The sequence below is a fragment of the Neoarius graeffei genome, chromosome 13, assembly GCF_027579695.1.
Source record: "Neoarius graeffei isolate fNeoGra1 chromosome 13, fNeoGra1.pri, whole genome shotgun sequence".
Lineage (NCBI taxonomy): Eukaryota > Metazoa > Chordata > Actinopteri > Siluriformes > Ariidae > Neoarius > Neoarius graeffei.
This window is the reverse complement of record NC_083581.1, coordinates 56,049,101-56,169,422: the sequence shown is the minus strand read 5'-3', so window position 1 is coordinate 56,169,422 and position 120,322 is coordinate 56,049,101. Positions and strand designations below refer to the sequence as shown.

Genomic DNA, 120,322 nt, shown 5'->3' with positions numbered 1-120,322 from the left:
ACCTACTAGATCCTTATAGTAAACTTGCGCTAAACTTTTTTTCATCTGCTTTCCAGTGACGAAGCTAGTAGTTTGATGATGAAGAACAACAACTTTTATTCATCACGCTTGTGAAATTCCTCTCTGCATTTAACCCATCTGAAGCAGTGAACACACACACCCAGAGCAGTGGTTGACACCAGGTAATTCACAATGTCTTTGTAATTCACACTCGGCCACATCCGTACATCGTCTTCATACTCTGCAACATTGCTGTACGGATCCATCCCTGTATCTGACTTTGTCACTATTACTCAATTCGTGATACGTTTGCGAAAAATTACAGTTCGCCAATGTACTCTTCTTGGTCGCCATGGATGCTCTACCACAAAGACGACGGACACAACAAAATCGGACAGCATCATGGGCGATTCATGATGTAAGTGCAAACGGTCTTCTTCTTTTGGCTGCTCCCGATTAGGGGTCACCACAGCGGATCTTTCGTCTCCATTGCTCCCTGTCTTCCGCATCCTTCTCTACCACACCTGCCACTTTCATGTCCTCTCTCACCACATCCATGTATCTCCTCTTTGGCCTTCCTCGTTTTCGTGTGCCTGGCAGCTCCATCCTCAACATTCTCCTTCCAACATGCTCTGTATCTCTTCTCAGGATGTGCCCATACCATCTCAGTCTCATCTCTCTTAGCTTAATTCCCAAGCTCTCCACATGTGCTGTCCCTCTGATGTGCTCGTTCCTTATCCTGTCCAACCTTGTCACTCCCATCGCAAACCTTAACATCCTCAACTCCGCCACCTCCAACTTTGCCTCCTGTCTCTTCGTTAAGGGTACGTTCTCCAATCCGTACATCACAGCTGGTCTCACTACTGTCTTATACACTTTTGCTGGGACTTTCCTATCACAAATGACTCCCGAAATCCTTCTCCAACTGCTCCACCCTGCCTGCACTCTCTTTCTCACCTCACTATCGCAGCCCCCATTTTCCTGCACAGTTGACCCCGGGTACTTGAATTCACCAACTTTCTTTACATCTACTCCTTGCATCTTCACTACACTCTCATCCCCATTCTCATTGATGCACATGTATTCTGTTTTGCTCCTGCTCACCTTCATTCCTCTTCGTTCCAATGCATACCTCCATCTCTCCAAACCCAACTCTTTTCTACTTTCACCACATATCAGAACATCATCCGCAAACATCGTGTTCCATGGTGACTCTTGCCTCACTTCGTCCGTAAAGCTATCCATCACTATGGCAAACAAACTGCAAACGGTCTACAATAGTGAATTAACCGGTTAACTACACTCTAAAAAATAATGGGGCCAGTACCGGTTCTTCAGGTCGATGCCATAGAAGAACCTTTATCAGGGCTTCAAAGAACCGTTCATGCAACAGTTCTTTAAAGAACCATTTAAACCATTTGTTTGAGCAGTGAAGACAGATTTGTGTAAACATAGCCTATGTGCATTGACCAGCAAATGGTAAGAGAATGCCAGGCTCTGAAGAACCATTTCCAATGTGAAGAACCTGTCGCATAATGTAATGGTTCATCACAGAGTTTTGACTCTCCATGGAACCATCCAGAGATTTGAAGAACCACTGAAGCACCTTTATTTTTTAGAGTGTAATGTAGAACAAAAACATGGTAAATGCACAGAAAGTTAAAATAGAGTACGTCTCCTTTAAATGACTTTGTACAGGGGTGAACTGGTGTTCTTATTATGAATTACATGAGCCAGTGTGTAACTAAGGGATACCACTTCTTTTAAGAATGTCAGTCTGTTTGTCTGTCTTGCGTTACTTTACAGATAATGTTAACGGGTTTGTATGATTTTTTTTTTAAATTAAAACGTTTTGGAAGGCTTATATTTCGATTGACTTTTAGGATTTGGGGAGTTTATTCACGCAGACCTGGCAACCCCATTTTCAGCCATTAACTCACCTTGTGAAAAATGACAGGCCATAGCTCTCGACCCAGAATAATCACATTTCTGAAAATGATGGCGTTAAGTCTGTTATTTATGCTGCTTGTTTTGTTTCTCGTGGCTACAACAAGGACTTTTACGTTAGAGATAAATGCAGGACTTCGGCTTGCACGGTGGGGAAAAACAGCACACATATCTGCTGATCTAAGCACCGAGCAGAGGGAAACCCTGCTCACACACTTCAAAGGTAACCAAGTTGAAGTTCTACTGAGTTTAGGGTTGTTTTACAATCAGGGTCCGCAAGCTAAAAATCACATTTAACACTTATTATCTTCAATATCAAAAGGCTTGACTAAATAAACTTGGTTGTTTATTGTAGCCCTGTGATAGCTCTATTTACCATGCAAAAACAAATTGGTGATAACGTTATTTTTGGTGAATGTATGGCAATATACAGTGGTGCTTGAAAGTTTGTGAACCCTTTAGAATTTTCTATATTTCTGCATAAATATGACCTAAAACATCATCAGATTTTCACACAAGTCCTAAAAGTAGATAAAGACAACCCAGTTAAACAAATGAGACAAAAATATTATACTTGGTCATTTATTTATTGAGGAAAATGATCCAATATTACATATCTGTGAGTGGCAAAAGTATGTGAACCTCTAGGATTAGCAGTTAATTTGAAGGTGAAATTAGAGTCAGGTGTTTTCAATCAATGGGATGACAATCAGGTGTGAGCGGGCACCCTGTTTTATTTAAAGAACAGGGATCTATCAAAGTCTGATCTTCACAACACGTTTGTGGAAATGTATCATGGCACGAACAAAGGAGATTTCTGAGGACTTCAGAAAAAGCGTTGTTGATGCTCATCAGGCTGGAAAAGGTTACAAAACCATCTCTAAAGAGTTTGGACTCCACCAATCCACAGTCAGACAGATTGTGTACAAATGGAGGAAATTCAAGACTATTGTTACCCTCCCCAGGAGTGGTCGACCAACAAAGATCACTTCAAGAGCAAGGTGTGTAATAGTCGGCGAGGTCACAAAGGACCCCAGGGTAACTTCTAAGCAACTGAAGGCCTCTCTCACATTGGCTAATGTTAATTTTCATGAGTCCACCATCAGGAGAACACTGAACAACAATGGTGTGTATGGCAGGGTTGCAAGGAGAAAGCCACTGCTCTCCAAAAAGAACATTGCTGTTCGTCTGCAGTTTACTAAAGATCACGTGGACAAGCCAGAAGGCTATTGGAAAAATGTTGTGTGGATGGATGAGACCAAAATAGAACTTTTTGGTTTAAATGGTGAGCGTTATGTTTGGAGAAAGGAAAACACTGCATTCCAGCATAAGAACCTTATCCCATCTGTGAAACATGTTGGTGGTTGTATCATGGTTTGGGCCTGTTTTGCTGCATCTGGGCCAGGACGGCTTGCCATCATTGATGGAACAATGAATTCTGAATTATACCAGCGAATTCTAAAAGAAAATGTCAGGACATCTGTCCATGAACTGAATCTCAAGAGAAGGTGGGTCATGCAGCAAGACAACGACCCTAAGCACACAAGTCGTTCTACCAAAGAATGGTTAAAGAAGAATAAAGTTAATGTTTTGGAATGGCCAAGTCAAAGTCCTGACCTTAATCCAATCGAAATGTTGTGGAAGGACCTGAAGCGAGCAGTTCATGTGAGGAAACCCACCAATATCCCAGAGTTGAAGCTGTTCTGTACGGCGGAATGGGCTAAAATTCCTCCAACCTGGTGTGCAGGACTGATCAACAGTTACCGGAAACGTTTAGTTGCAGTTATTGCTGCACAAGGGGGTCACACCAGATACTGAAAGCAAAGGTTCACATACTTTTGCCACTCACAGATATGTAATATTGGATTATTTTCCTCAATAAATAAATGACCAAGTATAATATTTTTGTCTCATTTGTTTAACTGGGTTCTCTTTATCTACTTTTAGGACTTGTGTGAAAATCTGATCACGTTTTAGGTCATATTTATGCAGAAATATAGAAAATTCTAAAGGGTTCACAAACTTTCAAGTATGTCATATTTAGCAAAATTACTTGTGTCATTTAGAAAAAGTGCTTTTTTGACCACCGGTAGCTCCAAAAGGGATGCACTTAAATCATTCTTTATACCATAAAACAAATATTTGGTTCCATATCATTGGAAACATAGTTAAGTTTTAATGTTGAATGCCAGTAAGTTTTCAGACTATTTTGATCAAATTAGTATGTAATTGTGTAAAAAAAAATGTCCTCTCCGAGACAGCTAATTTTTCAATATAAAATAACATATCTAAAATGATTATTTTCATCCTAAAATGTGGTCAAGATATTGGGACATAAATATTAGAGACAACTAACACAAAGCTTACAGCCTTATATTTAAAAGCACTATGGAAGTAGTGGATTCTGAATTGTCAAAAAAAAAGTTCTCTCCGAGAATCACTTCATTTGTTTCTCCCAGCCCTGCTTAAAGCTACACTTAATCTTCTTTATCTTATAGCAGATTACACAAAACTACCATACACGTATGTCAAAAAATTACCTGAAATCTGTTCTTTAACTTGTCCTTCACTTAAAAACTGGTACAAGAACCAGTTTGAATCAATTTGAATTTTGGACCCCTGTGACACAAACTTTGTACCCTGATTGTAAAACAACCCTTTAGTCAAGTGGTAGGGACTGACCGAGTGTGATTGTTAATCTTTTCTCATTTCAACAATGAGCAATGCTGGGTGTTAGTATACTGGTGGTACACTAAAAACCAGTAAACAACTAACCAGAACAGGAATTATGTATAAACTCTCAGTAACATCTTTTTAAGACATCAAGTAGCTCTATTGTTCTAGAGCACAAAACTTTTACAGATTTTTGCAGGTAGATTTGAGATTTGTGGTCAAAATTATTAGCCCCCTTTGTGAAATCAGACATAACCCTTTGTTTATCCATGAAAATGACAATTTCCAAAAATGTGTATAGTTTATATGATTCTAAAAGAGAAAAGACAGAATGGCCACTAAGTTTGATGATATTCATGCTCTGACTTGTAAAATGACATGGTCAAAATTATTAGCCCCCTGACAATAGTGCACCCTTTCTAAGAAGAAACCTTTATTTTGTCACATGCACACTTCAAGCACAGTGAAATTCATCCACCCATCTGAAGCAGTGAACACACACACACACACCCAGAGCAGTGGGCAGCCACATTACAGCGCCCGGGGAGCAGTCAGGGGTTAGGTACTTTGCTCTTTTGCAAAGCTGCTTTGTGACAATGTCGATTGTTAAAAGTTCTATACAAATAAAATTGACTTGACATCAAAATAAGCAACACACCAGAAAAACAGCAAAGACCTCCCTGCTGAGGATCTGTTAGAAGTTTACAGGAGAAAGAAAGGACATGGCTTAGCTACAGAACTGTCAAGAGCTTCAGGTCCATGTTGCAAAGTAGGTGTATGTTCATGAGGCTCAGTTTCCATGTACAAAAGTGTCAATCGTCAACCATTCCCTTTTATTTATTAAGTTTTTTAAGAAACCTTTGCCACATGCACACTTCAAGCACAGTGAGATTCATCCTCAGCATTTAACCCACCTGAAGCAGTGAACACACACACACACACGCACGCCTACCCAGAGAAGTGGGCAGCCACACTACAGCACCCAGGGGTTAAGTACCTTGCTCAAGGACACTTCAGCCCAAGGCCGCTCCACGTTAACCTAACTGCATGTCTTTGGACTGTGGGGGAAACCCACGCAGACCCGGGGAGAACATGCAAACTCCACACACAAAGGCCCTCGCCAGCCGCTGGGTTCGAACCCGGAACCTTCTTGCTGTGAGGCGACTGTGCTAACCACTACACCACCGTGCTGCCCACCTGTGCCACAACTGACATCAACCTCTTTGGATAGTCCTTTACAAGGTTGGCACATGCCTCTGTAGGTATTTTGGCCCATTCCTCCTTGGCAAAGAGCTCCAGCTGGTCCAAATTGCATGGTTTTCGGGCATGGACTTTTTTGTTTTGAGCATGCGCCATAGATTCTCAATGGGATTGAGATCTGGGCTCTGTGCAAGCCCCTCCAGGACCTTGATTTTGGTGTCCTTTAGGAAGTTTTGGACCACTTTCGTTGTGTGCTTTGGGTCATTATCATGCTGAAAGACCCAGCAGCGACCTAAGCCTAGACTAAGAGCAGATGTCTTGATGTTATCCCTCAAAATGTCAACATAATCTTCCTTTTTCATGATCCCATGCACCCGAACAAGGCTCCCTGTGCCTGAGGCAGCAAAACAGCCCCATAACATGATGCTCCCACCACCATGTTTCACTGTGGGAACTGTATTTTTGGGGTTGTAGGCCTCGCCCTTCTTTCGCCAAACAAAGGCAACATCCATGTGCCCAAACAGCTCCAGTTTAGTCTCATCAGACCAAAGGACAGATTTCCAAAACTCATCTTTACCTTTCAAATGTGCATGGGCAAAGTTCTGTCTGGCTTTGAGATGCCGCTTTTGGAGTAATGGGGTTTTTCTTGGGCAATGACCTCGGAGCCCTCCACGATGAAGAGCCCTCGCTACTGTCTTCCTCGAGACCTCAACCCCAGAAGAGGCAAGGTCAGCAACAAGCATTTTGGTGGATGTGCGGGGATTCTTGCCAACATCCCTGATGATTTTTCTGTCTTGGGATTGAGACAATTTGCATTTTCGTCCACGCCCAGGTTTGTTACGGACAAAATGGAACTCCTTGTACTTTGCAATGATGCATTGCACAGCTGTTCTAGAGACTGTGAAGCGTCTAGAAATGAGAGTATAGCTTTCCCCCTTGGTATGGGCCTCAACTATTTTCTTTCTGAGGTCCAGAGTGATTTCTTTTGTCTTCGGCCTGGTTTTAAACGCAGACCCCTCTCAGAAATGTGTTCAACTGCCTCTCGGCCTGTTCCTTCGAGTCCCTTAGGTAACAGTCAATGCTGATTGGATGTTCAGGTGTTGTTTGGGAGCTAATTGATTGCACAGGTGTGGCTTGAAAGCAGACAGGCTGGTCGCGTGTGTTTTAAAAGCAAGAAAATTGCATGGGGGCTAATAATTTTGACCACCCCATTTTTCACTATTGAGAAACTATGAGATTAAGGATACTTAAATATTAACCTTACATCCCAAAATGCACCAGATACTATGGAATAACACTTGTGAATGGTTGATATTTTAAAATTCCATCAGTGTTACAAATTTTGGGGAGAATTTTATAGTAATGTTCCAAAATTTCATGGGGGCTAATAATTTTGACCTTAACTGTACACCAGGAAGGATTACACACAGGGACTACATATGAACACATGTATCCCGCCCATGGTAGACTTGTGATTGTTGTAGTAGTGGGCGGGGAAACAAATGTTACCCCGCCCCATAACGCCTTATGACCCAAGAATAAGTGATTATGGATTCAACATGTTTATTTTATGCTAACCACAGGGACATTTCTAGCTGTTGAAAAGACCAAGGGCTAAGCAAAGTTTTCCTGGGACTGTTTTTTATTTTTTTATTTTTTAAAAAGGGAGTTTGGCATAGATAGGTTGGGGAAGTTCTATCTAACTTAATATTTCATGTAATCACCCACACACATTCAAATGTTATGACATGTTTATTACTGATTTTTGCACTGCTCTTTTTAAATTGATGATGTTCGCTTCAGTTTCTGTCTCATTATCATCATCAACACCCATAATGTCTCAGGAAACTGAATCATGTGTCAATTGACTATTTAATATCACTAGTAAAATTTATCATGTTTAATAAAAATATCATTTCTCACTCACATATTTCTCCTTTAGGACCACAAAGCCACAAATTCTAAGCTACATTATTATATTACAACATTCAAAATCCCAGATGACATGCCATCTCATAAGACTATGATTATATTTATGTATTCCAAGTTTTTCTCCTCTTACACACACACACACACACACACACACACACACCATTTTCTCCAATGCATCCAGGCTCAGTTGACCGCAGCAGCTCATTTTATGACCAGGCTCAGTTTATGTTGACATTAATATTGCATGGCAAAAAAAAAAACCCAACCTCTTTTATCCCTATATGTGACTAATATGATGTAGGCTGGCTGGTTCTGTGTAGGCTGCATGTGACATTAAAACATATGAATAAATTATGAGGTGGCACGGTGGTGTAGTGGTTAGCGCTGTCGCCTCACAGCGAGAAGGTCTGGGTTCAAGCCCCGTGGCTGGCGAGGGCCTTTCTGTGTGGAGTTTGTATGTTCTCCCCTTGTCTGCGTGGGTTTCCTCCGGGTGCTCCGGTTTCCCCCACAGTTCAAAGACATGCAGTTAGGTTAACTGGTGACTCTAAATTGACCGTAGGTGTGAATGTGAGTGTGAATGGTTGTCTGTGTTTGTGTCAGCCCTGCGATGACCTGGTAACTTGTCCAGGGTGTACCCCGCCTTTCGCCCGTAGTCAGCTGGGATAGGCTCCAGCTTGCCTGCGACCCTGTAGAACAGGATAAAGCGGCTAGAGATAATGGATGGATGGATTAAATTATGTCAGGGCAACTATTGGTGTCTACATGAGCATAAATTGTTGTTGACCTGTTAAACTTAGTCGGGGCAAACAGAGCACTATTGTAGATATTCATTAAATCCCTCAAACATTTGAGCTCGCCTGGCTCATTAATCATACAGACCCTATGCTGTAAATTCAACATAACCAGGCTACACGGAGCGGTTTTTGTGCATCAACATAATTCAATAGGTTACATTGTTGATACATGCTATATATACACCCACGGTCAATGACTTACCATCTGATTTCATATTGAAAAATCTAACAGTAGTGGTTTGTGGGTTTTTTCCTTTTTTTTTTTTTTTTGAAGTCGTCTTCCAACCAGTTCTGAATGTTCTTCTGTTGGCGGTTTCCAAAATTTTGAATGTGCACTGTGGAGTGTTCAATTATGTCCCTCCCCCTTTTCTCGGACGCTGCAAGTCAAGTTCCGATCTATTTCATTCAGTTGTTTTCTATTAATCGTACTTTTTTTGAGGGCGAAAATACCCAAGGCTATAGCCCTGAGTGGTATGGGCTTAAGAACACCACTGGCTAACCATATACTAGAATACTTCTAAAAGACTTAGGTCCAACATCCTCTCATATCTAAAGACAATGTGTCATTTGTCACATTTGTTTTTAGTCACAGACTATCATTTTGCAAAGACAAGGGAGCTTTGCAAGACTGCAACTAGATTCTTTTTGAGAGATGTTCCTGTACCCACGTTGCTGCTTCCTGTTTGGTGCTGGAGAAAGCTCACCTATAGAGATCTTGCAGTCACGTGACCGGAAAGTACACAACCGCCATCTTGTCGGTCAAAAACACCGCTGAATACTGCTGCACTCGTGCACAGAATAGATCAATTTCAACCGACGGACTACACGGCTCATTTTTCTAATGAACAGATAACTAGTATGTCTAAAATAAACGATCTACAGATTTGTGACCCTTATGGCTTACCGGATGGAGTTTTCACGACCAGATTTTGAACTGCCAGCGGAATACCCGGACGTGTATCATTACCTCATTAACTTTCCCTCGCTGTTCAGTGGTGAAGCACTGCGTGCTTATAAATCTCTGGACAGTTATCTCTACAGAAATTCAGGATTTGTCAGCGACTCAGATGTGGCATCTTGTAAACAAGAATACTCATTGGATGGGTAAGTCACTTAAGTATTGAGTATAGCACTGACCAGCCGATTATAGAATAGAATAAGGTAATTCCAAATCGTCCGTCTTGTTTACATGGATCTGGCGTTGGAGAGGTAGAGGCTTGGTAGTGGAGATTTGAGTGGCTGTTTTCTGAGCTTAGTCAACAGGCCAGCTCTGCCTGTAGCCTCGCTTTTGCTTCGGCTCCCGGCACCGCCTCCTTCGCTTTGCTTCCGATAACAATCCACGGAGACCCCGCTGGTCTCGCTATCTCGTCCGGAATGTTTTTTTTTTTTTTTCTCGTCCGGAATGTTGTGCATGCAATGGAAATCGCTACAAACCGTCATTTTCTGCTGGAAACCAATGTCCAGTAAGTCCATACGGTTGTAGTGGATATTGAAGTCCGGTACAGACAAACAACACGCAAAATTACACACAAAAAACATAAACGTGCACAGGTAGGGAGAGCTTGTAGCCGCAGCCGTTGTAGTAGAATTGTATATAGTAGGGTTTTCCAGAAGAAAAGGTAGAAGTAAAAGCAGAAGTAGACCCAGAAGTAGAAGTAGAAGGCAGAATATGGCGTTTGACCGACACGATGGCGTCTGTCACAATCTGGATCGGCTGTGACGTCACATGCAAGTGCTCCATTGGTTGTTGACAATTGCTCATGCAATATCACCTGAGCCAAGGCATGAGCCAAGCCTAAAAACTTGATGGTAATATTAAACACAGTTAAACACCAAACGACTTTTCAAGCACTTTCACTGTCACAGGCAAATGTCCAACATTGGGATAAAATCGTGAGAGTTTTGCCTTGATCATTTGGTGTAATGCAGTATAACGAGCTAGCTTAATTTAGTGATAAATTTACAAATCCATGTTTAAAATTTAAATCTGGAATTTATATATTTCTGTAAAGCTGCTTTGTGACAATGTCGATTGTTAAAAGTTCTATACAAATAAAATTGACTTGACATCAAAATAAGCAACACACCAAAAAAACAGCAAAGACCTCCTTGCTGAGGATCTGTTAGAAGTTTACAGGAGAAAGAAAGGACATGGCTTAGCTACAGAGCTGTCAAGAGCTTCAGGTCCATGTTGGAAAGTAGGTGTATGTTCATGAGGCTCAGTTTCCATGTACAAAAGTGTCAATCATCAACCATTCCCTTTTATTTATTAAGTTTTTTAAGAAACCTTTGCCACATGCACACTTCAAGCACAGTGAGATTCATCCTCTGCATTTAACCCACCTGAAGCAGTGAACACACACCTACCCAGAGAAGTGGGCAGCCACACTACAGCACCCAGGGGTTAAGTACCTTGCTCAAGGGCACTTCAGCCCAAGGCCGCTCCACGTTAACCTAACTGCATGTCTTTGAACTGTGGGGGAAACCCGGAGCACCCGGAAGGGGAACCCCACACTGACACGAGGAGAACATGCAAACTCTGCACAGAAAGGTCCCCGCCGGCTGCTGGGCTTGAACCCAGAACCTTCTTGCTGTGAGGCAACCGTGCTAACCACTACACCACCGTGCTGCCCAACTTTTATAAAATGAGTTAAATTTTATAAAATGCATTTATCACAAGGAAATTATTTGCTTCAATGGAACTTGTAAAAATGACAGATACTATTCCTGAAAATAATTTGTGGAACAGTAACCAGTCACTGACATGAGAATTTGCACTGCCGCCTGCCACTAGAGGGCGTTAGAAACATTGGCTTCACGTTTGAATCTCTGTTAGGACATCCATCCAAGGTACATAAAAACAAATAATATAAATAAAATAACTTTTTTTCTTTGAGTTTATACAATGCTCATGTCTGTGTATGCAGGTGTTTTTATAATGCCCAGTAGAACTCAAGTGCATTTTAGCTGTTTATTTAAAATGAAGCACATTTCAAACCTGGAAAATAGAGCAAGAAGAATATCAGAACTACATGGTCAGGGAGTTGATGAGAAATTATACAGGAGGCATTTATTAGCTCATTACCATGAGTGCATTATATCTAATGATGATGACAAAAAAGGAAGGGTAGCTTAGAAGTATATCATAGCTGTCCTGTCACATCAGGCACAATGTGGCAGAAAGAAATGTTGGAAAGTGTTGATTTACTTTGCAAGTCACGATAAGAAATGAATCTTCTTTATGAAGAACTGACACAGCAGGCATAACATTAATGCTGGGATGTTTACTGTATGCACATTTGTAGTGCTGTACTTATGTCATAATTATTTAAAGGTGCTGACAGCAAAGTCATCTGAAATTTTTTTTTTTTAATCGTGCATGGCATTTTCCTATGTCCCACAAGAACAATATCACATGGATGAGATGTGATCATTTTGATGTGCTGAGGGTCGCTTTCCTCTGTTTTGGGACTGAATATCCTACCTCTTGAGGTAAACAGTATGGCCCTATGGAAATAGCTGAACGCGAGGAGCTTTAGCTAATTAGCATAACTATGGAACTGTGTCACACTAAGGCCCTGTCCACACGGCAACGGATTCAGGTGAATCTGATAAAATTGTTTATCGTTTCGGCCTGGCGTCCACATGGCACCGGCGTTTTGGGTGCCTCAAAACGAAATCTTTTGAGAACGGGTTCCAGAGTGGAAAAATCTGGCAACGGCCCCATTGTGAAATCGTCTGGATGAGTAAAACGGATTTGTTTACGATGACGTCACAACCACATGACTGTCAGTGCTTCACGCCGGGTAGAAGTGTAACGAACTCAATGCGAGTTGTCAACAAATCCTATAATTTGGTTCATGAAACGCGCTTACAAAATATTTTCACTGTGAATATTTATTGTGTAATGGTGCAAAGTGAGAGACAGAGAGAGAGAGAGAGAGTGAGAGAATAGCCCTTAGGGCAGAGTCTTTAGTCCAAACACTGCGGAAGCAGTACCAAACCGCGCACCTCCCGTGCACTTTCCAAAAACAAAAACAATCCGGCCAGCAAAAATAGGAAAAAAAAAAGGAGCGATCTCACCTCTTCAGATGTTGGTTTAAGTCTGACAATACATTCCTCAAAAAGGGCGTAGAAGAACAAAGTAATCCATCAACGTGTAGCATTCAATTTATTCCGGACCATTAAAGAATTCTGGAGGATATCAGAATGTTGGCGTACCGGCTTCCATCTACCCCCATTCATTCCTCTTTCCGTGTCATTCATTTTACGCTACTGATTAATAATCAAAACTTTATGTGGCTGATGCTACAGAAGAAGGAGTTTATGCACATGCGTCTACTACTTCTATTGTTCTGGTGTCTCCGATGGGACCGTCTTACAGTGCACGTAGAGGTGTGGCATGTGTATTGCATCATTTTCAGCAAGCGTTGCGTTGCCATATGTACCTGATATTTTACTGATCCGTTGCCCATGTGGACGCGATATTTAAAAAAAAAATCTCGTTGCCGTTGTCGTGTGGATGTAGCCTAAGATGGTGACACGCGGAAAACATCGTGACTCTGCATCGACTTCGGAGAGTTTTGAGTCACAGGGATGTAATTTGTGGTTGACATTCGCGAATAGATCCATGAAACAAAAGACGAATATATCTTTTCTCTGTTACTGCTTTTGTGTTATTGTTTTTTTCTCTGTAAGATCAAAACATTAGGTGTATAACTCCGTACTCAGACTCACCAATCCAAGACAAGTGCTGCAAATTTCTTTGTCAGATTTTGCGCCTGTTTCATCCTTCAGTCGATTCCAGTGGTTGTTCTTTCCCTTCAAGAAAACTCTTGCGGACAACCTTTTGGCTTCCATTGCTTTTCTGGCGCACTTTCTAGTTGATTCGTTTTCATATTTTCCTTTTCTTTCCCACTGGCTTTTAGCTGGCGGGAGAGCAGAGTCCGCCATGTTTGCCCACGCCGACTTGTTTTGGTTAAAAGTAGGTCAAACACGCCCCTCGGTGGTCGCATGATATTGTTGCTAACTTGCTTCAGCAATCTCCGGGATTGTAAAATGTGGGCCGCGTTTTATCTCAGCAAAACTTTTACATATAGGATACACGGTGTGTATAGCAGCATAACTCCTCAACATCTCAAAGCTCCAACAGAAATGGAACATTTTTGCCCAGAATTCAACTTTGCAGTCAGAACCTTTAAACAGATTGTAAAAAATGCAAAGCAATGATATTTTATTCATTAGAGTGTAGAGTAAAATTTTGTGGAACAGCTTGAGCCATGGTTAGGCAGAGAAAAATAATCCCTGGTTAAAGTGCATGTAATGCTTTAAAATGAAATATACATACATATACTGTACATACACTACCGTTCAAAAGTTTGGGGTCACCCAGACAATTTTGTTTTCCATGAAAAGTCACACTTTTATTTACCACCATAAGTTGTAAAATGAATAGAAAATATAGTCAAGACATTTTTCTGGCCATTTTGAGCATTTAATCGACCCCACAAATGTGATGCTCCAGAAACTCAATCTGCTCAAAGGAAGGCCAGTTTTATAGCTTCTCTAAAGAGCTCAACTGTTTTCAGCTGTGCTAACATGATTGTACAAGGGTTTTCTAATCATCCATTAGCCTTCTGAGGCAATGAGCAAACACATTGTACCATTAGAACACTGGAGTGAGAGTTGCTGGAAATGGGCCTCTATACACCTATGGAGATATTGCACCAAAAACCAGACATTTGCAGCTAGAATAGTCATTTACCACATTAGCAATGTATAGAGTGCATTTCTGATTAGTTTAAAGTGATCTTCATTGAAAAGAACAGTGCTTTTCTTTCAAAAATAAGGACATTTCAAAGTGACCCCAAACTTTTGAATGTGTGTGTGTGTGTGTGTGTGTGTGTGTGTGTGTGTATATATATATATATATATATATATATATATATATAATATTAGTAATGACCAAAATGAATTAATAAAGGAGGGGGGGAATAATATTAATTGTTTATTTTATGGTCAAGCGCAAAACTATTGATAAATCGCAGCTTCCGGATCTCAGAAAAAGGCAGCCTTGCCCCAGGGCTAATCTCGCATGACATGACACGTGGAACCCTGGTTATTTGGGTCATTTCGGTTCATCTGACTCCGTGCTTGTTTACTCGCTGAAATTGAATATTGTTGTTGGGAGCTTACAAAAATAACGACGGGAAAGCCCTGATTTGTGTTTGGATGTTCAAGTCCATATACAACAGGACATTCAGTTCATGAATTTCTGAGAAATGACACTAATCTAAAGCGACAGTGGGTGAGGTTTGTGCAAACGAAGCGGGCAGATTTCTTGTCACCTGCTAATAATAAATCTGATTCATCAAGTGTTCATCACCACCAGAACGACCACATAGGAATTATTGGAGCAAAAAAGAAACCCATGTATTTAATAAATGACATTTGATCTGACATTTGGACAGATCATCGATTTCCCCTATTATCGCCCACTTCATATTTTCTTTCAGTAATTACACTGAATAAGTGTATGTTTTAAAGATTATATTTCTGCATTTATTGAGGTACATGTAAATATTTTCCCTATATTTTGCAGTGGCCAGCTTATAATAAAAATCCACAAACCAATCTGTGTTTCCAATTCTCTCTGGCTGGTGGTGTGCTATCGGCGGTGAGTGGGACTGTCGTGAACTGAGTGAACTGGCATCTGTTTCTTGTCTTGGGGGCTCGAAAAGATAACCATTTACTCCGGAATATCCTTGATAATCATCTGCCCCTTCATCTGACATATAAGAATCCCAATCACTATCAGAATTCTCTCCAAAACCTGATTCCATATCAAGACTGCTCTAACCACTGCTGCGCACAAGAACAAAATTGATACATGGATTGTTATACGTGTGACGTGACGCACCCCTTCAGGATCTTCCGGATGAGTTTCGGCAGATTCCGTGAAAATCGGCTGATCTTATTGGTTTTCCATTCATTTATGGCCTTTTGGATCAGCTAAGTTTGAAAACACATGGTCAATCAACATAATGATTGTTGCTTTGTAGAAGGAAAAAAAGTGGGGTTTAGGGAGATTACATTCACTTTAAGGTTTTCTAAACTTGGTGCACTGAGAGAAAGAAACGGCAGTGAACCCATTTAGAGCTGAACGTGTTGGCTTGTTTGGTGAACTGAACAACCTGATTCACTGAAGAGATGGAATTCCCATCACTAATCTCAGGATTATAGGCTGCATGTTAAACAGGAAGATTATACAGATTAAATACAGAAGCTTAAACAGGAAGTGCATTAATGCTCATTGAAAAGCATTTCAGTTGAATTGTCACATACTTTTGCTCTGTCTTCAATTCATTGTTTTCCTGTGTTTTGTGCTAATTGTGCCAATAAACAACTTCTTATCTTAACAGCTAGACACGGTTCCATATGGTACATTCACAAATAAAATGATACAATCACATGAATATTCAGCAAAAATGATGCGATTAATTGGTGTCCCATTCAGGGTGTCTTCCTCACGTCCAGTGTTCCCAGGATAGTAGGCTCCAGAATAAAGCAGCTACTGAAGATGAATGAAAGATGCCTGACGTCTCTGTGAAATCATGGCTTTAAATGAAAGTTGGTTTTAAAGAGATAGGAGGCAAGTGGAAAAATACTTCTGTTTTTTTTCTGTTCCTTTTACTAGAGGCCATTCGTATCCCCACTGTGTCATTCTCAGAGACTCACCAGAACACAAGTGCTCTGCAAGAGTTTGACCATCTTATAAAAAGAGGTTAGACATTCTTATGGCCTGGACACAGAGCCAGGCCAAATGTAATTAATCACTAGAAGTTAACAACCATTTGACATTTTTTTTCTTGTTACTTGAGATCTCTCTGCAACTATAAGTTGACTTTTAACTACTTGTCTATTTCAGTCTTCCCAACAATCTTCTCATCCAATCTGGTTAAGCATGAAGTGGTGGGGAACTACAGCCACCTGTTCACCGTGTCAGGCACCGATCCTGAGCTGGTGCCTTACATGCTGCTGGCACATATTGATGTGGTGCCAGCCAATGAGAGTGATGGGTGGGAGGTGCCGCCCTTCTCAGCCAAAGAGCTGAATGGGTTCATTTACGGACGAGGGACCATCGACAATAAACAGTCTGTGATGGTATGGTGGGCCGAGTGGAAAGCAATTTCTTTTTGTTGGTTAAAACAATATTACATTTGTCTGTACAAACTGCTCCTGAATATGATTACATCTGCCTGTGAAGGGGATCCTTCAGGCTCTGGAGTACTTGTTGGAGCGAGGATATGTTCCACGGCGAGGGTTCTATATTGGCCTGGGTCACGATGAGGAGGTGAGACACTCCCATACATTAACAGTCATGTTCCAGTCCCTCCTTAGCAATGAATGTCCCTTTGACCCACATCATCTCTTTTGATTTCACAGCACTATATTTGTAAAATCTATTACGAAGACCCCAGTATAGTACATATTATTAATGAATGAGTCTTATGGAAGTAGACACACAAAATCTGTTCACGTGACTGGAGAGCTTGCTGAGAGCAAGTCTGAGTGCAAAAATGAAGTTATATGAAAGGGCCGGAAATTGTTTGTTGAAAATGTGCATAGAACAGTTTGTTAATGTCAAATAATATGCATTTTACTTTTACATTTCTGTTTTACATTTTAGTCATCAAGCACACCAATAACCGATATTTGGGGCCAGTATTCATTTATCATATATTTGATGCTTGTACTTTGAAAATTTACAAGAATACTCACAAGTACTCAGAAATGACGTTAAATGGACATAATGTTTAATATTAGGACATTGTAAAAAAAAAAAAAAGTACTTTGAACAAAAAACTGTCCGAAAAAGTATACTGATGACACTCGTCATCTGGTGTATGCGCAAGATTTACTTGACGCATGGTCCACATTTCTACCAATCCAGTAGTGTTGTGGACAGGACACTGGGCAAGACTACAGAAGTGTTTTTTTATTTTTATTTTTTATTTTTTAAATTGTGGTTGCATCAGATATGCACATACATGACAAAAAATGCTTTTGTTGGCAAGAAAACAAGTTCAAGTGCCAGTTCCGATAATCAGAAAAATGCTGAATATCGGCTCTGATTATTGGTCAGGCTGATAATTGATTGACCCCTAATTGTTACAATTAAAATAATTGAAATGTGGCATTTATGGTGAATAAAATAAAATGTTTAAGCATGTACTTCAGTGACCATGACTACATTGCACACATTCCTCACACATTTTTTGTGTCTTAAAGGTAGACTGCCTTCCAGGTTTTTCAAGTTTAGGTCATAAAAAGAATTTTCCCTGACACCCAGTAATTTTTGTTTAGTGGACCGAAAGCTACTGAATTCGAATCACAGACTTCCAATTTTATTAGTTTTTTTAAAAATAGAACAATTAATTAATTTAGGGCCATGTGACCCTAAATTCTGCGCTATTTTTTACTGCTTCACCTTGACCCAATTCACGGTACTACATCATGCATCACATGGTGGGCTTTCCCCGTTCGTGCAAGGCATTGTGGGATACAAATTTGAAACAGGAGAGAAAAATGGAGGACGTGAGTGTGCGAATGAAACTGGAAAGACTGAATACAGTAACGGAAAGCGAAAAGAAAAGACATTATGTTGCAAAGGAAAGGAAACGCAGGACCAAACTAATAAATATCGGCGGTCGGTGTATAAATAAATATCGGCACCTCGGTGTGATCAGCTGTTCGTTTAGCGACAGAATGATGTAACTGTCAGTGCACGGTCAAGGTAAACCTGTAGATGGCAGTAATGCAACACTGTGGATGCCAGCTGCTATAAAACCCAAAAGAAGAAGAAAAAGAACCTGCGCATGCTCGCACGGACTTCCTCTGTCTGCTTGACTGCGCAAAGTGAGCGATTTCATGCACGTTATTTGCTAGGGAATCCCCTCAAATTAAGTAACTTCCCAGGCACAGAATGGCCTGTTTTTTTGTGAGATATTACAGAAATAAACATCTATCACAAAGACCAAATTTCAGAGGGAACTAAATTTCACCGAGTTTATGAAATCGAAAGGCCGTCTAGCTTTAAGCAAAAACAAAATGATTGCAATTTTGACCTGATGACTGGTTTTTTGTTTTTTTTTGTCTGGACAGGTCAATGGCTATGCTGGAGCACTAAACATAGTCAAAGTTCTACAGAGTCGTGGGGTGAAGCTACAGTTTCTTGTAGATGAAGGCTTTGGAGTACTGGATGGAATTATAAACGGTCTGAATGGACCAGCTGCACTGTGAGCTTTTTTTGTTTAATGAGCCATTTCACTTCATGATCTCACATACACTAAGCCTTAGAATTACTGGCACCCTCAGGGCTCAACATTAACTTTTTAATCCAGTCAGACAAGCAGCAAGATTTTTCACTTGTCCTGACCATAACCTTTTTATTACTATGTATTTACGAATTCAGTGAAAGGAAAGTGGTTAACAAAGTTTATCGAAAAGCAGGTATAGTCATGATAATCATTTTGCTTTAATGATTTATAATTTTTCAATAAAACTCAAACTTTAACTGTAACAATAAGCAAAACTATCCAGTGCCCTGTTATAGTGCATGTGTTGTTATAACCCGTTACCTGATATGCAGTTTTAAAGGGGAACTGAAGGCAATTTTTTTTATCAAAATTCTATTTATCTCATTTTATTAAATATAGGAATGCATTTTTGATAACCGTTTTGTCACTGCTATAGCAAGTTGAGTGTTTGAAATATGCTATTCAGTCCATATGTCAAAGCAATGACCGTAAACGAGATTCGTTGAGACCTGTGCGAGACATCGTAGGATGGAAGTAAAACATACGGCAGAAATCATAGTGACTAACATCTGCCAACGTTGTCAAAAGACGCGCACGCCCACTTTCGAATGCTGATGTAATCAAGCTGGAAGTTTTTTGTGTTTTTTTTTTTTTATAGCAATCAGGAAAGTTTGAAAAAGTAGGCAGTAATCGTCATTTAAACTCGCTTTTGTGCAATATTTTATTTGGAAAACAGTTCATTTGGTGGAATAAATGTGACACAAGATGTTGAGTGCGTGTTTTGCACCTACCGGTAGTTGTGGTCTGGCTGACACTTCACGTTTTGAAGTCTCGCACAAGTCTTGTGAAGATTGTGCGTATAAGCGATGCCTACTGTGGACCAAACGAACTAAGTTCAACATGGCTAAAAACCGAATAGGCCGATAAGTATAATATTTAATTGCAATTAGTTGCCAATGCAAATCGCGATATAAGGTTACTAAAACCGAAAACATAATTGAATAACATGTTAATTAAGAAATAAAGCAAGTTTAAAATTACTTCAGTTCTCCTTTTAAGAGCTATATTCACCCAAATTCAAAGCTTCTGGAGGAGATAAAGTTAAATCTTGATTAATCCAGTAAAATTTGAAGTATAAATTAATTTAAAGACAGATTAGTAAACCTTGTGGTCACCAGGCGAAAGGAGACTCCTTTTTTTGAGCCACTTTGGAAGGAACTTGCATTTCCTTTTCTTTTCATATGTCTGTTTGGTTTCTGGTTGTCCTTTTATCTTTTTGGGGTTGTCGCCATTTTCACTTTCTTTCGACGAAATGACAATCATGTTGTGAATGAAAACAAACCGTAAGTGAGTTCAGCCCTGTCGTCAAATTCCCATGAAATATTTTATGACATTTGTGATGGTTAATGTGAACCATATAAAAGAAAAATACAGTGGATGTCAGGATGAAATGAAGATTCACTACAGATATTTATTTTATTGGGGTATTTGATCGCCATTTCTCCGATTTCAATGAATCCAAAGTCTAATAATTTATAATTAGATATTACGACGTGGTTATTTTTACACACGCACCTGCTGTATTCGGCTTCCCCAGAATTTTGTAAAACAATAACATGGCCGGATCACTGAGGGGATTGAACTAGTTTTGTTGTAACCTTATTGATGTAACTCTTGAATAATTACTATAAAAACGGTGATTTTCAACAAATGTCCAACTTGTCCTGTCAGACACGCAGATGCGGATTTGACTTGTCCGGACCAAACATTTGGTTGTCCCGGACAGTCGGACTACCATTAATATTGAACCCTGACCCTGGGTAAAGGTAAAAAAGGTTATGAAAAAATGTATTTGAGATTAATTACCTTAACCCCCCACGAAAAACATAAACGAAATATAACCATTAATTTAAGTAAATGTATTTTAAAAATAAAAACACAATTACCTGTGTCAAAAGTATTGGCTCCTGCACTATATAATAGTACTTTGTAGACCCTCTGTTCGCTAACATAACAGTACTGAATCTTCTGCTGTAATGCTTGAGGAGCTTTGAGAATACAGAATAAAGAATTTGAGAGCACTCCACAGTACAGAATCTATCAAGATCCATCAGGATCTTCCCACATGTTTTCAATGAGGTTTAAGTCAGGGGAATGGGATGGCCACATCAGAAGCTTGATTCTGTGATAATTTTTGTATTTGGGTCACGGGCGATTGCTCTAAGACAACGAAGGAGGCTCAGCCTCCTCTAAAAATGACGAACATCGTGTAGGATGAATTGCGCTAGGCTTATGTTATAGCCGACCTTATAACATTGCTATTTCAGATCCAGAATCATAGAAATATATGTGCTCAAACCAACTACAGTGCGAAATCATTCCGTTATAACTTTCCCCAGTTCGCCTAATGTGCGCGTGAGTTTTTCCCCCTCGTGACAGCGCGATGCAGCCCAGCCTCAGTGGACTTCAATGGCATTTGGGAGCTATGCGCTTTCAATATCAAAATGCAAGACGGTTATTGGACAAATACTGCGAAAACGCCTGCCCACCGGACTCCCAGCCTCACAGTGGGAGGGACATGGCAGTTTCTGCGAGGAGACTGGTGATTGGTGAAAGCGGCCGGATATTTTTTTTGATTGACAGCTTGTTTCAAATATAGACAGGCAGCGGTGAACCTCAGTTCAGTCCCATGCAGATTCGCAAGTGCTGTGGTGTATTGTAAAAGATCAGCTTACATTTCGATTTCATTCATTACATACGGTTTCTACCAGCTTTTTTAGTTTGTATATATTTTCATTGTATATAAAGTGTAAATATAGTGTTGTCAAGTTTGCTATCTTAGTTCCAGAAATTTTGGTTATTTGAGTGACTGAACTTGAGGGGGCTAGTCAGCTAGCAAGAAAGCTGCGCACGGATGCCAAGCATTGCTGATTTAATTTTGGCGAAGCCATTTGCCAGTCTTCCTTTTGAGGAAAAAAATTAAAATTAAAGAGCAGGGTAGACCAACGCCTCAAATTGACTTGGTGAAAAAAGTAGGGAATAATACTCGTTCCTTTCAGCTCTCCTGGTACGAGAAAGTGAATTGGCTAACAGCAAGTGACCCACATCAACAACAGTAAATAGGCTACTTTAGTAATATGTCATGGATGGACCAAAAATATAGAATCTATTTAAAATGTTTATGCTGAGTATATTATATTGGAATATATATTTTTTCTGGATATGAATTAAACACAGCTACAATTTGGAAAACATTTTTAAACAAAAACACAGCCGAGAACATTTCACACTACAGACCTGGATTAAAAGTGAAGCGTTATCAAAATTGTCAATAAAACATTTCTCAGTCAAAATAAGTAAAATATAGGGAAAGTGTCATTGAATGAAATGTGTGGCACCCAGCTCTATGTTTGGCTCCCCAAGATCAGTGCTTGTGCCTATTCCAGAACACTCTGCTGTTACTGCTGAGGTTCCTGACAAAGAGCTGCTTTCAATAATGATCAATTTTTAAACATGCCACAATTTTCTCATTCTCATCTCATTATCTCAAGCCGCTTTATCCTTCTACAGGGTCGCAGGCAAGCTGGAGCCTATCCCAGCTGACTACGGGCGAAAGGCGGGGTACACCCTGGACAAGTCGCCAGGTCATCACAGGGCTGACACATAGACACAGACAACCATTCACACTCACATTCACACCTACGGTCACCAGTTAACCTAACCTGCATGTCTTTGGACTGTGGGGGAAACCGGAGCACCCGGAGGAAACCCACGCGGACACGGGGAGAACATGCAAACTCCGCACAGAAAGGCCCTCGCCGGCCCCGGGGCTCGAACCCAGGACCTTCTTGCTGTGAGGCGACAGCGCTAACCACTACACCACCGTGCCGCCCGCCACAATTTTAAAATATAAAATATTAAAATATACCCCCCCCCAACACCACCATCATGTATATTGGACAGTAGGCTAATGGGCCAAAAGAACCTGTTATTTCACAGTTTGTGGCCCTGCCAACAATCAGCCAGATCAGAGGCAAGAGTATGGGCAAAATTGATGTGTTTTTTCTTTTAAAATCTGGAAATATCGTAACCGACCAGCCTCCCCTGTTTGAAAGACTACCAGCCGCCACTGTTTTGGATGTATATTTTGGATAATTTTACTGCTGGAAAATCCAACTATAAACCAGGCATAGTTTCTTGTGCTTGGCAGCCAGATATTAATTTCAAATTTTGGTTCTTCATGGGGTCCATAATGGCACATACCCTAAGAAGATGCACGAGGCCTTTGGAGGAAAAACAGCTCCACAGCATCACAGATCCTCCACCATATCCAGCAATGGGGATTAGCTTATTTTCTATCCTTCTATTTATGCCAAACCAGCACTGAGTGTTTGTTGCCAAAAAGCATCATTTCTCTCATATTTTTGGGGTGAGATTAAGCCAGTCAAACATAGACATTTCCCTAGGCTTTTGAAACCCATCTTTACCATGGGTGCCAATAGTTCTTGAGCTGTATCATATGAAATTATCCTCTTTGTTCTTTTCAGACTTGTTTGTCCAGGTGTTTTTCTCATTTCAATATGTATGTTGCAGGATTGGTATCAGTGAGAAAGGGCATGCCACGGTAAAGCTCAGTGTCACTACCGAGCCAGGTCATTCCTCCATGCCTCCAAAGCAGAGCAGCATTGGCATCCTAGCTGCTGCAGTCACAAGGTGAACTCAAACCACACAATCTGGTAGTATCATACTGTGCTGCCTGAAAGTTTGTGAACCCTTTCGAGTTTTTTACATTTCTGTCTAAATATGACCTAAAACATCATCAGATTTTCATACAAGTCCTAAAAGTAGATAAAGAGAACTTGATGAAACAAATGAGACAAAAATATTACAATCGGTGATTTATTTATTGAAGAAAATGATCCACAGTGGTTCCCAAACTTTTTTTCAGGGGGCCCCCTTTTTGACCTATGACTATTTTTGCGACTCCCCCCAAACCACCACCACAGCTTGGGTATTAATGTTGCTGTGTATAGTAATAAACTTCAAAGACATTATTATTATTATTATTATTATTATTATTATTATTATTGTAATAATAATATCAATCTTCACAGACATGTAAATGTAGCCTTGTGGCTGAAGTTTTATTTTTTGATAAATTCAAACAAACATTGCAGAGAGTATGCAAGGCTACAAGCCTTGTGGCTGAAGTTTTTTCGTTTGATAAATTCAAAAACATTGCAGAGTAAACAGTACTGCATATCCCAAAAGCAGAACATCAAACATTCAACTTGTAAGAATACTAAAATTCCCCACCCCAAAAAACGTTTTTCAGTGACTTGGGTGTGCTTGCTTTTCAGCACAGAGTTTTTCAAATCTTGGTGACAACTGTGAGATTGCCACCCTCAGTTCGCTTTCAATGTCCAACCTTGCCCTGTATTTGTTCTTGATGGAGGCCACTGCAGAAAAGCCCGCCTCACAAAGGTAAGAAGTGGCAAAAGGGAGGAGTATGGACACTGCCTTTCCACCCAGCAGTGGGTAGTCTTTCTCCACCCCAATCCAAAAGGCAGGCAGTGACTTGGCCCTAAACTGCTGTTTTAATCCTATGTCTGAGGTCACATCAATGAACTGCTCCTGCTCAGCGACACTGAGGTGAGCAGGTGTCCTTCCACTGAAGGGGTCTGTGAGCCATTCATAGTGTGCCACCGCATCTGTCGCTGGAAAGTACTTATGAAAATGTTGTTGGAGGGCAGAAATGTGCGATTGAATGCATGGCAAGATTGTGTTCTGACAGCCGGTATTTTCGAGAAAGGAATGCAAGTTCTGAAATGAATCTGTGTGTCCCTCCTCAATTCTCTGCCCCCACAGTTCCAATTTCTTTGTGAATGACTGCATTTTCGCTGCAAGTTGAGGGAGGTGGGTGCTGCGTCCTTGCATTTGCAGATTTAGCTCGTTCAATTTCTGGAAAATGTCACTGAGGTACGCAAGCGCCAACAGAAACTGCTCATCGTTGTAGCGGAGTGCAAGGGCATGGCCCTCCTCCTCGAGAAAAATCCGTATCTCCTCTCGCAGCTCAAAAACTCTGCTTAGCACCTTCCCACGTGACAGCCATCGCGCATCGCTGTGAAACAGTACTGCCGTGTGCTTGGATCCCATTTCCTCACACAGCACGGAGAAAAGCCTGGCTTTAACAGGGCGCGTTTTGATGTAATTGACAGTTGCAATTAGGTCTGTCATCACCCCATTTAGTTCGGGACTCAACTGTTTTGATGCTAGCACTTCGCGGTGAATCATACAGTGAGTACACTGTACATTGGGGGACACACGCTTTATCAGCGCTTGCAGTCCACTTCGCTTCCCAGCCATAGCCTGAGCCCCATCTGTGCACACTCCAACACAGCACTCCCGTTTCAAATTTGCCTCTCTTAAGTAAGCGTCAATCACTCTGAAAAGCTCATCAGCTGTGCCTCGCGTTTTCAGTTGTTTGCAGAATAGAAGATCCTCTCTCATGTCATTGTCCTCTGCATCAATGAAACGGATGTATGTGATTAATAAACAGTCCCGGTTGCTGTCAGTAGCTTCATCGACCTGCAGAGCAAACCGTGTGCTTGCACGTACTCGGTCAGTTAGCTGTTCCTCAATGTCATCTGCCATATCATGTATGCGTCTTCCAACAGTGTTATTGGAGAGGGGAATTGTCTTTAATTTGTTTACGATTGCCTCATCGCCCATGGCCCTTACCATTTCTATGGCACCGGGCAGGATCACCTCCTCAGCATCTGTGTGTGGCTTCTTGGTCTGTGCAAGGAGGTAGCTAATTTTATATGAGGCGAGCTGAGCATTGGCAGTGACAGAAGCAAATTTTGTGAAGGTAGTGCGTTGTGCACGAAATTTTAAAAGCTTTTGTCGAAAGAATTCAACTGGCTTATCCTTACAATCGGGGTGTGTTGTGTCCAAGTGACGTTTAAGCTTGTTTGGCTTTAAACTTTCTGCCGCTAGCACCTTCATACAGAGAACACACTGCGGTCTTTCCTCACCACCCACCAGTGTGCTTGTGAAGCCCATTCCGATGTATGCATCATCATACTTCCTTGTTTTTGCTACTTTAGGAACAGAAGTGCAGGGTAACTCGCCCTGTTCAGCAGCCCTGCGTTTTGGACCGACGTGTAAAAACTTGTCCATCATCAAATCATCGTCGGCATATCCATGCTATGCTAGCCAGGGCCGTCGCAGGGGGGGGTGCGAGGCCCTGTGCGAACTTGAAATGCGAGGCCCTAATCTTTGACATGGATGCGTAATTGCGCATGAATAACAGTCGCACGGATGCAACTATTCTAGTTCTATTGCACGCATAATCTGGCTGCAATACGTTTTATCAAGTAGAATAATACAGCATAATCATGCACATAGTCTCAGCTATGACTTTTTGCTATTTATTTCAAAGGAAAAAAAATCAACTGTGCAACGAGTGGCTACAGTACATCAAGTCAGTTCAGTCACTTTATTTTTGGCATCTTGACATTTTAAACAAGCAGATTAGGACACTTTTCATTCATTATATACATTTATTAATCACAACTATACACAACTCATTTTACTTATTATTTAACTTATTTACAACACTAACCAGAACAGATGAGATGGACTCACCATGCGTAAACTGCGCAGAAACTAATCACTTCAGAGTCACTTTCCTTGCCTTCTTGGCCGCAAACTCGGCTCTGCCACAGCGTCGGTGTGCGTGATGGAGATGCTAGTTGCTGCCACAGCATCACTGGCAGTACTGATAAATTTATCCAGCGATCCCCGCAGTAACTTGTGAAATTCCTCCTTCTTTTTAAATTTTTTCCTCTTCTCAGCACCCGATTCGTGCTTGCGAAATCGGTCGCGTTCTCTTGCCGTCGACATGTTTACTTTCCCCCGCTTTAACTTTCCTCCTCTCCCGTCTTCAGTGAGGACGCATTACGTAATGACAATGAAAAACTCGCTTTGTTTGGATTTGTTTTTTATTTGTTTGTTTGTTTTTATGTGACATCTCATTGATACAAAATCATACATAACTAATGTATTTATTTAAAAAAATAATAATAATTAAAAAAAAAAAACACAGCAAGATTTAAGGCACGAGGCCCCCTAGTGGCGCGAGGCCCTGTGCAGTTGCACAGTTCGCACAGCCTATGGGACGGCTCTGATGCTAGCACGCTTCATTTTCACAGTATTCAAGGGCGGGGCGATTATGAGATTGAGATTTGAGGGCGGGACAAATATGGAGTGAAAGGGGGTGATGGGGTTCTATTCACAGGCTGAGTGCTCTCTGCAAACTAAGTGGTTATGGTGCAGTATAAACATTCCGACGGCTGTATTTTTTTGGCAGTTTTATGCAAACAGTCCCGTCTCTCCGCACCCCCCCTGCAGTTCCTCCGCGCCCCCCCTGGGGGTCGCGACCCCCAGTTTGGGAACCGCGGCAGTATTACATATCAGTGGGTGGCAAAAGTATGTGAACCTTTGCTTTCAATATCTGGTGTGACCTCCTTAGGATTCAATAGGATGAATTATACTGGTTTAGTTGTTAGTCTATAAATATATCTGACTAAGGAAATGCATGAAATGCTTTCTACAAAGTTTCATTCATTCATTCATTCATTCTTCTTCAGTAACTGTGTTATCCTGGTCAGAGTTGCAGAACATACCAGGGATGGTGTATTACCCATCACAGACCACCCCATACATATTCACACATTCTTGCTCACATGGAAGCCATTTAGCATAACCACTCCACCTACCAGCATATTTTTGGGAGGAATGCTACCATGCTTCCCTACAGAGAGAGATGTTTTATTTTGCTTTTTGCAATAACATTTATTGACACACAAACTTGCAACCCAAATTCCAAAAAAGTTGGGACACTGTGTAAAACATAAGTAAAAACAGAATGTAATGATTTGTAAATCATGGAAACCCTGTATTTCATTGAAAATGGTACAAAGACAACATATCAAATGTTGAAACTGAGAAATTTTATTGTTTTCTGAAAAATATATGCTCATTTTGAATTTGATGTCAGCAACACGTTTCCGAAAAGTTTGGACTGGACAACAAATGACTGAAAAAGTTGTGTAATGCTAAAAAAATTATAATAAAATAAAATAAAAAATTGGTTAATTGGCAACAGATCAGTAACATGATTAAGTATAAAAAGAGCATCCCAGAGAGGTGGAGTCTCTTAGAAGTAAAGATGGGGAGGGGTTCACCGCTCTGTGAAAGACTGCATGGGCAAACAGTGCAACGATTTAAGAATAACATTCCTTAATGTCAAATTGCAAAGAATTTGGGGATCAGATCATCTGTGGTACATAATATCATTAAAAGATTCAGAGAATCTGGAGAAACCTCTGTATGCAAGAGACAAGGCTGAAAACTGACATTGGATGCCTGTGACCTTCAGGGCCTCAGGCAACACTGCATTAAAAGCAGACACGTATCTGTAGTGGAAAACACTGTATGGGCTCAGGAACACTTCAGAAAACCATCGTCTGTGAAAACAGTTCGTTACTGCATTCACAAATGCAAGATAAAACCAGATATAAACAATATCCAGAAACACCGCCACCTTTTCTGGGCCCGAGCTCTTTTATGATGGACTGTCCCAAGGTCTGACGAATCAAAAGTAGAAATTCTTTTTATAAATCATGGACGCCATGTCCTCCAGGCTAAAGAGGAGAGGGAGCATCCGGCTTGTTATCAGTGCACAGTTCAAAAGCCAGCATCTGTGATGGTATGAGGGTGCATTAGTGCACATGACATGGGTAGCTTGTACATCTGGGAAGGCATCATTAATGCTGAATGATATATATGGAGGTTTTGGAACAACGTCCAGATAAAATCTTCTTCAGGGAAGGCCTTCCTTCTTTCACCAAGACAATGCCAAACCGCTTTCTGCACATATTAAAACTGCATGGCTTCGTAGTAGGAGTCCGGGTACTAAACTGGCTTGCCTGGAGTCCAGACCTGTCTCCCATTTAAAACATTTGGTGCATTATGAAGCACAAAATACAACAATGGAGACCCCGAACTGTTGAGCAACTGAAATTGTGTATCAGGCAAAAATGGGACATTTCTCTTTCAAAACTGCAGCAATTGGTCTCCTCAGTTCCCAAACGTTTACAGAGTGTTGTTAAAAGTATAGATGACGCAACACAGTGGTAAACATGCCCCGTCCTGACTTTTTTGAAACATTTTGCTGACATCAAATTCAAAATGAGCATGTATTTTTCAAAGAACAATAAAATTTCTCAGTCTCAACATTTGATATTTTGTCTTTGTACTATTTTTTAATGAAATCTAGGGTTTCCAGGGTGGCACGGTGATGTAGTGGTTAGCGCTGTTGCCTCACAGCAAGAAGGTCCGGGTTCGAGCCCCGTGGCCGGCGAAGGCCTTTCTGTGCGGAGTTTGCATGTTCTCCCCATGTCCGCGTGGGTTTCCTCCGGGTGCTCCGGTTTCCCCCACAGTCCAAAGACATGCAGGTTAGGTTAACTGGTGACTCTAAATTGACCGTAGGTGTGAATGTGAGTGTGAATGGTTGTCTGTGTCTGTCACTGGACAAGTCGCCAGGTCGTACCCTGCCTTTCGCCCGTAGTCAGCTGGGATAGGCTCCAGCTTGCCTTCGACCCTGTAGAACAGGATAAAGCGGCTAGAGATAATGAGATGAGGGTTTCCATGATTTGTAAATTATCGCCTTCTGTCTTTATTTACAGTTTACACAGCGTCCCAACTTTTTTGGAATTGGGGTAGTAGATTCCCATGGTAATTGAGTTTTCAGTTCATTTTGGTCTTTGGAAATATGTGTCTAAATTCTTGCAAATAATAGTTTGTAAAATAGAGATTTGTTTCAGATAAAAAGTTAGCTAATTTTGTTTTCAGGAAAATATAGCATACAGTATTTTGCAGTGTTCTATCTGCAGGCTGGAGGAATACCCAATGCCTAGAATGTTTGGCTCCGGCCCTGAGCGAAGCACTTTTGAACACCTTGCACATAAGGTAAATCTAAAAAAGGGAAAATCACACTGAGATGTTGTAAAACAATGAGGCGATATAAATGTATTTGATTAATCCTCTGTTATTTTTGTTGCAGTTTGGCCTGCCTCTAAGATTCATCACATCCAATTTGTGGCTTTTCAGTCCTTTGATGAGCAGGTCATTGATATGTTGTACATTATGACTGCATAGAGAAAATGGTGTTAACTATTCCATAATCTCCTCAAGATTAACTCCTAACAACACTGCATTTATGCACCTGATTTAAACAGATGTGTATTTGTAGGGTAATGGAGAGGAAGCCTGATCTGAATGCTTTTGTGCGGACAACCACAGCAGTCACCATGTTCAACTCTGGTGTGAAGGTAGAATACGATTATTTCTTTTATAATACAAACACTTGTTAATCACGTGAATGGACGCACCTCATTCCCTGTCTGTTAACAGGTCAATGTCCTCCCGTCACATGCAGAGGCTGTTGTGAACCTGCGCATCCACTCTGCCCAAACACTGCAAGAGGTCAGAGATCATCCAGTTGCAGTGGAGATATTGACTTTGCGCAGTCTAGTTTGAAAGATTTACTTGTTGTACAGGTCCTTTATTATGTTATAGGTTGTTCATTTCATGAGGCAGTGTTGCCTGTTAAAATCTGCTTTTTAACAAGTCAGGGGGATAATTCTCCTAAAATCTCTTTTCAGCTATTTCAGGGATAGTTATCATGGTATAGGTTGTTGGGAATGAATGTAAGACATGCAAAGTGGACATTATATTACAGTGTGAAAATGTAAAATTGCCTGCTTCTTCCCATCTTGTATCTCTTTACGTCCTCTTCACCGGCTCTTTGTAGGTATTGGGGTTGATTGAATCCACTATATCAGATGATCGTGTAAAGATAAAGCTGATAAATGGCTTTGACCCCTTGCCCATCAGTTCCTATGATGAGCAGTCGTTTGGGTTTCAGATTATTACGAAGACAGTGTTGGACATGTTTCCTGAGGTCACTGTTGCTCCAGGTGAATTTATTTATTTATTTACTTTCATTCAATTGGTGACACTTAAGCTGCTGAAATCTACTTCATTTCCACATCCTGAACACATCCTGTTTACTACATAGAAAAGACTATTCCATATTCTCTAGCTATAGAATTGTATAGTTGATTTAAATATATGCAATAATAGTATATTCTCATTTCAATTATTAGCAGTAAAAACGATATTTCAAGAAAGTCACATAAAGCCCCATGACTGGACTGTTCTGTTGCTAGGCAGATGTGAGTACAAATCAGTGGTGGCTGGTGTTTTTTACAATAGAGGCTTTGCACCATCACGTGACGCCATAGCAACGGTAATTACGCCGCCATGACGGGGGGCATGCTTGTAGTGCTTCATTCAGCCGAGTTAGTTGTTATTGATCAGTATGGGGGGAAGGTTTTGCTGTGTTTTTGGACATGCAAATAATTTTGAATGAAACAAAGACATCAGATTTTTTTAATTTACCAAAAGTAATTCATCATTGGGGAAAAACTTAGATATATTTCTAAATGTAGAAGGGGAAATGGGGGAAGAAAATATTTGGCAGGACTCGGTGTCGAACGGAGAGATAAAAAACCCTAGGGTATATTCACTTTAGTTCCACGAAGGTAACAATTCAAAATAATAATAATAATAATTTCACAACTACAGCAAGGTGCTCATTCTTATCCAGTGACGTGAACATGAACAACAACACAGCAGCTTGGCAGATACTGTAGTCTTTGGGAAGTATTATCATCATCACTGTCACGTTTATTTCTAGCCATGTTTATGACTCTGCTTTCACTTTCGCTTGTGTTTTGTTTTTGTAAATATCACGCCTGCTAATAAACACTCTTCCTGCCCGTAGACCCATCTACCGTCGCATACCTAACAGAATACTTGCAAAGACTGTGAAAACAGAGTGTTGATTGTGCTCAAATCAGCATCAGCTGTTTCCCATAATGACTGGGTCCCAAGCGCACGCACACCGTGCTCCAAAGGATCCCCAAATGCAAATGCACCTCGGTGAAAGTGGCTCTACTGAGACGCTGTGTTGTTGCTCATGTTCACTTCACTGGATAAGAATAAGCACCTTGCTGCAGTTGTGAAATTATTATTATTTTGAATTCTTACTTTTGTGAAAATGAAGTCAGTATACCATAGGGTTTTTGATCTCTCTGTTGAACACCAAGACCCACTGAATGTTTTTTTTCCCATTTTCCCTTCTACATTTAGAAATTTCTCTAGTTTTTCCCTTGATGATGAATTGCTTTTGGTAAATTAAAAAAATCTGATGTTTTTGTTTCGTTCAAAATGATTTGCACGTCCAAAAACGCAGCAATACCTTCCCATACTGATCAATAACAACTAACTCAGCTGAATGAAGCACTACAAGCATGCCCCGTCATGGTGCCGTAGTTGCTGTTGCTATGGGGTCACATGACGGTGTAAAGCCTCTATAAGAGATGCACAAGTGTCTATTATTAAAGTATAGAGTATATCCGTGTGTGTTCTGTTTCATCTGTTGATCTGATCTGCTGATCAATTTTAGTGTCTAGTTATATGTAAGACCATCAAAAGACATTTTCAAAATTGGGTTGACAACATTAATCATGTCTGTTACGTTGCACTAAACAGCAGCTAAGCTGCTAACTAGCTGGCTAAAGTTCACTGAAGACAGTAGTGACAGCTATTGTAGACCTGTAAATGAACAAAAATTCAAACAAACATAATTTTACACCTTACAGTATTTACCAATTTTTACAGTTTCAAAAATAACATGCTATGCTACCCTCTAATCTATGGCCAAATGTTTGTGGACCTCTGGCCATCATACCCATATGTGCTTTATTAATGCCCCATTCTAGATTTAGTCCCACCCTTTTGTGTTATACTAACCTCCACTCTTCTGGGAAGGCTTTCTACAAGATTTTAGAGCATGTCTGTGGGGATTTGCCCATTCAGCCACAAGAGCATTAGTGAGGTCAGGCACTGATGTCAGGTGAGGAGGCCTGGGGTGCAGTCGGTTTTCCAATTTATCCCAAAGATGTTCACTGGGGTTGAGGTCGGGGCTCTGTACAGGCCTCTCAAGTTCTTCCACATCAAACTTGGCAAACCATGCATTCATGAATCTCGCATTTGCACAATGGCATTGTCATGCTAGAACTGGTTTGGGCCTCTTAGTTACAGCGAAGAGAACTTGTAATGCTACATCATACAAAAACATCCTATTCATTTGTGTGCTTTCAACTTTGTGGCAAAACCACATATAGTACCATTCAAAAGTTTGGACACACCTACTCATTCATACATTTTTCCGTATTTTGATTATTTCCTCCATTGTAGAACAATAATGAAGATATAAAAACTATGAAATAACATGTATGGAATTATGTGGGAAACAAAAAGTGTTAAAAACCTAAGTATGTTTCCTATTTTAGAGTCTTCAGAGTAGCCACTGTTTACCTTGATGACGCTTTGCACACTATTGGAATTATCTTAACCAGCTTCATGAGGTAGTCACCTGGAATGCTTTTCAATTAACAGCTGTGCCTCGTCAAAAGTTAATTAGTGCAATGTCTTGCCTTCTTAGTGCATTTGAGATCAAATAGTAAATAATAAAAAAAATACAGTAAATAGCCCTGTTCCACAACTGTAGTAATCCATATTACATCAAGAACTGCTCAACTAAGGAAAGAGAAATGAAATCCTTTATTACTTTAAGACATGAAGAGTATTTTAATTAATAAAAATAAAGAAAAAACATTGAATTAGAAGGTGTGTCCAAATTTTTGACTGGTCCTGTATAGGTGTGGTGGTCAGGTGGCGTCATACTTTTGACTGTATTTGTGTAAAACTATTGTTGAGTAAATTGACCACTACTAAAGCTACTGGCTGAACACAAAGCTTCGTTTTGTAAAAATAAATAGATATTTAGTCTTATCACAGTTTTTGAGAAATTTCAGCAGGTGTCATTTTAAGCAAAACAGGTTTAATCTTTGCTTTTCCCCTGCTGCTGTGCTATGACTTTGCAGGTGTCTGTGTTGGCAACACTGATAGCCGTCACTATACCCCACTGACCAAGAACATTTATCGCTTCGGCCCAACCTGGTTCAAACCGGGTGACCCTCAAAGGTGAGTTTACATATATAAAGGTTAAAGGCAGGATTTAGTAATGTTAATGGTGGTCCTTTAGGGTAGTCCAGCTTAATTAAAATAATATAGTTGTCTTACTCATCACTCTCACTTTAAGGTATAGTACTTCAAAGTAACCCAGACACTGCCAGCCTCTGTCCCCTAAAGCCTGCTCTGACATACCCTGAGCACTAAGTACATGCATCTGCACTTTGTATAAACCAGTAAAAATGGAGGAAAGATGTCACTACCTACTATATGTTTCAAGAAACGAAAAAGCAAGGAAGTATATAACTGTAGTTAAACATAAATCATGACATAATTGATAAACATATTATCTCACTATCTCAAAATAATTTATTTATTAGCGCACTTACAAAAAAAAATTGTACAATTACAGAGGATTTCTACAGAAAAGGAGCATAAGCCACTTGGAAGTAGTTGAGACCAATGAAGCCAAGAGGCTTAGGCCTAGCAATAATAGTTATAAATTGCAAATTGTAGGTGAAATCTGCATATAATAAAGAATACTGACTGATACTGTACAGGTGCTGGTCATATAATTAGAATATCATGAAAAAGTTGATTTATTTCAGTAATTCCGTTCAAAAAGTGAAACTTGTATATTATATTCATTCATTACACACAGACTGATATATTTCAAGTGTTTATTTCTTTTAATTTTGATGATTATAACTGACAACTAATGAAAACCCCAAATTCAGTATCTCAGAAAATTAGAATATTGTGAAAAGGTTCAATATTGAAGACACCTGGTGCCACACTCTAATCAGCTAATTAACTCAAAACACCTGCAAAGGCCTTTAAATGGTCTCTCAGTCTAGTTCTATAGGCTCCACAATCATGGGGAAGACTGCTGACTTGACAGTTGTCCAAAAGACGACCACTGACACCTTGCACAAGGAGGGCAAGACACAAAAGGTCATTGCTAAAGAGGCTGGCTGTTCACAGAGCTCTGTGTCCAAGCACATTAATAGAGAGGCGAAGGGAAGGAAAAGATGTGGTAGAAAAAAAGTGTACAAGCAATAGGGATAACCGCACCCTGGAGAGGATTGTGAAGCAAAACCCATTCAAAAATGTGGGGGAGATTCACAAAGAGTGGACTGAAGCTGGAGTCAGTGCTTCAAGAACCACCACGCACAGACGTCTGCAAGACATGGGTTTCAGCTGTCGCATTCCTTGTGTCAAGCCACTCTTGAACAAGAGACAGCGTCAGAAGCGTCTCGCCTGGGCTAAAGACAAAAAGGACTGGACTGCTACTGAGTGGTCCAAAGTTATGTTCTCTGATGAAAGTAAATTTTGCATTTCCTTTGGAAATCAAGGTCCCAGAGTCTGGAGGAAGAGGGGAGAGGCACAGAATCCACGTTGCTTGAGGTCCAGTGTAAAGTTTCCACAGTCAGTGATGGTTTGGGGTGCCATACCATCTGCTGGTGTTGGTCCACTGTGTTTTGAGGTCCAAGGTCAACGCAGCCGTCTACCAGGAAGTTTTAGAGCACTTCATGCTTCCTGCTGCTGACCAACTTTATGGAGATGCAGATTTCATTTTCCAACAGGACTTGGCACCTGCACACAGTGCCAAAGCTACCAGTACCTGGTTTAAGGACCATGGTATCCCTGTTCTTAATTGGCCAGCAAACTCTCCTGACCTTAACCCCATAGAAAATCTCTGGGGTATTGTGAAGAGGAAGATGCGATACGCCAGACCCAACAATGCAGAAGAGCTGAAGGCCACTATCAGAGCAACCTGGGCTCTCATAACACCTGAGCAGTGCCACAGATTGATCGACTCCATGCCACGCCGCATTGCTGCAGTAATTCAGGCAAAAGGAGCCCCAACTAAGTATTGAGTACTGTACATGCTCATACTTTTCATGTTCATACTTTTCAGTTGGCCAACATTTCTAAAAATCCTTTTTTTGTATTGGTTTTACGTAATATTCTAATTTTCTGAGATACTGAATTTGGGATTTTCATTAGTTGTCAGTTATAATCATCAAAATTAAAAGAAATAAACATTTGAAATATATCAGCCTGTGTGTAATGAATGAATATAATATACAAGTTTCACTTTTTGAATGGCATTACTGAAATAAATCAACTTTTTCATGATATTCTAATTATATAACCAGCACCTGTATAGTATGTGGCCACACTGTCAGAAATAGGGGTACAATAGGAGTCCATTTCTGTCCCCCAAGGTCAGTCTACACTAATGTACCCCCTAGGGCTCATTATTGGACCTCAAGGTAACTATGTGTGCCTTTTTAGAACCAAAAAGGTACATATGTTCCCAAGCAGTATATAAATGGTACAAATAAGTACTTTAGAGCAGGGTTTCTCAACCTTTTCTACTTTAAGGCCTACCTATTCATACTTGTAATGAGTCAAGGCCCATTAAAGATCCCCAATTATTTTGGCTCATCTATTCTCTATCAGAAACTAATAATCTATTGTAAAGTGTATTAATAGAATGCAACACCACTCCGTTACAGATGGAAGCCCAGGAATTAAATAAATGCAATAAAAACATTTTTTTAAATGTAGGTATTTTAAAACTGTATGGATGTGCCAGAACCCAAACCATGCATGCAAGGCATTCTCAGTCAAAAGGGATTAAAGATTTAAATTTTTTTAAAAGATTGTATTTAGATTGATAGTTTTAGTCTTTTGTATTTGTAATTATTTGTATCTGTACATGCACAACCCCACCAGCTCTGCTGATCAGCTTATCATGTTTAAATAAAGTCATTCATTCATTCATTATGAGTTGAAAACTTATCCATCTGTTGAGTTCCCCGACATCTTAAACTACCTGGTGCTGTAGACATCGTTCTACATGGACAAACGGATGAAAACCTGGAAGAGCATGGAGGCATACAACTTTTTATATGTGGCTGGGTGATCTGGGGATCAGGACACTACAAGATAAATCTTGTATTGTTTTTACCTGGGTAAGGAGGCATTTCTGGGCTTTTTGTACGCGTCTTTGAGATGGTTGCTAGGCTGCTACAAGTCTTAGTATCAGGTGTAAACAAACTACAGCTGTTTGATTCTCAATCCTCCCTGCTCTTCTCTTCCAGCAGGCATCATGCAGGCATCACAGATCCATATAATTTACCCACAAATGTATTTATTTATTCTGCATGCATGCTCTCTGTCTCCGTGTGTGCGCTCTCTCTCTGTCTCTGTGTACGTGTGCGTGCACGTGCGGGTTAAATGCAGAGGAGGAATGTGTCAAAAATAAAGGCTTATTCTTCTTAATTTACCTACAAATGTATTTATTCCACTTGAAAAGTGTTCAGCAACGCAGCTACCGGATTTGGGACACTACCACATCCAAACTATTTAGTATTTGGCTTCAAACTTGAAAAAAAATTGCGCCCCACTAGATGGCACTTCGGGCCGTGGCCCAGTGGTTGAGAAACACTGCTTTAGATGGTACTGCCCCAGTGACAAGCCATTGTATCCCTGAAAGTACACTGATGTACTTTGTTTTCTGAGAGTGCATGTATGTACATGGGCAGGTTTTATTCAGGATAGATAACAAATTATGTTTACTACTTCAGCTGTTTCTACTAGCAGGACTGGACCAGCAATATTAGCATAGAGGACAAACAATCCACCCATCCATTATCCATAACCGCTTATCCTGTGCAGGGTTGCGGGCAAGCTGGAGCCTATCCCAGCTAACTATGGGTGAGAGGCAGGGTACACCCTGGACAAGTCACCAGGTCATCGCAGAGCTGACACATAGAGACAAACAACCATTCACACTCACATTCACACCTATATGGTCAATTTAGAGCCACCAATTAACCTAACCTGCATGTCTTTGGACTGTGGGGGAAACCGGAGCACCCGGAGGAAACCTACGCGGACACGGGGAGAACATGCAAACTCCACACAGAAAGGCCCCCATCAGCCACTGGGCTTGAACCCAGAACCTTCTTGCTTTGAGGTGACAGTGCGAAGCACTACACCTCCGTGCTACAGGACAAACAATATGAAATAGAAATGAAAGAGTTGGAGTTCAGAAGAGACAGACAACAGTAGATGACAGTTATTGGTGTGCGCACACTTCAGTGAACTATTACTTTCACTTATTGGATCTGTTATTGAGTGAGTCAGTATGTGCATTTTTTCTGATACTGAATGACATAATTCAGCAGTGTACACAAACACTGTCTAAATGTAACATTTTTTGTGAAGTAAACATGGTTGTAGAATATGTAGAGTTCCATGAAGCTGTCATTTGACCCATTGCACAAGGTCCAAAGATTAGTGCTGTGTGGCATTGACCAAGGATTCAGTAGCCTATTTGCTTAAAGGCATGTCTTGGTTTAATATTTTACACAAGTAGGTGAGCTCACCATATATAGTGGCACTTTTTTTTTTACTTTAAAGAGATACAGTGTAGTTTTTTTTTAAATCAACAAACAATGTCAAAGTTGTCTGTTATGGCAGCACAAGGAGGAGCTACGCAATATTTGGCAGGTGATTTTAAGGTTATGGCTGAGACAAACTACTTGTAAAAGTGCCAAAAAAAACTGTTTTGCTCTACTTCTTGCAATATTATCTTTACTTCCATGTTGGTGATGTTCTTCTTAGACCTTTGGCATGTTCCATGTGGTCTGAAACAAGCATCACCGTGAGCAGGTTGCAGTGCTTTTTAAAGGGAAGTTGTTTACAAAATATGGCTATTTGGGGTGGTTCTTTATGCAAATGAGCATGTTGATGCACAAGCACATCGGTTTTGAATGAATGTGAAGGATTTATCAATGGCCATTGCTTACAGCTGCGCGTATACATGTGTGATCTCATCTCATCTCATTATCTCTAGCCGCTTTATCCTGTTCTACAGGGTCGCAGGCAAGCTGGAGCCTCTCCCAGCTGACTATGTGCGAAAGGCAGGGTACACCCTGGACAAGTCACCAGGTCATCACAGGGCTCGCATGTGTGATAAATACCGATTTTCTTGTGTGAATGGGCGGCTCTTACACACAAGTTTAGTATTTGTTCTAGACACGTTGATAAATGACACCCCTAATGTCTAATGAGAGCTGTGTGTAATGAGAGACAGACAGCAATAACAATACAACAGGAGAAAAGGCTTGAGATTGCCTTGTGTGAGAGAAACACTTAAGACTACAAGTAAATAAAGAGTACTTATGTTTGGTTTTGTTGGAAGTGAAGTGCAAAATGAAATGAAGACAGGAGCGTAATATGAGAGGTGGAAAGAGAGAAAACAGACAAGTGGTATCTTATGAGTTACTAAGTTGAACTAAGCTGGAATGTGCCCTTCTGGCCCGTCCAGGCCAGAAAATGTCGTGCAGTGAGGTGCTGTAAGTAAGCAGCTGCTTTGTGTTGAGCAGTTAGCATGCTATACATCAACACTTCAAAATCTGTCCAGGCAACTGTAACCCTTATGTCTTCAGATCCAAGCAACATGGCAGTTTAAAGTTCAGGAAGGAATGCTAGCCATCATAAGAGATCATCTCTTTCTCTGTTTTACACCCATGTTTTAGATTCCATGGCATTAATGAAAGGATCTCCTCCAAAAACTACGAGGAGCTTGTGCTTTTCTACTTTCGACTCATCCAGAACTGTGACATCAAAGCTCTACCACCATCGCGCACCAGCCAAAATGATCTTTGATCTATTCTGATAAAGTGTATTTCAGACCCCTTTAATGGAGTCATTAACAATTTAATATTTTAATCTAAACATCCAGATATATTGATGGACAAAGTAATCATCACTCAGCAATCAGTCCTCAGTTTTATTTCAGTTTATCTGGCTTTCTGTAGGAGGAAATTTGACTTTGGCTGCCCCGGATTAAAGTGCAATTATCTCATGGATAATTTTAAATGCGATGCAGTGTATGTGTAACTGTAGTGTATGTAGTAACTGTAGTGGGGACTGAATTGTATGATATGATCAGTGCTGTGTATTTGCTGATGGGCTGGGTTACTGAAAATACGACTAATATAGACGATGACTACTTCTTCTTTTGGCTGCTCCCAATTAGGGGTCGCCACAGCAGATCTTTCGTCTCCATTGCTCCCTGTCTTCCGCATCCTTCTCTACCACACCTGCCACTTTCATGTCCTCTCTCACCACATCCATGTATCTCCTCTTTGGCCTTCGTCGTTTTCGTGTGCCTGGCAGCTCCATCCTCAACATGCTCTGCATCTCTTCTCAGGATGTGACCATATCATCTCAGCCTCATCTCTCTTAGCTTAATTCCCAAGCTCTCCACATGTGCTGTCCCTCTGATGTGCTCGTTCCTTATCCTGTCAAACCTTGTCACTCCCATCGCAAACCTTAACGTCCTCAACTCTGCCACCTCCAACTTTGCCTCCTGTCTCTTCGTTAAGGGTACGGTCTCCAATCCATACATCACAGCTGGTCTCACTACTGTCTTATACATCTTACCTTTCGCTTTTGCTGGGACTTTCTGATCACAAATGACTCCCGAAATCCTTCTCCAACTGCTCCACCCTGCCTGCACTCTCTTTCTCACCTCACTATCGCAGCCCCCATTTTCCTGCACAGTTGACCCCAGGTACTTGAATTCACCAACTTTCTTTACGGCTACTCCTTGCATCTTCACTACACTCTCATCCCCATTCTCATTGATGCACATGTATTCTGTCTTGCTACTGCTCACCTTCATTCCTCTTCGTTCCAATGCATATCTCCATCTCTCCAAACCCAACTCAACCTCCTTTCTACTTTCACCACATATCACGATATCATCCGCAAACATCATGTTCCATGGTGACTCTTGCCTTACTTCGTCCGTCAAGCTATCCATCACTATGGCAAACAAAAAAGGACTCAAAGCAGATCCTTGATGGAGTCCCACCTTCACCTTGAACCATTCAGTTGTTCCAACTGCACACCTCACTGCTGTTTCACTGTTCTCATACATGTCTTGCACCACTCTAATATACTTCTCATTCACTCCACTCTTTCTCATACAATACCATAACTCATCTCTCGGCACTCTATCGTATGCCTTCTCCAGGTCTACAAACACACAATGTAGCTTTCTCTGGCCTTCTCTGTACTTTAGACTGTTGTTTAAAAAAAAACCCACAAGCTTACACTGTGCGGCCAAAGGTTTATGGACACCTGTTCATCACACCCCTACATAAACATCACATTCTAAATGTAGTCCTCATTTGTTTTTATGTCCACTCTTTTGGGAAGGCTTTCCACTAGATTTTGGGATCTGACTGTCTGGCTGGCATTCATGAGGTCAGGCGCTGATGTCTGGTGTGGAAGCCTGAGTCACAGTCAGTGTTTTAGTTCATCTCAAATATATTCACTGGGTTGAGGTCAGGGCTCTGACCAGGCCACTTGAGTTCTTCCACACTACCTTGACAAACCATGTCTTCATGGACCTTGCTTTGTGCACAGGGGCATTGAGCTGCATGTTTGAGCCCCTTAGTTCCAGAGAATTGAAATTATACTGATAGCATACAAATCTATTCTATGAAATTGTGTGCTTTCAACTTTGTGGAAACAATTTTGGTCAGGCCTTCATGTACTTTTGTCTAATTTTGCCTGATTCCCAGCACCTCCATTGTGTGCCTGTGTGCTTTTAAACATACTGTGCAATGACCCTAACCCATAACTATGTCATCGCTTGTTTACCACAGTGCATTATGGGCAATACCCGGGGTCAGCTCTGCCATATTGTTTACGTTCGCCTTTGTTAAACCCCACATTGTTCTGTCTAACCACTTTTAACCATGCCTAAAGTGAATTTCTGTGTGCCTTACTGCGTCTCCACAACAAAGAGAACACCTAATTTGAGCTTTTATCAGCTGCCAGACGAGAACAAAGAAATGGATAAGTTTAATCCGCAACAAAAACCTTTGAACTGAATCAAAAGGGACAAGTGTTTGTACCTTACATTTCTCTGTTGGGGAAAAAGACATATTTAAACTGTGACCCAGCAATATTTCCATAGTCTGCAGAATGGCCTTCAGTTATAGAAGATTATAACAATCGACGCTAGAGGTGCAACGGTTTACCGCAGTGCATCGAGAACCGATTCCACCACCTTCGGTTCGATATTCAATGTCAAATCACCTTGTTTCGGTTTGGTACTCCATACTGAGTACTCCAACATTACTGCTCGGCTCAGGCAATTACTAAAATCCGGGACAGAACGGAACGTCACTGGTTTTAGCAACAACCGCAGGGAGGTCACTGCCTGAGCGATAGGTCATGTCCCGTTCCATCCCGGGTTTTACCAACAACCCTCAGCTCACACTCCGGGAGAACTGGTGCAACTGAACTTACTTTCCTTTTTAAAAAAATTAAAAATAAAAACTTTTCTTGTAGTTTTATTTAATTGTTGGTACTGCACCCTCTTTCAATACGGGCTGGTGTTTTTGTGGCAAAAGTGGAACCTGCTAAGAGCCTGTTTGACCAAGTTAAATCTGAAATTCAGAATTACAAAGGAGAAGAGCTTCTTAAATCAGATTCAGACCCCCTTGCTTGGTGGAGAGCTATGTCTGTGCAGGGGAAATGCCCAATCCTCTCGCAATTTGCAAAGAAAACCTTAGGTGTACCAGCAACCAGTGTTGCCAGTGAAAGTGTTCTCCACAGCTGGAGACATTGTAACTGCACAGAGAGCTTGTCTGTCAAGTGAGAATGTTGAAATGCTTGTGTTCTTAGCAAAAAACATCAAAATACCTGATGACCTGATGTAGTCTGTGTATGGCAACATTTCTGCATTTCTTTTGGCCACCCCTGCACTGTAATGTGGCATCTGTACTGTTCTAAAATCTAGACCAAAGCAAGGGAGACTTCTCATGATGCATTAACGTTGTTACCACTATTGACTTTTGTGTAGTCTTGTAAATGTCTTATTTGACATATTATGTTATGTGATGTATTTGTTTGTGATCTCATCTCATTATCTCTAGCCGCTTTATCCTTCTACAGGGTCACAGGCAAGCTGGAGCCTATCCCAGCTGACTACGGGCGAAAGGCGGGGTACACCCTGGACAAGTCGCCAGGTCATCACAGGGCTGACACATAGACACAGACAACCATTCACACTCACATTCACACCTACGGTCAATTTAGAGTCACCAGTTAACCTAACCTGCATGTCTTTGGACTGTGGGGGAAACCGGAGCACCCGGAGGAAACCCACGCGGACACGGGGAGAACATGCAAACTCCACACAGAAAGGCCCTCGCCGGCCCCGGGGCTCGAACCCAGGACCTTCTTGCTGTGAGGCGACAGCGCTAACCACTACACGACCGTGCCACCTGTTTGTGATGAATTTAATTAATTATTATTAATTTTTTGTTTGTTATGAATAAAAAACGTGAAAACCAGATCTGCTTGTATCGTATCGAAATTAATCGAACCGAGGTGTCAGTATCGTGACACGTATTGAACCGAAGTTTGAGTGTACTGTTGCAGCCCTAATCGACACTGTTCATTGTCTGAAACTAACGATATTCCAAAGCCTGGAAAACAAAGGAGCATTATTTGGCCTTTGCCTCTCAACGTGCCGAAGCACTCGGCAGCCGAATGAGCCTGTCGGACCGATAAAACTTCCAAATCACGAAGGGTTCTCTTTCTGGTATGTATAATGTTCAGTGTACCTCACTAGCAGCATTTATTAATGCATCACCATCTGGGTCACATACATATTGACTTTATCCACTGTTTATTAAGTCCTTCACCCTGTAAAACACACCAAAAATTAAGTTCAATCCATGTTCAACAAATAAATCCAGCTTAGACTTACAAAATAGTTTATTTCTTAAGATTTGACTAGATGTAGCAAAAATGTTTCAAAATTAGGAATACAATTATTTAGCATACAAATTATTTATGTTGTTCCCAGATTTTCATTGATTAGGTCTATAGAGTTTTGCTATACCTGGTCGCAGGACCTGGCAGTAGGCCTAACATGAATGTAACTTCGCCATGAACACTATGGACATTACAGTCAATTTCAGAGAGGCTACATACCTAACATTCAGATAGATTTGTTTTCTTGATAAAGTTTAGCTGGTGCAATATACGTCCTCAGAAATAAGACATTCTGAGATCTGATGATGTTGTTGTACAGTGGTGGTAGACTCGGTCTAGACTCTTACCTTCTCACCAAGCTTGATTTGGATTCCGATTTTCTTGGTGTAAACCCTCAACATGTTATCCACCTCTTTAAATCACCAATTTCATTGTCTTCCACGACAGAGCACAGCAAAATCATGTAAAATTAATCTGACATCCGTCACATTGCTCAACGACCGACCCTGGCTGTCCCCCACAATGCATTGCGGTAAACAAGTGATGACGTAGTTATGCCTGGGGGCTATTGTTCCACCACTATGGTTTCATTCTTAAGGAAGGAGACCAGGAAACATTTCAGTGTTTCAGACTGCAACACTATATAGAGAATATTTGCCATGTTGTTGATGTGCCTTTTTGTGATGTGTTGAATTTGTTAATTTGTGTGTTGATCAATATGTTGATTTCTTTTTAGTAAACACCCTCATTGTAGAGTTTTATATACATTATCAAAGTAAATGTTAGTACACTGGAGTTTTGAAGTGTCAAAACTGCTGAGTAAAATGAATAAAGAGCTTTTGCCTTGCATTGCTGTGCACCAGGGAAACTAGCAACTCCTTAATGCACTTATACATTGCACTGATTTGGCTTCAAATTCAGTAGTATGTGATCCTTCTACAAATTAAATTACTGTGTGCTGTAACTGCTAGAGTAATTCTACAAATTAAATTACTGTGTGCTGTATAACTGTTATTGCCAGTGTTTTGATATTGCTTGCATCATTACATAATGTTTTTGAAGTATGTTTTTTTTTTTTTTTTTAATTTGATGGTGCATGAACATTCAAACTGAAGCATTGAAGCTCCTAGGTTTGATCAGATGAATAATATTGTAATTTATTTTAGTTACTGCCTTTAGCAATGCATATTACAAATTCTGGAATAAAACAGTTGACAACAAAGAGCATCATAATGTGTGTGAATGTTTCTCTAACATTTTTGAAGCACATACTATAAAAACATAGAAAATACTAGTTGGAATTAAATCCTATTAGAAAAGATTGATGATTTAAAAATGAAAATCTATGGAATTTTTTTTTACAGATAGAGAAATAAAATGCTTGCACAAGTATCAAACCAGGTGCCATTTTGTTAATCTGTTACAAAGTGTATTTTAAATCATTTCTACATCACGTGTTTATTAACTACCTGTGGCAGATTTATGACCAGTTGCAGCAGTGGCAGCTCTCATTGTAGACGGTGCCAGCAGGACAGGCTTGTACAAAATTTCTCCCAGCAGCACACAGGATGAAAGATTTATTATCAAAAGGATTTGGGTAGAGACCATCTTTCTTGACTGCACAATACTGATGTGGAATTGCAAGAGGAGAAGGACCTTCAGTAGGAACAGCAGGAGGACCTTCAGCAGGAGGAGCAGATATGTAATTAAACTCAGGAGAATTAATATCAGTATTACTGATGATGGCACATTTATAATTTATTTAATTACCATTGGTTAAGAGTTTTCTGAGCTCACTGATGAGAGGATATTTTCCCAGTCCACAGAACTGTCCAGTAAAATCATCCAAATCAAGAGCCCACACAAAGGCCCCTCCAAACTTATTATCTTTGAGGTATGCCACCTAAAACAGAAGGAACTGGTAAGGACTCGCTATGATCTGTATAGAAATTAGGTACAGTACTAGACAAAAGTTTAGACACACTTTAAAATTCAATGGATTTTCTTTATTTTTATGAATTAAAAGATACTTCACGCCTTAAAGTAATGGTCATTTTTCTTAGTTGAGCGGTTCTTGATGTAATATGAATTACTACAGTTGAGGAATAGGGCTGTTTACTGTATTTTTATTTACTGTTTGATAAACACATTAAGAAGTCAAGAAATTGCACGAATTAACTTTTGACGAGGCACAGCTGTTAATTGAAAAGCATTCCAGGTGACTACCTCATGAAGCTGGTTAAGATAATGCCAATAGTGTGCAAAGCATCATCAAGGTAAACGATGGCTACTTTGAAGAATCTAAAACAGGAAACGTATTTTAACACCATTTTGATCACCACATAATTTTATATATGTTCCATCTGTTATTTCATAGTTTTGATGTCTTCAGTATTGTTTTACAATGTAGAAAATGTTTAAAATACAGAAAAACCTGTGAATGATTAGGTGTGTCCAAACATTTGATACTGTAGCTGCTGTTGGTCCATTAAATGCTCCCATTTAAATCCCACTTTGGCATTAAGTTTTTTTCCCCTGATGTTCTTCAGTTTCTGAATAAGATCAATGCTGTATCACACTTTTGAACATTTTATATGGAATGCACTCACACTACAAAGTCTTGGTGGAATCGCGCAGTGTAAATTGATGTATACATGATACAAATACAAACTAGAATGTCAGGGACCAGACAGAAGAGGAGATCAAATGCACTCAAACCACAGTTTATTAATAACAGGGGAAAAGGAAGTTGGGAGAATGTGTGTGAAGTTCAGTGGCAAGAGGACTGAGAGGCAGGGAGGGCTGGTGGGAGCGTGGTGGTGATGTCTGAGGTCTCCCATCCAAGTACTGACCAGACCTGACCCTGCTTAGCAGCTGAGATCAGGTGTTGTCAGAGAAGTGTGGCTGTAGGCTGACAGCACTTGGGTTTCAGGCAGTCTCTCAGCAGGCTGGAGTTAGGGAGCAGGCTGGAACACAGAGTCACAGATCAGATAGCAAGATAGGGGACAGAAATGCAGGGTCAGGTTACCGGGGCTGGAGAGTAGGCTCCAGGCAGGGCTGCTCACACTGGGCTGATGGAGAGGCAGGCGAGCAGCAGGGCTGGGCAGGCTGGAGATCAGGCGAAGGTACAGGAGAGGCAGGCAAGAGGCAGAGTTGACAGGACAGAAGGCAGATCAGGTTACCGGGGCTGGAGAGCAGACAGAGTCAGATGGAACAGAATATCGTCAGGAGTCAGAGTAGTAGGAACACAGAGCAGGTTATCACGCTGGAAGTTGCAGACGATCTGACACAGAAGCTTGGGAGGACTGCAGCTTAAATACACACGGGGGAAGCAGGTGATCGGCAACAGCCAATGACAGCCACTGGAAGTTAATAAGAGGAAGTGAGTGCGGGCGTGGCCGGTAATGCTGAGTGGAGATGTTACCTGAAGAGAGAAGCCCACAGGTAGGACCATGACAGAAACCCCCCCCCCTCAAGGGACGGCTCCAGAAGTCCCTAGCCACAGATCCACCAAGACGGGCGGGAGGAGGGGGAATACCGGTGGAGGGTCAGAATTCCTCTGACCGGTCCGTGTCCAAGGCCTCAGGATCTGGTTCAGAATCAGACTCAGGGACAGTAGCAGTTGGCGCATCGTCATTCCGACCAAGGCCCTTTGGTCGACCCCTCCGGTTGGCCGGCTGGTCCGGATGCAGGCGATGAAAGGTGCTGATGAGGGTACGGTCTAAGATTCTCCCAGCAGGAACCCACATCCTCTCCTCAGGACCATAGCCCTCCCAATCCACCAGGTATTGGAGGCCCCTGCCCCTGCGCCGTGACTTCAGCAGTCACCGGATGGAGTAGACCGGGCCACCATCGAGGAGGAGGAGGAGGAGGAGAAGGTGCAACTGGGACCAGCGGGCTCTCGTGCACTAGCTTAATCTTTGAGACGTGGAAGGTGGGGTGCACTCTCATAGACTTGGGCAGTCGGAGCCGGACAGCAGACTGGCTGATTATCCTCTGGATCGGGAATGGTCCGATGAACCGAGGTGCCAGCTTACGAGACTCCACCTGGAGGGGCAGGTCCTTGGCTGACAACCACGCCTTCTGGCCCACCCGGTAGGTGGGCGCAGGCATCCTCTGCCGGTTGGCTCCAATGGAGTAGCTGGTGACTGACTTGAGGAGTGCAGCGCGGGCTTGAGACCAGGTGCGGCGGCATCAGTGTGCATAGGTGAGGGCAGACGGGCAGGTGACCTCTCCCTCCTGGCTGGGGAACAGGGGTGGTTGGTAGCCATACACGCAGTGGAATGGGGACAGTCCAGTGGCTGAGCTGGTGAGGGAGTTGTGGGAGTATTCCACCCACAGTAGGTGCTCACACCAGGCCCTAGGGTTGCGTGACGCCATGCACCGAAGTGCCTTCTCCAACTCCTGGTTAGTCCACTCTGACTGGCCGTTGGACTGGGGTCGGAATCTGGAGGTGAGGCTGGCGGTGGCCCCAAGTAGGTGACAGAATTCCTTCCAGAACGAGGAGGTGAATTGCGGCCCCCGGTCCGAAACGATGTCCCTGGGCAGCCCATGGATGCGGAAGACCTGCTGCAGGACGATCTGGGCGGTCTCTTTGGCCGACGGTAGTTTAGGGAGGGGAACAAAGTGTGCTATCTTACTAAAGCGGTCCACGATGGTGAGTATGACAGTCATCCCGTTAGAAGGGGGCAGACCTGTAATAAAATCCAGGGAAATGTGGGATCAGGGTCGCATTGGCACGGGCAGAGGCTGGAGCAAACCGGCAGGAGGCCGGCTGGAGGACTTATTCTGATTACAGGTAAGGCAGGCTCGGATGAAGTCTCGCACATCCCTGCTCATAGAAGACCACCAGAACCGTTGGGCGAGCAGGTGGTAGGTGCGAGTGGAACCAGGGTGGCAGGCTAGACGGGAGTCGTGTCCCCATTGTATAACCTGGGATCGCAGGTCTTCAGGAACAAAGAGGTGACTTGCAGGGCATGCACTGGGGCTGGGTTGGTCACGGAGGGCTTCCCGCACTCGTTCTTCGATGTCCCAGGTCAGAGCAGCAACGATACAGGGGTCAGGTAGGATGGGAGCCGGATCCTTGGAGGGGGCATCATCCTTCTGGAACTGATGGGAGAGTGCGTCAGGCTTCGTGTTGCAAGATCCGGGCCGGTATGAAAGGGTGAAATTGAATCTGGTGAAAAAGAGAGCCCAGCGGGCCTGTCTGGGGTTGAGTTGTTTGGCGGTGCGGATGTATTCCAGATTCTTATGGTCTGTCCAGACCAGGAATGGGACTACGCACCCCTCCAGCCAGTGATGCCATTCCTCCAGGGCGAGCTTGACCGCCAGCAGTTCCCGGTTGCCTATGTCGTAATTGCGTTCGGCCGGCGATAGCCGGTGGGAGAAGAACGCACAGGGGTGGAGTTTGTTGTCATCCGCTGACCTCTGTGAGAGCACTGCCCCAACTCCCACATCCGAGGCGTCCACCTCAACGATGAATTGCCGCTCCGCATCTGGCATCTGGAGGACGGGAGCAGTGGTGAACCGAGCCTTGAGGGTGGCAAAGGCTTCGTTGGCAGCCGGAGTCCAGGTGAAGGGCTGTTTGGTGCTGGTCAAGGCGGTGAGGGGTGATGCAACGGTGCTGTAATTACGAATGAATTTCCTGTAGAAATTTGCGAAGCCCAGGAACTGCTGAAGCTTCTTCCTGCTCTCTGGTACTGGCCATGAAGTCACTGCTGAGACTTTGGCAGGGTCCATCTGGATGCTCCCCTCTGCCACGATGTACCCCATGGACCCCACAGACTTGGCGTGAAACACACTTCTCTGCCTTGATGAAGAGGGAGTTTTCAAGGAGACGACGGAGCACTTGCTGGACATGCTGGGTGTGTTCGGACAGGGTCTTTGAGAAGATCAGGATGTCATCGAGGAAAACGAACACGAACTTGTTCAACATATCTCACAGGACATCATTCACCAGAGCCTGGAATACCGTTGGCGCGTTGGTAAGGCCAAACGGCATCACCCGGTATTCATAGTGACCGGTGGGGGTGTTGAACGCGGTCTTCCACTCGTCTCCCTCCCTTATCCGAACCAGGTGGTAGGCATTCCGGAGATCTAGTTTGGTGAAGACCTTGGCTCCCTGGAGCAGCTCGAAGGCGGAGGTAAGCAGTGGGAGAGGGTATCGGTTCTTGACGGTGATGTCGTTGAGACCCCTGTAATCGATGCAGGGGTGCAGGGATCCATCCTTCTTTCCCATGAAGAAGAACCCAGCGCCGGCGGGAGAAGAGGATGGACGGATGAGGCCGGCAGCCAGAGAGTCACTGATGTAGGCCTCCATTGCCTTCCTTTCCGGGGCGGACAGAGAGTAGATACGGCCCTTGGGTGGTGCAGTGCCTGGGAGGAGATCAATGGCGCAGTCGTAGGGCCGGTGAGGGGGCAAGGAAGTGGCCTTGGCTTTGCTGAATACCTCCCGAAGGCTGTGATAACACACTGGGACATTAGTGAGGTCGGGGGCAGAGCTGGCAGGTGAAGTACGAGAGGTTAGAGTGGCGGCTCGTAAGCAGGTCCAGTGGCAGTCCTTGCCCCATTCTCTTATTGCTCCAGTGGCCCAGTCGAGGTGAGGACTGTGCTGGCGGAGCCATGGATAGCCCAGGATGAGAGGTTGGCCGGGGGAACGGAGCAGGTGAAACTGGATGGTTTCGTGGTGGTTACCAGACAGAGTCATCGGGACAGGGGCAGTGAGGCGGGTGACGGTGCCAAGGAAATGGCCATCCAGCACCCTGGCTGGAACGGGAGAGGATAAATGATGGCTTTGCAGACCCAACTGGCACGCAAGCTTGGTGTCCATGATGTTAGCCTCGGCGCCAGAGTCAACCAGGGCGGCCAGGGTGTGGGTGGAATCCCACAGACGAAGGCAAACTTGGAGCATAGGTTTCTGGCTGGTGGAGGATTGGAGGATCATAGAACCCAGCCGGGCCCCTCCTATGTCCGGCGAGCTCGGGCTTCTCCATGCGCTGATGACTGACTGAGTCTGGCGGGCCCTCTCTCGTCGACGGGTCTGGACCCGGCAGTCAATGTGGACAGCCAGGGTGATGGCCTCATCGAGTGTCGATGGTTGTTCGTACGAGACCAATTCGTCCTTCATGTAGTCGGCCAGGCTGTGCAGAAAGGTGTCCACCAGCACCTGCATGTTCCACTTGCTGCGCTGGGCCAAGGTCTGGAAATTGATCGAGTAGTCAGCCACTGTACGTCTGCCTTGGCGAATACTCATCAGTCCTCCGGATGCCTCTACTGATGACGAGCCCAGGTCGAAGAGCTTAATCATCTCCGCTGCAAACAGGGAGAAGGAGGTGCACGCCGGAGTCCGGCGTTCATACTCAGCAGTCCCCCACAGGCGGGCGCGGCCAGTCAGATGAGTGATGATGAAGGCCACCTTCGCTGCCTCCGAGGCGAAGGTTCTGGGCTGCAGGTCGAACAGCAACTGGCAGCTGGTCAGGAAAGCACGGACTTGGGAGGGGTCACTGTCAAAATGCTCCAGACTGCCGACCTTGGGTTCCGGGGCATCGAGTGCAGCAGGAGCACCTCCCGGAGCTGGCAAGTCAGCGGCAGATGCAACGAGGGGCGGCGGTGGTGGTGGACTCGGAGGCGCAGGGGGTGCTAGGGCAGCGAGCAGCTGGAGTGCTCGTTGTTGCTGTTGACCAAGCTGGATCAGGGCTGCAATGTCGGCAGACATCCGACTGATATCTCCTTCGGTGCGCTGCAGCTGGTCTAGGGTAGAGGGTTCAGGCGCTGACTCCATGTCTTGGTCAGATCATTCTGTCAGGGACCAGACAGGAGAGGAGATCAAATGCACTCAAACCACAGTTTATTAATAACAGGGGAAAAGGGAGTTGGGAGAATGTGTGTGAAGTTCAGTGGCAAGAGGACTGAGAGGCAGGGATGGCTGGTGGGAGCATGGTGGTGACATCTGAGGTCTCCCATCCAAGTATTGACCAGACCCAACCCTGCTTAGCAGCTGAGATCAGACAGGATCAGGCGTTGTCAGAGAGGTGTGGCTGTAGGCTGACAGCACTTGGGTTTCAGGCAGTCTCCCAGCAGTAGTCCCTCAGCAGGCTGGAGTTAGGGAGCAGGCTGGAACACAGAGTCACAGATCAGATAGCAAGATAGGGGACAGAAATGCAGGGTCAGGTTACCGGGGCTGGAGAGTAGGCTCCAGGCAGGGCTGCTCACACCGGGCTGATGGAGAGGCAGGCGAGCAGCAGGGCTGGGCAGGCTGGAGATCAGGCGAAGGTACAGGAGAGGCAGGCAAGAGGCAGAGTCGACAGGACAGAAGGCAGATCAGGTTACCGGGGCTGGAGAGCAGACAGAGTCAGACGGAACAGAATATCGTCAGGAGTCAGAGTAGTAGGAACACAGAGCAGGTTATCACACTGGAAGTTGCAGACGATCTGACACAGAAGCTTGGGAGGACTGCAGCTTAAATACACACTGGGGGGAAGCAGGTGATTGGCAACAGCCAATGACAGCCACTGGAAGTTAATAAGAGGAAGTGAGTGCGGGCATGGCCGGTAATGCTGAGTGGAGATGTTACCTGAAGAGAGAAGCCCACAGGTAGGACCATGACATAGAAGGGCACACGGTAGAGTGCATACCTCCACCAAGCCACATACAGTGTCTTGCAAAAGTATTCATCCCTCTTGGTGTTTGTCCTGTTTTGTCGCATTACAAGCTGGAATTAAAATGGATTTTGGGGGGTTAGCACCATTTTATTTACACAACATGCTTCCCACTTTAAAGGTGCAAATTATTGTTTTATTGTGACACAAACAATAATTAAGATGAAAAAACAGAAATCTGGAGTGTGCATAGGTATTCACCCCTTTTCGTTTGAAACCCCTAAATAAGAGCTGGTCCAACCAATTCACTTCATAAGTTACATAATTAGTTGATTAAGATCCACCTGTGTGCAATCAAAGTGTCACATGATCTGTCACATGATGTCTGTATAAAATCAACCTGTTCTGGAAGAACCCTGACTCTGCAACACTACTAAGCAAGCAACATGAAAACCAAGGAGCACTCCAAACAGGCCAGAGACAAAGTTGCAGAGAAGTATGGATCAGGGTTGGGTTATAAAACATATCCCAAACTTTGCATATCCCACAGAACACCATTAAATCCATTATAGCAAAACGGAAAGAATATGGCACCACTACACACCTGATGAGAATGCCGCCCACCAAAACTCACAGACCGGGCAAGGAGGGCATTAATCAGAGATGCAACAAAAACACCAAAGATAAAACTGAAGGCGCTGCAAAGATCCACAGCGGAGATGGGAGTAACTGTCTGTTGGACCACTTTAAGCTGTACAGTCCACAGAGTGGGGCTTTGTGGAAGAGTGGCCAGAAAAAAAAAAGTCATTGCTTAAGGAAACACGTTTGGAGTTAGCCCAACAGCGTGTGGCAGACTCCCCAAACACATGGAAGAAGCTTCTCTGGTCAAATGAAACTAAAATTTATCTTTCTGGCCATCATGGGAAATGCCATGTGTGGCGCAAACCCAACACCCTGAGAACACCATTCCTACAGTAAAGCACGGTGGTGGCAGCATCGTGCTGTGGGAATAGATTTCATCTGCAGGGATAGGAAAGCTGGTCAGGACTGACGTAAAGATGGATGGCACTAAATACAGGGCAATTCTGGAGGAAAACTTGAGTCAGCCAGAGGTTTGAGACTGGGATGAAGGTTCACATTCCAGCAGGACAATGACCCAAAACATACTGCCAAATCTACACTGGAGTGGTTTAAAGAGGAACATTTAAATATCTTGGAATGGTCTAATCAAAGCCCAGACCTCAATCCAATTGAGAATCTGTGGCATAACTTGAAGATTGCTGTTCATCAACACAACCCATCTAACTTTACAGAGTTGGAGCAGTTTTGCTTTGAGGAATAGGCAAAAATCCCAGTGGCTAGATGTGCTTGCTAAGCTAATGGAGACATACCCCAAGAGACTTGCAGCTGTAATTGCAGCAAAAGGTGGCTCAACAAGATATTGACTTTTTTTTGGGGGGGGGGGGAGATACCTATGCACACTCCAGATTTCTGTTTTTTCATGTTAATTATTGTTTGTATCACAATAAAACAACAATTTTCACCTTTAAAGTGGTAGGCATGTTGTGTAAATCAAATGGTCCTAACCCCCCAAAATCCATTTTAATTACAGCTCGTAATGTGGCAAAATCAGGACAAACACCAAGGGGGATGAATACATTTGCAAGACACTGTATTATTATCAACATCAAAATCAAATAACTTGAACCTAGGATAATATTAAATCTGTACACTGAATTTCATCAAAATCCATTCACTACTTTGAGTTAGGTTGGGAACAGGCAAACAAACAAAACAGGCAAAAACAAAACCTTCTCCAACAAAGTTGACAGACGTAAAAATGTGAATTTTTCACCAAACTGAATTTGACCTTCATCTCATCTCATCTCATTATCTCTAGCCGCTTTATCCTTCTACAGGGTCGCAGGCAAGCTGGAGCCTATCCCAGCTGACTACGGGCGAAATGAATTTGACCTTACTCTTGAAATTCTTTCCTCATTCTTGATTTGATACCTTTATGTCAAAGCTCTCCTTGGTGTCAAAGCCAGCCCACTGACCCGCCTTTGTGGCATAAGGTACTTTTTGATCCTGAATCCACTGTATGCTGGTTCCTTGAAGGAAGCTGCAGATCTGATGGGAAATAACCATTCACTTCATCAGGTCTCATATAGAACAACACAGTGAAGTTTGTGTGGCTCGCATATAGTAAGCTGTGTACAAACCTCATAATAAGACCAGACACCTGCCTCTCTGGTGTAATTGCCAGCAGAAGCAGGGCCACTTGATGGAGCTCCCAGGCCACTTGCTGTAGACGACAGTTGGAATGTTCTGCCATATGTAGCAAAACCCATCCTCAGCTTCTCCACTGGAGCACCCTGATCCTTCCAGTATGTCATTGAATAGTTCTGCAAAATCAGAAACAAAATGCTGTACTACATCTCTAACTGCCAAGCTCAGGTATGAGAGAACTCAGAGTATTAGACAGATTACAGTATTAGTTACAGATAGTTTGTCTTTACAGTATTATGATAGATTTGCTCTCCTGTTTCCTGAGACCATTGATACAGAGGACTGTTGTGACCAGTGAAATGCTCCCAAGACCCATGAAAGTCATAAGTCATCACACTAATGAAGTCCAGGTACCTGTATAGTTAATTAAATAGTAAAGTACTCTGTTCAGTGGCATTCTAATCTTATGTCAATTAAAAAAACATCCTTTTTCATAATACAGATATAAATACTGCCTAAAACAATTCTGGCATTCCAAAAGTATAAAACGAAATATTTTTATATCTTAATTTTTAAAATATTTATCAAATATATCTCATTATGAAATTATAAAATAAATTAAAGTTTATTTTACTAATTTCAAGCTTAAAATTCCAAGCTGTTCTATAGGCAAGTAATTTTGTTGATTTAATGGATTTATTTCTAGACATATTTCTATCCTGATTTCATACTGAGTTTGATGCAACTTGATTTCTTCGAGCTTATCTAGAATAGCCTACTTGGCAATCTCAGCAATTTCATATCCAGCATCTATAGCTGATTTCCCAGCAGGTACTGCAGCTGTGACCATAAGTCGGGGACGTCCTGTAGCACTGCTTTCATTCTCATAGGCCTGTCGAAGCTCCTACAAGCAAAAACACACATTTATCAAAACTCCATCACAGCATTTCACATTTTGTAGAAAATTATGTGTAAAAAAGACCAGGTAAGTAATATAGACAATTGTATACAAATATCATATGACCATCTATTAGGCAAGCACCGTACCCATGCTTAGGTTAAGTTAATAAAAGTAAGAGAAAAAAAATAATTAAGTTAATTATAGAAACAAATTAGTTATGATTATATTCAGCTCTTTACATGAAGACATACAGTGGCATGCAAAATTTTGGGCACCCTTACTGAAAATGTCTGTTACTGTGAATAGTTAAGTGAGCAGAAGATGAACTGATCACCAAAAGGCATAAGGGTAAAGATGACATTTCTTTTCAGTGTTTTCTGCAAGATTTATGTATTACCATGCGAAACACCATGTGAAAGTTTGGGCACCCCAATACATTGGAGTTCTCAGGTAACTTTTACCAAGGTTCCAGACCTTAATTAGCTTATTGAGCTGTGGCTTGTTCAAATTATTTGTTTGGAAAGGTCAGATGATGCAGATTTCAAAGCTGTATAAATTCTCTGACTCCTCAAACTTGTCCTTAAAATCAACAGCCATGGGCTCCTCTAAGCAACTCCCTCGCATTCTGAATAATAAAATAATTGATGCTCACAAAGCAGGAGAAGGCTACAAGAACATAGCAAAGTGTTTTCAGGTAGCTGTTTCCTCAGATTGTAATGTTATTAAGAAATGGCAGTTAACAGAAACAGTGCAGATCAAGGTGAGGTCTGGAAGATGAAGAAAACTTTCTGAAAGAACTGTTCATTGGATTGCTAGAAAGGGAAAAATTGAAACCCCTGTTTGACTGCACAAGACCGTCAGAAAGATTTAGCAGACCCTGGAGTGGTGGTGGTGCACTGTTCTACTATGCAGTGACACCTGAACAAATACTACCTTCATGGGAGAGTCATCAGAAGAAAACCTTTCCTGCATCCTAGCCACAAAATTCAGCATCTGAAGTTTGCAAATGAGCATCTAAATAAGCCTGATGCATTTTGGAAACAAGTCCTGTGGACTGATGAAATCAAAATAGAACTTTTTGGCCACAATGTGCAAAGGTATGTTTGGAGAAAAAAGGGTGCCAAATTCCAGGAAAAGAACACCTCTCTAACTCTGAAGCATGGGTGTGGATCGATCATGCTTTGGGGTTGTGTTGCAGCCAGTGGCACAGGGCACATTTCATTGGTCGAGGGAAGCATGGATTCAAATAAATACCAGCAAATTCTGGAAGCAAACATCACACCATCTGTAAAAAAGTTGAAGTTATAAAGAGGGGATGGGTCCTACAATAAGATGATCCAAAACACACCTCAAAATCTGCAATGGAATACCTCAAGAGGCACAAGCTGAAGGTTTTGCCCTGGCCCTCACAGTCCCCTGACCTAAACATAATTGAAAATCTGTGGATAGATCTCAAAAGAGCAGTGCATGCAAGACAGCCCAAGAAACTTGTAGAACTGGAAGCCTTTTGCAAGGACGAATGTGTGAAAATCCCCCGGGTAAGAACTGAAAGATTATTAGCTGGCTACAAAAAGTGTTTACAAGCTGTGATACTTGCCAAAGGGGGTGTTACTAGGTACTACCCATGCAGGGTGCCCAAACTTTTGCTTTGGGCCCTTTTCCTTTTTTTGTCATTTAGAAAATGTAAAAGATGAAAATAAAATATTGTTTTTGCTTAAAATATAAAGGGAATGAGTCATCTTTAACTTTATGCCTTTTGGAGATCATTTCATCTTCAACTTGCTTAACTGTTCACAGTAACAGCAATTTTGACCAGGGGTGCCCAAACCTTTGCATACCACTTTAGGTGAGTCAATATAAGAAGGCTTAATTCATTTACATCAGTTGATGTTCATCCTTCGGGGTCGAAAATGACCATAACTTAAATTTGGTTGGTGGCAGTTGTGGGTTTGGAGGTGACTGATGAGGCCAATCTGGGCTTCGAAGTTATGCCCACATTTTGGGCCCGTATGGGTAGGTGCTATAGTGGGAATGGTGATAGTTTGAGCCTTCCGCGCAGCTCATTTCTTCCAGGCCTGGCAATGTGTTTCATCTCTGCTCCATACACACCACTGGTGAGCTTTTCTCGCCATGTTGGACGATCCTGAGCAAACAACTCCCAGGAGTTGAGATCGATTTCTAGGGTTTTGAGGGACACTTTGAGATTGTCCTTGAAGCGTTTCTTCTGCCCCCCAGATGAGCACTTGCCTTGGCACAGCTCTCCATACAACAACTGTTTGGGCCATTGACTATCTGGCATCCTGACAACATGGCCAGTCCATCTGGCTTGGGCTTTCTGCAGAAGAGTGTTAATGCTGGGAAGTCCAGCCCATTTTAGGACCTCCGTGCCCGGGATTTTGTCTGGCCACTTAATATGAAAGAGTTTGTGGAGGCAGATCAAGTGGAAGTGATTGAGCTGCTTAGCATGCCTGCTGTAGACAGTCCAGTTCTTACAGGCATAAAGTAGGGTGGTAAGTATCACAGCACAGTAGACCTTCAGCTTGGTGGTAAGGCTGAGCCCTCTCTGTTCCCAGACATTCTCACAAAGTCTCCTGAAAGCAGCGCTGGCCTTTGCAATCCTGTTGTTCACCTCGACATCCATGTTCACTGCTTGGGAAAGGGTGCTACCCAGGTAAATGAATTTGTCAACTGCCTTAATGTTCTGCCCATTCACTATAATATGTGGTTCTTGGTAGGGTCTTCCAGGCACAGGCTGGTACACTACCTCAGTCTTTTCAGTGCTGATGGTGAGACCGAAGTTGTTGCAGGCTTGTGAAAAACAGTCCATTTCATGTTGCAGCTTCTGCTCTGTACAAGCGTTGAGGGAGCAGTCATCAGCAAACAAAGTCTTGGATGACAGTCTCCTTCACCTTGGTGATGGCCTACAGGCACCTGAGGTTGAACAGACCGCCGTCAGTCCTAAAACTGAGGTGTATCCCATCCTGGCGATCTTGGAAGGCATCTGTCAGCATGGCAGAGAAGACAAAAAAAGTGTAAAAAAAAAGTGTAAAAAGTGTAGGGGCAAGAACACAGCACTGCTTCACACTGTTTGTTACTGGGATTGCCTCCAACTCATCATCATCCAGTACTTTGACCATCATGCCATCGTGGAACTACCGCACTATCGTGATGAACTTGCTGGGACAGTCAAACTTCTCCATTATCTTCCATAGGTCTTCTCTACTGACCGTATCGAAGGCCTTTGCCAGGTCAATAAAGGTCATGAATAGGTCACTGTGTTGCTCTTGGCACTTTTCCTGGAACTGGCATGCAATGAATATCATGTCCGCTGTTACCCGTTCAGCACAAAAGCTGGACCGGCTTTCAGGGAGGAGGCCCTGCTTGAGGTGTTGGAGAAAGCGATTAAGACATGAGCTAGGATCTCTCTTGCTATGGACAAGAGGGAGATGCCATGGTGGTGATTGCACGACTGGCGGTCTCCTTTCCTCTTGTAGGTATGGACTATATTAGCGTCCTTAAGCTGTTGTGGGACCTGTCCTGCATTGTTAATTTCAGTTTCTGCATCATAGCTGGGCCTCCTGCTTTGTAAACTTCAGCAGGGATAGCATTTGATCCTGGCGCTTTGCCACAGGAGAGCTGCTTGATGGCCTTTCTGACTTCACCTTCTGTAGGGAGGTTATTGAAGTTTGTGTTGATTTCCACCAGTGGTAGGCGTGCAATGGCCTCATTGTTGATTTCAGCAGGATGGTTGAGGACGTGGTTCAGCCCACCGCTTCAAGATCTGCTTCTTCTCTGTCAGTAGCTGGGCCCCACCTGCACTGAGGAGGAGAGAAGATCCAGATGGCTGGGAGCCATAGATAGCCTTCAGGACATCTTAGAATCGCTTGCTGTCATGGCTATCTGCATTGCCCTGGATTTCATCAGCCTTCATGCTGAGCCAGGTATCCTGCATCTCACAGAGCTTCTTCTGTACTTTTTGCCTTATGCTGGCAAAGGCATCTTTCTTTTCTTGTGAAGAGGGATCATTCTGGTGAACTCTGAACAGTTGATGTTTTTCTGACAGTAAGGTCTGTATCTTATTGTTGTTTTCATCAAACCAATCTTGATTTTTGCAGGTAGCTGGTCCGAGGTGTTCAAGGGTGGAAGAATAGACTGCATCTCTAAAGGTCACCTACTGCTCTTCACTGTTGTCCTGATCTAAAGATATATCAGGCAACCTGATATTCAGGTCACTGGCAAATTCCTCTGCAATTTTGCTGTTCTTCAGCCTAAAGACATTGATTCACTTTGCAGTCTTCTGGCCTTAGGGTCTTCAAGCGGGAAGTTTGCACTTGGATATAATGAGAATGATCAGTCCAGCAGTTGACGCCACATATGAATTGTGTCACTCTCATGTCCTGCCTGTCCCTCTTCCTGGTGATAATATAATCAATCAGATACCAATATCTGGAATGAGGGTGCATCCAAGAAGTCTTGTTACGGGTAGGGAGTCGAAATAGAGTGTTGGTAATGATAAGACCATGAGCAGCACATGCTCTGAGGAGCAGTAAACCATTGCTGTTACACTTGTCAATGCCGTGTCTTCCTATGATCCCTTTCCAGATCTGGTGATCGGACCCCTCTCTGGTACTGAAGTCTCTGAGAAAAAAAGAGCTTCTCTGACTGTGGGATTGCTGCAATGATGTCAAGTTCTTTGTAGAATTTATCCTTGATGTCCTCGGAGTTAGTAACTGCAGGAGCATAAGCACTAATCATCGTTGCATTCTTCTTGCCTCCAAGGTGTCAGTAAACCCGCTGAGGAAAAGACAAATATAGATACCCTGAACTACAAGTCCCAAGACACACAGTGCCCTCTGTCTCCGGCATACTGAATCTCAGCTGTTTTCCATTTCCTCAGTTACCAGTCCCTCTATTTAAACTCCCCAAACACACACATCTTTGCGAAGTATTGTCCTGTTAGCTCAGTTCGTACCAAGCCTTGTATCTTTTCTGACTGCTTCTCATGTTTCTGACCTTTTGCTACCTTTTCCTAGTTTTCGCTCTTTGTCGTTCTTTCACTAAAGTTGTTTGCCGATCGCCCAACCCTCTCTAGTTTTCCGACTCTGATTTCTGTCTATCGTTTTGGCTTTGTTGACAGTCTGTGCTTCGCTCTCCTCCATGCATACATCTGTAAGTGCCTGCATTCTAACACCAAGTGGGAGCTGAAGTGTCATCAGGCAATTGTCGATGCCCTCTGGGAGTTTGGTAAGTTTCCAGGCAAGGTGAGACTTTACAGCAAATCCAACACATGCCTCTCACTGTTCAGTGCTACTACGACTACTCCAGAAAAAGGTATAACCACCACTACATTCCATGAGCTGGCCCTTGTCCATTAGACGTGTTTTGTTAAGGGCAGCTATGTCGACGTTGTAGCGAGCTAGTTCCCTGGTGACTATTGCAGTTCTTCTCTCCGGCCTGTCTGCTTTGATGTTATCCAGTAGAGTGTACACATTCCACATGCCAAGGTTAAGTACCTTCACTATCTTATTTATTTTGTTATTTGTTGTATTTTGACTGCTGAGTGGGATCCCCACCAGCTGTGGTGTGCTGGCCAGGGTGAGATGAAGCAGGCTATGTTTGGGGCACCTTATCTCGCTCCTTCCTCCATCGAGGTGAGCAGAGCAAATCCTAAACATGGCTGCTCAGACACCCAGGGGGCTGCTGAACTCCACTGCTGCTTCGTTCCAGCAGAGAGTGACCCTATGCCCTGGGCTGCCTGTGTACAGGTTCATGACTACAGCTTCCAGTGTTTCCACACCTGCTGCTTCGGCACTTGCCCATCGCCACAGGACTTAAATTTGAAGTCATGGCTTGCATGTGACTTGGATTAGAGTGAGGGAGAGTTGTGCAGCTGTCAGCCTCACTCTCTCGTCTTGACCTAACTAGGTCCAGGGGCAAGACAAAATTAAGACGGCTGGAGCTAGGTCGGGATGCAGTGGATGGCCAACAGTATTTTACGTGTTGCAATTTGCCCTGATGTGTTCATCAGTTAGGGAACCCCTCAGTTAGGGTACTCCATACACCCAAACTGGTGCAAGTTCATGCATTTTTTGTTAATAGGATTTTTATAAAATATGATCAAAGATAATCCATTTGTGAATGTGTCTGTCTTCCTTGTTTCAATTTAGAGAAATGGATAGATGTCCTAACCTTCTGTTTTTTGTTTTTCTTTGACCAATTTTTCCTGAAACACAATGTGCCACCACACCATTCTGAATACCCTGAAACTTTTAGCCATCTGCATTATACTGTAGTGTACAACCCCGATTCCAAAAAAGTTGGGACAAAGTACAAATTGTAAATAAAAATGGAATGCAATGATGTGGAAGTTTCAAAATTCCATATTTTATTCAGAATAGAACATAGATGACATATCAAATGTTTAAACTGAGAAAATGTATCATTTAAAGAGAAAAATTAGGTGATTTTAAATTTCATGACAACAACACATCTCAAAAAAGTTGGGAGAAGGCCATGTTTACCACTGTGAGACATCCCCTTTTCTCTTTACAACAGTCTGTAAACGTCTGGGGACTGAGGAGACAAGTTGCTCAAGTTTAGGGATAGGAATGTTAACCCATTCTTATCTAATGTAGGATTCTAGTTGCTCAACTGTCTTAGGTCTTTTTTGTCGTATCTTCCGTTTTATGATGCGCCAAATGTTTTCTATGGGTGAAAGATCTGGACTGCAGGCTGGCCAGTTCAGTACCCGGACCCTTCTTCTACGCAGCCATGATGCTGTAATTGATGCAGTATGTGGTTTGGCATTGTCATGTTGGAAAATGCAAGGTTTTTCCTGAAAGAGACATCGTCTGGATGGGAGCATATGTTGCTCTAGAACCTGGATATACCTTTCAGCATTGATGGTGTCTTTCCAGATGTGTAAGCTGCCCATGCTACACGCACTAATGCAACCCCATACCATCAGAGATGCAGGCTTCTGAACTGAGCGCTGATAACAACTTGGGTCATCCTTCTCCTCTTTAGTCCGAATGACACAGCGTTCCTGATTTCCATAAAGAACTTCAAATTTTGATTCGTCTGACCACAGAACAGTTTTCCACTTTGCCACAGTCCATTTTAAATGAGCCTTGGCCCAGAGAAGACATCTGCGCTTCTGGATCATGTTTAGATACGGCTTCTTCTTTGAACTATAGAGTCTTAGCTGACAATGGCGGATGGCACGGTGAATTGTGTTCACAAATAATGATCTCTGGAAATATTCCTGAGCCCATTTTTTGATTTCCAATACAGAAGCATGCCTGTATGTGATGCAGTGCTGTCTAAGGGCCCAAAGATCACGGGCACCCAGTATGGTTTTCCGGCCTTGACCCTTACGCACAGAGATTCTTCCAGATTCTCTGAATCTTTTGATGATATTATGCACTGCAGATGATGATATGTTCAAACTCTTTGCAATTTTTACACTGTCGAACTCCTTTCTGATATTGCTCCACTATTTGTCGGCACAGAATTAGGGGGATTGGTGATCCTCTTCCCATCTTTACTTCCAAGAGCCGCTGCCACTCCAAGATGCTCTTTTTATACCCAGTCATGTTAATTACCTATTGCCAATTGACCTAATGAGTTGCAATTTGGTCCTCCAGCTGTTCCTTTTTTGTACCTTTTAACTTTTCCAGCCTCTTATTGCCCCTGTCCCAACTTTTTTGAGATGTGTTGCTGTCATGAAATTTCAAATGAGCCAATATTTGGCATGAAATTTCAAAATGTCTCACTTTTGACATTTGATATGTTGTCTATGTTCTATTGTGAATACAATATCAGTTTTTGAGATTTGTAAATTATTGCATTCTGTTTTTATTTACAATTTGTACTTTGTCCCAACTTTTTTGGAATCAGGGTTGTATAATAATACCCAGAATAAGCATGCGATGAACTGACCTGACAGAGCAAAGTGAATCTTTGCTTATCTTCTGGAGGACTGCCGCGGGCTCCAGGGTACTCCCAGTCTAAATCCAAGCCATCAAATCCATATGTTCTCAGAAATCTGATGGAAGACTGGATGAATGTACTTCTGTTTGCTTGTGTGGACACCATGGTAGAGAATCTGGAGACAGAGAATGCAGTTTTGTCTCTGGCTTTCACGTTTACATTTTGCAGAGATTCAACAAAATATTTCACAGCAGAACGGTAAAAACAAACAAAAAACACTTACTGAGTTGAACCAAAATTCCATCCTCCAACAGACAAAAGTGTCTTCAAGCTTGGATTTCTGTTAAATGAAATAGTATCTTGGATTAGCAAATCAGTTTGAAATCAGACTATATCACCACCTATAGTTGAGGTGAGGAGTTTACATACACTCAATATGGATATGAATTACATGGCAATATTTGGCTTTCAATGATTTCTTTGAACTGTTTTTTGTGTGTGGCAGAATAATTGGAGAACATGCATTTTTAATCGAGGAAAAAAAACCCACAAGAATTTGGTGCATAAGTGCAGTGGTGCTTGAAAGTTTGTGAACCCTTTAGAATTTTCTATATTTCTGCATGGGGCAGCACGGTGGTGTAGTGGTTAGCGCTGTCGCCTCACAGCAAGAAGGTCCTGGGTTCGAGCCCCGGGGCCGGCGAGGGCCTTTCTGTGTGGAGTTTGCATGTTCTCCCCGTGTCCGCGTGGGTTTCCTCCGGGTGCTCCGGTTTCCCCCACAGTCCAAAGACATGCAGGTTAGGTTAACTGGTGACTCTAAATTGACCGTAGGTGTGAATGTGAGTGTGAATGGTTGTCTGTGTCTATGTGTCAGCCCTGTGATGACCTGGCGACTTGTCCAGGGTGTACCCCGCCTTTCGCCTGTAGTCAGCTGGGATAGGCTCCAGCTTGCCTGCGACCCTGTAGAAGGATAAAGCGGCTAGAGATAATGAGATGAGATGAGATATTTCTGCATAAATATGACCTAAAACATCATCAGATTTTCACACAAGTCCTAAAAGTAGATAAATAGAGCCCAGTTAAACAAATGAGACAAAAATATTATACTTGGTCATTTATTTATTGAGGAAAATGATCCAATATTACATATCTGTGAGTGGCAAAAGTATGTGAACCTTTGCTTTCAGTATCTGGTGTGACCCCCTTGTGCAGCAATAACTGCAACTAAACATTTCTGGTAACTGTTGATCAGTCCTGCACACCAACTTGGAGGAATTTTAGCCCATTCCTCCATACAGAACAGCTTCAACTCTGGGATGTTTTTGGATTTCCTCACATGAACTGCTCGCTTCAGGTCCTTCCACAACATTTCGATTGGATTAAGGTCAGGACTTTGACTTGACCATTCCAAAACATTAACTTTATTCTTCTTTAACCATTCCTTGGTAGAACGACTTGTGTGCTTAGGGTCGTTGTCTTGCTGCATGACCCACCTTCTCTTGAGATTCAGTTCATGGACAGATGTCCTGACATTTTGCTTTAGAATTCGCTGGTATAGGTTCCGGTGATGTCATCACAGCAAATGGCTGCTTGAGATAACAGCTCCTCCAAGAATTTAGCTATTTTGCCCCAAAAAGTAGTCAAATACCATTGACTTTTTATAATACACGATCAAAATGTCAGGAGCGAGACAAAAAAAAAGGGAACAGCTTGGGAAAAAAGGTACTGGACAGACTAGTGCAGTTGGTGGAGATAATGCTAGTTCACCTCGTGACGATGCTAGCTTAAACCAAGTCACAGCAGCTAGCCTGACAAAAGTACTAGAGGAGATTCGGGAATTTCGCAAAGATATGAAGGAACAACTTAATGACATCAAAGTTGAACTCACTAAAGTGGACCAAAAAGTCGAGGAGGTGGAAAATTGAATTGGTGTAGAAGAAGACCGCACTCAGAATGTGGAGCAAGTGTTAGGAAAACTGATAAAAGAAGTGACCCGACTCGAAAATAAAATACTCGACCAAGAAGGTAGGTCCAGACGAAAGAATATACGAATATACAATGTCCCAGAAGACACAGAGGGATCATCAATGATAGACTTTGTGGAAAAGCTGTTGCATGATAAACTGGAAATACCTGAAACAACGAATATCGACATTGAGAGAGCACACGGAGCACTTGTGCCTAAACCTACTGGAGATAAGGAAGACAAGCCACAGTCAATAGTGATCAGATTTCTCTGATACAAAACTAAAGAAGAAATCCTACGCAAAGCGTGGGGGAAGAAAAAAAGTGTTCTTAGATGATGAGACAAATATTTTTTGACAACGACTATCCCCCAGTTGTTCTACAGAAGCGAAAGGAATATGCCGAAGCAAAACGAGTCTTGAAACAGAACGGTATTCGTTTCCAAACTCCTTTTCCAGCCAAACTGCGAGTGTACTACGAGAATGGGACACGGCTCTACCAATCAGCAGAGGAAGCAATGACAGATATGAAGAACAGAGGACTCCCCATCAACACGATTAGGGTTCCACCAAAGGAGGATCTAATCGCGCAGCTGTCACGCACTGCATGGGAGAGAGTAGAGTCCCGTGGATGGAGAGGGGAGGATGCAGAGCAAGAATGAGTTCTGCGAATTAACAGGGACATTCCCCCCCACCACGGGCGGCACGGTGGTGTAGTGGTTAGCGCTGTCGCCTCACAGCAAGAAGGTCCGGGTTCGAGCCCCGTGGCCAGCGAGGGCCTTTCTGTGTGGAGTTTGCATGTTCTCCCCGTGTCCGCGTGGGTTTCCTCCGGGTGCTCCGGTTTCCCCCACAGTCCAAAGACATGCAGGTTAGGTTAACTGGTGACTCTAAATTGACCGTAGGTGTGAATGGGTGTCTGTCTATGTGTCAGCCCTGTGATGACCTGGCGACTTGTCCAGGGTGTACCCCGCCTTTCACCTGTAGTCAGCTGGGATAGGCTCCAGCTTGCCTGCGACCCTGTAGAAGGATAAAGCGGCTAGAGATAATGAGATGAGATTTCCCCCCCACCATCCCCGCTACGGGTAGGCTACCTATATGGTTAAAAAATGTTTGTGAAAATATTTTACATCCCAAATCTTTTTTTTTTAATTTATGTTTGAGACAATTTTCTTCCCTGACAAATACAAATTAACCTAGGCTACAATGGAGGAGTTAGTCCTTAAGTTAGCCTTAGCACTTGGATGGACAGAGACTTTTTTCTTTACTCTTTGGGAAATCCTAGTGGAGGCCCTCAACCTATTGAGAGGAGAGGCTTTCCTCCGGAGCTAGATGTTCCTTTCTAGCTTAATTAAAGGTCATTTAAGGACCTCAGCCTTGGAATCACTGTTAGTTTGTTTCTTGTTTTATTGTGTGAAAATGTTATCGACTGTTCTCTCAGGGAGTATATTACTTAAATTTTGTTTCAACATAAGGATGCATATACATGACCTATGGCCAGTGACAAAGTTAAAATAATTTCTTATAATGTTAATGGGCTGTTAAACCCAATTAAGTGCTCCAAAATTCTTTCTAAAATGAAAAGGGAAAGGGCACATATGGTATACTTACAGGAAACCCACCTAAATGATAAAGAACATGGAAAACTAAAAAGAATGGGCTTTTAACAACATTTTTTTCATCATACAAACCAGGACATAGAAGAGGAGTGGCGATTCTTATTTCTAAGCAGGTCAATTTTGAAAAGATGTCTGAAATAAAAGATAAGGATGGCAGGTATGTCTTAGTTAAGGGAAATGTAGATGGAAATATAATAACTTTACTAAATATATATGCACCTCCAGGAAGTGATATTTCTTTCTTTCAAAAGATAACTAATATTATGATAACAGAAACAGAAGGCCTGCTGATATGTGGGGGGGATCTTAATATTCATTTACAACCAAAACTTGATTCTTCAAGTGGAAAAACAAATGAAACAAAGTCCCTATATAGAAAAGTCAACACACTTTTCAAAGATGTGGGACTAATTGACATCTGGAGAGAACTGTTCCCGCAAAGAAGAGATTATACCCATTATTCTGCCCCTCATTCCTTATACACAAGAATAGATTATTTTATAACATTTGGAAAAGATAAAGATAAAATCTATTCCTGCGAAATTGGGACAATCGATCTGAGTGACCATGCGCCCATATACCTAACAGTTGACCTAGACCAGCAACCCAGAAATACTATATGGAAGTTAAACTCTGGCCTACTGAATGATCCTAATTTTAAACAGGACATTAGAAAAGAAATAAATACTTTTCTAGAATTCAATGATAACAAGGTGGTCACATCCCCCATACTATTGGATACAATGAAAGCTGTTTTACAAGGGAAAATTATAGCAATAGCTTCCTGCAATAAAAAAAAGAAAGAAGGAAAGCATTAGAAGGACTACAGCAAAAATTGAAGAATTTAGAATTAAAACACAAGATGGATTCAGATAAAAATACATTTCAGGAAATTGAAAAAGAAATTAAATCAGAAATATAACCACACAAGATATTAAAAGAAACCTTATGTATCTAAAACAGAGACACTATGAAAGTGGCTCAAAATCAATGAAAATACTTGCATGGAAGTTGAAGAAAAAATAGCAGAAAATACAGTTCATAGAATACAAGATCCAAGAACAAAGGAGATTAAAAACAGACTAAATGAGATTCATGAAGCATTTGAGACATTTTACAAAGGCTTATACCGTATACAAGAGTCCCAGGAGGAAGTGTGGCTCAGACTGACACCTTCCTGAACTCTTTGCAATTACCCACTCTAACAGAAGATCAGAACCAAAAGTTGATGGCTGAAATAACAGAGAGCGAACTGCAAGCAGCAATTAGTAGGCTCAAAGTAGGCAAATCTCCAGGTTCGGATGGCTATAAAGCAGAGTGGTACAAGGAGTTTAAAAATGAGTTAGTGCCGGTCATATTCCCTGCACTAAACTGGACCTTGAAAAAAAAGCACAAATACCTCCTAGCTGGAATGAGGCAATTATTTCAGCCATTCCAAAAGAGGGCAAGGATAGAACAGAATGCACATCATATAGACCGATATCTGTATTAAATATAGACTATAAGATGTTCACTTCCATTATGGCCAGACGTTTTGAAAAACTTATGACCATACTGGTCCACAGTGATCAGACAGGTTTTATACATCAATGTCAAACGCAAGATAATATACGACGAACTTTACAAATCAAATTCAGAAAACCAAAATGGAGGCACTAGTAGTTAGTGTAGATGCTGAGAAAGCGTTTGACTCAGTCAATTCAGCTTTTCTCTATAGAGTCCTACATAGATTTGGTTTCCATGACAGGATTATTAAAACTATACAAGCACTATACAATGACCCTACAGCAAGGGTCAAGGTTAATGGTTATTTATCAAATAGGTTTACCCTGGAAAAGGGATCAAGACAAGGCTGTGCTTGGTCACCACTATTATTCGCACTTTTCCTAGAACCACTTGCCCAATACATAAGGCAAAGTAAAGAAATCAAGGGAATCCACCTTGCAGAAAGAGAGCATAAGCTGGCATGTTATGCAGATGATGTGCTTGTTTATCTCAGTCAGCCAACATATTCTCTGCCCCAGTTGATGCTGGCACTTAAGAAATATGGGAAATTATCAGGATATAAGGTTAAAGTGGGTAAAACCCAAGTGTTAACCTATAATTATGTCCCACCATTGGAAGTAGAGAGCAAATACCAGTGGTCATGGCAAACGAAATCCTTAAAATACCTGGGCATTACTATTCCAAAGGATCTCTCAAAATTATCTGAATACAATTACCTACCTATATGTAAAAAGATTAAAGAAGATATTACAAGATGGAACCTCATTTCTTTCCTTGGTTTCAGCTCCAGAGTACAATCTATTAAAATGAACATATTACCAAGGTTGCTATATTTATTTCAGACCCTACCAGTAGAAGTTTCCCAAGGTCAGTTTAATGAACAGAATAAGCTGCTGTCTAGATACATATGACAAGGCAAGAGACCAAGGGTCCGTCTCAAAACATTGCAGCTTGCGAAGGAGAAGGGAGGATGGGGCTTACCATCCCTCAAAGAATACTACCTTGCCGCTCAGACAAGACCTATACTATGTTGGTGTAATCCATCTTACAATGCACAGTGGAAAGATATTGAAGAAAGATCATTTCCGATTCCTATACAAGCAATTGTAGCTGACTCAAAATTATAACACTACATAACCAGTACAGATAATCCATGGGTCAAACTCACCCTAAAAGTGTGGAAAAATATTGTGAAAGAATATAAATTGGAAGGAGATCTGCTTCCTCTTAAATGGTGTGCATATGACTCAGACTTTGCACCAAATAAAATGGATACTAGATTCAAAAAATGGAGAACTAATGGAATAACAGCTTTAAGTAATATTATGAAGGGAAATATACTCTGTAGTTTTGAAATGCTTCAGGAAAAATCACCTATTGGAGAAGCAGGATTTCTTTAGGTATCTGCAGTTGCGACACTATGTCAACATAAAGATTAAAAATGTAACAGAGGCAAACTCCAGCCTCTTAGAATTGTTTAGAAGAGCAAATAGATCAGATCTTAGTAGGGATAACATCAGCCACATACTGTATAAGCACCTATTAGATCTTAAAACTCATTCTACAGCATATGTTAAAACAAAATGGGAAAGGGAATCTGGGATGGATATATCTGAGGAGGAATGGACAATAATATGGCGATACCAATGGAAATGTACTAGCTCAATGACCTGGCGAGAGTTTAACTGGAAAAACTTCATAAGATACTTTATAACACCATCTCAGACATCTCATTATAGTGATAATATCCCTGTTTGCTGGAGAAAATGTGGTCAACAATGTGCAAACCATTATCACATTTTTTGGGACTGCCCCAACATTAAAGACTTTTGGAAGGAGATACATAATGCTATACAAGACATTTTTCGAGAAGACATTCCTTTGGACTTTAAGACTCTATATCTTGGATGCATACCCCAAAGCTGGCTAAAAGGGGACAAATATCTAATGAATATAATGTTGGTGGCCAGTAAAAAGACCATTACCAAGATGTGGTTACTACCAGAATGCTCTACGATCAGTGTATGAAGAGACATTCTAATAGAAATCTATAGAATGGAACAAATTACAGCTCCTGTCAATCAAAGAATGGAAACTTTTCTGAAATACTGGTCAAAATGGTATAATTATGTCACAGCCAAATGGCCTGAATGTATTTCTTTACTTTATTGAATATATAGTACATGTATGTGAATGATTACTCCCTGTTTTGTATATAGTTTTGTTATTGTGTTGTATTTTTCTTCCTTCTCTTTCTGTTTTTCTTTATCTCAGTTATTTTTCTGTTTTTCATACTGGAATAACAGGAAATTATGTATATCAATCATCATATACAGAAAACACCAATAAAATATAAATTATATATTTAAAAAAAAAGAATTCGCTGGTATAATTCAGAATTCATTGTTCCATCAATGATGGCAAGCCATCCTGGCCCAGATGCAGCAACACAGGCCCAAACCATGATACTACCACCACCATGTTTCACAGATGGGATAAGGTTCTTATGCTGGAATGCAGTGTTTTCCTTTCTCCAAACATAACGCTTCTTATTTAAACCAAAAAGTTCTATTTTGGTCTTATCCGTCCACAAAACATTTTTCCAATAGCCTTCTGACTTGTCCACGTGATCTTTAGCAAACTGCAGACGAGCAGCAATGTTCTTTTTGGAGAGCAGTGGCTTTCTCCTTGCAACCCTGCCATGCACACCATTTGTTGTTCAGTGTTCTCCTGATGGTGGACTCATGAACATTAACATTAACCAATGTGAGAGAGGCCTTCAGTTGCTTAGAAGTTACCCTGGGTTCCTTTGTGACCTCGCTAAATATTACACGCCTTGCTCTTGGAGTGATCCTTGTTGGTCAACCACTCCTGGGGAGGGTAACAATAGTCTTGAATTTCCTCCATTTGTACACAATCTGTCTGACTGTGGATTGATGGAGTCCAAACTCTTTAGAGATGGTTTTGTAACCTTTTCCAGCCTGATGAGCATCAACAACGCTTTTTCTGAGGTCCTCAGAAATCTCCTTTGTTTGAGCCATGATACACTTCCACAAACATGTGTTGTGAAGATCAGACTTTGATAGATCCCTGTTCTTTAAATAAAACAGGGTGCCCACTCACAGCTGACTAATTTCACCTTCAAATTAACTGCTAATCCTAGAGGTTCACATACTTTTGCCACTCACATATGTAATATTGGATCATTTTCCTCAGTAAATAAATGACCAAGTATAATATTCCACAGAAAAAGAACAGTTCAAAGAAATTACTGAAAGCCCAATATTGCCATGACATTCATGCCCATGATAAGTGTATGTAAATTTCTGACCTCAACTGTATCTAACAGAAGAAAGCCTCACCTTTGCTTCAGACTATTGAATTGTTGGTAGAGAGTCTCATCATTCCACTGGGAGGTGGCCAGCTGATTCGCAGAGTCAATGATAGCAAATGCGTAGCTAAGATGTGTACACAAGAAGGGATCAATGTTGGTAGGCACATACTTCACTGGATCAGGTCTGTACTGGGCACAATTGCTGAAGTAGCATATAAGCTGATAGGCTGAACCTAAATTTTAAACGAAATGCCTCAGTATGTTGACTTAATAATTAAAAACAAGGAAATGATTTTTGAAATAGTGGATGGAGAAAACTCACCAAACTGAATAAATAACAGGCAAAAGCCTAATAAGAAAAACAAATATAAAGCGCAGTGTTCAAATACACAGCATAAACATGTCAGATAACATTTCAACAGCCAAATGTTAATGAATGAATAGCAAGATCAATACCTGTGAGCAGAATAAATCCTGTCATTATGGCTGCAGTTGTACACTGGCTTCCTTTTTAGTGGAAGCAAAAGCAGAACTAAGATGGTTTATATTGTAACACTGGGCCTGACCACGTGAGCAATAACCAGTCAGCAGTGTCCTATATTGCATAATCCGTTTGCATAATGTGAATTGGTAAGATTAACTGGCATGATTTGATGGTGTTGTGGCCATTTTTTTATACCAAACATTTTCTTGGCCACGCGAGGCAGAGTGTGGGGTTGTTTAGACGCGCATTCCAAAGTGAGCACACACGGAGAGTGAAGTAAAACGAGATGTTCCATTTATTTTCCACAGTCCGGTTGACTTTCAATGAATCCAACAAACAAGGTAAAAAAAGGTATAAACTAAGAGGGTACGCTATGCGGTGAAAAACTGTGTCCTACTCACACTCTGTCTGCGAGGCACCTGTGAGTGTACCAATTAAATCTGTGATTTGTGCCACCAATGCGCGTCGGAGGGAGGGGTTTCACAGTACCACCCACATCACAGGTGCATTGGGCCAGACAGAGGGTGTTTAGGTCCAGGTAAGTATACATAACATAAGAGGTAAGTATATAAACAAAGAAGTAGGCATATAAACATAACAGGTAAGTATTTATAATAACTAACTAAAATATTTTTCTTTTACAGGTTGCCAGGAACTCAAAGCAAATTTCTATCAATCTCAAATATGGCTCCAACACACTGGCCCCTAATTGTCATGGCTACTGCAGAAAAATTACTAACATTATTTACCAAAAGGAGCCATACGACACTAAATAGATGCCATGCAAGACACCTTCTAATGTTCCATAACCATAATACATCAGTCCATATATACAAAGGAAGCCATAAGCACTAAATGAAATGCAATAGAACTTCTGATGTTCTTACATCACTATACATCAGGTAATACCAAATATCAATCACAACAATGTTTACATTTGTTTGTTTTTTTTACATTTTGTTCTTTTTTTTGTGTGCCAGTAATGTCCTTCAGGTGAAAAAGGTCAAAAAGGTTCAAAAAAGTTGAAAAAAGTTGAAGTCCAATGTAAATGTAGTGCAATATGGCAAAGTCCATGTATGTGCAAACAATGAATGTAAATGTGGTGCAGAATTGTGAAGTCCATTAATGCAAGTGTATGGGCTGGTGTGTGAGCACGCACAGGAATGTTTGGGTTTGTCAGTAATGAGAGCGTGCAATGGGAACTTTAGAGCCAAATTAGGGTGACTCTTCGCCTTCAAGAAGCAAGCAGAGCTTGCTGATGGGTCTTTGCAGCACATTGGTTTTGGTTTGCACCAACACGCTTCGCACAAGACCTTTGGGCCCGGGCAGGGTCTTGACCACCCTACCAAGGGGCCAAGAATTCCTAGGTGCTGCCGGGTCTACCAGCACCACAATGTCATTAACTCTGAAGTTCCTCTTAGCGTGGGTCCACTTCTGTCATTGCTGCATTAGTGGTAGGTATTCCATGGTCCACCTTCGCCAGAACAGATCTGTCAGATATTGGACTTGTCTCCACCGTTTCCTGCTGTACACATCCTTTTTGTTGAAGAGACCAGGAGGTGACAGCGGTTCACCTTTCAACTGCAGCAGGTGATTAGGCATCAAGGGTGTCAGATCATTTGGGTCACTGGATGCGGTGGTGAGGGGTCGGTCATTGAGAATGCATTCAACCTCACACAAGGCTGTCTGTAGCATTTCGTCATCCAGTGTTTGTTGCCGTATGATTGAGAGGAGTATCTTCTTAACCAGGCGGATAAGTCTTTCACATACTCCTCCAAAGTGCTCTGCAGATGGTGGGTTGAATAGCCACTTGACATGGTTGGCTAGCAGAGAATCTTGGATCTTTTCATTATCTAACTGATTCAACGCAGTTTCCAGTTCCTTCTGTGTGCATGTGAAGTTGGTGCCACAGTCTGTTCTTATGGTAAGTACTTGTCCTCTCCTACACAGGAACTGCCGGATGGCATTGATGCAGGAGTCGGTGTCCAGACTCCAGGCTACTTCAAGATGGATGGCTCGGCATACCAGGCAGGTGAAGACCACTCCCCAACGTTTCACATGTGAGCGGCCTCTCCTGACCTCCATAGGTACAAAGAAGTCGATGCCCACATGTGAAAATGGTGGCAAGCTGGGAGTGACCCGATCCTGTGGTAGCTCCGCCATCTTCTGGGTTCCAGGTCTGGCCTGCATCCGTGGATATTGGTGCTTTACCTATCCGTCCTCCAACCTTCATGATGCCATCTTTGATGATTGGATCCAGTCTGAATACAGAGCTATCAGGTTTCACTGGTTTGTCCATTCTTAAGAGTCTCAATTCTGAATCAAAGTGTCGTAGCTGTTCATAACGAATGATTGATTTCTCTGCTTCGTCCAGGTCCTCCACTGTTAAGCCTTTTGGCTCATCCTGTTTGCTGGTAAGTATTTTCCCTTTGTGATTTTGTAGCAGACATCTCTTAAGCTTGATTAGCCATGTCACAGCTCTTACTAATTTCTTCCATGAAGAGTAATACTCAATCAGAGTGGTGGTGGCCGCAGCATTGTTGAGGTTGATGATGTTCACAGTGACATCAGGCTTTACCTCTGGGTCACCAGGAGGGATATGGCTGAGTTCCTGTGGCATGCCAGGCCATTCACTTTCATCCTGTGACAGGAAGAGGGGGCCGTTGAGCCACCTGGCGGAATTCAAGAGTGAAGTTATACGCAAGCCACGTGATGCATCATCTGCTGGATTTTGTTCAGAGCGTACATACCTCCATTGATATTTGTTGGAGAGGTTGTGGATTACTGCAACTCTGTTTGCCACGCAAATATGAAATCGTTTTGTTGTATTGTGAATGTACTTCAGTACTGTTGTACTGTCTGTCCAGAAGGTGGAAGTACACAGTTCCCTGTGGAGTTCTTGTTGTAACATCCTGTCAACCTTCACAGCCAGTGTTGCAGCTGCAAGCTCCAGTCTTGGGATTGTTAGCTGTTTCACTGTATTCCCAATGCCCTTTCCAGTGGTAGTTTATCTAAATCCAAGTCAAGATGTTTCACAATTGCAGCTCTGTGGCTTTCAGGGATGGTTTCCAGAACTTTGTAGCTGTTGCTCACCCATTTGTTTAAAGTGAAGCCACCTTGGGCTTCACATGCCTTTCTCAAGTCACTGGTGAGCTGGATTGCTTCTTGTACAGTGGGCACACTCTTCAAGCAGTCATCCACATAAAAGCTGTGTTTGATTGTGTCCTGCACTTCAATGCTGAATTGATGCAAATTGTCCACTGCTGTCTGTTTCAAAGCAAAGTTCGCAATGCTTGGTGACGACACTGCGCCAAAAAGGTGAACAGTCATCCGATAGACTGCTATTGGTTGGCTGGTGTCTCCTTGTGGCCACCAAAGGAATCTCAGGAAGTCACGCTGATGTTCATGGACTTTCACCTGATAATACATTGCTTCAATGTCTGCCATTAATGCGATTCTCTCATGTCTGAATCTCAGCAGGATGCCCAGGAGTAGATTGGCAAGATCAGGACCTTGAAGGAGCATGGTGTTGAGTGATTTGCCTTTGTATGATGATGAGCAATCAAAGACTACATGAAGCTTTCCCTTTTGTTTGTGATACACACCATGGTGTGGTATATACCATACACGGCCATCACACTTTTGCAATTGGCTTTGTGGCACCTTTTCTGCATAGCCCTTCTCCAGGACGCCTTCCATGAAAGTCTTGTATTCAGAGGCATAGGCAGAATCCTTCTTCAATCTCTTAGCCAGGCCCCATGCATGCTGTGCTGCCATGTCATAGTTGTCAGGCAAAGTTGGATCCTTGTCACAAAAAGGTAAAAGTAAGTAGTAGTGTCCATCTTTACGAATGAGAGAATTGGATGCCATGTCCATGAACATTTGATTCTCAACAGACATCTCTCACTTCTCTTCATACTCCTTTTCAGGGAAGTCATGATTGTACTGAGATATCAGTAGTTGTTTGATATTTCCCAGAGAGATACGGTTTGTTGTCACCATTCTTGTTCCATCCTCTTCCGTAGCAGTGTTGCTGATTGGGCCATTGACCACCCATCCAAAGAGTGTTTTAACTGCATACAGTCCATTGCCTTGGCTGTGTATGATTTGCCAAGGTTCCATAGCCTTTGGAACGTTAATCCCAATCAGTAGCTCAATTTCAGCATCAATGTTGTGAAGTGTGACTTCACTCAGGTATGGCCATTGACTCAGGTCTTGTTGAGTTAACAGGTCCCCTTTTGAGACTGGGATGTGTTTTTGTGTGTACACTTTTGGCAGGTCAATATACACACTACTGTCTATGCTACCAACCTCCAATCCTGTGAGCTCATAGCATTTCACAGGTCTTTCTTGGCCCATGGTCTTCAGGATAATTTGAGTACTGCACCCTCTGGTGTTCAGCTTTTCCATCAGGTGTTCAGTGCAGAATGAGGCCATGCTGCCCAGATCAAGGAAAGCGTAGGTTTGGATGGTCTTACTTCCATTTGCCGCTTTGATCTGAACTAGTACAATGGCCATAGCACAGTTGTTACTGGCCCCTGTTGCTGCATGATTCACTGACACCTGAGTGCTTTCCACGGGGGTGTTTGAGTTGGTGGGCTTTGCTGAAGGCTGCTGCTGCTTGTGGTTGGCATGGTCAATGTGCAGCAGTGTGGGGTGTCTTCCTTTACATGTTTGGCATTCTAGTCTTTTCTGACAGGTTGTGCTCATGTGACCCCTTCTAAGACAGCCAAAGCAGTGACTGTTGTTTTTCAGAAGTTCTACTTTTGCAACATGAGGCTCCAATGCAAACTTGGTGCAGTAAATGACTGAATGGGCATCATCACAGAAACTGCATGTTGGCAAGGTAGGTAGCTGTCTATGTTTTTGGCCCACAGTTGATGCCATAGTGGTTGCAAAGCTCTTCTTGGGAGTCTTTGAACTGGTCAGTCTTGATTTTGATATTACACTTTTGACTGGGACAGGATCTTTGATATCCCCAAATATGGGATGCAGCAAGATGTTGGCCTGGGTCTCCAGAAATTCCACGAGTTGTCTGAATTTAATGCGAGTCCTTTTCTGTTCAGATTCATACACTATAGTGCGCCATCTTTCACACAGTTTGTATGGAACTTTTGACAACAGCAATTTCAAGTTGGATGCAACATTTAATTCATCCATGTGCTCCAGGTTGTTCATGGCGTTAAGGCATTCTCTCAGGTATAGAACATATGACTGTAATGATTTTCCGTCATCAGGCTTAATGGGTGTCCAATTCAAGGCCTTTTCAATGTAGGCATTAGCTATTTTCATTTCATTGCCAAAGTGTTGTTCGAGCAGCTGTTTGGCCTCAGTGTAGCCTTGGCGAGGGTTCATGTGCATGCAGATACGCACTAGATCTTTGGCCTGCCCTGATGTAAACTGCTCTAAAAAATAAAGCCGATCCTGGCAATTGCTTCTTTTGTCTTCAATGAGATACTTGAATGCGTGTACAAATGACTGATAAGACAGTGGATCTCCATTAAACACTGGCACTTCTCTTTGTGGCAATAATGAGAGATTTTGCTGCTGTAACATTAATTCCGTGAGCTCCTTTTGTGTTTGTAACATTATAGCACTGAGATCTGTAACATTGTTACAACTAGAGTTACCATGGGGGCTAGATGAAGTAGTTGGTAATTGCTCACCTTTGCTGATGTGTTTCACCGCCTTTTGCAATGGCCTCCTGGGCACTGTGGTAACGGGAGCGTATTCAATGGCAGATGCATCAGTGAGAGTGTGTTCATTCGTGTGGGGCACGTTCTGATCGTAATATTCATTCATTACGTTTCCCTGGTGTTCAGAATCCTCACACAACACTTTTAACTTGGCGTCAGCAACATCCAGCTTTGTCTTAAGCTCTAATTGTTCCATTTTTTATTTTAAAGCAGTTTCTTCCATCTTCAGCGCATGCAATGCAGGCAGAGCTTTGGCGCGCGCCTCCAGCGCAGCCTTCTCAGCCGCAGAGACTTTAACAGAAGAGGAGGAGGAGGAAGACGATTTAGTCGAGACCCGGGAAACAATGGAAACACTGTCTTTGTGGTCAACGAGCTCTTGCAGCTTGCGCTGTTGTGTTTTCCAAGTGTCCACATCCTTCATAAAATATTCAGAGTTCATTATTCGGGGCTCGTACCACTCCATGTAATCAGGCTCCCTTTCATCTTCGCCTAGAAGATCCTGCACCTTTCCATGTACATCTTTAAAGTCATTTAAGTATGCTACAAAGTCTTTCATAAGCAGCTCTACCTTTTCCACATCTCCATTTTCGATAAGCAGGGCTTTAATTTCGTTGCTTTTCCTTGTACATGTTCCTAATTTTCTTCTTTGCGTTGCACAGAGTGATTTTAAAAGTTCCTCCGCTTCCACGGCACTCTGGGCTTCCGTGTCAGTCATTTTGACTTAAACAATTAACTGTCCGTTTTTAACAAATGATAGAGGATCAAAGAATAAAGTTCTGCTGCTTTTGTGTCCGTCAGAGTAATTTCCAAAAGTTCATTCATTAATTGCTCACAATGCCAGGTGAAGTCTCTTCATTGCGCTGTGTCCTTAAACGTCGGCTCACGCAGCAAACTTTCTCCTGTCCTTGCTTCCGTATAATCCACAACGGTATCTTCCAGGTTTGTAATCCTTTGTTCCTGCGTCAATCTTTGGAGTAGTTTTCGACTAATGTTGTGGCCATTTTTTATACCAAACATTTCCTTGGCCACGCGAGGCAGAGTGTGGGGTTGTTTAGACGCGCATTCCAAAGTAAGCACACACGGAGAGTGAAATAAAACGAGATGTTGTTCCATTTATTTTCCACAGTCCGGTTGACTTTCAATAAATACAACAAACAAGGTAAAAAAGGTATAAACTAAGAAGGTACTAGCCTAGTAAACTAGACCCACCCGCCTAGCGGCCAAAAATATTTTTGCCTACGAGTGGGTTTAGCGGGCGGCACGGTGGTGTAGTGGTTAGCGCTGTCGCCTCACAGCAAGAAGGTCCTGGGTTCGAGCCCCGGGCACGGGCGCAGAGAGGGGATTCGTCCCACCCGGATTTAAATTCACCTCGTTCAGTCCCCCCCACTTATAGGGAGGAAAAAATGTCTATACTGTCTTTCTTTTCATAAGGCAAACCTCAGGGAAAAATCAAAAGAGCAAGTTTAAGTTTATTGAGGTGCACAGCAGCAGTACAGACATAGTTGCAACTGCGCAGACTGCACAGGTTGCGAGCTCGAGCTTGGTTGCTATGGTTACCCACAAGTTTGACAGGCATATCGGGGACAGCTCCTCCTAGTTCAGGACCCCAACACGGCATGATGAAGGGTGCCAAAAGGCAGAAAACGATTGCATCGTTTTTTAAAAAAAAAAAACCAAAAACGACTGTAAGTAAACTGTGCCTTACTTTATCATATCACCTTGCAATGTTTTGATAGTCTGTTCAAAGTAATGTCGTAGTGAAAGTAAAATCATACGGAGTAGAGAAGCCTTTCTGGTAGCCTCCTTCTTTCGGTGGTAGCCTGTAGATACAGTGCTCAGAAGGCAGTTTTAATGTTTAATCTGGCGTTCCCTGCCATAATTTCAGCGAGCATATTGTTTCATAAGGAAACTTTGCGAAGAGTTGTTGACTGACTGCCGCTCACGCAACACACAGGCAGAGTTAGAAAGTCAGGATGCACTGGTTTACACTTTACACACACACACACACACACACGTAGCCCAGCCTCTCGCTATGGTTAACAGTTGGAACTTAGCGGTTTTAAAACTAGTTTTGCAATTTCTGTGCGTGATGATAATGTGTAAACTTTGGATTTCCATAGGCTATGTTAAAATGTTATCATTGTCCTGGCCTGCAGGTAGTTCCTGGTGATGGCAGTGAGGGAGGTGAAATAACATGTATACACACTACCGTTCAAAAGTTTGGGGTCACCCAGACAATTTTGTGCTTTCCATGAAAAGTCACACTTTTATTTACCACCATAAGTTGTAAAATGAATAGAAAATATAGTCAAGACATTTTTCTGGCCATTTTGAGCATTTAATCGACCCCACAAATGTGATGCTCCAGAAACTCAATCTGCTCAAAGGAAGGTCAGTTTTATAGCTTCTCTAAAGAGCTCAACTGTTTTCAGCTGTGCTAACATGATTGTACAAGGGTTTTCTAATCATCCATTAGCCTTCTGAGGCAATGAGCAAACACATTGTACCATTAGAACACTGGAGTGAGAGTTGCTGGAAATGGGCCTCTATACATCTATGGAGATATTGCACCAAAAACCAGACATTTGCAGCTAGAATAGTCATTTACCACATTAGCAATGTATAGAGTGGATTTCTGATTAGTTTAAAGTGATCTTCATTGAAAAGAACAGTGCTTTTCTTTCAAAAATAAGGACATTTCAAAGTGACCCCAAACTTTTGAACGGTAGTATATATATATACACACATATACACACACGCACACATACATGCATACACAAAATGGAATCATTTGCTGACAGCTCAGTCCCCCCCAGTTCAAAAATCCTATCTGCGCCCCTGGCCCCGGGGCCGGTGAGGGCCTTTCTGTGTGGAGTTTGCATGTTCTCCCCGTGTCCGCGTGGGTTTCCTCCGGGTGCTCCGGTTTCCCCCACAGTCCAAAGACATGCAGGTTAGGTTAACTGGTGACTCTAAATTGACCGTAGGTGTGAATGTGAGTGTGAATGGTTGTCTGTGTCTATGTGTCAGCCCTGTGATGACCTGGCGACTTGTCCAGGGTGTACCCCGCCTTTCGCCCGTAGTCAGCTGGGATAGGCTCCAGCTTGCCTGCGACCCTGTAGAAGGATAAAGCGGCTAGAGATAATGAGATGAGATGAGATGAGATGAGTGGGTCTAGCCTCGGACCATATCAACAACATACCCCGGGCATCAAATCGTGCCCGCCAATCACAATGCAAGGTTTTTGTTTGGATTCTTTGGGCGGGCTTTTGCAGGAGTGACGACAAGGCTGCGCGACGCTGGAGAAAGCACAACAGGAAAGATCGCTACGGCTATTGAACAGCGCTTGTTTGACTCCACTTTGGAATCAGTTTTAGAAGAATTAGACTTGGAGTTTTCATTGAAACATGAGCAGGAAGAGGCTCTCCGCTCCTTCTTTTTCAAGAAGGACATTTTCACTGTTTTGCCGACCGGCTATGGCAAAAGTCTGATCTACCAGCTGGCTCCGCTGGTAGCCAAAAGGATGGGGCTAAGTGAAAACCCTTGTGGTGCTTTCTGTCACTCTGACTACATCACAGTCACTGTTGCGCTGATTGGTCAGAGCGTTGGCCTATACGCACAGAGACAGTTTGAAAGACAACGGGTTGTTCCTACCCACACCCTTCGGAAATGTCTACGACCGAGACCAGACTAAATATTCACATTTAGTCTGGCTTGCCAGGCTAAGAAGGTACGCTATGCGGTCGAAAACTGTGTCCTACTCACACTCTGTCTGCGAGGCACCTGTGAGTGTACCAATTAAATCTGTGATTTGCGCCACCAATGCGCGTTGGAGGGAGGGGTTTCACAGTACCACCCACATCACAGGTGCATTGGGCCAGACAGAGGGTGTTTAGGTCCAGGTAAGTATACATAAGAGGTAAGTATATAAACAAAGAGGTAGGCATATAAACATAACAGGTAAGTATTTATAATAACTAACTAAAAATCTTTTTCTTTTACAGGTTGCCAGCAACTCAAAGCAAATTTCTATTAATCTCAAATATGGCTCCAACATCATCCTTCAAAGACTCCAGGTCCTTGCTGCATCAATCAATGCACAATCTCAGTCTGGCTACTGCAGAGGTAGAAGTATCTTCACATTATGTCAAATTATGGAAAAGAGTAGAGAACAACAAAAGGATTTACATCTAGCATTTGTTGATTTTACAAAGGCTTTTGACTGCGCTAATCGCGAGTTGCTCTTCACCATCCTGGAAAGGCTTGGCAGTCTGGAAAAACTTACAAGAGTTATCAAGGCACTATACTCAAATGTACAAGCAAGAATCATTGTTGATGAAGAACTGTCACAAGCATTCAATTATAACTGTGGTACTCTCAATGACCTAAGGTACATACCGTAAGAATTTCACTGTAATTACTTGTAATTATATGTGACAAATAAAACTTGAACTTATGACAGCGAATCGTGGTCCCTGTGCTCCCACCAGGAAAGAAAACTCAAGGCATTTCATATGCACTGCCTGAGGACCATCCTGGGCATCTCATGGAGAGACCATGCACTCAACAGCATAATACTTCAGAGAGCAGGGGTCCCTTCTATGGTGACCTTCCTGAAATAGAGACGCATGCGTTGGTTGGGACACATTGCTTGCATGAAGGATGGCCATATGCCTAAGGACCTCCTTTATGGAGAGTTGGCAGCAGGGAAAAGGCCAACAGGAAAACCCCAGCTGTGCTTCAAAGACACTTGTACTGTAAATGTGACCTCAAGGCACTTGGCACCAACACCTGGGAGACAGTCGCTCCAGACAGACACACCTGGAAGCGCGAAGTGCAAAAGGGACTTGCGCAGTTCGAAACTGAGCTGATGTGACAAGCTGAAGAGAAACAACTCCAGAGGAAGGCCTTGTCACCAGCAGAGAGACCTGCCTAAGCCTTCACCTGTGCCCACTGTGGTAAGGACTGTCACTCCTGTATTGGACTACATAGTCATGCTGTTCCTAGATAGATGCCCAGGGCACAACTCCAAAATCCCCCAGGAATGACTGATGCATATATATATATATATATATATATATATATATACAGTATATACTTTTGGGAAGGTTTTCTAGGTTTTCTACTAGATTTTGGGACATGACTGTATGGCTGACATTTATGATGTCTGGCGTGGAAGCCTGAGTCACAGTCAGTGTTCCAATTCATCTCAAATGTATTCATTGGGTTATGGTCAGGGCCCTGACCAGGCCACTTGAGTTCTTCCACAGTACCTTGACAAACTATGTCTTCATGGACCTTGATTTGTGCACAGGAGAATCAATCTGCTGTAGCAGGTTTGAGCCCCTTAGTTCCAGAGAATTTAAATTATACTGATATAGCATACAAATCTAATCTATGAAATTGTGTGCGTTCAACTTTGTGGCAACAGTTTTAGTCAGGTGTCCATGTGTAGCACTTACTACACGTAAGATGTTTATGGAACAGTTAATAGGTTCAGAGGGAAAGCAGTTATAAATGGTTAAATAATAAAAAAAACACACCTCAGACCAAAAGTTAGTTTAAATGCCGGCTTGTTTATCAAAAAAAGTAGAAGTAGTTGGGTAAGAAGGAGAGATACCGCAGGTCATTCATACCTACTGCTGTCAGACTGTATAACACCCACGACTTGTAGCGTAGCACCAATAACCCGTTTGTCGTTATATTTGCACTACTTCCCCACTACTACCTCTGCCATTTCTCATCGATGCAATTATGTGCAATAATATAGGCCTTAAAGTATTTTTATGCATACTTGTGTGTGTGTGTGTGTGTGTGTGTGTGTATATATATATATATATATATATATATATATATATATATATATATATATATATATATAAAATTGATGTACTAGTGCATCTCAAAAAATTAGAATACCATGAAAAAGTTCCTTTTTTTCATAATTTAATTCAAGAAGGTAAACTTTCATATATTCTATATTCATTACATGTAAAGTGAAATATTTAAAGCCTTTTTTGTTTTAATTTTGATGATTATGGCTTATAGCTCATGAAAATCAGAAATTCAGTATCTCAAATTATTAGAATATTCCCTAAGATCAATCAAAAAAAGGATTTACAATACAGAAATGTCCAACTTCTGAAAAGTATATTTATACACTCAATACTTGGTTGGGGCTCCTTTACCATGAATTGCTGTATCAATGCGGTGTGGCATGGAGGTGCTCAGTCTTGGCACTGCTGAGGTGTTATTGAAGCCCAGGTTGCTTTGATAGTGGCCTTCAGCGTATCTGTATTTTTGGGTCGGGTGTTTCTCATCTTCCTCTTGACAATACCCCATAGATTCTCTATGGGGTTCAGGTCAGGCAAGTTGGCTGGCCAATCAAACACAGTAATATCATGGTCAGCAAACCATTTGGTAGTAGTTTTGGCACTGTGGGTAGGTGCTAAATCCTGCTGGAAAAGGAAATCAGCATCTCCAAAAAGCTCGTCAGCAGATGGAAGCATGAAGTGCTCTAAAATCTCCTGGTAGATGGCTGTGTTGACTTTGGACTTGATAAAATACAGTGGACCAACACCAGCAGATGACATGGCACCCCAAATCATCACAGACTGTGGAAACTTCATACTGGGCTTCAAACACCTTGGATTCTGTGCCTCTCCACTCTTCCTCCAGACTCTAGAACCGTGATTTCCAAATTAAATGCAAAATGTACTTTCATCTGAAAAGAGGACTTTGGACCACTGAGCAACAGTCCATTTCTTTCTCTCCTTAGCCCAGATAAGACACTTCTGACATTGTCTCTGGCTCAGGAGTAACTTGATATTAGGAATGCGAAAGTTGTATCCCCTTTCTTGAAGATGTCTGTTCGTGATGGGTCTTGATACACTGACACCTGCCTCAGTCCACTCCTTGTGAAGCTCTCCCAAGTTCTTGAATCAACTTTTCTTGACAATCCTCTCAAGACTGCAGCCATCCCTGTTGCTTGTGCACCTTTTCCAGCCACCCTTTTCAGCAATGAGCTTTTGTGGCTTACCCTCCTTGTGGAGGGCATCAGTGATCATCTTCTGGACAACAGTCAAGTCAGCAGTCTTCCCCATGATTGTGGTCGTGTGTACTGAACTAGACCAAGAGATACACTGTGTTCATACTGTTTTTATCAAACTCGAAATGAAATATTCTAATATTTTGAGATGTTTTTTTTTGTACTGTATGCCATACTGATTAAAATTAAAATAGAAAAATGCTTGAAACATTTTAGTTTATGTGTAATGAGTCTATAATATATAACATTTTCACTTTCTTAAATAACTGATGGAAAATATTGAACTTTTTCACAATATTCTAATTTTTTTAGCTGCACTAGTATATATGTGTGTATATATACAGAGTCTACCTGTAATGTACAATTTTTCCGAGCCTCTCAATAAGGCAATTTTTCTATACTTTTTCACGGTAGATAATGTAAATAGCTCTCTGTATTTAATCCTTTGTTTGTCTAATTTTTATTTCAGTTTTATTTGTTATCTGTTTGACATTTTCTTGCTACAGTAACACGTGAATTTCCCCGATGTGGGATGAATAAAGTGAATCTAATCTAATCTAATCTAATTGCAATTATAAATTGGCACTAGATGGGGGTATCGTGGCTTAGGTGAATAAGGCGCCATACCATAAATCCGGGGACCCGGGTTCAATTCCGGCCTGAGGTCATTTCCCGATCCCTCCCCATCTCTCTCTCCTGCTCATTTCCTGTCTCTACACTGTCCTATCCAATAATAAAGGTGAAAAAATTGGCACTAGACAAGACATTTACAAACATAACATGAACGACACACCTTATGCAATAAATCAGTTAAAGGAAAATAAGTTTCTTATTATTCAATTGACTTAAACCTATTTGGTTTCAATATCTAATTTGAGCTCAGTTTCAATCCTAATTTTAGTCTTTATCCATCATAGGTTCTTAATCAGTTCTCACTTTTAGTTGTTTAAGCAGTAAGTTATTGTGTTTTAACTACAATCCCGATTCCAAAAAAGTTGGGACAAAGTACAAATTGTAAATAAAAATGGAATGCAATGATGTGGAAGTTTCAAAATTCCATATTTTATTCAGAATAGAACATAGATGACATATCAAATGTTTAAACTGAGAAAATGTATCACTTAAAGAGAAAAGTTAGGTGATTTTAAATTTCATGACAACACCACATCTCAAAAAAGTTGGGACAAGGCCATGTTTACCACTGTGAGACATCCCCTTTTCTCTTTACAATAGTCTGTAAACATCTGGGGACTGAGGAGACAAGTTGCTCAAGTTTAGGGAGAGGAATGTTAACCCATTCTTGTCTAATGTAGGATTCTAGTTGCTCAACTGTCTTAGGTCTTTTTTGTCATATCTTCCGTTTTATGATGCGCCAAATGTTTTCTATGGGTGAAAGATCTGGGCTGCAGGTTGGCCAGTTCAGTACCCGGACCCTTCTTCTACGCAGCCATGATGCTGTAATTGATGCAGTATGTGGTTTGGCATTGTCATATTGGAAAATGCAAGGTCTTCCCTGAAAGAGACGTCGTCTGGATGGGAGCATATGTTGCTCTAGAACCTGGATATACCTTTCAGCATTGATGGTGTCTTTCCAGATGTGTAAGCTGCCCATGCCACACACACTAATGCAACCCCATACCATCAGAGATGTAGGCTTCTGAACTGAGCGCTGATAACAACTTGGGTCGTCCTTCTCCTCTTTAGTCCAAATGACACGGCGTCCCTGATTTCCATAAAGAACTTCAAATTTTGATTCGTCTGACCACAGAACAGTTTTCCACTTTGCCACAGTCCATTTTAAATGAGCCTTGGCCCAGAGAAGACGTCTGTGCTTCTGGATCATGTTTAGATACGGCTTCTTCTTTGAACTATAGAGTTTTAGCTGGCAACGGCGGATGGCACAATGAATTGTGTTCACAGATAATGTTCTCTGGAAATATTCCTGAGCCCATTTTGTGATTTCCAATACAGAAGCATGCCTGTATGTGATGCAGTGCCGTCTAAGGGCCCGAAGATCACGGGCACCCAGTATGGTTTTCCGGCCTTGACCCTTACGCACAGAGATTCTTCCAGATTCTCTGAATCTTTTGATGATATTATGCACTGTAGATGATGATATGTTCAAACTCTTTGCAATTTTACACTGTCGAACTCCTTTCTGATATTGCTCCACTATTTGGCGGCGCAGAATTAGGAGGATTGGTGATCCTCTTCCCATCTTTACTTCTGAGAGCCGCTGCCACTCCAAGATGCTCTTTTTATACCCAGTCATGTTAATGACCTATTGCCAATTGACCTAATGAGTTGCAATTTGGTCCTCCAGCTGTTCCTTTTTTGTACCTTTAACTTTTCCAGCCTCTTATTGCCCCTGTCCCAACTTTTTTGAGATGTGTTGGTGTCATGAAATTTCAAATGAGCCAATATTTGGCATGAAATTTCAAAATGTCTCACTTTCGACATTTGATATGTTGTCTATGTTCTATTGTGAATACAATATCAGTTTTTGAGATTTGTAAATTATTACATTCCGTTTTTATTTACAATTTGTACTTTGTCCCAACTTTTTTGGAATCGGGGTTGTATTTATCTTGTTTATCAACTCAACATACAGATTATCAATTCGACATAGGCCTATTTTAGAATCATGGAATCAAGTATTGCTTTCCTAATAGCAGGCTCTTCAACCTAAACCACTGAAATGCATTCAGCATCTCCACCAGTTGGAAAATAACACATTCAAATGCAATATCAAATAACATTCACAGTTCAACAAATATCCAATTCAAAATTTGTATCATGAATCAATGAATGTGCAGTTATCAAGAATACTAAAGTGCTAATCAATCAGTCCATTAGCAACGAGTGCAAGGTAGTCTTTGCTAGCAACCGCGTGAGGCAGTCCATGCGGTGTCCACGTGATCCGAGGAAAAGTTGCAGTTTAGAACACTCTTACCGTGATGTAGAGATTCACTTTCATCAAAAATAGTCAGTCGGCTGGTTAGTCGGCTTTGCTGTAGAAAGTCTGCGTTCCTAAAAACACAGGAAAACCCTTCCAATGTAACTCACAGTCCAGGCTCTTGAAGTGGGTGGCTCGCCATCAACATCCACGTCTATGCGGTCAGCGCGCGGCCTTCAGCAGCTCGCGGTTTCCCTAGGAACTTAGTCAACTTTTAGCAAAAGAATGTTCAAAGTAACCACAGTCTATCGACATAGACAGAACGATAAATAAAACACTTCAGAACATAAAATAAAGGTCAGCAATACTCAATATCTGATCGTTTCAATTAGCTCACTGATTTAACTCATCAGCATGACCTTCCATCTCTTGTTCTCGTTCAGTCCTGTCATCTTTTTTAGCAGAAAACCGCTACAAGCATTCTGATTGGCTGATAGATTTGCAATTTCTTAGTTCACAAACAAGATGAAATACTACTTTTAATCTTATTACTCTGATTTTAACATTGTTTTATCACTAACAGGGGCGGAGCTACAGGGTGGCTGGGGGGACCATGGCCACCCCAGGGCACGCCTTGGCCCCGCCCTGGCCACCCCAGGGCCGGACAATAAAATTTATAAAACCGATATGTCCCACGAAATGTTAGTTCCGCCCGCTGGATTTTTGTTCCGCCTGTTTGGTTTCTGTGGGGATGCATATTACCGTAGCACATAAACATTTTGCACGTTCAAGCAGCAGGTGGTATCAGATAGTCATGCTCTAGTCCGACAACACAACAACCTACGAACTAAGTGAACGTGCGATTAATTTGGGATGTAAGTTATTCATCTCTTATACTCTCTTCAAGTTTTCTCACTTTGTAGACATACAGTTACAATTCTGTCCTCAGACAATTCAGAGTTTCCAGAAATCTCCACTTTGCCCGGGGTTTTTGAAAGTATCCGTTTTCAGTGACTGAAACCTTTGTTTACATGTAAATGCAACCGTATAGATAAATATGCGTCTTTATAGATATCCGGCTACAGTGGGATTTGTGCTGTGTGCACACATAGATAGATACTAGACAGAAAGCAAAATGTCGGTGGTTTTTGATTGTACGACTCAAAAGAGAAAATTACGTCAGCAAGTTAGCTGTCTGTGAATCACTTTGCTCACTCTAACCGCAGAATACAACTTTTAAAGTTAATGTTTTTCTGTTACATGAAAATATAGAGATGTTGTGTGTTACTGGTGGGAGTACACATTGATTGATTAATAATTGTCACACTCATACATACACAACACTCATGCATTCTCTCAACACACACTCTCCCCCTACCCCTCTCATGCACCACATTTCTATATTTACATGTAACACACTCACTCATACACAACACTTATGCGCTCTCTTAACACACTATCTCACTCTCACACACACACACACACACACACACACACACACACACACACACACACACAATTTGTGCACTACATTTCTATATTTACATGTAACATTCATACACTCTCAACACAGACACAACTCATGCACTAAATTTTTATATTTCAGTGTAACACTCATGCACTGTCTTAACACACTCACTCTCCCTCTCTCTCTCTCACTCATATATGAACACATACTTCACTCTCTTAACACACACTATGTCTTTCTCTCACTCACGATAAGATACAACTCATGCACTCTTAACACACACCCTCTCTTACACACACACACACACACACACACCACTCATGCATGATGCACTACATTTCTATATTTACATGTAACACACTCTGGTATACACAGCACTTGTGCACTCTCAACACACACACCACTCATGCGCTCTGAACACACACTCACCCACACACCACCCATGCACTACATTTCTATATTCACATATAACACACACAACACTCATGCACTCTGAACATACACTCTCTCACACACACAACTTATGCACTTCATTTTTATATTTACACGTAACATATCTACACACACACACACACACACACACACACACACACACACACACACACCTATATCTACATGCAGTGCACATACAGTTAGGTCCATAAATATTTGGACAGAGACAACATTTTTCTAATTTTGGTTCTGTACATTACCACAATGAATTTTGAACAAAACAATTCAAATGCAGTTGAAGTTCAGACTTTCAGCTTTAATTCAGTGGGTTGAACAAAATGATTGCATAAAAATGTGAGGAACTAAAGCATTTTTTAAACACAATCCTTTCATTTCAGGGGCTCAAAAGTAATTGGACAAATTAAATAACTGTAAATAAAATGTTCATTTCTAATACTTGGTTGAAAACCCTTTGTTGGCAATGACTGCCTGAAGTCTTGAACTCATGGACATCACCAGACGCTGTGTTTCCTCCTTTTTAATGCTCTGCCAGGCCTTTACTGCAGCGGTTTTCAGTTGCCGTTTGTTTGTGGGCCTTTCTGTCTGAAGTTTAGTCTTTAACAAGTGAAATGCATGCTCAATTGGGTTGAGATCAGATGACTGACTTGGCCATTCAAGAATATTCCACTTCTTTGCTTTAATAAACTCCTGGGTTGCTTTGGCTTTATGTTTTGGGTCATTGTCCATCTGTATTATGAAACGCCGACCAATCAGTTTGGCTGGATTTGAGCACACAGTATGTCTCTGAATACCTCAGAATTCATCCGGCTGCTTCTGTCCTGTGTCACATCATCAATAAACACTAGTGACCCAGTGCCACTGGCAGCCATGCATGCCCAAGCCATCACACTGCCTCCACCGTGTTTTACAGATGATGTGGTATGCTTTGGATCATGAGCTATACCACGCCTTCGCCATACTTTTTTCTTTCCATCATTCTGGTAGAGGTTGATCTTGGTTTCATCTGTCCAAAGAATGTTCATCCAGAACTGTGCTGGCTTTTTTAGATGTTTTTTAGCAAAGTCCAATCTAGCCTTTTTATTCTTGAGGCTTATGAGTGGCTTGCACCGTGCAGTGAACCCTCTGTATTTACTTTCATGCAGTCTTCTCTTTATGGTAGATTTGAATATTGATACGCCTACCTCCTGGAGAGTGTTGTTCACTTGGTTGGCTGTTGTGAAGGGGTTTCTCTTCACCATGGAAATTATTCTGTGATCATCCACTACTGTTGTCTTCTGTGAGTGTCCAGGTCTTTTTGCATTGATGAGTTCACCAGTGCTTTCTTTCTTTCTTTCTTTCTTTCTTTCTTTCTTTCTTTCTTTCTTTCTTTCTTTCTTTCTTTCTTTCTTTCTCAGGATGTACCAAACTGCAGATTTTGCCACTCCTAATATTGTAGCAATTTCTCGGATGGGTTTTTTCTGTTTTCGCAGCTTAAGGATGGTTTGTTTCACCTGCATGGAGAGCTCCTTTGACTGCATGTTTTCTTCACAGCAAAATCTTCCAAATGCAAGCACCACACCTCAAATCAACTCCAGGCCTTTTATCTGCTTAATTGAGAATGACATAACGAAGGAATTGCCCACACCTGCCCATGAAATAGCCTTTGAGTCAATTGTCCAATTACTTTTGGTCCCTTTAAAAACAGGGTGGCACATGTTAAGGAGCTGAAACTCCTAAACCCTTCATCCAATTTTAATGTGGATACCCTCAAATGAAAGCTGAAAGTCTGGACTTTATATCCATGTTCATTATATAACTATAACTTGAATATGTTTCAGTAAACAGGTAAAAAAACAAAATTTGTGTCAGTGTCCAAATATATATGGACCTAACTGTACTTCCCCCCCCTCTCTCTCACACACACACACACACACACACACACACACACACACCACTCATGCACTACACCTCATCTATGTCATGTGTTACATCAGTGTAACACTTTCACTCACTCACACACACGCAGGTGCACACACACACAAACACATTTTGTAACTCAACACATTTAGTTTGTACAGTATTTACAATGGACAATATAACATGTTGTAAGTGTTTACATATGTTGTATGTATGAGTTAAGTATACAAGTATTTTCCTTTTCCTGAGCAAAGCACTCTTTATTCAAGCCTGACTAATATCCTTACTACTTCCCAGGTGCCTGGGACAGGTGATCTTTTAGTTTTTACTTTTGCATTTTAGTAGTGATCGTTAAAATCCTGATGCTTAACTAGAGTAAACAAGTTGGATGGTTTCTTTGTTTTGCAGATGCTTTATGTTACATAAATAAATTAATACATTAATTTCTGACCTCTTGGCTCACATGGGTTTTGTTCATGAGTTAGGCACCAGATATGCCACCAGATACATCAGAATACAGGAAATCAAATCTAGCTAATTCAAAATTTCCCGGGGGAGGACCCTCGGACCCCCCCCCCCCCCCCCCCCCCTTTATTTAGTCACAGCATGGCCACCCCTTGTATATCCTTGGCCCCCCCTTTGGCCACCCCATGTAAAAAATCCTGGCTATGCCACTGATCACTAATATGAATTTGGAAAATGATGAAATTCTGCTCAATATTTATTCTAATTTATTCAACTAATTATTAACTTATAAGCTATTTTCACCTGGGTTACACATGTCCATGTCTAATTTTGCCTGAATTCCAGCACCTGCATTGTGTAATTGTGTGCTTTTAAACATTTCGCATACTGTGCTATTGTTCCACCACTACGGTTTCATACTTAAAGAAGGAGACCCAGAAAAATTTCAGTGTTTCAGACTACAACACTATATAGAGATTATTTGCCATGTTGTTGATGTGCCTTTTTGTGATGTGTTGATGTGATTCAAATTTTGTGTTTGTTGATTTGTGTGTTGATCAATATGTTGATTTCTTTTTAATAAACACCCTTATTGTGGAGCTTTATATACATTATCAAAATAAATGTTAGTACACTGGAGTTTTGAAGTGTCAAAACTGCTGAGTAAAATGAACAAAGAGCTTTTGCCTTGTATTGCTGTGCACCAGGGAAACAAGCAACTCCTCAATGCACTTATACATTACACTGATTCAGCTTCGAATTCAGTAGTATGTGATCCTTCTACAAATTAAATTACTGTGCTCTGTAACTGCTAGAATCATAACCAATGTTTTAGGAACTTGAGATTGGAAAGGATAGCGTTCATTACATAATGTTTTCAAAAAAAGTATTTTATTTATTTGATAGTGTATGAACATTCAAGCTGAAGCACTGAAGCTTGTGGGTTTGATCAGAGGAATAATATTGTGATTTATTTTAATTACTGCATTTAGCAACGCATATTGCGAATTCTAGAATAAAAAAATTCACAATAAAGAGCATCATAATGTGTGTGAATGTCTCTGTAATATATTTTTGAAGCACATACTATAAAATCATAGAAAATACTAGTTGGAATTAAATCCTATTAGAAAAGATAAATTATTTAAAAGTGAGGATTTTTGGAATATTTTTGACAGAGAGAGAAATAAAATGATTGCACAAGTATCAAACCAGGTTCCATTTTGTTAATCTGCTACAAAGTGTATTTTAAATCATTTCTACATCACATGTTCATTAACTACCTGTGGCAGATTTATGACCAGTTACAGCATTGGCAGCTCTCATTGTAGACGGTGCCAGCAGGGCAGGCTTGTACAAAATTTCTCCCAGCAGCACACATGATGAAAGATTTATTGTCAAAAGGATTTGGGTAGAGACCATCTTTCTTGGCTGCACAATACTGATCTGGAATTGCAGAAGGAACATGAGGACCTTCAGCAGGAGGAGCAGGCGGATCTTTAGAAGGATGAGCAGGCGGATCTTTAGCAGGAGGAGCAGGCGGATCTTTAGCAGGAGGAGCAGACGGACCATCAGCAGGAGGAGCAAAAGGACCTTCAGCAGGAGCAGCAGATGAGGAATTAAACTCAGGGGAATTCATATTATCAGTAACAGTATTACTGATGATGGTACATTATAATTTATTTAAATACCATTGGTTAAGAGTTTCCTGAGCTCACTGATGAGAGGGTATTTTCCAAGTCCACAGAACTGTCCAGTAAAATCATCCAAATCAAGAGCCCACACAAAGGCCCCTCCAAACTTATTATCTTTGAGGTATGTCACCTAAAACAGAAGGAACTGGTAAGTACTCTCTATGATCTGTATAGAAATTAGGTACAGTACCAGTCAAAAGTTTGTACACAGTTTAAAATTCAATAGGATTTCTTTATTTTTATTAATTAAAAGATAGTTCATGTCACTGTCACGGTCCTGGGGGCCTGCACCCCACCAGGACAAGGAGCTGTGTAACCTTGTCGAGGTGTGACAGCTTGTTCCCACCTGGTGTCTGCCTGGGTCTGGTGCATGGGAGACCTGTAACCTTGGGGGGGGGGGGGCTTATGACACCAGAGAGATACTAATTAGCAGTTCCACCCAAACACCCCACCATAGCTGGTTAGGCACTGGGTTAGCAGCCTGATCCTGTAAAAATCTCAAAATGCTACGGAAACAGCAAGTGAAAGTCAAAGAAGTTGGCGCAAAGAAGGAAGTGATGGACAAAATCCTGTAATGACAGACCCTAATGAAAGCCGCAAGGAAGTTAGGGCTTCAAAGTGCTGGAGTCTGAGTGCCAAAAGGATAACAAAGTTTGGAACCTGGAATGTGCGAACTCTATACCAAAGTGGGAAGATGGCCCAATTGCTAAGGGAATTTGACAAGTACCAGCTGGGAGTCATTGAGATGAGGTGGACAGGCAGTGGGAAGTTATGCAACAATGGCAGGACCGTCCTCTATTCAGGTCATGAAGATCAACACTGATGTGGACTCAGCATGGTGCTGGACAGAGAGGCCTCTAGCATGCTCATTGGATGGAAACCAGTTAGTGATTGCATCATTACAGCACATTTTCAGTCGAGTCATGTGAAGACAACCATCGTCCAAGTATATGCTCCAACTGAAATTGCTGATGATGAGGATGAGAAAGACGGATTCTACGCACAGCTGCAAGACACCTTCAACAACATTCCCAGCCATGACTTGAAGATCCTTATAGGTGACCTAAATGCTCAAATTGACAATTGCAGGTTAGGTTTTGAAAGTGTAGTCGGACCTTACGGGACAGCGCAGAAGACAAATGACAATGGGGAATGCCTCCTACTGTTCTACAACATCAACAGCCTCAACATCGGCAACACTTACTTCCAACACAAGACCATCCACAAGAAAACCTGGAGATTGCCAGATGGGACAACCAACAATGAAATTGACTACATCTGTATCAGCCAATGCTGGAGGTCGGCATTACTTGATGTCAGAACATACAGGGGCACAGATGTTGGCTCAGACCACCACCTACTGTGTGCCAAAGTGAAGCTGCGGCTGAAGAAACTCACAAGGAAGAAGAAAGTGAAACCATATGCAACTGAAAAGCTTAGAGACCCTGTTGTCAGTCAACAGTACCAACTAAAACTCCAAAATAGACTCCAACAGCTGCAAGGGATGGGACCTGATCTGGAGAACAAATGGGCACTCTTCAAGGAAGCGGTCACAAAAAGTGCTGATGAAACCATTGGGAGAAGGTGAGGATCATGGAAAGAACAGTGGATACTGGAACCAACCTGGAAGATTATAGATGAGAGGAAGAAGGTGAAAGGTTACAGAGATAGGGCAAAAGCAGAAGAAGAGAAGGAACAAACAGACAACCACTACTGGGCACTTGACCATCAAGTAAAGAAGAGCTGCCATGCAGATAAGAGGTGTTGGTTGGGAAAAAAAGGTGCTGAAGCAGAGGAAGCAGCTAGCTGAAATGATACAAAGACATTGTATCGTATCGTACAGGGCCTAACGGGAACCAGGAGTAACTCAAATGTTCCTATTAAGGACAAAAATGGGAAGACCCTGGTAACAACTGAAGAACAAGATCTACGTTGGATCATGCACAAAACAAATCTTCACACTTCAAAACATAATTGAGCAATGCCTTGAACATCAAAGACCACTAGTGTTAAATTTCATTGATTTCAAAAAGGCATTCAATAGTATTCACAGGGAATCTCTCTGGAAGATTGTCCTTTCATACAGTGTCCCAAGAAGTTTTGTGAACATTTTCAAGAGCTTCTATACCAACTCAAGATGCTGTGTTAGAACAGAAGAGGGAACAACAAACTTCATCAACATCGAAACTGGTGTGAGACAAGGATGCATCCTTTCCCCATTCCTGTTCCTATTGGCGATCAATTTTGTCCTGAAGAAGACCACAAGTGATTACATGGAGGGAATACCATGGAGAGAGGAAGCAATACTGGCAGACCTTGACTTCGCTGATGGCATCGGCCTGCTGTCTGAGAATAGAGATGACCTCCAAAGTCTCACAATAAAACTTGAACAGTTCTCTGGAAAGGTAGGGGTGCGTGTGAGCACGGAGAAGACAAAAGCAATGAGGATGGGCAACAACAGCAGCCAAGCCCTGGTCAGTATTAGTGTCAGCAAGAGCTGCATTGAAACCGTTGACCAGTTCACCTATCTCAGCAGCACGGTAGCCAATGATGGCGAAGTAGAGCCTGATGTCAACTGCAAAATTGGTAAAGCAGCTACAGTATTCAAATGAATGAACACCACTTGGACAGCAAACCCCATAGACTGTGACACAAAACTCCTACTCTACAACAGCATAGTTATCCCCACAGCTATCTATGCCAGTGAGACCTGGAAGCATACAGCCTGTGTAAGTAAAAAGCTGGATGTCTTTCACCAAAGAAGCCTGAGGAAGATCCTAAAAGTGAGATGGCAGGACCATGTTACAAATGAGGAAATATTGCAGAGGGCCAGAGCATAACCTTTGAGTGAAACTGTCGCCGAAAGAAGACTACGGCTCGCAGGCCACATCTTGCGCCTGCCAGACCACCGCCATGCAAAAACAATCATAACATGGACACCGCCAGTCAGCAAGGGAAGGAGGGGAAGGCCAAAGATCATATGGAGGAGGACTTTCCAGGAGGACCTAAAGAGAATGAACATCCTCCTCTGGGAGAAGGCTGATGAAGCTGCGGCTGACAAATCCAAGTAACGGAAATTTGCTGCCCAATGTGCCAATAGGCACAGGAGGACCTAAGTCTAAGTAAGTCATGTTTTAAAGTAATGATGGACTATCATTTCTCTTTAAATAATTGAGTGATTCTTGACATAATCTGGATTACTACAGTTGTGGAATAGGGCTATTTACTGTATTTTTATTATTTACTATTTACTGTTTGATCTTAAACACATTAAGAAGGCAAGAAATACCACTAATTAACTTTTGACGTGGCACACCTGTTAATCGAAAAGCATTCCAGGTGACTAGCTCATGAAGCTGGTTAAGATAATGCCAATAGTGTGCAAAGCATCAAGGTAAACGCTGGCTACTTTGAAGAATCAAAAATATGAAACATATTCTGCTAATTTTTCAAAAAAAATTGTTTGCCACATGATTCCATATATGCTTCATATGTTATTTCATAGTTTTGATGTTTTCAGTATTGTTCTACAATCAAGAAAATAATCAAAATACAGAAAAATCTGTGAATGATTAGGTGTGTCCAAACTTTTGATACTGTAGCTGCTGTTGGTCTATTAAACGCTTCCATTGAAATCCAATTTTGGCATTAAGGTTTTTTTTTCCTTGTGCTCTACAGTTTCTGAATAAGTTCAATGCTGTATCACACTTTTGAACATTTTATATGGTATGGACTCACACTACAATGTCCTGTTGGAATTGTTAGATGTAAGTTGATGTATCCAAATAATACAAATACAAAAAAGTGAGTTTTGCACCAAATTGAATTTGACCTTATTCTTGAAATTCTTTCCTCATTCTTGATTTCATACCTTTATGTCAAAGCTCTCCTTGGTGTCAAAGCCAACCCACTGACCCCCCTTTGTGGCATAAGGTACTTTTTGATCCTGGATCCACTGTATGCTGGTTCCTTGAAGGAAGCTGCAGATCTGATGAGAAATAACCATTCACTTCATCAGGTCTCATATAGAACAACACAGTGAAGCTTGTGTGGCTCGCAAACAGTAAGCTGTGTACAAACCTCATAATAAGACCAGAAGCCTGCCTCTCTGGTGTAAGTGCCAGCAGAAGCAGGGCCGCTTGATGGAGCTCCCAGGCCACTTGCTGTAGATGACAGTTGGAACGTTCTGCCATATGTAGCAAAACCCATCCTCAGCTTCTCCACTGGAGCACCCTGATCCTTCCAGTACGTCATTGAATAATTCTGCAAATCAGAAACAAAATGCTGTACTACATCTCTAATTGCCAAGCTCAGGTACTGTATGAGAGAACTTTATGAGAATATTAGATAGATTACAGTATTTGTTACAGATAGTTTGTCTTTACAGTATTAAGATAGATTTGCTCTCCTGTTTCCTGAGACCATTGATACAGAGGACTGTTGTGACCAGTGAAATGCTCCCAAGTCCCATGAAAGTCATAAGTCATCACACTAATGAAGTCCAAGTACCTGTATAGTTAATAAAGTAACCAGTTCAGTGGCATTCTAATCTTATGTTAATTAAAAAAACAACAACTCTTTTTTCATTACACAGATATAAATACTGTCTGAAACAATTAACAGCACTCCAAAAATATGAAATTAACTAATTTTATATATGCTTATTTTCATATCTTAGTTTTAAAAATATTATTCAAATATATGCATCATAAAATATCTTATATATACACCAAAATGGAAATGTGTTTTTGCTTTCTTGTGTCATCCTTGTATTTTTAATGTATTTACAATTGTTTGTATGTATTTACATTGAATTTACTCATATATATATATATATATATATATATATATATATATATATATATATATATAAGTTGGGGCAGGTGGTTAGCACTGTCGCCTCATGGCAAGAAGGTCCGGGTTTGAGCCCCGTGGCCGGCGAAGGCCTTTCTGTGAGGAGTTTGCATGTTGTCCGCATGGGTTTCCTCCGGGTGCTCCGGTTTCCCCCACAGTCCAAAGACATGCAGGTTAGGTTAACTGGTGACTCTAAATTGACCCTAGGTGTGAATGGTTGTCTGTGTCTATGTGTCAGCCCTGTGATGACCTGGCAACTTGTCCAGGGTGTACCCCGCCTCTCGCCCGTAGTCAGCTGGGATAGGCTCCAGCTTGCCTGCGACCCTGTAGAACAGGATAAAGCAGCTAGAGATAATGAGATGAGACATTTTGAGAAATATTTCTATCCTGAATTCACAGTCAGTTTGATGCAACTTAATTTCTTTGAGATTATCTAGAATAGCCTACTTGGCAATCTCAGCAATTTCATATCCAGCATCTATAGTTGATTTCCCAGCAGCCACTGCAGCTGTGACCATAAGTCGGGGATGTCCTGTAGCACTGCTTTCATCCTCATAGGCCTGTCGAAGCTCCTACAGGGCAAAAACACATTTATAAAAACTCCACAGAATTTGTAGAGAATGCTGTAAAAAGACTCAGTGGGTAAGTAATCTAGACAATTGTACACAAATATCATATGACCATCTATTAGGCAAGCACCACACCCATTCTTAAGTTAATAAAACTAAGAGAAAAAATAGAGTGTTAAGTTAATTATAGAAACAAATTAGTTCTGATTATGTTAAGCTCTTTTCCTGAAGACCTACAGTAGGTGAGTCAATATAAGAAGGCTTAATTCATGTCCAATAGTTAGGGAACCCATCAGTTAGGATACGCCATACATCCAAACTGGTACAAGTTGATGCATTTTCTGTTAATAGGATTTTTATAAAATATAATCAAAGGTAATCCTTTTGTGAATATGTCTGTCCTCCTCGTTTCAATTTAGAGAAATGGATAGGAGATGCCCTAACCTTCTGTTTTATTTTTCCATCCATCCATCCATCCATCCATCCATCCATCCATCCATTATCTATAGCTGCTTATCCTGTTCTACAGGGTCGCAGGCAAGCTGGAGCCTATCCCAGCTAACTATGGGCAAGAGGCATGTTTTATTTTTCTTTGACCAATTTTTCCTGAAACACAATGTGCCACCACATCATTCTGAATACCCTGAAACTTTTAGCCACCTGCATTACACTGTAGTGTATAATAACAATACCCAGAATAAGCATGTAATGTACTGACCTGACAAAGCAAAGTGAATCTTTGCTTATCTTCTGGAGGACTGCCGCGGGCTCCAGGATACTCCCAGTCTAAATCCAAGCCATCAAATCCATACTTTCTCAGAAAGCTAATTGAGGACTGGATGAATGTATTTCTGTTTGCTTGTGTGGACACCATGGTAGAGAATCTGGACACAGAGAATGCAATTCTGTCTCCGTATTTCACTTCTACATTTTACAGACATTCAACAAAATATTTCTCAGCAGAACAGTAAAAAAAAAAAACTCACTGAGTTGAACCAAAATTCCATCCCCCAACAGCCAAAAGTGTCTTCAAGCTTGGATTACTGTTAAATGAAATAGTAACTAGGATTAGCAAATTGGTTTGAAACCAGAATATAATATCACCTGTAGTTGAGGTCAGGAGTTTACATACACTTGTATTGCTTTGGTAGCCAGCTTGCTGATGGCTCCTAAAAAGCACCTGGTTAAGGTGAAACTTGCTAAGGGACATTTCACCAAATATTAGGTGCTGTGTGTATATTTTTGACCCTGTGTTGATTTCAGAAAGCCCAAAATAAATTAAAACCTGTGCATTGAATTTATTTTTTTTCTATTAAAGATGTATGTTGTCCAATCATTTTTCCAAAGAAAAAGAACAGTTCAAAGAAATTACTGAAAGCTGAATATTGCCATGACATTCATGTCCATAAGTGTATGTAAATTTCTAACCTCAATTGTACCTAACAGAAGAAAACCTCACCTTTGCTTCAGTCTATTGAATGATTGGTATAGAGTCTCGTCATTCCACTCATAGGTGGCCAGTTGATTTGCAGAGTTAACAATGGAGAATGCATAGATCAGATGTGTACACAGGAATGGATCAATGTTGGTAGGCACATACTTCACTGGATCAGGTCTGTACTGAGCCCAGTTGGTAAAGTAGCATATTAGCTCATAGGCTGAACCTAAATTTTAAACAAAATACCTCAGTATGTTAACTGAATAATTAAAAACAAGGAAATAGTTTCTGAAATAGTGGATAGAGAAAACTCACCAAAATGAAAAAATAACAGGCAAAGGCCTACAGTACAATGAAAAACAAATATAAAGTGCAGTGTTCAAATACAAAGCATAAACATGTCAGATAACATTTCAACATCTAAAAGTTAATAAATGAATAACAAGATCAATACCTGTGAGTAGAATAAATCCTGTCATTGTGGCTGCAGTTGTACACTGGCTTCCTTTTTAGTGGAAGCAAAAGCAAAGCTAAGATGGTTTATATTGTAACACTGGGCCTGACCATGTGAGCAGTAACCAATCAACCATGTCCTATATTGTATAATCTATTTGCATAATGTGAACTGGGACATTTAACTGGCATGACTTTATGCATTTTAATTCACTGGCAAGGACTTTTGTTTTTTACTTTCATTTTTCCATGCTAATTTTTGTTTAATACCTTGTGGTTCATTAATTGTACAGTCAAGAAAGCTACAGAAAACTTTTATTTTCTATTCCCATGTTTCTGCTTACAGCAGTGTGTTGAGAAACTTGTGTTAAGCAGTAATTCATATGTAGTCTATTTTAGAATATTGTCATGTGTCCTTTCTTTGGAACATTTATTATTGCTTAACAATGACTTGCAATTTTCATATCTTTAGTGCTACCAAAATAAATGTGGCAGAAAACCCTAATACAGTAGGTGTTCTATAAACAGTGCTTGTTACCTGATGACCTCATGTATGCAATGCCTTTGTTCTCCTTCAGAACAAAATGGAATTTTTTTAAAAGGCAGAGCATAAGGAAGTGAAATAAAGAGGCAATTGATTAAAAAAGAAGTGGTTCGTAAACATGTCATGTAAATTGAATATTTCTCTGTGATCTATTCCGTTTCCCTAACAAAAGAAAATCTAAACCAGTGTAGTAGTATTTGTTTAATTACTGACTTACTTATTTACAATTTCTACCAAATGTTTACTTTAAAACTAAAATGCATTTCAAGAACACAGGCTTCAATATTCATACATAAGGTTTACAGAAACAGTGTCTGGAATAAATCTTGTTGCTAAACTGTGTTTTGAATCATAACTTGAGTTAGTAGGAAGTTACCAATTGCTATAACCAAGAATTGTGAGCGAGAGAGAGAGAAAATATATAGTGTAAATATGATTGGCATATAATTAGACTTTCAACGTTTCAAAGTTATTCAGTAATTAACTCAGAGAGTTTGGAAAGTGTTTGTCCTTGTATTGCTATGCATCAGGGACAATATAAAGAATATTTGTGCAAAGATAATATAGCACTTTTCAAGCCCAACAGAAAGTACCAATTATGATTAAACCTGATTAGAAAAGCTCAATAACAGTAAAGTTGGTTAGCACTTTAAAATTGACTGTCATTTTTTTTAAAGAAAGAGAAATAAAATGTGAATATAATAAAATACAGTGGGGCAAAAAAGTATTTAGTCAGTCACCAATTGTGCAAGTTCTCCCACTTAAAAAGATGAGAGAGGCCTGTAATTTTCATCATAGGTATACCTCAACTATGAGAGACAAAATGAGGAAAAAAAATCCAGAAAATCACATTGTCTGATTTTTAAAGAATTTATTTGCAAATTATGGTGGAAAATAAGTATTTGGTCAATAACAAAAGTTCATCTCAATACTTTGTTATATACCCTTTGTTGGCAATGACAGAGGTCAAACGTTTTCTGTAAGTCTTCACAAGGTTTTCACACACTGTTGCTGGTATTTTGGCCCATTCCTCCATGCAGATCTCCTCTAGAGCAGTGGTGTTTTGGGGCTGTCGCTGGGCAACACGGACTTTCAACTCCCTCCAAAGGTTTTCTATGGGGTTGATATCTGGAGACTGGCTAGGCCACTCCAGGACCTTGAAATGCTTCTTACGAAGCCACTCCTTCATTGCCCGAGCGGTGTGTTTGGGATCATTGTCATGCTGAAAGACCCAGCCACATTTCATCTTCAATGCCCTTGCTGATGGAAGGAGGTTTTCACTCAAAATCTCACGATACATGGCCCCATTCATTCTTTCCTTTAGCCGGATCAGTCGTCCTGGTCCCTTTGCAGAAAAACAGCCCCAAAGCATGATGTTTCCACCCCCATGCTTCACAGTAGGTATGGTGTTCTTTGGATGCAACTCAGCATTCTTTCTCCTCCAAACACAACAAGTTGAGTTTTTACCAAAAAGTTCTATTTTGGTTTCATCTGACCATATGACATTCTCCCAATCCTCTTCTGGATCATCCAAATGCTCTCTAGCAAACTTCAGACGGGCCTGGACATGTACTGGCTTAAGCAGGGGGACACGTCTGGCACTGCAGGATTTGAGTCCCTGGCAGCGTAGTGTGTTACTGATGGTAGCCTTTGTTACTTTGGTCCCAGCTCTCTGCAGGTCATTCACTAGTTCCCCCCGTGTGATTCTGGGATTTTTGCTCACCGTTCTTGTGATCATTTTGACCCCACAGGGTGAGATCTTGCGTGGAGCCCCAGATCGAGGGAGATTATCAGTGGTCTTGTATGTCTTCCATTTTCTAATAATTGCTCCCACAGTTGATTTCTTCACACCAAGCTGCTTACCTATTGCAGATTCAGTCTTCCCAGCCTGGTGCAGGTCTACAATTTTGTTTCTGGTGTCCTTTGACAGCTCTTTGGTCTTGGCCATAGTGGAGTTTGGAGTGTGACTGTTTGAGGTTGTGGACAGGTGTCTTTTATACTGATAACGAGTTCAAACAGGTGCCATTAATACAGGTAATGAGTGGAGGACAGAGGAGCCTCTTAAAGAAGAAGTTACAGGTCTGTGAGAGCCAGAAATCTTGCTTGTTTGTAAGTGACCAAATACTTATTTTACTGAGGAATTTACCAATTAATTCATTAAAAATCCTACAATGTGATTTCCTGGATTCTTTTCCCCCATTCTGTCTCTCATAGTTGAAGTGTACCTATGATGAAAATTACAGGCCTCTCTCATCTTTTTAAGTCAGAGAACTTGCACAATTGGTGGCTGACTAAATACTTTTTTGCCCCACTGTATATAACAGCATTTCATCAGTAGTATTAGTTTCATGAGCAAGAACAGTGGGAGCTGTAGGACGAGGAGGAGGAGCAGAAGAAGGAGCAGAAGGAGCTGCAGCATATAAAGCAGTACTAGCTGGAGCAGGAGGAGGTTCAAAAGGAAGGGTAGTGGGAACAGGAGAAGCAGCAAGGGCTGCAACATGAGGAGGATGAAGAAGGACAAGTCAGGAAGTGAACACATAGAGACAGTTGCTGTTTCTTCATTATACTTTATCCTGTTTTTTCAGTAGTTTATTTTCAGCATTAATGTGGTTTCCATTTCCTGTTTCCTGAGACCGTTGATACAGAGGACTATTGTGACCAGTGAAACGCTCCCAAGACCCATGAAAGTCAGAAATCATTACACTAATGAAGTCCATGTACCTGTATAATTAATAAAGTAACCAGTTCAGTGACATTGTAAATCTTATCCCAATTAAAACTTGATGAACATGAATAATTTGTAAAGCAATTAACAGGACTGCAAAAATATCAAGTGAACTAATATTTTAAAAAGGTCATTTTCTGAATACTTTCCTATTTATCTAGAAGTTTTCTCTGTTTCTTTTCTCTGTTTATCTGTAATGATGCTGCTGGATTCTTAAATTCCCTGAGGGAACCCTCCCAAAGGGATCAATAATTTTTATCTAATCTAATGTCATTATGAGATTACGATAAGGTAAAAAAAAAAATGTAAACCAATTTCTTCACACTTTTACTAATTTCAAGCTTGAAATTGTCCTTAATTTTCTTTCTTTGAAGCAGTCATTTCTGGAAATAAGTAACATTATCTGCCACTAGAACAAAAAATATTTCAAGCTTTAAGTTAGACAAAATATGTAGAAACAGGCTAAATATGCATATATCACTTTATCATACCTAATAATGACAAATATCAGAGCAGTTCAACTATTTAAGATGAAATTTCCACTGCAATAGTTGAAATTATCCTAATAATTGTTGCAGAAATCATAATTCTCTGAAAATCCATCAAAACTTTTAGTACTGAGTTTGACACAACCTGAATTTTTTCATGTTTTCCAACATAACCTACTGGGAAATCTGAGGAATTTCATATGCACCATCTATTTTTGATTTCCCAGCAGCTACTGCAGCTGTGACCATGAGGCGGGAATATCCTGTCGCAATGCTTTCAGCCTCATAGGCCTGTCGAAGCTCCTATAGGGCAAAAACATACATTTATTAAAACTGTACAATTAGGAGAGAGCAAGGTAAAAAGACTCAGTAAGCAGCCTTGGCAATTGTACACAGTTGTCATGAAACTATATGAGGCAAGCACCCACAATTTCTATGAGGTTGAATTAGAGTAAAACAAATGAGGAAAGTGTTTGATAAAGTACACACAATATCAAAACCCTGGCTAACTAGTCCTGACCTGATTCTACGGAAATGCTAGGAATCAGGCCTGGAATTTCATCATTTTAGGGGCAAGGCCACTTGGCCTTTTGTGCTGTCAATTTTTTGAGGGCACGAAGGCCAAAAGCCAGGGCACCAAGGCCATAAAATAAAACAATGATTTTAAGTTCACGTCTATAATGAATTTAAGGACTAATGACTCTTCTGAGGAAGATTGGAGTCTCAGCTGAAACTATCAAGCAGGTAAAGAAACATCTCCTACACTATTATTATTACCAAACACTTAAGAACATAATCCGGAAATTCGTAAGTGAAGATGCACGTAAATGGGATAAGTGGCTCGAGCCCCTGTTATTCGCAGTACAAGAGGTCCCGCAAGCCTCCACGGGGTTTTCTCCATTTGAATTATTATATGGGCGTAAGCCGCGTGGCATTCTGGATGTGCTATGAGAAAATTGGGAGGAGGGACCTTCACCTAGCAAAAATGAAATTCAGTACGTTCTTGACCTGCGTGCAAAACTCCACACCCTCATGCACCTAACCCAGGAGAATTTGCGGCAGGCACAAGAACGTCAAATCCAGCTGTATGACAGGGGCACGCGCCTTAGAGAGTTCACACCGGGAGACAAAGTGCTTGTATTATTGCCCACGTTGAGCTCCAAATTAGTCGGCAAGTGGCAAGGGCCCTTCGAGGTCACATGGCGAGTCTGGGATGTCGACTATGAGGTGAGGCAAATGGATAGGGACAGGGCATTGCAAATCTACTACCTCAACCTTTTAAAACGCTGGAATGAGGGGGTCCCCGTGGCACTGGCGTCGGTAGTCCCGGAGAAGGCAGAGCTGGGGCCGGAGGTGAAAAAGATAACATCTCGAACCACTCCAGTCCCTTGTGGAGACCACCTCTCACCGGCCCAACTCATGGAGGTGGCCAAGTTGCAAAATGAATTTTCCGATGTGTTCTCGCCCCTTCCTGGTCATACCCACCTCATAGAACACCACATCGAAATGCCCCCGGGGGTGGTAGTGTGTAGCCACCCTTACTCCTTGCCCAAACACAAGAAAAAGGTGGTTCGGGACAAACTCAAGGCCATACTCGAAATGGGCATAATCGAGGAGTCCCACAGTGACTGGAGCAGTCCTGGTTCCCAAGACCAAGGGATTGGTCCAGTTCTGTGTGGACTATAGAAAGGTCAAAGCGGTGTCTAAATTTGACACATACCTAATGCCTCGCATTGATGAGTTGCTTGATCGGTTAGGTGCTGCTCGCTTTTATTTGACATTGGATCTAACAAAGGTATATTGGCAGATCCCCTTGACTCCTCTATCCTGAGAGAAAACAGCCTTTTCCACACTGTTTGGATTACACCAATTTGTTACGCTCCCTTTTGGGTTATTTGGGGTGCCTGCTATGTTCCAGCAGCTTATGGACAGGGTCCTCTGCCCTCATGTTGCCTATGCAGCCACATATCTAGATGATGTAATAATCTACAGCCATGATTGGCCGCAGCACTTGGAACACCTGAGGGCTATCCTTAAGTCGCTGAGGCAAGCGGGCCTCACAGCTAACCCGAAAAAGTGTGCAGTTGGGCGGGTGGAAGTACGGTATTTGGGGTTCCACTTGGGTCATGGGCAGGTGTGTCCCCAAATTAACAAGACTGCAGTGATTGCGGCCTGCCCAAGGCCCAAGACCAAAAAGGAGATGAGACGGTTCCTGGGGCTGGCTGGTTATTATCGTAGGTTTATACCTAATTATTCGGACGTCACCAGCCCGCTAACCAATCTCACTAAAAAGGAGGCTCCAGATCTGGTCCAGTGGATGGAGCAGTGCCAACAGGCCTTCTCTGAGGTAAAAGCTGCACTGTGTGGGGGGTCACTTTTGCACTCCCCTGACTTATCTCTCCCCTTTATTTTGCAGACTGATGCATCGGACAGAGGGCTGGGGGCTGTTTTGTCCCAGAAGGTGGAGGACGAGGAGCGCCCCGTGCTGTACATCAGCCAGAAACTCTTGATACATGAAAGCAAGTGCAGCACAATCGAGAAAGACTGTCTTGCCATCAAGTGGGCGGTCCTCACCCTCCGATACTACCTGCTGGGGCACCCTTTCACTCTCTGTTCGGACCATGCACCCCTCCAGTGGCTCCACCGCATAAAGAATGCCAATGCATATATATATATATACAGTGGGGCAAAAAAGTATTTAGTCAGTCACCAATTGTGCAAGTTCTCCCACTTAAAAAGATGAGAGAGGCCTGCAATTTTCATCATAGGTACACTTCAACTATGAGAGACAGAATGGGGGGAAAGAATCCAGGAAATCACATTGTAGGATTTTTAATGAATTAATTGGTAAATTCCTTGGTAAAATAAGTATTTGGTCACCTACAAACAAGCAAGATTTCTGGCTCTCATAGACCTGTAACTTCTTCTTTAAGAGGCTCCTCTGTCCTCCACTCGTTACCTGTATTAATGGCACCTGTTTGAACTCGTTATCAGTATAAAAGACACCTGTCCACAACCTCAAACAGTCACACTCCAAACTCTACTATGGCCAAGGCCAAAGAGCTGTCAAAGGACACCAGAAACAAAATTGTAGACCTGCACCAGGCTGGGAAGACTGAATCTGCAATAGGTAAGCAGTTTGGTGTGAAGAAATCAACTGTGGGAGCAATTATTAGAAAATGGAAGACATACAAGACCACTGATAATCTCCCTGGATCTGGGGCTCCATGCAAGATCTCACCCTGTGGGGTCAAAATGATCACAAGAACGGTGAGCAAAAATCCCAGAACCACATGGGGGACCTAGTGAATGACCTGCAGAGAGCTGGGACCAAAGTAACAAAGGCTTCCATCAGTAACACACTATGCCGCCAGGGACTCAAATCCTGCAGTGCCAGACGTGTCCCCCTGCTTAAGCCAGTGCATGTCCAGGCCCATCTGAAGTTTGCTAGAGAGCATTTGGATGATCCAGAAGAGGATTGGGAGAATGTCATATGGTTAGATGAAACCAAAATAGAACTTTTTGGTAAAAACTCAACTTGTCGTGTTTGGAGGAGAAAGAATGCTGAGTTGCATCCAAAGAACAGCATACCTACTGTGAAGCATGGGGGTGGAAACATCATGCTTTGGGGCTGTTTTTCTGCAAAGGGACCAGGACGACTGATCCGTGTAAAGAAAAGAATGAATGGGGCCGTGTATCATGAGATTTTGAGTGAAAACCTCCTTCCATCAGCAAGGGCATTGAAGATGAAACGTGGCTAGGTCTTTCAGCATGACAATGATCCCAAACACACCACCCAGGCAATGAAGGAGTGGCTTCGTAAGAAGCATTTCAAGGTCCTGGAGTGGCCTAGCCAGTCTCCAGATCTCAACCCCATAGAAAATCTTTGGAGGGAGTTGAAAGTCTGTGTTGCCCAGCGACAGCCCCAAAACATCACTGCTCTAGAGGAGATCTGCATGGAGGAATGGGCCAAAATACCAGCAACAGTATGTGAAAACCTTGTGAAGACTTACAGAAAACGTTTGACCTCTGTCATTGCCAACAAAGGGTATATAACAAAGTATTGAGATGGACTTTTGTTATTGACCAAATACTTATTTTCCACCATAATTTGCAAATAAATTCTTTAAAAATCAGACAATGTGATTTTCTGGATTTTTTTTCTCATTCTGTCTCTCATAGTTGAAGTGTACCTATGATGAAAATTACAGGCCTCTCTCATCTTTTTAAGTGGGAGAACTTACACAATTGGTGACTGACTAAATACTTTTTTGCCCCACTGTATATATATATATACACAGTGGTGCTTGAAAGTTTGTGAACCCTTTAGAATTTTCTATATTTCTGCATAACTACAGTGGTGCTTGAAAGTTTGTGAACCCTTTATAATTTTCTATATTTCTGCATAAATATGACCTAAAACATCATCAGATTTTAACATAAGTCCTAAAAGTAGATAAAGAGAACCCATTTAAACAAATGAGACAAAAATATTACACTTGGTCATGTATTTCTTGAGGAAAATGATCCAATATTACATAACTGTGAGTGGCAAAAGTATGTGAACGGTTGCTTTCAGTATCTGGTGTGACCCCCTTGTGCAGCAATAACTGCAACTAAACGTTTATGGTAACTGTTGATCAGTCCTGCACACCGGCTTGGAGGAATTTTAGCCCATTCCTCCATTCAGAACAGCTTCAACTCTTGGATGTTGGTGGGTTTCTTCACATGAATTGTTCGCTTCAGGGTCTTCCACAACATTTCAATAGGATTAAGGTCAGGACTTTGAGTTGGCCATTCCAAAACATTAACTTTATTCTTCTTTAACCATTCTTTGGTGGAATGACTTGTGTGTTTAGGGTCATTGTCTTGCTGCATGACCCACCTTCTCTTGAGATTCAGTTCATGGACAGATGTCCTGACATTTTCCTTTAGAATTTGCTGATATAATTCAGAATTCATTGTTCCATCAATAATGACAAACCGTCCTGGCCTAGATGCAGCAGAACAGGCCCAAAACATGATACTACCACCACCATGTTTTACAGATGGGATAAGGTTCTTATGCTGGAATGCACTGTTTTCCTTTCTCCAAACATAATGCTTCTCATTTAAACCAAAAAGTTCTATTTTGGTCTCATCCATCCACAAAACATTTTTCCAATAGCCTTCTGGCTTGTCCACGTGATCTTTAGCAAACTGCAGATGAGCAGCAATGTTCTTTTTGGAGAGCAATGGCTTTCTCCTTGCAAACTTGCCATGCACACCATTGTTACTCAGTGTTCTCCTGATGGTGGACTCATGAACATGAACATTAGCCAATGTGAGAGAGGCCTTCAGTTGCTTAGAAGTTACCCTGGGGTCCTTTGTGACCTCGCTGACTATTACATGCCTTGCTCTTGGCGTGATCTTTGTTGGTCGACCACTCCTGGGGAGGGTAACAATGGTCTTGAATTTCCTCCATTTGGACACAATCTATCTGACTGTGGATTGGTGGAGTCCAAACTTTTTTGAGATGGTTTTATAACCTTTTCCAGCCTGATGAGCATCAACAAGGCTTTTTCTGAGGTCCTCAGAAATCTCCTTTGTTCATGCCATGATACACTTCCACAAACATGTGTTGTGAAGATCAGACTTTGATAGATCCCTGTTCTTTAAATAAACCAGGGTGCCCACTCACACCTGATTGTCATCCCACTGATTGAAAATACCTGACTCTAATTTCACCTTCAAATTAACTGCTAATCCTAGAGGTTCACATACTTTTGCCACTCGTGGATATGTAATATTGGATCATTTTCCTCAATAAATAAATGACCAAGTATAATATTTTTGTCTCATTTGTTTAACTTTGTTCTCTTTATCTACTTTTAGGACTTGTGTGAAAATCTGATGATGTTTTAGGTCATTTTTATACAGAAATATAGAAAATTCTAAAGGGTTCACAAACTTTCAAGCACCACTGTATGACCTAAAACATCATCAGATTTTCACACAAGTCCTAAAAGTAGATAAAGAGAACCCAGTTAAACAAATGAGACAAAAATATTATACTTGGTCATTTATTTATTGAGGAAAATGATCCAATATTACATATCTGTGAGTGGCAAAAGTATGTGAACCTTTGCTTTCAGTATCTGGTGTGAGCCCCTTGTGCAGTAATAACTGCAACAAAACGTTTCCAGTAACTGGTGATCAGTCCTGCACACCAGCTTGGAGGAATTTTAGCCCATTCCTCTGTACAGAACAGCTTCAACTCTGGGATGTTGGTGGGTTTCCTCACATGAACTGCTCACTTCAGGTCCTTCCACAACATCCCAATTGGATTAAGGCCAGGACTTTGACTTGGCCATTCCAAAACATTAACTTTATTCTTCTTTAACCATTCTTTGGTACAACCCCGATTCCAAAAAAGTTGGGACAAAGTACAAATTGTAAATAAAAACAGAATGCAATAATTTACAAATCTCAAAAACTGATATTGTATTCACAATAGAACATAGACAACATATCAAATGTCGAAAGTGAGACGTTTTGAAATTTCATGCCAAATATTGGCTCATTTGAAATTTCATGACAGCAACACATCTCAAAAAAGTTGGGACAGGGGCAATAAGAGGCTGGAAAAGTTAAAGGTACAAAAAAGGAACAGCTGGAGGACCAAATTGCAACTCATTAGGTCAATTGGCAATAGGTCATTAGCATGACTGGGTATAAAAAGAGCATCTTGGAGTGGCAGCAGCTCTCAGAAGTAAAGATGGGAAGAGGATCACCAATCCCCCTAAATCTGCACCGACAAATAGTGGAGCAATATCAGAAAGGAGTTTGACAGTCTAAAATTGCAAAGAGTTTGAAAATATCATCATCTACAGTGCATAATATCATCAAAAGATTCAGAGAATCTGGAAGAATCTCTGTGCGTAAGGGTCAAGGCCGGAAAACCATACTGGGTGCCCGTGATCTTTGGGCCCTTAGACGGCACTGCATCACATACAGGCATGCTTCTGTATTGGAAATCACAAAATGGGCTCAGGAATATTTCCAGAGAACATTATCTGTGAACACAATTCACCGTGCCATCCGCCGTTGCCAGCTAAATCTCTATAGTTCAAAGAAGAAGCCATATCTAAACATGATCCAGAAGCGCAGACGTCTTCTCTGGGCCAAGGCTCATTTAAAATGGACTGTGGCAAAGTGGAAAACTGTTCTGTGGTCAGACGAATCAAAATTTGAAGGTCTTTATGGAAATCAGGGATGCCGTGTCATTCGGACTAAAGAGGAGAAGGACAACCCAAGTTGTTATCAGCGCTCAGTTCAGAAGCCTGCATCTCTGATGGTATGGGGTTGCATTAGTGTGTGTGGCATGGGCAGCTTACACATCTGGAAAGACACCATCAATGCTGAAAGGTATATCCAGGTTCTAGAGCAACATATGCTCCCATCCAGACAACATCTCTTTCAGGGAAGACCTTGCATTTTCCAACATGACAATGCCAAACCACATACTGCATCAATTACAGCATCATGGCTGCGTAGAAGAAGGGTCCGGGTACTGAACTGGCCAGCCTGCAGTCCAGATCTTTCACCCATAGAAAACATTTGGCGCATCATAAAACGGAAGATATGACAAAAAAGACCTAAGACAGTTGAGCAACTAGAATCCTACATTAGACAAGAATGGGTTAACATTCCTATCCCTAAACTTGAGCAACCTGTCTCCTCAGTCCCCAGATGTTTACAGACTGTTGTAAAGAGAAAAGGGGATGTCTCACAGTGGTAAACATGGCCTTGTCCCAACTTTTTTGAGATGTGTTGTTGTCATGAAATTTAAAATCACCTAATTTTTCTCTTTAAATGATACATTTTCTCAGTTTAAACATTTGATATGTCATCTATGTTCTATTCTGAATAAAATATGGAATTTTGAAACTTCCACATCATTGCATTCCGTTTTTATTTACAATTTGTACTTTGTCCCAACTTTTTTGGAATCAGGGTTGTAGAACGACTTGTATGCTTAGGGTAGTTGTCTTGCTGCACGACCCACCTTCTCTTGAGATTCAGTTCATGGACAGATGTCCTGACATTTTCCTTTAGAATTCACTGGTATAATTCAGAATTCATTGTTCCATCAATGATGGCAAGCCGTCCTAGCCCAGATGCAGCAAAACAGGCCCAAACCATGATATTACCACCACCATGTTTCACAGATGGGATAAGGTTCTTATGCTGGAATGCACTGTTTTCCTTTCTCCAAACTTAATGCTTCTCATTTAAACCAAAAAGTTCTATTTTGGTCTCATCCGTCCACAAAACATTTTTCCAATAGCCTCCTGGCTTGTCCATGTGATGTTTAGCAAACTGCAGACGAGCAGCAATATGTTTTTTGGAGAGCAGTGGCTTTCTCCTTGCAAACCTACCATGCACACCATTGTTGTTCAGTGTTCTCCTGATGGTAGACTCATGAACATTAACATTAGCCAATGTGAGAGAGGCCTTCAGCTGCTTAGAAGTTACTCTGAGGTCCTTTGTGACCTCGCCGACTATTACACGCCTTGCTCTTGGAGTGATCTTTGTTGGTTGACTACTCCTGGGGAGGGTAACAATGGTCTTGAATTTCCTCCATTTGGACACAATCTATCTGACTGTGGATTGGTGGAGTCCAAACTCTTTAGAGATGGTTTTGTAAACTTTTCCAGCCTGATAAGCATCAACAATGCTTTTTCTGAGATCCTCAGAAATCTCCTTTGTTCGTGCCATGATACACTTCCACAAACATGTGTTGTGAAAATCAGACTTTGATAGATCCCTGTTCTTTAAATAAACCAGGGTGCCCACTCACACCTGATTGTCATCCCATTGATTGAAAACACCTGACTCTAATTTCACCTTCAAATTAACTGCTAATCCTAGAGGTTCACATACTTTTGCCACTCACAGATATGTAATTTTGGATCATTTTCCTCAAAAAACAAATGACCAAGTATAATATTTTTGTCTCATTTGTTTAACTGGGCTCTCTTTATCTACTTTTAGGACTTGTGTGAAAATCTGATGATGTTTTAGGTTATATTTATGCAGAAATATAGAAAATTCTAAAGGGTTCACAAACTTTCAAGCACCACTGTGTATATATATATATATATGTCCGTGATGGAGGGAAGAGAGATTCTAATGATCTTCTCAGCTGTCCTCACTGTCCGCTGTAGGGTTTTGCGATCCGCGACGGTGCAATTCCCAAACCAGACCATGATGCAGCTGCTCAGAATCCTCTCAATAGCCCCTCTGTAGAATATAGTGAGGATAGGTGATGGGAAATGGATTTTCCTCAGCCTGCATAAGAAGCAGAGATGCTGCTGGACTTTCTTGGCTATGGAGCTGGTGTTGAGCCATCACAGTCGTGTCATCAGTAAACTTGATGATGTGATTTGAACTGTAAGTTGCTGCACAGTTGTGAGTCAACAGAGTGAACAGCAGTGTACTGAGCACACAGCCCTTGGGGGCCCCAGTGCTCAGTATGGTGGTGCTGGAAGTTCTGCTTCCAATCCAGACTGACTAAGGCTACGTTTACATTAGACCGTATCTGTCTCGTTTTCTTCGCGGATGCACTGTCCGTTTACATTAAACCGCCTGGAAACGCCGGGAAACGGGAATCCGCCAGCGTCCACGTATTCAATCCAGATCGTGTCAGCTCCGGTGCTGTGTAAACATTCAGAATACGTGGATACGTTGTGCTGAGCTCTAGCTGGCATCTCATTGGACAACGTCACAGTGACATCCACCTTCCTGATTCGCTGGCGTTGGTCATGTGACGCGACTGCTGAAAAACGGCGCGGACTTCCGCCTTGTATCACCTTTCATTAAAGAGTATAAATGTTAGGACTAGGACTGTTTTGGCCTCTAGAGGCCGCTGTTATTTCCTTTTCATGTCGTGTTTATTTTGGCCTCTAGAGGCCGCCACTGTTCCTGTGTTTTGTGTTTGTGTTAATTGCCTAATTATCTTCACCTGTGTCCTTAATTAGTTTGTCTATTTATACCCCTGAGTTCAGTCCTCTTGTCACGGAGTCTTTGTGCTGTTATGTTTATCTCCAGTTTCCTTTGTACTGTGTTTTTTGATCTTCTTAGCTTTTGAATTTTTGCACTTTGCTTTTCTTTTGGATTATACTCTTTGGTTTTTTTTGTCTTTTGTTTTGCCCTGTATATAGTGTATATAGTTTATATAAACCTTTTGATTCTTTTTCTACTTCCGCCTCACGCCTCTGCATTTGAGTCATCCCCCTGGTGGCCTAGTGGGGGTTTGCTGGATTATCACACCAACGAACCAGGTTCGAATCCCAGCAAAACCCTAACAGAAAGACTCCGTCATGACCGACTCAGCAGAGGCTGCTTCAACTGTCTACCCGGCCAACCTTCAGGGAATTATGGCAGCTTTGACACGCTTCGGAGCGACCATGGACGCTCATGGACGTACGCTCACCAGCCAACGTGAGGCCCTCGCTCGCCACGAGGAACTGCTTCAGCAAATTGGGAAGACCCTGGCACAGCTGACATCTCTGCCTGCATCTCCTGCTCCTGATCCAGTTCCTGCTCCTGATCCAGCTCCCACTCCTGCTCCAGTGCCTCCTGCAATGCTGCCTTCTTCACCTCGCGAACCCAGCCTTCCTGCACCACAGAGGTATGACGGCAAGCACAGTGAGTGCCGAGAGTTCCTTACCCAGTGTCAACTCACCTTTGAGCTTCAGCCTACCACCTACATTACGGATCGCCGCAAGATTGCCTTTGTGATCACCTTATTAGCTGGTAAGGCGCGAGCCTGGGCTACTGCTATCTGGCAAAGACAGGGACCTGAGTGCTTTGATTTCCAGCTGTTTTCTGAAGAGATGCTTCGGGTCTTCGATCAGGCAGACATCAGTACCGACGCAGCCCGAAAGCTCATGTCCATCCGGCAAGGAGGAAGCGTCGCAGATTACGCCATCTCGTTCCGAACACTCGCAGCAGTAAGTGGATGGAACGAGACTGCCCTGGTGTCAGCCTTCCACCATGGTCTGTCTGACCCCATCAAGGACGGTCTGGCCTCTATTGGATGCCCAAGTGACCTCGAAACCCTCATCTCACATGCTATTCGTCTGGACAACAGGATGAGAGAACGCCACCAAGCCTTGAGCCCCCCCAGCCTCCCTACCTCTACCTGGAGACCGTCTACCTCCTTCAGTGACTGTCCAGAACCCATGCAAGTGGGTCGTACTCGCCTCTCCGCATCTGAGAGGGAGCGCAGAAGGAGGGACAAGTGCTGCATCTACTGTGGCAAGCCTGGTCACTTCCGAGCATCATGTCCCGAACTCTTGGGAAAAGGACCGCCCCGTCCAGCCGAGGGAGGGTTGTGACGGGGCCTACCCTCTCTCCCGGACTCCCTGGCCAAGGAATCTACATCCCGGTCTCCATCTCCTGGGGTGAGTCTGTCCACTCTTGTCAAGCTTTGATAGACTCAGGGGCGGCTGGGAACTTTATGGATATTCACTTCGCCCAAAGCATCAATATTCCGACTGCACCTCTTGAAGTCCCACTGTCTGTGTCTGCCCTCGATGGCCAAGCGTTAGGTGATGGAAGAGTCACCCAAGTTACTTCTCCAGTTTTCCTCCAGTCTCAAGGTCACAAGGAAGAAATATCCCTGCACCTGATTCCTTCACCTGAGTTCCCAGTTATTCTAGGCCTTCCTTGGCTTACTCGCCACAACCCTCGCATAGACTGGGTAACAAGCCAGGTTGTGGAATGGGGCCCTGCATGCCATGCCTCTTGTCTGCTCTCTAGCTCTCCTGTGTCTCCTGCCGAGCCCCCTGATCTCACCGAGTTATCTCAAGTTCCCACAGAGTACTGGGATCTCAAGGAGGTATTCAGCAAGAGCAGGGCCGCCGTTCTTCCTCCGCACCGGGCCTACGACTGTGCCATCGACTTGCTCCCTGGGACTACCCCTCCTCGTGGCAGACTGTTTTCACTCTCTCAGCCAGAACGCAAGGCCATGGAGGAATACCTCAAAGATGCCCTGGTCTCTGGGTTTATTCGACCCTCCACTTCACCTGCTGGAGCCGGCTTCTTCTTTGTCGGCAAGAAGGATGGGGGGCTCCGACCATGTATTGATTACAGGGGCCTGAATAAGATCACTGTGCGCAACCGATATCCCCTTCCGCTGATGTCCACAGCTTTCGACCTGCTCCAAGGCGCCACCGTCTTCACCAAGTTGGACCTACGGAACGCATACCACCTCATCCGTATCCGACAGGGAGACGAGTGGAAGACTGCCTTTAACACCCCGTCTGGGCACTACGAATACCAGGTGATGCCCTTCGGACTCACCAACGCACCAGCTGTTTTTCAGGCCCTAATCAACGACGTCTTAAGGGACATGATTAACCTATACGTTTTTGTCTACCTCGACGACATCCTTATCTTTTCCAAGACCGTGCAGGAGCACCGCCACCATGTCCGCCAGGTTCTCCAGAGGCTGCTACAGAACAATCTGTTCGCCAAGGCCCAGAAATGCGAATTTCATGTTCCCGAGGTCTCCTTTCTGGGATTTATTGTACGGACAGGCCAACTCCAAATGGACCCTGCCAAGACCCTGGCCGTCCGGGATTGGCCTACTCCCAAGTCCGTTAAGGAGGTTCAGCGGTTCTTAGGATTCGCTAACTTCTACCGCAAGTTCATCAGGAACTTCAGTTCTGTGGCAGCACCCATGTCAGACCTCACCAAAGGGACAGGTGGATCTTATGGCTGGTCTCCTCAGGCAGAAAAAGCGTTCAAAGACCTCAAGGACCGCTTCTGCACGGCACCCATTCTGGTTCTCCCGGACACCTCCCAACCATTCATCGTGGAGGTGGACGCCTCGGACAGTGGTGTCGGCGCGGTGCTCTCTCAACGTTCGGAAGGAAAGCTGCACCCCTGCGCTTACTTCTCCCACCGCCTGAGTCCTGCTGAGTCCCGGTACGATGTGGGGGATCGAGAACTGCTAGCGGTCAAACTGGCCCTTGAGGAGTGGAGGCACTGGCTGGAGGGAGCACAACATCCATTCCTGGTTTGGACTGACCACAAGAACCTGGAGTACCTCCAGCAAGCCAAGAGACTGAACCCTCGACAGGCTAGGTGGGCCCTGTTTTTCAGTCGGTTTGACTTCACCCTCTCATACCGCCCCGGCTCCAAGAACACCAAACCTGACGCACTGTCCAGACTGTTCTCTGCCACTAACAGGGAGAATGAAGTCGGGCCTATTATCCCTGTGTCCCGGATTGTGGCCCCTGTCCGCTGGGGTATTGAGGAGGCTGTCCGACGAGCCCAACGCCAGGACCCCGGTCCTGGGACGGGGCCACCAGGCCTCTTGTACGTCCCACATCAAGCCCGGGCCAAGGTTCTCCAGTGGGGTCACTCTTCCCCTCTCACCGCCCACCCAGGAGCTCGGAGGACCCTGGACTTCCTGAAAAGACGCTTCTGGTGGCCTAACATGGAGAAGGAAGTAAGGTCATTTGTCCTGTCCTGTGAGGTTTGCACCAGAACCAAGAACCCACGACAGCGTCCCCAGGGTCTCCTGCATCCTCTGACCATTCCCCGGCGTCCCTGGTCCCACGTGGCAGTCGACTTTATCACGGGTCTCCCTGAGTCACAAGGTAACACGGTCATTTTGGTCTTAGTTGACAGATTCTCCAAGGCCTGCCGCTTCATACCACTGTGCAAACTCCCCTCTGCTCTTGAAACTGCGAAACTTTTGTTTAATCATGTCTTCCGAGTCTTTGGTCTTCCACAGGACATCGTCTCAGACCGAGGGCCCCAGTTCTCCTCCCGAGTGTGGCACGGGTTCTGCAAGGTCATCGGAGCCACTGCCAGCCTCTCCTCTGGGTTTCACCCACAGTCCAATGGTCAGACGGAGAGGCTCAACCAGGACCTGGAAACCACCCTGCGAGGCCTGGCTATGGATAACCCGACATCGTGGAGCACCTGGCTGCCATGGGCGGAGTACGCCCACAACACCCTGCAGTCATCGGCCACCAAGCTGTCGCCATTCCAGTGCCAATTCGGGTTCCAGCCACCTCTGTTCCCGGACCAGGAGGAGGACGCGGGGGTGCCCTCGGTCAACCAGTATGTGAGACGGTGTCGCAAGACCTGGAGCAAGGTCAGGAAGACCCTCATACAGACCTCCAGAACCAACCAGACTCAGGCCAACCGCCATAGAAGACCTGCACACGCTTTCCGCCCTGGGCAGCGTGTTTGGCTGTCCACTAAGGACCTTCCACTGCGGGTGGAGAACCGCAAGCTTGCTCCTCGCTACATTGGCCCCTTCAAGGTGGTGCGCAGGGTGAACCCTGTCTCCTACCGGCTCCAGTTGCCCCGGACTCTGAGGATCAACCCCACTTTCCATGTTTCCCTGTTACGGCCCGTACTGACGTCTACGTATGCCCCTGCCCCTAGGAACCCCCCACCCCCCCGCATCTTCCAGGGGCAGACTGTGTTCACTGTGAATCGCCTGCTTGACTCCCGCCGGGTCCGCGGCGGGTTGCAATATCTGGTGGACTGGGAGGGCTATGGTCCTGAGGAGCGCTGCTGGGTTCCTGCTCGGGATGTCCTTGATAAAGAACTATGTCGGGACTTCCATTCGGCCCATCCGGATCGCCCTGGGAACGTCAGGAGACGCTCCTAGAGGGGGGGGTCCTGTTAGGACTAGGACTGTTTTGGCCTCTAGAGGCCGCTGTTATTTCCTTTTCATGTCGTGTTTATTTTGGCCTCTAGAGGCCGCCACTGTTCCTGTGTTTTGTGTTTGTGTTAATTGCCTAATTATCTTCACCTGTGTCCTTAATTAGTTTGTCTATTTATACCCCTGAGTTCAGTCCTCTTGTCACGGAGTCTTTGTGCTGTTATGTTTATCTCCAGTTTCCTTTGTACTGTGTTTTTTGATCTTCTTAGCTTTTGAATTTTTGCACTTTGCTTTTCTTTTGGATTATACTCTTTGGTTTTTTTTGTCTTTTGTTTTGCCCTGTATATAGTGTATATAGTTTATATAAACCTTTTGATTCTTTTTCTACTTCCGCCTCACGCCTCTGCATTTGAGTCATCCCCCTGGTGGCCTAGTGGGGGTTTGCTGGATTATCACACCAACGAACCAGGTTCGAATCCCAGCAAAACCCTAACAATAAAAGTATGAAAATACTGCAAATACTGATGCAAATACTGCCCA

General features: G+C 42.3%; 3 protein-coding genes across 7 annotated transcripts; 1 reads left to right on the top strand and 2 right to left on the bottom strand.

Annotated features, from left to right (window-relative positions):
- Window positions 1–1,761: 1,761 nt before the first annotated feature.
- pm20d1.2 (peptidase M20 domain containing 1, tandem duplicate 2) lies at window positions 1,762–43,113 on the top strand. Of its 2 annotated transcripts, none has more exons than XM_060938084.1 (13): window positions 1,762–2,170; window positions 16,243–16,329; window positions 16,474–16,709; window positions 16,813–16,899; window positions 18,711–18,844; window positions 23,459–23,578; window positions 29,827–29,902; window positions 29,997–30,058; window positions 30,186–30,264; window positions 30,347–30,418; window positions 30,747–30,912; window positions 33,949–34,048; window positions 39,595–43,113. In XM_060938084.1, exons 1-13 carry the CDS (start codon window positions 1,951–1,953, stop codon window positions 39,722–39,724), a joined length of 1,569 nt encoding a protein of 522 aa, XP_060794067.1. In that variant the 5' UTR covers window positions 1,762–1,950; the 3' UTR covers window positions 39,725–43,113. The 2 variants fall into 2 exon arrangements, with proteins under 2 accessions (XP_060794067.1, XP_060794066.1); XM_060938083.1 differs by lacking the exon at window positions 39,595–43,113 and adding an exon at window positions 37,150–38,908.
- Window positions 43,114–45,211: 2,098 nt separating this feature from the next.
- On the bottom strand, window positions 45,212–72,437 carry LOC132896918 (acidic mammalian chitinase-like). Of its 4 annotated transcripts, none has more exons than XM_060938082.1 (11): window positions 72,394–72,437; window positions 72,260–72,286; window positions 71,966–72,170; window positions 63,804–63,860; window positions 63,530–63,695; window positions 55,467–55,591; window positions 54,978–55,101; window positions 54,681–54,863; window positions 54,472–54,588; window positions 45,632–45,764; window positions 45,212–45,541 (listed from the first exon to the last, which is right to left on the bottom strand). In XM_060938082.1, the coding sequence occupies exons 1-11, from the start codon at window positions 72,416–72,418 to the stop codon at window positions 45,342–45,344; spliced, it is 1,362 nt and encodes a 453-aa protein (XP_060794065.1). In that variant the 5' UTR covers window positions 72,419–72,437; the 3' UTR covers window positions 45,212–45,341. The 4 variants fall into 4 exon arrangements, 1 of the variants encoding a protein (XP_060794065.1); XR_009656206.1 differs by lacking the exon at window positions 45,212–45,541 and adding an exon at window positions 46,890–47,048 and having other exon boundaries at window positions 45,697–45,764; XR_009656204.1 differs by lacking the exon at window positions 45,212–45,541 and adding an exon at window positions 52,036–52,194 and having other exon boundaries at window positions 45,709–45,764.
- A 21,088-nt stretch (window positions 72,438–93,525) lies between these two features.
- Window positions 93,526–101,396, bottom strand: LOC132896917 (acidic mammalian chitinase-like). The gene is made up of 11 exons (XM_060938081.1): window positions 101,350–101,396; window positions 101,211–101,237; window positions 100,917–101,121; window positions 100,444–100,500; window positions 100,176–100,341; window positions 99,336–99,460; window positions 98,420–98,543; window positions 98,115–98,297; window positions 97,906–98,022; window positions 94,032–94,164; window positions 93,526–93,933 (listed from the first exon to the last, which is right to left on the bottom strand). Exons 1-11 carry the CDS (start codon window positions 101,372–101,374, stop codon window positions 93,635–93,637), a joined length of 1,461 nt encoding a protein of 486 aa, XP_060794064.1. The 5' UTR covers window positions 101,375–101,396; the 3' UTR covers window positions 93,526–93,634.
- Between the last annotated feature and the right edge of the window lie 18,926 nt (window positions 101,397–120,322).

Coding starts and splice junctions, on each gene's coding strand:
- pm20d1.2 (XM_060938083.1), top strand. CDS start 1,951: ATGACAGGCCATAGCTCTCGACCCAGAATAATCACATTTCTGAAAATG. Junction 16,710..16,812: donor ACAATAAACAGTCTGTGATG/GTATGGTGGGCC, acceptor CTGCCTGTGAAG/GGGATCCTTCAGGCTCTGGA. Junction 30,059..30,185: donor TTCAGTCCTTTGATGAGCAG/GTCATTGATATG, acceptor GTGTATTTGTAG/GGTAATGGAGAGGAAGCCTG.
- LOC132896918 (XM_060938082.1), bottom strand. CDS start 72,418: ATGACAGGATTTATTCTGCTCACAG. Junction 55,102..55,466: donor GAAATTGCTGAGATTGCCAA/GTAGGCTATTCT, acceptor TTAACTATACAG/GTACCTGGACTTCATTAGTG. Junction 45,765..54,471: donor AGGAGAGCTTTGACATAAAG/GTATCAAATCAA, acceptor CTTCTGTTTTAG/GTGGCATACCTCAAAGATAA.
- LOC132896917 (XM_060938081.1), bottom strand. CDS start 101,374: ATGACAGGATTTATTCTACTCACAG. Junction 98,544..99,335: donor GAAATTGCTGAGATTGCCAA/GTAGGCTATTCT, acceptor TTAACTATACAG/GTACTTGGACTTCATTAGTG. Junction 98,023..98,114: donor GCTTCTGGTCTTATTATGAG/GTTTGTACACAG, acceptor ATTTCTCATCAG/ATCTGCAGCTTCCTTCAAGG.